General features: G+C 43.7%; 1 protein-coding gene and 1 pseudogene across 1 annotated transcript; one reads left to right on the top strand and one right to left on the bottom strand.

Moving 5' to 3' along the window:
* The first annotated feature begins 34,088 nt into the window (after positions 1-34,088).
* Positions 34,089-113,179, top strand: LOC148524999 (uncharacterized). The gene is made up of 6 exons (XM_088471490.1): positions 34,089-34,188; positions 46,962-47,095; positions 94,342-94,434; positions 98,095-98,172; positions 100,357-100,506; positions 112,797-113,179. Exons 1-6 carry the CDS (start codon positions 34,089-34,091, stop codon positions 112,944-112,946), a joined length of 705 nt encoding a protein of 234 aa, XP_088327616.1. The 3' UTR covers positions 112,947-113,179.
* A 17,185-nt stretch (positions 113,180-130,364) lies between these two features.
* On the bottom strand, positions 130,365-130,483 carry LOC148524998 (5S ribosomal RNA; annotated as a pseudogene).
* Positions 130,484-144,179: the final 13,696 nt, after the last annotated feature.

Below are 144,179 nucleotides of genomic sequence, written 5' to 3'. Positions count from 1 at the left end.
GGGACAGTACTGCTCCTACTCCTACCGAGGAGGCATCAATTTCCAAAATAAAAGGTTTCTCTGGTTGACAAAGAAAGGGAGCCGTGGAGAAAGCTGTTTTAAGAATTTGGTAGGCAGCCACCTCCTCGGGAGGCCAACGGGATGGGTTAGCTTCTTTCATAGTGAGAACCATGATGGGGCAACAATGGTCGAGAAATTAAAAATAAGCCTATGATAATAATTGAAGAAACCATTGGGCCGGCTGGGGACAGTCTCGAATGGCACTTTGCTTGTCCGGATCCATTTGAAGAGAATTTCCTGATATGATGTGACCTAAAAATGGAATAAACAAATTCTCAAAAAGACACTTGGAGATTTTCCCGAACAGATGGTGGACTCGAAGGCGAGAAAGAACCTCTAACATGTAGGCTATGGGACTGTATATCCTTAGAGAAAATTAAAATGTTGTCCAGATAGACCACAACAAATTCATAAAGGACATCTTGAAAAATTTCATTGACGTAACTCTGAAACACTGACGCATTACATAGACCAAGAGGCATCACCAAGTACTCGAAATGGTCATCACGAGTATTGAAAGTGGTTTTCCACTCATTCCCAGATCTAATCCGGATTAAATTATAGGATCCACGAAGGTCTAATTGTGAGGTTCTGAATTTGTTGTGGACCCGGGGTGATGATAGGAGCAGACACAGAAGCAGGCTTAAATGGAAAATGTGGAGTTTTTAATAAGTGACTTAGAAGACATGGCAAATGAAAAAAGTCCAGGTATAGCACTAAAGTGCACTTGATAACTGTAGTGGGGGTTAATGGGAAAATGTCCAGATAGTGACAGGCAGGAACACCATACCAGTATACAAGTATGGTGAGCTGAAACAGAATGCAGGTATGATGAGCTATAACTGAATGCAGGTATGGTGAGCTGTAACTGATGCAGGCAGAGGTAGTGAAGTCCAGCTGGGAGTGAAATGAGGCAAGGTGCAGGGAAACGGCAGGTTCAGGTACCCAGGCAGGTGAGAAGGTATATGGAGGGTGCAGGGTAAGTCCAGCTGGTAAGGTTCAGGCTAGTAGCGTAAACAGACAGGCAGGTAAGGTAAGGCCGCAGCTGAGAAACACTTTGCACTGGCAAAGGAAGGAAGGCTCTGGGCCTTCCTAAATACTCAGTGCCGCGCTGTGACTGGCTGGAATGAGCACATGATCTGCCAGGATTGGACAGCTGGAATCACATGGCCGCAGGCAAGATGGCGGCGCCCATGCCAATGGAATGGAAACACCGCCAGAGCTCAACAGACCTAGTGACAATCTGCCCGCACAGAACCACGCGCAGCCAATGCCCCTCGCCAAACACCAGCACCGCTGTCAGAGACCCCCCACCATAGCGACCTCACAGGTAATACCCGGTGACTACCATGCCGAGAAACCCTTGCCGTGACACTAATTTGGTGAAGATGGATGCTCCACGAACCTTATCAAAGAGTTCCGCGACAAGTGTCAGAGGATATCTATTCAGCCCACGGTAATCTATACAAGGTATGAGGTCCCTGTTTTTTTTCTCCACTAAGAAGAATCCGGCTCCAGCAGGAGAGGAGGATGGTCTTGTAAATCCCTTGGCAAGATTCATCTTGATATAATCTGACATGGCAGCTGTTTCCGGAACCAACAGAGGATATATATACGGCTTTGGGGTGGAATCTTTCCAGGGACTAGATCGATGCCACAGTCCCAGGGGCTATGGGGAGGCAATTTAACTGCTGGCTGTTCACAAAAGACATAAGCAAAATCTTGATAAGGTTCTGGCAGACGAGAGTCCTTTTTAAGAGTCGACTGGTCAGACGCTGGAAACACCCTGGAAGGTTCAGTAGAGACTAGTTGGGTTCTTACTGGAGCTACATAAAGAAGACACTTGTGAAAACAATTAGATCCCCAAGCCAGTATATGCATAGTGGACCAGTCCAGAGTAGGGTTGTGAATTTGAAGCCAAGGCAGACCTAACACCAGAGCATGGGAAGTTTTCGGTAAAACTAAGAATTCTTCTCTTTGATGTAAACATCCTACTTGAAGTGAAACTGGTAGGGTAAATGAAGAGATGACATCTCCGAGGATAATACTGTACTGCAATCCAGCCCAGTAAGTCAGTTTGCCTGGGAGAGGTTGTACTGGAATCCCCAGTTCATGTGTCAATGAAATAAAAATTCCTGCTGCTCCAGAGTCCACCAAGGATTTAATACTTCTGATTCAAGTCTCGAAATGAATAACCACCGGTAGAAGACTATCCAATAAATGGGAAAGCTTCATTAACACCACCACTGGAGGATTTACATGAGCAGATACTGGGGAAGTAGAAAGTAAAGTGGCCAGAGTCTATTGTATACAAAGTTATTGACCATAGAGTTCCTGGACATATTGAGCCACCTGGTGTTGTGTTGCCTCCTAATTCTCTATGCAAAAGGCGAGATCTTGTAATGCCCCTGCACCCTGAGATCCCGCTGCTTCCATTGGGCCAGAACAAACTGTCACGTTTGGGCTCTGAAGATCTTCCACTGGTGGATTAGAAGTCGGAGTCCTAGGTTGGGGAAAGAACCGGAAGCGAGGGGCCTGGATATATGACTTCCTCATCGACAAATACCGGATGTTGGCTAGACATGACCAAATGCACAGAGTCTAACCTACTGGGAGGTGTTCACTAGTGACCCCTCCACTTGGGATTTGGGTTTAAGCTGCACCCAGCAAGCGGGTCGCGGCCCTTTGATCAGGTATCCGGTACAAGTGGGAAACAAAAGAACACAAACACAAGGAAAGCACAGGAAGAGTCCTGAGAGAAAAGTAGGAGAACAGTCCTGTACTAGGTGCACTGAAGATCTGGATCAGAATGATGTAATACATGCACTAAAATCCAGTAACACGAGAGGGAATAAGAGAATGGCACTAGGCGTCAGTTCTGGGATGACATACTGAGTACACACTCTAGTGATCCAGACGCAGGACTGGTCTAGGAGAATGATTCTAGGAGTCAGTACTTGGGTGACGTACTGAGTACTCACCCTGGTGAATGTCGCTGGAGTACTTCACTAGAAGAGTGAAACGTGGAGCCTGGAACGCTGCAAAAGCAAGTAGTCACTGGAAATAGCGAAGTTGTTCAGGCAACTTCCTGTTGCCCAGAGCCCGGCTAAATGCCCTTAGGTAACAATCCATTGGAGGATGGTGTCAGCTGACTGCAAACCATGCTACCATTGGGTGAAGACTAATCAGGTGATGTAGACTGTCATGGCTGCATCTGTGACGGTAACCGCAGGAACCTAATCACGGAGCAACACATGGATGTCCTAGCAGACCCCAGGAATAATTCTCAGTGCATCACTCGCCGCACCTTACTTCTGACCGCTCGGGAGGTCAGGGGAAACTGGCGCTGAGGTGAATAATGGCCGATCCTAGGCCACAACCTGACACTGTATTGCTTTTTTGGGTGACTGTTTAGATAAACCAACATGCTGTGTTAGCCCTGGTGGACTCTGGGAGCGAGCTGACCATCTCCAGTTTTTTTTTATTCCAAAAGAAGTATTGGCAAGCTTGCCTAAGTTGAACGTGCTATGCATTCATGTAACTGCAGAAATATATGAGCGGGTTTGCCTACAACGTACGCTAAAAGGCAAAACAGTTAAGGTAGTGGCTGCCATAGCCCCAAAACAACTGCACTCCCTTGACCTGGTGCAAGTTTTTTCCATATTCCAGGAGGTTATTGCTGTTCGGATCCAGCTCGACATGTCAGCAACTGATACACCAGCTGAACACCTAACCTTGAAGGAACCTGTCCAACTGTTACTGGATTTGGGAAGAGAGTCAATGGAACCGCCATTTATGTATGCTGAATACAGGTCCATGACCGCTTCTGATCCCAAGTCTTGCACAAGAAGATGTGAGAAGCAGACAAAGCAACAAATGGCTGGGGATACTGGGCCTGATTCAGACCCGCTCGCGAGTGAAGGATGCTCGCAAGCGGGTCGATGGTGCCCGCATGCGCATGACGGAGGGAGTTCCGTCGTGCGCATGCGCGAGACCCGGCGAGCGACGAGGAATTCGTTGCTCGGGGTCTCGCACCAAAGGGGGCGTGCTGTCGATGGTGAGTTACAGCACGCCCCCTTTGGTGGGCGTGCCGGGGGCGTGGCTGCCAGACGGAGGCGTTCCCATGGGAACGCCTACCGTCTGAGTCCGGCCCCACTGACATCACTAGTGATGTCAGTGGGAGTGATTTTGGCTCTGATAGAGCCAAAATCACTCCAGGGCTTGCGGTCACTGAGACCCTACTGCAGGGTCTCGTCACAGGCCCGATGGTCGCGATGGTCTTGACCATCGCGACCATCATCATGGACGCTCGCATAGCTGTGGGTGGTAACCCACAGCTATGCGAGCATCCAAGAGGCCACTCCATTTTTAGGGAGGAGGGCCCTGATTCAGAGCGAGCGCTCTGGTCAGAGCGTTCGGCTCTGAATCAGGCCCACTGTTGTGGAAACTTCGGTGCCACCAGATGAAACTGAGGACTGGTCCCCAATCGCAAGACTTATTTTGTTACAGGAAATTGCTAGGGTTCAACTTAATGATGCTACCCTAGAAAATGCATTTTAAAGTGTTGTAGTTAATTGTGTAGTGAAAGCTGCCAGGCCGGCAGAAGGTGTACTATATTTTTTTGTTAAGGGAGATTTGTTGTATAGATCGGGGGTTGTTCAAGGGAAAAATGTTCATCAACTGTTGATACTGCAGGTATGCGTTCATTTAGTTTTGAAAGCTGCACACACACATCTTTATATGGGTACTTTGGGAGAAAAAGACCCACGAAAAAGTGTTACTAAGGTTTAACTGGCCGGGAATAAGGATGGCAATAAAAAGGTACTGCCTGTCCTGCCCAGTATGTCAAAAAACATGTCCATAACCTGATTACAGGGTCCTCCTGATTTATATTCCAGTGGTTCAAATTCCTTTTGAGTGAATGGGCATGGACCTGGTGAGTCCATTGGAAAAATCGTCTCTGGAGCACCAGTATGTTTTGGAAATTCTTGATTATGCCACGAGTGATCCGTAAGCCATTCCTTTGAGTAATATCAAGTTAAGTACTATAGCCAAAGAGCTACTTCTTCTTTATATGATGTTGGGGATTCTGAAAGAAATTTTAACTGACCACGGCACTCCTTTCATATAAAAATTAATGAAAGAGTTAGGTCAACTGCTTGACATAAAGGCTATTCGCACATCAGTCTATCACCTACAAACGGATTGGCTGGTAGAATGCTTTAACTATATTTTAAAACAAATCCACCAGACAGGCGGTGGCCCAAGAACAGATTGGGTTACTCTCCTCCATTTTCTAATGGTCACTGTACAGAAAGTACCACAAGCCTCAACTGGGTTTAGTCCATTGGAGCTCTTACAGCCTAGGGGCATTTTGGACATCCTCAAGGATAAAATTGTTTACTAGGATGATGCAAATAGGTCCTCTGGTGAAACAACACTTCGAGGAAGCCCAGGAGCATCAGAAAAAGCATTATGACACTAGGCAGTCGTCAGTTCTTTCAACCCAGGAGACAAGGGGCCAAATGTAATAGGGTGTCTGTTTTGGTAAATTGCGAGTTTGGTGCTAAACTCGCAATTTTTCACAACTCTCCAGTGTAATAGAGTGTCTGTTCACTAAAACTCGCATTTTTCAGAGTTACTAAAACTCCCCATTCTCAAACTCGCATCCAGATGTTTTCACATTGAAAACAATCAACTCGCCCAATGTAATAGAGTGTCAGTCTCAGACTTGCAAAAAACAGATTACCAAAAGTCCCCAATTAATAGACCTGCTTCAGGCTAGCGAGTACATCCTGAGCAGGTCAGATTAACACAGAAACATGCACATATCCATCCAAAAATGCAAAAAAAAACGATCCATGCCGAACACAGCAAAGGCTGTACACATACCTTAGCTCCGCGTAAATGAGCGGGGCACATGTGTGCCACGTCATTGAAGGGGCCGCCAGCCAATCAGGGAGCATCTCCGTCAGAGCAGCTCCTTGATTGGCTGAATGCGGTCAGCCTGTGTCTCCCATAGACTTCTATGGTGAGAATTCCCCATAGAAGTCTATGCAGGGAGCCGCTACATCGTAACCGCAAGATTAATTGAGGTTAATCTTGTGGTTACATCAATGATACAATGTCGCGACATTATATCAGTGATGTTACCGCAAGATTAATTGAGGTTAATCTTGTGGTTACATCAATGATACAATGTCGCGACATTGTATCAGTGATGTTACCACAAGATTAACTTGAGGTAACCTTGCGGCTACGATGTAGCGGTTCCCACCATAGACTTCAATGGGGATTTCACACCATAGAAGTCTATGGGAGACACAGGCTGGCCGCATTCAGCTAATCAGGGAGCTGCTCCGATGGAGCTCACTGACGGGCACACGTGTGCTCCGGTCATTTATGCGGAGCAAAGGAATGTGTAGACACATACCTTTGCTCAGTCCGCATGGATCGTTTTTTTGTGTTTTTTTTTATTTTAACCCCTGGGTTGCCTACTTGGACAAGTGGACGTGATCGACGCATAGGAGAGGTGAGTATGGATTTTTTTTTTCATGTACCCCTATGGATTACTTCGGATACTAGGTGAGTATGTGTGAGTGTGCATGTATGTTTTATTAAAATTTTACTTTCACGGTGTATGTTTGTTTATTTACGTATTTCTTTAGTTGTGGAACTACAAGTACCAGCGGGCCCGTAATGCCCGCATGCTGGTATTTGTGGTTCTCCAAATACCAGCATGCAGGGGAGGCTTGCTGGTACTTGTGGTTCTACAACTAAAGACAATATGGAAACTTTATTTTTACACTAACACTATCAACCCAGCACCCACGGCCATAGGGTGCCGGGGATAGCCCCGGGCTATCAGTCTAGGCCTGGGGTGCCCTGGAGAGGGGTACCCCTTTATTGGGGGGGGTACCCAACTCCCCAGGGATCCCCGGCCTGGACTGACTAGCGGTCAGGGATAATGCTTTGGCCGGGGAAACCGGTGAAAGGTTTTCCCTGGCTGTGGCATTATCCCCCCCGCTAGAAAGAGTTCGGTGCTGGTTTTGGAATGTTCAGGGGACCCCTACTCATTTTGTCCCCTGATTTTCCAGAACCAGACCCAGCTCAACAAAGCCCTGGGCTGGTTCTTAATATACAGGGGCCCCCTACGCATTTTGGCCCCTGTATTTTTAGAACCAGAACAGGCTTTATAAAGCCATGGGCTGCTAATGCTTTTAGGGAGGGGGTGCACGTTTTTTTTTTTTTTTTTTAAACACATGCAGAAGCCATCACAGATCTCCCTGATTGATGGCTTCTCTAAAACTCGCACCTTTTAATGCTACTCGCATTAAAAGGTGTCAGTTTACATAGTCCTAAACTCGCAAATGCGGTAGCCTTGAGCTGAAAAGTTCGCAGACTATTGAATTTGCGAGTTTCAGTACAAACCCGCACTTTTTAAAAGTGCGAGAAAGTACGAGTTTGTACTGTTACTAAAACTGACACCCTATTACATTTGGCCCATGGTGTTCGTTCTAGGTCCCACCCAGGAAAGTAAACTTTGCAAACTGGTAGGGACCATATGATGTCATAGAAGTCATAGAAGTGGTAGAGCCAGTGAATTATATAGTCTGCCAGCTGGGTAGAAGGTGGGAAGAACAAATTTATCATGTCAATCTACTAAAGCCTATTAGCCGCTGGGAGGGGGGGGTTAGGTTTAAGGACTCCCGGGGGGACTTAGGGTTAGGCACTCCCCTGGGAGGGTTAGGATTAGGTTAAGGGAAGGGGTTAGGGTCAGGCACCCCCGGGGGAAGGTTGGGGTTAGGCACCTCCCCCGGGAGGGTTAGGTTTAGGGAGGGAGGGTTAGGTTTAGGCACCCCTAGGGGGAGGTTAGGGTTAGGCACTAGTGGGGGAGGTTAGGGGGGGGAGAGGGGAGGGTTAGGATACTTACCAGGCGCCGCCAGGATCTTCATCTGCCGGACTTCCGGCGTTGGTATTTCATCCGCCAGGTTTAGGTCCGGCGCTATGTCATAATGATTCCCTATGGATTATATATAATAGATATTTTTAGATTGTGTCATTTTTTGGGAATATAGAAAATTATTTTTTTCCAAAATCTTGACGCAATTGGAGACTGCCACCCTATGTAATATATTGTAGTCAAGTAATTACATTCCTGCCAAAGAGAAGGCATTCACGAAACATGACATTTAATTTGCTTGTAACTTTGTATCATCTGGATTCTTGAACTGACATAGACACCTAGGCCAGTATTTACACATTTTAAGTGTTTGACAGTCATCTCATAGACAGTCAAGTTAAATGAAGATCAGTAGATAACAGCTGATATACATATAACCGAGGGCCTGATTCAGACCCGATCGCAAGCGCTGAATGCTCGCAACCGGGTCGATGGTGGCCTAGAGCGCATGCGCATGACGGAGCCGGCTCCGTCATGCGCGAGACCCGGCTAGCGACGGGCAATCCATCGCTCCGGGTCTAGTACCATAGGGGGCGTGCTGTCAATGTTGTGTGACAGCACGCCCCCTTTGGTGGGCGGGCCGGGGGAGTGGCTGCCCAAACGGAGGCGTTCCCATATGAATGCCTCCGTTTGGGGCCGGCCCCACTGACATCACGAGTGATGTCAGTGGGAGAGATTTCGGCTCTGTTAGAGCCGAAATCTCTCTGGGGCTTGCGGCAACGAGACCCTACCACAAGGGTCTCGTCGAAAGCCCGATGGTTGCGATGGTCCTGTGGGTGGTCACCCACAGCTATGCGAGCGGCCAGGAGGCCGTTCTAAAAAAAAAAAAAAAGACCGGCCCTGATTCAGAGCGAGCGCTCTGTCAGAGCGACAGGCTCTGAATCAGGGCCACAGTGTGTGGGTTTATGATAAATATTCCAAAGCTGTACAACAGTCAGTAGCCAAAAGGCGGATAGGCCTACAGCATACTAACCATCTTTGCACGAATTCTTTCCAGGAGCAGCCCGGAGAGGACATCTGCTCTAAACTGGCAGGGCGGGGCCAGACAATTGCCGTCATCAGGCCCCACCCCTTCAAGGGGGTGACACCAAAAACAGCAGCATACAGAGCCGCGGGCTGCACCTGCTGCCAGCACACCCCCTTCCTCTCCACCGAGGTCCTGCACTCCGCCGCCGCCGGGAGTGACTTAGTTCTCTCTCCGCGGCCGGCGTCCAGAGCCACAGACAGGCACCGAGCATTTCTATGTGCCTGTGTGTGGCTCTGGACGCCGGCCGCGGTGACGTCATCACTCGCGCGGCATGAGGAAGAAGGAGGTGCGCGCCCGGAACCCTCCTGGTGGAAGCCAGCCTGGAGTGGACATCCTGAAGAATAGGTAAGTACTAGTATTGCACAGGGGAGGGGGCACAGCATAAGGGGCATTACTGGGGGTGTTCTGGGGGCACTACTGGGGGTACTGCATAGGGGGCACAGTATAAGGGCATTATAGAAGGCACAGCATATGGGGCACTACTGTCTGGGGGCACAGCATAAGGGGAGCTCCTGCGGTGTACTGTATAAGGGCACTACTGGGGTACTGTATAAGGGGTGCTACTGGGGGTACTGTATAAGGGCACTACTGGGGTACTGTATAAGGGCACTATAGGGGGCACTGCATAAGGGGAGCTACTGGGGGCACAGCATCAGGGGCTCTAATACAGGAAGCATTGCATAATGGGCTTTAATATAGGAGGCATTGCATAATGGGTTCTAATACAGGAAGCACTGCATATTGGGCACAACTACAGGGGGCATTGCATAAAGGGGTATTACTAAAGGGGAAACTGCATAATGGACACTATTACTGGGGGCATTGAATAAGGGGCACTACTACTGTGGGCATTGTGTATAAGTGTCAATAACGTGGTCATTGTGTGAAATGGGCACTACTGTGTGTCAGAACATAAATAAGGGACACTACTTTATGGTGTAATGTGAATCTCTAGCACTATGTGCGGTGTAATGTGGATAAGATTGTGCTACTGTGTGGCGTAATTTGAATTAGGGATAGTATTGTATGGCCATGTCCCTTTCTTTCAAGGTCACGCCCCTTTTTTGCGCTACACGCCTTAGGCGCACGCTGTCCTTTTATTGATAAATCGCCGGGGGAGGGGGGGTCGTTCCACCACATCTCTAGGACCACTTTAAGCATTGCTACCCAGAATATCGGGCGTGGCATCGACACGCCTGCCGGGTGCGCCTGGCATTCCGTGAGGAGCACAGTGTGACTGCTGGACTGGTAAAGGGGAAGAGTTCGCGGAGCTGCGCTCCATGGTCCCGATTTTTTTTCTGTGGGGGGGGGGGGTGTCACCGTGCATTACAGTACCGGGTGACACCAACCCTAGTGACGCCTCTGGCTCTCTGTACTGTATATAACCATCAAGAGGATGCTCTTTATAATGTGGTGGTTACTAGGATTCCCTCTATATTGTATAGCCATTGGAGTGCTCTCAGTATTTTACAATGGTCACTAGGATGCTATTTGTGTTTTATGGCTGTCACTAGGATGCTCCAGGTGCACAGCATGTTTTTGAGGTGGTGGTTTGCACGGATTAGTGCAATCAGATTGCTACATGGACTCCGAAGGTTATGTATTACTGAATATAAACATAAACATGGGGGGTGGAGTTTATGTTTGTATTATTTAGTATTAGTTTAGGACACTGCTCACATAAAAAATAATAATTTTTTTGCAGAACAAAATATTTTAGTGAGCTAGGTGTATGCTCCCTCTTACCCGTGATATGACACGGGCTGATTTTGAGTAAGGCGGATCTCTGCACGGATGCAGATGGTAAATTTTTTGCAAACCACGCATGCGCAAATCATAATTTACGCATTTTGCTTATGTCTGTCCTATTCTGAGTAGGAAGAACTTGTTGCCCGTCTTTCCATGAAATTAGTTGTTTTGGGATGGGAACTGGGTGGCAAAAATTAGATCGCACATAACTGGCCTGACTCTAAGGGGTATATTTACTAAAGGACGATTTTAATCGCTGAAAAACGATTAACATCGATTTTATGTTTCTGGGGCTAAATCCTAAATTTACTAGCAGGCAATTTTTTAGTTAGTTTTTTAAGTATTAGTAAATGTGTGATTTAGCCTCAGGAACAAAACATCGATTTTGATCGATTTTAAATCGATTAAAAACTATTAAAGTTGACCTTTAGTAAATATACCCCTAAGAGTGTTGTGGGCGTGTATCTAAAGCTTTGTCCATTTCTGAGTCGGGTGTACACGGAAGGGAAGCCTATTTCTGACATATGTCTGTCTCCTAGAATGGGCTTGTGCATGTGCCGATATTAATGATGATGGTTTGTGGCGGTTGACATAAATTCAATGGGCGGCAGCACTTTCCGCTTTCAGACTCATGGACCCTCGCAATAGCTGAACGGAATCTGGCATTAGCTTAAGGGTGTAAATCCGGATTCTGTGGCTGCCTGCAAATACAACCACTTTTGCATGCAATACAGGAACAGCCCCACAGTGTTTTTCTCTGCAAAAAAATGGAATTTGGATCATCCTTCCAGTTGCACTGTACAGACAGCACATTCCCAGGTGCATATTGACTGGTATAATAAAAAATTCAGAAACATATCATGAAAACATGCAATGAACCCTCCCCAGGACATTCTGCTGAACTGTGCAGTATTTAAGGACATAAATGTAAAAGTATAAACTGACGAAAGGGGTGGTCCTAAAGCTTTAGCAGGTTTGAATTTGATTAATTGTTTTTACCTTACACATTATCAAGTGAATATGCAAACCTGTAACAGGCTTATCCATTTTCATGCAATATAGAGAGAAATTGGAAAATGACAGGGTGAGTACTGTTTAAGGGCCTGATTCACAATCACTACAGATCGCTATTCTGCTTATACGCAAGCAACTGCGTTGCTAATATCAGCGGTGATATTTAAATGTTTGCATTCGCATTGCGACCACAGCCTGACATAAGGCTTCCCCTTACTCACATCCGTATACTTTAACAACATAGAGAAACAATCGGTAACATTGAGTAACATCGGACAGTTAGAGAAGCCCAGACCTTTGCTTACTTCAGCGCACGCTATGAGTCCTTAGGCAGCGTCTGGCTTCGCAATGGACAATTTGTGCACGCCGACGCAACGGCATTGAAACGCACTGGTACGCCTGGGTTCGGCCGACCACCCCCCGTCACCACCCACAAACAGCACTTCCTGTCAATCACTCTGCCATGGGTCTGCATATCCTCTGCGTTCGCAGTCCCGAGTGCAGTGGCTCATACGCATTTGCAGTATGCAACAATCGACCGATTGCGTGCGTATAAGCGATTGCGTTCCCTACTGAATTAGGGCCTAAGTCAGTGTTTCCCAGATACTGTTCTCAAGGCACCCCAACAGTCCAGGTTTTAAGGCTATCCATGCATAAGCACAGGTTGCTTAATTAGTACCAATTTGATTTAACCATCTATGATTAAAAGCATGGATATCCCTAAAACCTGGACTGTTAAGGTGCCTTGCGAAACCCTGGATTAAGTTGTTTCTAACCTATTTTTTATGCTGTAGAGCTTTCCATTAAGTACCAGGGAGTAATTTAGCTTTAGCAAATTCTCCTTGCTCCCCTAGTCACTAAAACAGAACTTGGCAGGCAAGCAGCCACTTTTCATGGTCTTGTACTTTGTCTTTTTCATCGGGAATTATTTAATATTTAGCAGTTATTTAAATAGCACACACATATTCCACAGCGCTTTACAAAGAATATTTAAGTCAATTACATTAGTCCCTGTTCACTGCTGTGAAGCAGTAATGCTAACCCCTACGCCATCTGTGCTATTCAAGACATACAGGTTCATGGAGTTCAAATATTCATATATTATAATTGCTTTCAGACAAAGATAAAAAAAAAATCTAACTTGAGAGTTGCCAATTTATCTTCAATGGTAAAAACAAATCATTACCGTACATAAAAATATGCCCTGGCTCATTCACTCCAATAATATCCCTTATCATCTATAACTATGAGCAATAGATATATTTTATTATGAGAACGCTTTCCAATACTTCCTGTCTGTTTGTGAATTTGTCATCACTGCATGATAAGGAATTCTGTGGAGACCACCCTTGCAATAGTCAACACTTTGCTCACAGTGAAGCTACGTGGTCATTGATTCAAAAAGTTCATTAGACAAATCTTTGTGCAGATCTCAATAGATTTATACATATCAATTAGGTCACTAATACAGTGTCTTGTTTTCCAAAGTGAACAAACTTAGGGCCTGATTCAGACCCTCTCGCGAGCGCACAGCGCTCGCAAGCGGATCGATGGTGGGCCATTGCGCACGCGTGATCCCCGGAGCGAGTGAGAAATCACTCGCTTCGGGGCTCGCTACAAGATGGGGCGGCTCGCCCTGTTTTGTAGGAGGTGAGGGGGGGGGGTGGCTGCACAAATATAGGCATTCCCGATGGAACGCCTGCCGTTTGTGGGCGGCCCTACTGACATTACTAGCGATGCCAGTAGTGGACTTCCTGCTCTATTAGAGCAGGAAGTCTACTCGGGCTTGCGAGACCTGAGACCCTACTACAGGGTCTCCTAGCAAGCCCGATGTCGAAGGTCAAAGGTCGAAGGTCAAAAAAAAAATAGGGACGCCCTGATTCAGAGTGTGCGCCTCTGAATCAGGCCCTTAGTTTTTCTATCCTCTCTTTATGATTTATTGCCTTAATTAATGATGTTATTCATCTTTTAATCCTATTGTCCTCTATCCTCTCTTCTTCTTACAATATGGTTTCCAAAACTGTACCCCATATTCAAGATATACTTTAACAGTTTACATTATAATTGTATTAGACTGATAGTTCATTTGAAAGGGGAGCGCGTTTTCTTGTAATGAATATCGATTCTTGTATTCATATAGTGAGTCAGAGGGTTCTTTTTAAATAGGTTGAGAATTGCTTGTAAAAACCGTCACTAACTTAATTAAGAATGCTTGTCTTGTTTCCCAAGTGGGGTCTGTTGGAGTATCAGGATCAGAAGGTTAGATTTTGAGATGTTACAATATTGAATACTGTCATAGGGGGTCTATGTACTAACCCTTGAAGAGAGATAAAGTGGATGTCGATAAAGTACCAACCATTCAGCTCCTGTCACTTTACATGTCAGGAGCTGATTGGTTGGTACTGTAATTCCATCCACTTTAGCTCTCTCCAAGGCATAGTACATAGACCTCTTAGTGTTGTCTTGTCTGCTCTTTACAAAATAACACTCGCCTGTTCCCGGGTTGACTGGACTGTGGATACTTGAGTTCAGTCCGTTGTTTATGATTTTGGGGCCTGGATGGCAGTTCTGACATATTGAGGATTCTTCACATGGTTTGGGTGTAGCGTCTCTTTGGAAAGGTCATTTTCCTCAGTATCCTATAGTACTTTGTTTTAATATTTAAAAAAAAAAATGTTTGAGGGTTTACTTCAGCAGTCTGCAGGCTGTAGTGCACATTTTTTTAAAATCCTACAGATATATAAATATTTGTGTTTTCTGGATGTCTCCAAACCTTTTTGTTTTTTTTTCAGAAATGTCAGTTTTTAAGTTATCTAGTTTTGAGTTGGTTTACTTCTAAACTCATCAATAGTTTTATAGGAAAAGGAGAAATAAGCAAGATTTTTTTCGGGTGCACTTGGAAGGCCTGATTCAGCAAGGAACGCAGTTGCTTATACGCACGCAATTGGTCGATTAATTTGCACTACGTATGCATCGCAGTGCGCGAGCCAGAAGCTGTGATCGGAACTGTGATCGCAGAAGTGACGCAGAGACCCATGCCAGAGTGATTGACAGGAAGTGCCATTTGTGGGTGGTGACGGGTGGAGTGGTCGGACGAACGCAGATGTGCCAGTGCGTATTAACGCCGTGGCATGGGCGTGCATAAATTAGCCACTGCGAAACCAGATGCCGCCTGAGGACTCTTAGCGTGCGCAGAAGTTAGCAATTCCTGAGAAAGGTCTGACCTGCATTAACTGTGCATATGGGTCCGATGTTACTTGATGTTACTGATTGTTTCTCTATTTTGGCCAAGTATATGGATGTGAGTAAAGGGAAGTGGGCATCCTTATATCAGGCTGCGATTGCAGTGCGAATGCAAACATTTACATGTCACCACTGATATTAGCAACTGCATTGCGTGCGTATAAGCAGAATAGCTATCCATAGTGAATCGGGCCCAGAGTCGATTTGTTTTTTGTCAATAGAATTCAGACCTTGTGGTGACCATAGTAGATGCAGTAATCCGTTTATTGATAAATAATTTATAATGTGTTTCCTACATCTGGACTTTTTTTTTGTAACTATTAAAAATGATATGCTTATTTAATATCCCTATAAAAGTTATCTTCTATTTAATTATTTCATTTCTCAATTAACGAAAAGTAATTATTGCTGTATATTTTATTATATATTGATTCCCATATTGGAGTATTTGTCATTTTAATTTGCTAAATAATAATAAAAAAAGAATAATAAGCAGTAAAGAAAATTACCGGTCAAAATAGCTCGCTGTGTATCTCTTTAAATACCCTTCATGTCACTTAGGGCCCTATTTATCAATATTATTTTTACTAAAAAAAAAAATGTGAAAAAGGGTATTTTTCACATTATTTTAGTATCACATAAATGTTTTAAAGGGTAATTGGAGCAGTTTTCATGAAAAACTACTCCAATCCCTTCATTTCAAATATTTTTAGTAAGCAGATCGCATTTCCTGTACTTGTAATGGGAAATGTGATCTGCTTGAAATGTACTAAAAATAAATTGTAAAAAAATAAGTGGGGAAGCCTTGTGATAATAACGCTATCTTCAGATGGTGTTATCAGGGTTTTCCCCAGGTTACCCGACTCCTGCTCAGCTCTGACAGGCACAGCAGAGCTGGGAGCCGGCCCCTGAGATCAGCTTTGTGGTCTAATTAGACTACAAGCTGATTACTTAAAGCAAAAAATTGTTAAAAAAAAATCCACTTACCTGCATCCAGGGGCCAGTGATCGGTGCTCCGCTGAGCTGACCAGGTGCCAGGAGACCAGCTGACCAGATTCTGAGAGGGCCTCTCTGGAGCACCGATCACCTAGGTAAGTGTAAACAAAACAAGGGGTGGTGGATCGCAAGGCAGGGGGGGAGGGTTTCGGCGGCACATGCATGGACACCTCTGTATTTTTTTGCAATTTTATCTTGCATCAAGCTTTGATACATATGCCCTGTAATCTTTTATTTAATCTTATAGTTAGGATCTTATTTAATGTATCTTTACAGAGGTTGTGAACTATATTGTGCAAGATACTTTAAACACACCGCCGGCAGCCCGAAGGGAGAAGATCCCGACAGGGCAAATAAATACCCTATCCCTACCCCTCTCCCCCCTTAACCCTCCCTTAGTGGTGCCTAACCCTAACCCTTACCACACCCTACACCTAACCCTCCCGTTGGGGTGCCTACGCCTAACCTCCCCCTGGGGCGGAATCGGTATGAATTGCGTCCGGCGGTTAAAATCCCGACAGCGGCTGCCTGACATGGGTAAAAAATCCTGATCGTCCCCAGGTAAGTATTTACTAAACTAACCTCCCCCCCTAACCCTCCTTAGGGGTGCCTGACCCTAACCTTCCCCCCAGTGCCTAACCCTAATCCCCGCCTACCCCGCCGCCCTAAACCTAACACCCAAAAGCCCCCCCCCCGGGCGGCTGTCCGCAGAGGCGCCCGGCATCACTTCGATCGGGATGCCGGGCGCCGGTCTCCTGGCGTCAGTTAAATGACAGGCGTCTAGATGTAGACGCCAGTCATTTAACCCTCGCCGGGCTAAAGCTGTCGGGAAGCCGGCCGTTGGGATTATGTCCGCCGGCTTCCCGACTGCATACCCCTGGGGCTGCCTAACACTAACCTCTCCTCCAAAAAAACCTAACCCCGCTGCGCTCCCTAAACCTAACTCTCCCTAAACCTACCCCCCCCCCCCTGAAATTAACGCTAAGAGCTCCCTGGACTTACCTTGTTCGGTCTGGCGTCCTTTGTCGTTTCAAAGTCGGGATTAAGATAGGCGTCTGTATTTCAACACCTAACTTAAGTCACTTGTTGGGATTGAGACCGGCAGAATGGCGGCCGCCTGTCTCATAACTACGTCCCATAAAATTGATTGGCCTGTTTGTCTGTCCAGTTATGCATTCGGACACCCCTGCACTGAATGGGATTAAACTAACGCGATGTGGTCCAGTTGGATCCTGGCCAGGTTTTAGGGGGGTTAGGGTCCCGGTTGGACCTCCCATTGGTGTATGCTGGGCAGAACTTTGACTCGGGAGCCTGTTCTGAGCCTTCCACTAGATGGAGTTGGACGAAAACTTCAGAGTGGTAACATTGGATCCCAGAAGACACACTAGGAGGGTTGAGGTCCCGGTCGGACCTCCTGTTGGTGTACGCTGGGCACAACTTTGACTTTGAACTTTGCAAATGGGCAACGCACACACCCTCACTATAGCACTGCCATGCAGCTGGCAGTTAAATATCAGTTGACGTAAGGGAGGATAGTAAGAATTGTATCAAATGTAGAAAGTAAGAATTCTGTGTTCGGATCAGTATTAAAACATAGGAACAAACATCCAGGGATACCTGGGAATCTATTAAAAGTATGAACTATTATTAGAAGTTAGCAATTCATTTTAGTTCCTCAATTTAAAAAAAAAAATTGTCATACATTTCTGTACCACATTCATTTAGCCAATAAAGGGAATCGTTTAGCTTTGGCCACTAAAGGCTGGCTTCAATGTAGGCATAAAGATTTAGCAATTGCCGTCATCATCATCAACTTGTTAAAGATGACTTCCCTATATTTAAGGTGATTATAAATACATTTTAAAAAGGCACCTAATTTTCAAATTAATCAACACCATTTTTTTTTTCTTGGCAGGGGTACCCCACGCCTGGCAAAGCCTGCTACCCCATGCCTGGCAAAGCCTACTGCTGGCTACTGCTTATTTTTTTCTGATTCAAATTTGATATTTTTATCTAGAAAATTTCATAAGAAGTTTTTTTTTTGTTTTTTTTCAGTTCACTCAGAAGTAAAGGGAAGGCATATCCCAGGGTGCAATAATATTTAACAGCAGATGCATCATATTTCCCTGCAAAGGCGATACGGGGGAATAGGATAACTAGCTATTTAGGAGGAGGGGGCAAGAAATAAGGGCGTGTTAGTAGATGGAAATTAGAGATGCAGATTCCCTATCTTCAATTGAATGAAATTGTACAGACCATGCTAAAACCTGGTTTGCTTCCTGGAGGTCTCAATGCAGTGTACTATAACTCCTCTAAGTAACACATATAGCATTTATCCTTTATCTTGACACACAGATGAAACTTTTACAGTAGCTGTGTTTTCCTTAATCCTAGTCCTCTCCTTTACCTTACAGTACAGGGAGGACGATTTTAATTCCGCACAGGATTCTTTAGAATAATCCATTAAAGTGAGGTGTATACAATTGACAACCAACAATAATTGTCACAAACTCTTGAAGACAAATTTGGTAATTGCTGTGTTGGCGGTGCTCCCCTGAGTTTAAGGACAATAGTTAAACAGGTGTTATTTTTGCAAAAAATAAAAGAAAGTGAACTCCTTGTGGGGGTGCACTTATATTATTAAAAGTTCAGTTTTAATTAATATAGGGCATCCGGAAAGTATTCACAGCGCTTCACTTTTTCCACATCTTGTTCTGTTACAGCCTTATTCCAAAATGGAATAAATAAATTTTTGTCCTCAAAATTCTACACACAATACCCCATAATGACAACGTGTAAAAAGTTTTTTTGAGATTTTTGCAAATTTAGTTAAAAAAATAAACTAAGAAATCACATGTACACAAGTATTCACAGCCTTTGCTCAATACTTTGTTGATGCACCTTTGGCAGCAATTACAACCTCAAGTCTTTTGAATATGATGCCACAAGTTTGACACACCTATCTTTGGGCAGTTTCGCCCATTCCTCTTTGCAGCGCCATCAGGTTGGATGGGAAATTTCGGTGCACAGCCATTTTCAGATCTCTCCAGAGATATTCAATCGGATTCAAGTTTGGGCTCTGGCTGGGCCACTCAAGGACATTCATAGAGTTGTCCTGAAGCCACTTCTTTGATATCTTGGCTGTGTGCTTAGGGTCGTTGTCCTGCTGATAAATGAATCATCGCCCCAGTCTGAGGTCTTGAGTGTTCTGGAGCAGGTTTTCATCCAGGATGTGTCTGTACATTGCTGCATTCATCTTTCCCTCTATCCTGACTAGTCTCCCAGTTCCTGCCGCTGAAAAACATCCCCACAGCATGATGCTGCCACCACCATGCTTCACTGTAGGGATGGTAGGGGCCTGGTGATGAGCGGTGCCTGGTTTCCTCCAAACATAACGCCTGGCATTCATGCCAAAGAGTTCAATCTTTGTCTCATCAGAATTTTGTTTCTCATGGTATGAGAGTCCTTCAGGTGCATTTTGGCAAACTCCAGGCGGTCTGCCATGTGCTTTATACTAAGGAGTGGCTTCAGTCTGGCCACTACCATACAGGCAGGGCCGGATTAACAATGGGGCGGATGGAGCTACAGCTCCAGGCCCACACCAGCTGCTGCAAACAGGAAAAAAAGTGTCCTGCTACAGCGGCCTGCCAGTAGCCATCCGAGGCAGCCCGTCCCCCAACCAACTGCAGGCTGCTAACCCCCCTCTCCTGACCACGGAACGCTACCCACCCACCTCTTTTCTCCCGGCCGCGGGCCGCTCCCCCTCTCCAGGCTACAGCGGATCAAATGCAGCTGCTGGCATGTAGTGTTTAAACCAGTGGCCGAAGTGGTAATTTTGAAGTGGGGGTATGGAAAATAAAAATGTAGAAGTTGTGGCAGTGGTGCGAGTGGAACCAGTGTCTCAGTATTAACATGAGCGTGGCCACGCATCTCAAGGGGTACACAAAAGGGGTAGACAGGGGTGGTGAGGCACACAGGGTTGACGGGTTACACATAGGAGGTGAGGGACACAGGGGTGGTGGGTTACACACTACACAGGAATAATAATTGTGGAATCTGGTATTACTCACCAGTTGTTTCTGTAACAGAGCTGAGAAGTAGGCTGTCTGACTCTGGCTGAGGGTTGCAAAGGTGGAGTGGAGAGGGGTACAGCCGGAGGAGTGATGAGGGGGAGAGCAGTGCCGTAGACAGTGGCAGCAAGTGTGGTAGAAGGGAGTGGGAAAGCCCAACAATTAAGTGGCCAAGCAGCAGAAATGAGCTCCAGGGCTCAGCCAGCTGCACAAATAGTCACTGCCAGTTTGAGGGGCTAACCTGTCACTGACATCTGTCAGGGTAGGACTAGCGGTGGGGACAGGCGTCAGTAAGGGCACCCATAGACGGGCAGCGGCACACTACAGGACTCTGCTGTGTGGCTGAGTGAGATTGAGTTATGGCTCAGCCAGCTGCACAAACAGTCACTACGGCCAGTGGCAAAACTTGTGAGTGGCGGGCCCAGGTGCAAAAAATGCTTTGGGCCCCTCCCTTCTAGGCCCCATGCTAAATTAATATACCATGCGATAGTGTGCATGTGACCACCAAACAATACAGACAACATCCCAGTGTCTAATAATAATCAGTGCTCCCTTTAATCAAATTATAATAATATATGCTCCCTTTAATCAATTAACAATGCCTCTTTGAACTCAACAGTATCTGATTTCGGCAGTGCTCCTCGTAGGCTCCACCGATGGATCTGCTGGCAGAGGGTGATGGGCAGATGCAGAGTGTGATGGCCAGAGGCACAGAATGATGGGCAGAGTGTAATGCCCAGAGGGTGACGGGCAGATGGTAATGGTCAGGGGCAGTGGGTGATGAGGCGCAGGGTGAAGAGCAGAGGTTAACAGTCAACGGCAGTGAGTGATGAGCACAGGGTGATGGGAAGAGGCACAGGGTCACGGACAGAGGCAGAGGGTGCTGGGAGAGGCACAGGGTGACGGACAGAGGCAGAGTGTGACAGGCAGAGGGTGACTGGGAAAAGCAGAAGGTGATGGGCAGACGCAGATGAACAGAAAGTGACAGGGAGATACAGAATGTGAGGATAGAGGATATACAGTCAGGTCCATAAATATCGGGACATTGACAAAATTTTCAGAATTTGGCCTCTATTCACCACCACAATGGCTTTGAAATGAAACAAACAAGATGTGCTTTAACTGCAGACTTTCAGATTTAATTTGAGGGTAATTATATCCAAATGAGGTGAACGGTGTAGGAATTACAACGGTTTCTATATGTGCCTCACACTTTTTAAGGGGCCAAAAGTAATGGGACTATCAACTCAAAAGCTATTTCATGAACAGGTGTGGGCTATTCCCTCGTTATTTCATTATCAATTAAGCAGGTGAAAGGTCTGGAGTTGATTCTAGGTGTGACATTTGCATTTGGAATCAGTTGCTGTCAACTCTCAATATGAGATCCAAAGAGCTGTCACTATCAGTGAAGCAAGCCATCATTAGGCTGAAAAATCAAAACAAACCCATCAGAGAGATAGCAAAAACATTAGGTGTGGCCAAATCAACTGTTTGGAACATTCTTAAAAAGAAAGAGCGCATCGGAGAGCTCAGCAACACCAAAAGACCCGGAAGACCACGGAAAACAACTGTGGTGGATGACAAAAGAATTATTTCCCTGGTGAAGAAAAACCCCTTCACAACAGTTGGCCAAATCAAGAACACTCTCCAGGAGGTAGATGTATATGTGTCAAAGTCAACAATCAAGAGAAGACTTCACAAGAGTGAATATAGAGGGTTCACCACAAGATGCAAACCATTGGTGAGCCACAAAAACAGGAAGACCAGATTAGAGTTTGCCAAACAACATCTAAAAAAGCCATTACAGTTCTGGAACAACATCCTATGGACAGATGAGACAAAGATCAACTTGTACCAGAGTGATGGGAAGAGAAGAGAAGGAAAGGAACTGCTCATGATCCAAAGCATACCACCTCATCAGTGAAGCATGGTGGTGGTAGTGTCATGGCGTGGGCATGTATGGCTGCCAATGGAACTGGTTCCCTTGTATTTATTGATTATGTGACTGCTGACAAAAGCAGCACAATTATTTCTGAAGTGTTTCAGGCAATATTATATATGCTCATATTCAGTCAAATGCTTCAGAAATCATTGGACGGCGCTTCACAGTGCAGATGGACAATGACCCGAAGCATACTGCAAAAGCAACCAAAGAGTTTTTTAAGGCTAAAAAGTGGAATGTTATGCAATGGCCAAGTCATTCCCCTGACCTGAATCCGATTGAGCATGCATTTCACTTGATGAAGACAAAACTGAAGGGAAAATGCCCCAAGAACAAGCAGGAACTGAAGACATTTGCAGTAGAGGCCTGGCAGAGCATCACCAGGGATGAAACCCAGCGTCTGGTGATGTCTATGCGTTCCAGACTTCAGGCTGTAATTGACTGCAAAGGATTTGCAACAAAGTATTAAAAAGTGAAAGTTAGATTTAGGATTGTTTAGCTTGTCCCATTACTTTTGGCCCCTTAAAAAGTGGGAGGCACATATAGAAACCGTTGTAATTCCTACACCGTTCACCTGATTTGGATGTAATTACCCTCAAATTAAATCTGAAAGTCTGCAGTTAAATCACATCTTGTTTGTTTCATTTCAAAGCCATTGTGGTGGTGAATAGAGGCCAAAATATGAAAATTCTGTCAATGTCCCAATATTTATGGACCTGACTGTATACTGCAGTGTGACAAACAGAATAACAATGGGGTAACAACTGAGTTGGGTGGGAAGGTGGGGGAGGAATGTGGTGTTATTGGATAATAGCTGACAAAAAGTCTCTCCTAGTGGGTGCTGGAATATAAATTAAAGGGAAGTCCAAGCACGTCCTGATGTAAGACCTCCTTGTGGATGAAGTTGAAACGACACCGTTCTAAAATAGTCACCCTTTTGGCACTGCAATATTCTGCATTTTTGGTTTTGGGTGGTCAGAGGTCGCAGCCAGCTAGCTGCACTGTATGATGTGTGACTGGGTGGCGAGTTCAGGTAGGCTTCCCAGGATCCTGCTGACCATGCAGCAGCAGTAGCGGGTGCACCGTTGCTTGCTGAAGTATAAGATCAGCGCTCACGGACAGGATGCTCCCTACACATGTCCTAAGTTACAGGACTAGACCAGGACTAAGCAGACTACAAAGCAGCAGCACTGGGTGCCGCGATGCCGGCATCGGGATTTTGACTGCAGGAATCCAGAGCACCGGCATCCTGTACCCATCCCGTGCCGACATAAGGCATAGACTATTATGTGTATGTTGTATTCAGGGGACAGGCACTGTCATTTTCTTGGATTATTCTACACCACATGACACAGAACCTGTACAGACCCCTCACTCCCCCCTAACCCCGATATCACTGTGCCCCCATCCCCTAGATAATCCCTGCAGTGCAGACACCATGTCCAGGCTAAGCTGCATATATGGTGGCTCTGTGCAGCTGGGAAGAGATGCATGCAGCACAGGCCACTCCATCTTGTTACCTCAGGGCCACACTGACCTGTGTAAGCCAAAGTGCTCTGCAACTCTCACAGCAGGAGTCTTGTTCAGCAGCCTCCAGGCAGAGAACTGAGATGAGCGGGGGACACTGCCAGTTGGATCACTCAGCACAGGCTGGAAGAGACTGTCACTGTGCTGTGCGGAGACGACGTCACGAGTCCCGGCTCTGCCCCCTCCCGGGGAAATTTTTTAGAGATCTCTAAAGCAGAAGCTACTGGGCTGTGGATCACTTTGTTGATCCCCCTGCCCAGTAAGGATAGACTTGCGCACTACCAAGCCAGCCGGCCCAGCGGGATCCGTCATCCACCGCTTGCTCCAGCGTAGGATCAGTGCTCACCACAGGTGAGTCACCAGCAGGAGCTGTCTCAGCTCCCTACAGAGATCACTGCTGCTAACCTACAGTCAAGGACCAGCTGGTCTGTGGGTCAATGGTGATGATCCGGCGAGCGGGGGCAGGGTGCACCGGCAGAAGTTTTGCCCCTGACTGCAGCGGCAGTATGAGGGGCTGTACTGTGACTGTCACTGACAGGCTGTCAGGGTAGTGGGAGACTGAGGGCAGCAGCACAGCAGGGCTCCAGGGCGTGCTTCAGTAAGACTCAAGCCACGCCTCCGCTTTCAGCTCTACATGCCAGAAGATTGATTCTTAAATAAAAAAATGTTCAGTGCTTGAAGTGCCGGTATGTCATACCGTTGCATACCGGCACACTTCGAGCACTGGTTTAAACGTTATGGCAGCGCAGTGGACAGCTTCTCTAGCCGTCCCTGTCCCGCTTACACATTAGTCACTAATGACTCCAGGGTTCCCCCGTGCCACGTGATGTCAAGAAGGCGCCGCACCGACATTCACCGCACTCAAAGCGGTTGTTTTAACCGGACCGGACCAGCACACCACAGAACTCAACGCGGTCACAGGCAGCTTTGTGAAGACGGCCTGGCAGGTTGTCTGATCCTTCAGAATGAGTTGAGGCTTCAGCCCTGCTCACTGGCTACCTGTCAGCTGCTGGTGATACGAAGGTTAGTAGGAAATTAATAATATATATTTTCTCTGTATATTTATAATATATGCACATATGCGTAGTGTGTGTGTGTGCATATATATATATATATATATATATATATATTTATATATATATATATATATATATATGTATATGTACAACTATTTGTGTTTATCTATAGTATGTAGTATATATGTATATAAATAGCCTGCTAGTTTAAACACTGGGCTAGCTCAGTTTCCATTGGCTCTGCCCGTCCTCTCTGCTGTCCTCGTCCTCCCCATCACAGCTCATTCCTGTTCAAAAGTTTGGGGTCACCCAGACAATTTCGTGTTTTACATGAAAACTGACTTTTATTTATCAAATGAGTTGCACAATGATTAGAATATATAGTCAAGACATTGGCAAGGTTAGAAATAATTATTTTTATTTGAAATAATTATTTTGTTCTTCAAACTTTTGCTTTAGTCAAAGAATGCTCCTTTTGCAGCAATTACAGCATTGCAGACCTTTGGCATTCTAGCTGTTAATTTGTTGAGGTAATCTGAAGAAATTTCACCCAAGCTTCCTGAAGCACCATCCACAAGTTGGATTGGCTTGATGGGCACTTCTTGCGTACCATACGGTCAAACTGCTCCCACAATAGATTAATAGGGTTGATATCTGGTGACTGCGTTGGCCACTCCATTACAGACAGAATACCAGCTGCCTGCTTCTTGCCTAAATAGTTCTTGCATAATTTGGAGATGTGCTTTGGGTCATTGTCCTGTTGGAGGAGGAAATTGGCTCCAATTAAGCGCTGTCCACAGGGTATGGCATGGCGTTGCAAATGGAGTGATAGCCTTCCTTATTCAAAATCCCTTTTACCTTGTACAAATCTTCCACTTTACCAGCATCAAAGAAGCCCCAGACCATCACATTACCTCCACCATGCTTGACAGATGGCATCAGGCACTCTTCCAGCATACTTGTTCTGCGTCTCACAAATGTTCTTCTGTGTGATCCAAACACCTCAAACATCGATTCGTCTGTCCATAACACTTTTTTCCAATCTTCCTTTGTCCAATGTCTGTGTTCTTTGGCCCATATTAATCTTTTCCTTTTATTGGCCAGTCTCAGATATGACTTTTTCTTTGCCACTCTGCCTAAAAGGCCAGCATCCCTGAGTCGCCTCTTCACTGTAGATGTTGACACTGATGTTTTGCGGGTGCCATTTAATGAAGCTGCCAGTTGAGGACTTGTGAGGCATCTATTTCTCAAACTAGAGACTCTAATGTACTTGTCTTCTTGCACAGTTGTGCACCGGGGCCTCCCACTTCTCTTTTTACTCTGGTTAGAGCCTGTTTGTGCTGTTTTCTGAAGGGAGTAGTACACACCGTTGTAGGAAATGTTCAGTTTCTTGGCAGATTCTCGCATGGAATAGCCTTCATTTCTAAGAACAAGAATAGACTGTCGAGTTTCACATGAAAGTTCTTTTTCTGGCCATTTGGAGAGTATAATCGAACCCACAAATATGATGCCACAGATACACAACTAGCTCAAAGGAAGGCCAGTTTTATAGCTTCTCTAATGAGCAAACCCATTTTCAGCTGTGCTAACATAATTGCACAAGGGTTTTCTTTTTTTTTTTTTTTTTTGAGAAATATTTTTATTGAATCGTTTTTTATATTCCATTCCATTTAAAATAGTAACATTACCATAATTGACACAGAAAATAAAATAACATAATCACAGAAAAAACTCTGTGAACTACAATAACATTAGAATTAAGAAACATATATCACAAGATATATCACAAAAAAAGGAATACATTATATATAGATACAGAAACATATATATAAACATTGAATACAAATATGCAAAAGAATAGGTTATACAGAATAGTAAAAAATTTGGAAAAAGAGAAGGGAAGAGGGTGGGGGGGGGGTACCAGTCAATTAGAGAGCAAAATCGCTGAGACAAATTATGTCCAAATAAGACAGAGCTAAATCGTTGTCAGGGGTGGTTCAGCAGAAAAATGTGCGGTCCATGGGGACCATGTTTTAACAAAGTGATCTGGAGTGTCATGTAGGACAGTTGTAATTCGTTCCATTTTATAGGTGTGCCATATGGCGTTAATAGTAGCTAAAACAGAAGGGGGAGTGGATGACTTCCAAAGGGAGGCAATCGTACATTTAGCTGCATTCAATATATGTTTGATTAATTTCAGTTCGGCTCGTGTGGTATTTGGAATAGGCCGAGATAGGAGGGTATATAAAGGAGTATTTGGGACTTGAATATCAACTACATCCTTAATCAATTTATGTATCTCCACCCAATACCTCTGAATACTAGGACAGGACCACCAGATATGCAGCATGGATCCCACCTGGCCACAGAGCCTCCAGCACAAATTAGGGGAAGAGGGGTAGATAGCATGAAGTCGAGTGGGGACCAGGTACCATCTATAGTAAACTTTGTAGGAGTTTTCCTGTATGCGGACTGAAATAGAGCTCTTTGCAATCTCATTCCTTATATCTGACCATTCCTCAGGTGTTAATATCTCGCCCGCCTCTCTCTCCCAGGCCTCCTCATGGGCTTCTTTTACGGGTTGATTATGTTGGATTAATGATTGATAAATTGTGGAAATAAGACCCTTAGTTGAGTGAGGATGTAGACAGAGTGAATCAAGTGTAGTTTTATCAGCTATTATAGAGGTTTGCGTCTGGGAATGAAAAAAATGGCGTAATTGGAGGTACTGAAAAAAAACGTTATTGGGTAGGGAGAATTGAGATTGCAATTCAACAAATTCCGGGAAAGTCTGCAAGGGAGCTAAATCAAATAAAAATAAGATATCAGATTTAGTCCATTGGCGAAAGGATTTATATTGTGTACCTGGGACAAATTCAGGATTGTTCCATAGAGGGACCATTAAGGGATGAGATGAGCGAATATTATAGAGACGGGAGCATTGGTTCCAAATCGAAATCGTAAATCGAACAGTGGAAAGTATGTTTAGCTTAGGTGATCGTGAAAGGGCAGGGCACCAAAGGAAAGAATAGGGAGAATAAACAGATAATGCTCCGGCTTCGATAGATGTCCAAACTCTCTGGCTAGGCGGAGCGTGCCAGAGAACACACGAGACTAAGTGGGTTGCCCGATAATATTTGATTAGATCAGGAATACCCAGCCCTCCATCACTACGAGGTCTTTGTAACAAGCGCATCTTTACTCTGGGTCGTCTCCCAGCCCATATATAATGTGAGATCTCTACTTGAATATTTTTCAGGATTGTGATTGGAATATGTATCGGGAGAGTCTGCCACATATATAGCAGCCGAGGAAGAATGTTCATTTTAATTGAAGCCATACGTCCTATCCAAGAGATTATAGATCTATTCCATGTATGAAGGTCGGACTTAATGGAGGCCAATAGTCTAGGAAAATTGGCTGCGTATAAGGAGGAATACGTCTTAGTTAAATAAACCCCTAAGTATTTTATCTTATCCGTTTGCCAGCGGACAGGGAATGCAGCTTGAAGAATGCGAAGGTCAGCAGGGGGGGTCTGTAAGTCTAAGATCTCCGTCTTATCTGTATTAATTATAAAATTAGAGAGTGTGCTATATTTATCTATCTCGAAAAAAAGATTTGGGAGGGATGAATGGGGGTCAGTTAAAGTTAGAATCACATCATCAGCGTATAAAGCGATCTTGTGGTCAGTATTGCCAACTCGAATACCAGAGATATTCAAACTCGATCTAATCTTTGAGGCTAGGGGTTCCATCACCAATGCAAATATAAGAGGGGAAAGGGGGCAACCCTGACGGGTGCCGTTATAGATGGGAAAAGGGTCGGAAGAAAGGCCATTAACTAAAACGGAAGCTGATGGATTATGATATAATGAGAATAATCCATTAAAAAACGCACCCGAGAACCCCATGTTAAGCAAAGTTTGCTGAATAAAGGGCCAAGCCACACGGTCGAAGGCCTTCTCAGCATCGAGAGCCACCACCAGGGTCGGGTCTGATCTGCCCTGAGCAATTTGTATTAGATCAATCAGACGTCTCGTATTGTCTGAGGCCTGTCTATTGGAGATAAAGCCCACCTGGTCCGAATGAACTAGGTGGGGTAAAATTGGGGCTAACCGAATAGCTAGGATCTTAGCCAATAACTTCAGGTCTACATTCAGAAGTGAGATTGGTCTATAATTTTTCAACTCCAGGGGGTCTCGATCAGGCTTAGGAATGACAACTATATTGGCCCTGGTGGTGGCCGCATCAAGCGATTTACCCTCCAACAAAGAATTAAATAGTAGCTTAAGCATAGGAAGTAGGGTTATAGTAAATTTTCTATAATAGAGAGCGGAAAATCCATCAGGACCAGGGGCAGCTGACCTACGTAGATGCTTTATAGCTGTTATAATCTCCTCTTCAGTGATAGGGGCATTAAGTAAGGCAATATGTGATTCAGAGAGTTTAGGTAATTGACAAGATTCCAAATATTGGCGTATTCCATTAAGAGTGTGGGGGGTATTTATGTCTACAGGTGGGAGGTTATATAAAGATGAATAGTATTCCCGAAATAGATTAGCCATAGCCTTTGGGTCATGAGTTAGTGAGCCGTTCGAGTCTCTTAAGGAGATAATCCTGTTACGAGTACGTTTGGCTCTTAGTTGGCGGGCCAATAATGTGTCTGCCTTGTTAGATTTCTCATAAAATCTCTGGCGTGTCCACAATAATGCATTCGCCGCTTTTTTAGAGAGAATCTGAGATAGCTGACCCTTTACAGATAAAATTTTTAGATACGTGCGTTTTTTGGGAAAACGTTGATGGAGCTGCGTGAGGGAGGATAATAAAGATTCCAGTTCATTTATACGCGTGAGTTCCGCCTTTCTCTGAGCAGAAGATAGGCTGATGAAAAAACCCCGCAGTGTGGACTTATGGGCTTCCCAAAGTATCGAGGGGGAGATATCCGGAGTGAGATTAGTGGCGTAAAAATCTTTTAAAGCAGATGTAATTTGTGCTATATGAGCCTGTTTCATTAATAAAGACTCATTTAAGCGCCAACAACGGGTCAAGGGTGTCGGGCTTGTAACCAAAAGCTCCATCTCGATAGCTAAATGATCTGACCAAGGGATAGGTAAGGTCTGTGCCCCCAAGAGCCTTTGGGTGGATGCCCGGTCAACTAAAAAATAATCGATTCGTGTATGAATATTATGTGGCGGGGAATAATGTGTATAACCTCTAGCTGAGGGATAAAGAGTTCTCCATGCGTCATAAAGATCGTTAAGTGACATGTAAGAATGCAGTCGTTTGGTGAGTTTAGCTTGAGTGGAATAGATTGAGACGGGACGAGATCTGTCTAGAATGTGATTTGAGATGGTGTTAAGATCCCCCCCAATTATAATGAGGCCCTGTGGGAGTTGGGATATATGATTGAAGAGGCTAGTAAATAGGGATGCCTGCTGCATTGCCGGGGCATATACCGATGCTAAAACAATCGGTGAGTTACTATACGTCCCTGATATGATGATATACCGGCCCTGGTCATCAGATATCACTTTGTCTATATTGATAGGGAAGTCCCTATGTAGTATAATTGCCGTGCCTCTACGCTTAGCTGACATATTCGAATAGTAAACCTGTGAGTATATTTTGCTTGCTAGAGATGGATGAGGGGCTTTAAGATGCGTCTCCTGCAAGAAAACATCTGGTCTACGACGATGGAAAAACTGGATGGCCATGGCCCTTTTAGTGGGGGAGTTTAACCCGTTGACATTTAACGTAAGAACCTTTAACTTCATGGTGGATATGTATCTAGATAATTCCGTAGTATATGAATTGGACATATTGACTGGTTAAAGATCCAGGGAAAAAAAGAGGACAGATTAGGGGAGAAAGGAAAGAGATCAGGAACTACCAAGGTAGTAGAAAAGAAAAGACCTTGACCAACACAAAGGACAGGCCTAAATTTGAAAGAGAAGGCATTACAAATACCTTCCCTTTGGCGGGGGGCATGACAAAGAAAGAAAATAAAAAGTAGAAGAACTAAAGATGTATAGTACATGTGTACTAGGACAGTATAGAAGCTGTGACCATTTGTCCAGAGAAAGTGTTAGAGGTAACAGACATAAGGAGAATACTGTAGACATCGTGAACAAAAAATAACAATAAAAAACATAATAATAAATGTAGAATCACTGTAGATACGATAGAAGGGTACTCATTAACGTTCCAACTTAGGAAAGGATGGTTCTACTTGAGAACCCGAACCATCCTAAAATTTAGCTAACATAACAGATGAACTATGACATCTTATTAACAACAATAAACATACAGACATTATACTTTCAGAAGAATGAATAACCCGGGATGATACCAATTTAACTAACAGTGACTTCTCCTAAGAAGAAAGCATTTAAAAAACACAAAAATAGGATATTGACACGATGCCAATTTGAAATAAACAACATCAGTTAGGCCTGAGACCAATTGGGGGATGGTACTGAAGGGCTTTGCTGTGGTGAGGCAATTTGTTTACGGATGGATTCAGGAAGATCATCGATAAGACCGAAAGTTTTTAGAAGCTCGTAGCCTTGTGTAGGGGTTTTAACAATATATGTGATTTGGAGTTGAAAAGGAAAACCCCATTTATATCGAATAGAATGATTTCGCAATGTTTTGGTTATATTGATAAGGTCCCGGCGTTTCTTAAGAGTAGACGGAGCTAGGTCTTGGAACACTTGAAGTTGATACTCTGAATAGGAGATTGTAGATAAGCCACGGACAGAATGCATGAACCGGTCTTTTGTTTTATAATAATGAAATCTTAAGATAACATCCCTCGGGGGTTGATTCAGAGGGGGTTTCGGCCGCAATGCCCTATGCGCCCTATCCAAGTGGAGCATATCTTTTGATATATCTGGAAGCAAATGAAAAAAAAGTCCTTCCAAGAACCCAGGAAGAGTATCTGCCGTTATGTCTTCAGGAATGTTGCGGATTCGGATATTGTTCTGTCGGTTCCGGTTCTCTAAGTCCTCCAGGTGATCTTTATACGTATCAAATTCCGAGTGCAGATCAGCAAGCTCTTGCTCCACTACGCTTTGGTACTGACAGACTTCGTCCATCTTCTGTTCCAGAACATCTGTGCGGGAGCCAAGATCTGCTAATTCAGTTTTAAATTCTGTGAGCACCGACCTCATTTCTGACTGGATAGTTTTAGTAACAATAGCTATAATGTCTTTAGTTGTCAGAACGGCATCCGCAGAGGTATCTTCCTCAACGTCGGAAACAATGTCTGCAATCGGCGTTTGTCGAGTCAGAGAACCAGATTTTTCCCATGCTCTGAGTATGCTAGGCTTAGGAGCGGCAGAGTTTTTGCGACTTTTTTGTGACATATTGAAATGACAAAAACGGATTATTCAGTCAACAAGTGTGCCGAGATTTCCAAAGATGAGGGAGGGGAACATTGGCGAATGCTAGCCGAACAGTGCAATGAATTCTCTGGAGCAATCGCAGGTCACAGCATGATTTATAGAAGAAAAAACATCTGGAGAGTCATGACTAGATAAAAAGAAGAAAGTCGGCTAATGGTATATCCATCTAAAAGGCAATATATGAAAGCAGCATTAGATGGCGCTGTAATTCCACCTTGTAGGAGATGAAAATTAGATTCTCCAATAGATTATAATCAGTTAACACTCACTAGATTATAGTAAGTAAAAAAAAATAAAAAAATAAAAATAATGAGTGTTATAGATGATTGTAGATTATTGCAGTTATATATATAGATGGATCTATAATTGCAGCTGCATCCAGCTTGTACCATCAGAAACTTAATTAGAAAATGGCTCCCTGCTGAGGGCTGGTAAGTTATGTTCCTTAATTACTTCACAGTCCAGGCAGCTAGTGGGCCGTGGAGCGGAGTATGATGGCAAGAAGAGTAATCTGGGTCAGAAAGGGCAGATTAACATCCTCAGTCAGGCAGGTTATAAGAGTGTGTGGATATATACAGCTCTTACCACACACCTCCGGGCGGTGAGTCCCAACGGCGCTGACAGCCGGACAGCAGGCGGCAACAACCTCTCTCCCTCCGGCAGGACAGTCAGGGAGAGTGACAGCAGAGAAGGCAGGGGGGACCACGCTCCCGTATACAGACGATCAAGCGCCGAAATCTAGCCGCGGCCACACCTCCGGACTTCAGGCCATAAATCGAGGCCCCGGCTTCTGTGGAAGGACCAGGCCGCAATCCGCGGGAGCGTCCAGCGACTCCCCGATTCCGCGACCACGGCACCGGACACACAGAATAGTCTGAGGGGGTTATTATAGGCAGTGGTGCATCATTTATGGCCCCCTAGAGTGTCACCAGCAGCCGGACAGCAGTATATTCCTCGGGAGCTGCAGGGAAGCCCAGCTTTCTCAAATGGCTGCCAAGCCACGCCCCCTGCACAAGGGTTTTCTAATCATCCATTAGTCTTCTAACACGCTTAGCAAACACAATGCACCGTTAGAACACTGGAGTGATGGTTGCTGGAAATGGGCCTCTATACACCTATGTAGATATTCCTTTAAAAACCAGACGTTTGCAGCTAGTATAGTCATTTACCACATTAACAATGTATAGAGTGTATTTCTGATTAATTTAATGTTATCTTCATTGAAAAAAAAACAGTGATTTTCTTTCAAAAATAAGGACATTTCTAAGTGATCAAAAGTTTGGGGTCACTTAGTGCTTTTCTTTCAAATATAAGGAAATTTGTTTAAAGCTCGTTTTGTAGTGCAGGAGGGTTTTTGTACAATACAGTCACTATATGGTTCATGTTGTGTTCTATGTATTATTTTTCTGAGATGCTGACTAATAAGTGGAGAATCTGTCTTTTATTGTATGACATACATTTTAGTTTTTTCTATATTACTATGTAATAGAATTGTTAGAATTGCAAATTATATTGAGAAACGTATTCTCTGTTTAAATTTTGTAATAATAATAATAATAAAAATATTATTAAAAAAAAAAATAAGGAAATTTCTAAGTGATCAAAAGTTTGGGGTCACTTAGAAATTTCCTTATTTTTGAAAGAAAAGCACTGTTTTTCAATGAAGATAACATTAAATGAATCAGAAATACACGGTAGTGTGTGTATGTATATATGTATGTATATGTGTATATATGTGTGTGTGTATATATATATATATATATATATATATATATTCTCATACAGTACTGTCAGTATTGTGCATAGAGTTCCCAGTCAAATGTCCGGAGCTAAATCACACAGATGTAATGCTGCTACTTCCCAGCTCTTAGCCAAAAGAGCCAATATCTGGAACTGCAATGAATGGAGAGCGCACTCGTGAGAAGTATAACACACAACACTTTACTCAAAAACTCAGCTCACATACATCAAAGTATAAAACAGCAGGCTTAGCTTCCTAAGGATCGCACGGTTCCGATGCACAGTCAGGGTAGCCGCTTAGATTCACATCACAAATCCACGCCGGCTCCAGAGGCAATGACGGACGTCACTACGTCCACGTCTTTAGGCCACTACCAACGCATTTTGTCACAAGAGACTTCGTCACCCCCTGACAAAAAACTTCCAACCCCCCCTGGTAGGTGCAGTTTCTTCATCTGACTATGGCCCCTTATGCCTGTGGCTTGCATCTGTGTATGCAGTCGCGTTCCTTAAAATGCCCACAGCACTCCCATAATGCTCCCACTGAACAGACCTCGTGTCCTAAGCTACACTGCAAACATTTTTAGAATAAAAGTTTTGATTAAAATTATGTCACTGATTAAATAAAGCCTACGCTTTGTGCCCTACAGAAAGGTTGGTTATACTATAGTTTCTTTATTTCTTTCCAACTAGTTTGCATTATAATGGGGCTCTGAAACCATTAGGTAGGACCTTAAATTCTATACATTATGGGTACCTGGGACTGACTTACTGTGAATTTTGTGTTCGTGCTACCACTGTATAGATAGAAAGAGAGCTTGGGGTGGTTGACGATAGGTGGTAGCTTTGCCCTTCATGGTGCTAGCCACACCCCACAGCACAGACCACATACAGACCAAACCCCCAACAACAGTAGTCACACCCTTGCAGTAATGGCCACACCGCCTGCGGCAGCACACAGTTGGCCCTTCATAAATTTCATCTCCAGGCCCATGTGGACCTTAATCTGGCACTGCATACAGGCTTGATTGGTGGATTGCTGCAGAGATGGTTGTTCTTCTGGAAAGTTCTCCTCTCTCCACAGAGGAATGCTGTAGCTCTGACAGAGTGACCATCGGGTTCTTGGTCACCTCCCTGACTAGGGCCCTTCTCCCCCGATCGCTGAGTTTAGACGGCCGGCCAACTCTAAGGAAGAGTCCTGGTGGTCCCGAACTTCTTCCATTTACGGATGATGGAGGCCACTGTGCTCATTGGGACCTTCAAAGCAGCAGATATTTTTCTGTACCCTTAACCAGATTTGTGCCTCGAGACAATCCTGTCTCGGAGGTCTACAGACAATTCCTTGGACTTCATGCTTGGTTTGTGCTCTGACATGCACTGTCAAGTGTTGGACCTTATATAGACAGGTGTATGCCTTTCAAAATCATGTCCAGTCAACTGAATTTACCACAGGTGGACTCCAATTAACTGGAGGAACATCTCAAGGATTATCAGTGGAAAGTGGAAGCAGGATGCACCTGAGCTCAATTTTGAGCTTCATGGCAAAAGCTGTGAATACTTATGTACATGTGATTTCTTAGTTTTTTGCTTTTTTTTAATTAAATTTGCAAAAATCTCAAAAAAACTGTTTACACGTTGTCATTATGGGGTATTGTGTGTAGAATTTTGAGGGCAAAAATAAATGTATTCCATTTTGGAATAAGGCTGTAACATAACAAAATGTGGCAAAAGTGAAGCGCTGTGAATACTTTCCGGATGCACTGTACGTTTTAAGGTAAACATAAAAAGTAGTATAGTGCATACAGATGTTTCCGCATACAGCTAACCTGCAATTGTGCCCAATAGCTCCATTTGGCGTGCAATGAAAAATGCCTAAGCTGTGCTATGTGTTTTTTGGGCACAGTAATTTACTCAATTTGCTTTTTTTTTGTACTGCTAATGTGATAAAATGACAAGGTACACGTACTTCGTACACCACTATTGGAATTACATGCTAAATCGTTGCAAAAAAAGATGCTAAAGACAAGGGACTGGTGACTGAGCCGCCCATACATCCAGCATCTTGCCAATTTACACTGGTAAATTGGGCAACTTCTGCACTCTCTCTCCTAGGCTTGATATAACCCTCACCCATCTGTCCTCCCCCATATCTTTTGGTGTGTGGCTGTGGTGCAAAAAAGATGCTGTGCAGTGGGAAAAAGATAGGACAGTGTGATTATTGAATATCCATGGCATGGCATCTAAATTGCGCCAAACATCTTGTACCGTATTGCAAAAAAATGTTAGGTTAATAAGGACATAGCTGTAACGTAATGTGTGAGTCAAGTAAAAGAGGTTAGTTTGCAAACAATGTAAAAAGTAGAGATGGGCGGGTTTTATTCGGTTCTTATCGCCCATTATCGCAATTTCGGATTAGTTTGGATTTATCTTATTGGCTATCCAAAACACGTGACAGCTGGATAGCCAATATGATGCCGTGTTTGAGATCCGAACATTTCCGAGTAAAACCGAACCGCACATCTCTAGTAAAAAGCATATACCGTAAACTCCGCTTTGTATGTACACACACATTGGTCCTATAGGGGTGCAGTTTGATTACCGGTTGCCGTGGTGCCGGCCGCCAGAATCCCGACAATAGTAGCCTGACCCGGGACTAAAGATAGGAGTCCAAATCAGCCGGCATCCCGAATGAAGGTAATCGGGGGGTGGGGGGGGGAAGGGGGGGGTGTTAGCCACGGCGGGGGGAGGGTTGGGTTTAGGCACACCCGTGGGCAGTTAGGTTTAGGCACCACCCCGGGAGTGTTAGGATTAGGCTATGGGGAAGGAGGGTTAGACACCCCTGGGGGGAGGTTAGGGTTTGGCACCCCCCCCACGGGAGGGTTAGGTTTAGGGTGCAGGGAAGGGGGGGTTAGGTTTAGGTACCCCTGGGGGGACTTAGGGTTAGGGGGGTCTAGAAAGCTATGTTATCCTGCACTGGATCAAAAAAATTGAATAATCATATGTATATACAAACCAGCAGTGAATGGAAATTAATTGAGATAATGATCAATTTCCTAAATAATATAAGAAGTAGCTGGAGGTGCTCCCAGGAATCAAATAACAAGTACTTAGAACATAGTAATTAGCCTAGGCTAATTTAAAGCAAGAGATTCCTTTGTGGGGCACACTTTAGAATAATAGTTACTGTATGTATTATATAGAGCAAAATTAAAATATAACTTTCACATTAAAAAATGGGGATATAATGACTCTTATATAGCAGATATGGTGGTGTCATCCCTAAAATAACAAATACATATACGAATATATCTTAGGTGACCTTACTGTATACTGGCACTTGAGTGATCTCTGAGAGACATAATTAACGGAGAATAAACTTAAGAATAAATCGTGAAGAGAAAGGCTCTCATTTAAAAACAATAATAACAATATATAGGTCCTCACCTGGACCTATTAGACCTATCAAGTTTGATAGACATCTAGACTGACCAGTCATGTTGTCTTAAATGGGATTGGTGACCACTTCCTATTTAATCCACTCTCCAGTCAGGTAAACAGGTGATCAAGCCCAACGTAGGTGAAACGCACGTCCTGTCACTGTTCCAAGTTGCAGGAGGGAATCCCGAACGGCAGGTCCTGGTGTCGGCAACCCATCTACTACTGGCATCCCAGGTATTTATTTTCTGGTGTGTAGTGACCGGTCCCGGCGGCACATTTGGCCCCAGCAATGCTTCTAGCAACAGGGACTGCCTAACACCACACATGGGGTCAGCGTCTCCGGCACTTAGGGTGCCTACACACATAATAATATTTTACCCAATCTGGCCGATTCTGATGCATCGGAATGACAGATCGTATAAAATATGCCCTAATCGTGAGTCCCCACTCACGATCACGATGCTGATGCGCGTCCCCGCTGGTCGCACATCGCATCTTCAGATCTGCCGTGCTGTAGGGCAGATCTGGCAATTTGGGATACGATGCACTGAACAAAAAGAAAGGACACACGATGTATCGTTTGTTCACACACCAAATCGTGTCCCAAATTGTGAGCAGGACTGCCGGGGAGCTGCCGGGGGAGTTTCAAGGGAAAACGTACACATCGTCGGATCGGCAGCAAATTGCCATGTGTGTAGGCACCTTTACTGTTGTTTCTATCGGCACTGTTCTAGGGTGTCTCTCTCATCTCTGGTCCGCTCTTTTGATGACCCCAGAAAGCAGAAGGATCCGGGACGCAGGTACCGTATCTATATTTTTTTCCTATCCATCTATCTGATGATGTTTATGTAACATAACTAATTAATACATCATTTCAACCAGGGGTAATATCCTATTATATTTGTGTTTACTCATGTGTTTTGGTAAAGCCATATTGTTTTTTATAAACACTCTTTTAGTGCTGTACAAATTATGCATGGAATCAATCAGTATATTGGAATTAGTACCAAGTTTATTTGAATCCACTGTTTCTTTGTGTGTTTTCTCTGAACATATGATAGCTGCTCTAGATTGATTAAATGCAACATATTCTGTAAGTATATATGTCCACTTAAATAATAGTATAAACTGTGATTAAGGGCTTTGGCTACTTGATGTCTGAGGAGAGACACTTAGCATATGTTGCAACAAATTTGATATTTTCAAACAATGTATCATTTTCTTTCTAAACTAAGATATTACCCTCAGTACTAAATTGAGGATTTAAGTTTCCTTGTCTCTTTATTCCATTTATACTGTGGCTACCTGGTTATTCTACTATAGACCGAAAACCAAATACATTAGAGATAAATTATATATACTCATATAAACCCTCCTCTCCCCTTCCTTTTTTGAATGAGGGGGCGTCTACACTAACGGAAAGGATGTACAAAACATAAGAGATAATTGCTGACAATCAAACTGGATATGGAAATATGCAAGGTTATATATCCATCTAAATTTGATTTATTTTATATGTATGTTTGATTTATTTTTTATTATTTGGGATCTATACCTAACCTACCATATTTACTCATTGAAGTGATATATTCTTACCAGTAATTTTCGAGCAATTCACTTGATAGTCGCTTTATTTTTATTTATTTTTTTTGTTTATATTTGTGTGATTTTTGTATATGTATTTGTTATTTTATGGATGACTCCACCATATCTGCTATATGAGTCATTATACCCCCTTTTTTTAATGGGAAGAACCAATAAAGGTTTTATATTTTAATTTTACTCTAATAGAACACATAACTATTATTCAAAAGTGTGCCCCACAAAGGAATCTCTTGCTTCAAATTAGCCTAGGCTAATTACTATGTTCTAAGGGTTAGGGGGGTGACAGGGGAGGGTTAAGATACTTACCAGCCCCAGTCGGGATTGTAGCTGATTGGGGTTTCGGCGTCGGTATGACAACTGCCGGCTATTCAAGTCATCGGTATTTCATAACGATTCCGTCCTATATAGCTAATAAGAATGATACAGTACTTTGGTAACTTCATTTGAGGGAGTCTCTCACTTTTTTCAAACAGAAAAGACCCTGCTGATGCTGTCGTCATCATCATCAACACCACATCTCTTTACCGCAGCCTTTAGGGCAGCAGTGTCCAAACTTTTTCTTAGAGTGCCCTTTAAAGAAAATTACTTTAAACAGAGGGCCACAATATTTTCCCCACAGCCTCCAAGCAATTAAGTAAGGTTTCTTTGCTGAGTAAATGTTATTCTAAGAAACACTAAAACTAATTTAAATAAAATCTTAAAATAAAAGTATTTTTAATGACTTTAGCTTTTAATTTTACTCAGTGTGATGAGATGCTGTATTAATGCGAACATCTGTGTCCCAACTTCATATGCCACAGAGCAGTGCCTTTACTTGTAATGTCACACATCTGTGCCCCAAATGTATAATATGACACACAGCAGTGCCCCAATTAATATGCCATACATCTGTGCCCCAAATTCATATGCCACACATCTGTGCCCCAAATGTACAAACGTATAATATGACACACAGCAGTGCCCCAATTCATATGCCATACATCTGTGCCCCAAATTCATATGCCACACATCTGTGCCCCAAATGTATAAGATACCACACAGTAGAACCCCCAGTTAATAATATGCCTCACATCTGTGCTCCAAATACAGCCACACAGCAGTAGTATTGCAGCAGGTGGTGTGCTGTCTTTGGCGCCCATGTTGTAGTTTGGACACCCCCTGCTTTGGGGGAGTAATAAGAGGCTTCTCTCCAGGGTGTGTGCTACCCTTTCATGTGCATTCCGCTGCTGTGCAAATTTGATTTTCACCATTCTCATTGTTGTGTCATAATTTCTACATTGGTTTCAAAATGTTGTTGTTAGGTCCAGGAATGTTTAGTTTCACTTCTCACAGTAAATACTGAGTCATTATAGGTTTATCTGAAACATTCCAGGAAGTTTGATACGTTACATTTTTTGAGAAAGCTATTTTTATTTAACCTTCCTGGAAGAAAAAGCAGATGTAGCAGATTTTAGTGATGTAACCACGTAATCTTTTTCTCTTTATTTGACACGTAAATAAAATTTTATTAGACGTTTTAAAGACGAGAGAAGTGATTTTAATTCAAGTTTGACAGAAGCAAAGAAACGCACATGTATTTATGTACAGATGTGTCCTCGTAGACTTCTCTTTTGCGCTATGTGGTGCAAGACACCTGACGCAACTGATCCTCCTTGCGTAGTGATCCCTGTGCTTGAGTACTTTTAATGTCATCATTCACTAATAGTGTAATAAGGACCTGATTCGTAGACGGACAGTAATGCAATCGTAACTGTATGCTCCCACAAATCGCAGTTGCCAAAATATGCTAATGCTTTCCAAACACACACACTGCTCCTTCTCATATCCGTACAATGATGTGCAATAGCGTAAACATCGGTACCATCGCCGCACAGCAGGCAGCCATGCTTTATATGCGACAGGTCTGCCCAGTTGCAGACTCTGCAGCTCTCCTGACACGCAGTGAGCTCACCTGCTGCTAAAGAGATTGGAATGACTAATTTATGCGGGATGCAGTGAGGATACTGGCGTGCGCTATCCCGCCAGCCGATATCCCGACAATCACATCCCTACATGGGACTAAAGATAGGCGTCAAAATCCTGACGCCTATCATTAGCCCCACTACTAAATCCCGACACCTGACATACCGAACGAAGGTAAGCCGGGTGTCTTAGCATCTAGCCGCGGGGAGGGAGAGTTAACTTTAGGGACCCCCGGGGGGGTTAGGGTAGGGAAAAGGGGAGTTGCGGTTAGGCACCCCCTGGGAGGGTTAGGTTTAGGGTGGAGGGAGCGGGGGTTAGGTTTAGGCACTAACGGGGGGAGGTTAGGGTTAGGCACTGCTAAGGGAGAGTTAGGGTAGGGAGAGGGGAGGGTTGGAGTAATTACCTGCTGCAGTCGGGATTTTGACCTGTCGGGCTGCCGCTGTCGGTATTTGATCCGGCGGCTAAAAAGCCACCGGCATTACATGCCGATTCCAATTTATGCACTCCCATGAAATAGCATTTAAACGGTCAGATTCGCCTGCGTTTGCCTGGTGAACCCCACATTACCTCTCCCAAACGCTGACTACCTTACTCGCACTTGGCGATTGGATCCTCTGTGCGGCTGTAATCGCAAACCAATTGCTGTGCGTGCGGTTTATACACATGCGCAAAGGCAAACAATCGATTGATTTGCGTAAAAATCAGAATTGCATCCATCTCTGAATCAGGCACTTAGGATTAATATTTTTTATTGCAAAGGAATTGGAATTATGTAGCCGATAAAGCATAATGATGCATGGCGGAGGTCACTCATATAGGACTCTTTTGCCTTTTTTACCAGATTGAATACTTTTTCCTGAATTGGGTGTACGTATGTATATGCACCTATCAACCACAACATTAAAACCACATCGCTAATATTGTGTAGGTCCCCCTCATGCCACCAAAACAGTTCTGACCCACCGAGGCATGGACTCCACAAGACCTCTGATGTCCTGTAGTATCTGGCACCAAGACATGAGCAGCAGATCCTTCAAGTCCTTTAACCACTTGCCTGGCACGGTCGCATCAGATACGACCATACCAGACAGGGCTTTTCCTGACATGGTCATATCTGATTTGACCAGTCAGAAACGCCCAGTGGGCGGCTTGCTGGAAGTTAAATTCCAGCAGCCACCCATCTCAGAGGGACCTGCTGGTCCCTCTACACCTGCGGTTCCCCCTACTTTGTGTCCCAATCACTGCTGGCCATAGTGATCGGGCACCGGCGGCACCCCCCTCCCGGCGCACTTCCATAGAAGGAGCAGCCACGGCTTATGTAGCCGCGGCTGCTGCTGTGACCCGATCACTGTGGCCAGCAGTGATTGGGCAGCTGGCCCCACTCACTTCAGAAGCTTAAGAAGCAGCAGGTGTGGCTCCCCTATTTGAATTTTGGACTTTGCTGCAGCCCTATCTCTGGAGCCTTCACTGGTCTGAACCATACTTTGTGTACTGAGAGCATCTATATAATCCCATTGATACATATTACAGGGAGCCAGATACACATGAACTGATCCAGCTGCAAAAAAAGAGGAAAATGGTAGATCATCCCCTCGAGCAGTTTGGTGGGTCCAGGGCCTAATGATATTAGAACCTGGGTTCCTCTGTCTGAGAACAGTGTTCCTCAGGAGATATTCTGACCTTTGAAAGTAGTCTGCAGACATTGCATAATTGTCAATGGAACTGAATATTTGCACAAATACACAATTTGTTAACCATCAGATATTGTAATTAATTTAGAAGTCTAGTTGAAGTGAAAGGGAGTTTCTTGGTCCAGACATCTCATTAAATGTTTCAAACCTTCTAAAAAGGACAAGTGATGAAGTAGCCCATTAGCTTTTACAGTAGAAATCTTTTATCTAGTACATTCTATAAAATTATAGGTAATCCTGATTAGTTGCTATGGACATCTGCTCCACTTGTAATTTTTAGGTTTGATACATAATACTAGCAATGGCCATTATAAATTCAACAATATGAAAACAGTTATTACACATGGCAGACCTAGCAATACAAAATCTTCCTTTAATTTTTACCTCGATCTCCAACCAGAATTGACCAACTACCAGGGCCATAACTAGGGTGGTGCGACCAGTGCCATGGGACAGGGCACCGCAGGGCAGGAGGCACTGTTCGGGCCTGTCACTTTTCTTGTTTATTATCATTCTCACTTCTTCTTTTATCCCCAGCATCTCCTGGCCTCCACTATCTCTTATCTGGCCCTTCCCCATGAGACCTTGGCTCTTTTTCAGGTGCGCTGTCTTATGTCCCTATTAAAAAATGGGAAAGGGGGGGCACCAATGCTCTTTCTGGCACAGGGCACCAAAAAGTCTAGTTACGACTCTGCCAACTATTGGTAATAGAGGAACTAATCCCTAGCCACAAACGTTCCAGCTTTGCAATGCTTTCTCAAGGAGACTTGGAGATGAAAAGTTACAAATTCTTAGCTCCCTCTAGGTGGGAAGCAGGATGTGAGAAGGCTCTTTCAGCTCTCCTAAATAGTCTTATTAGTGACTCATAAATATATGAATAGAGCAGTTAAAAATCAGTTGTGTAACAAAGCGTAAAACAAGCCTGTTCATCATTATAAATTAATTTACATCAGCTAATTTACCAGCCTAATGACCCTTTAATGATATTTTAGGCATTCATTTTACTTCATGTTATAACAACAATCTATTCCTATTTCATCCGGTTCCAGGTTCGTACATTTGGATTTGCTTTGCTTTAAACACCCTCATATATGAATACTAACTTCATCCTCTAACAGTCACAAGTAACTGTTTTGTTTTTTGTGCCAATAAAAAAGTATCCACAGGCACAGGGCACTTATTTTGTTGCATAGATGCTAAAATCCGTAATAATAGGCTAGCCATATCATCCCTTTAATTCAGGACACATATGAATTACACAGGTTCTGTGGCTGTACAAAACCAGATGAAATGGATACTAGGACCATACTTTCCTACTTTTGTAAAAGCATTTCAGGAAGATTGTGAAAGCAGCACTAGGATTGCAGCAGTAAAGTCATACTTGCCAAGAGAGACTCCCTGAAATAGTAGCAAATTCCCTGAAGAGTCCAGCAATCTCCCCGATTGCACCTATGACGCTGTTATATAAAAAAACACCAAATATAAATATATATATATATATATATATATATATAAATTTCAAATGGGATCATTAGTATAATTTGCTTGCATTGGTTATAAGGCACAATGATCTCTATGGCTACATGCATTTTCTGAAGAGTATCAGTGTGTTTTCATATACAAGTAGTTCTCACTAACTGCTTTGGGGCTCATTTACATTTGGATGAAAGTCAGGTTTATAACACGCCTCTCAGATGTAGTAGTACACGTCCACATTACCGCCGTGCTCATAGGTGTTGCTTTCACAAACTCCCTGAAATGCTTTTTCAAAAGTAGGCAAGTATGGGTAAAGTGGACATGTGCTGCTACATCTGGGAGGCGTGCTGCAAAATTTACTTACATCCAAATGTAAATGAGCCCTAAAGCAGTTAGTAAGATCTATTTATTGATGAAAACACACTGATACTTTTCAGGTCTTGCTCATGTATTGTATTTTACATTGGGTTCCATATAATTGGCCACGGGAAACCTTATATGAAAATGCATGTAGCCATGGGGATCATTGTGTTTTATTACCAATGCAGGTAAATTGCACTCATTTGAATGTATATGGGTCTCATTCAGACCCGATCGCAAGCGGGTCGATGTTTGGCTGTGCGCACGCGCAGCGGCCGCACTGCGCGTGCGCAAGCCCCGGAGCGAGAGAAAAATTCTCACTACAAAAGGGACGGATGTTGATCGATAGCTCGACCCGTTTTGTAGGCGTGGCAGGGGGTGGCTTCACAAACGAAGGCGTTCCCATGCGAACGCCTGCCGTTTGTGGTCGGCCCCACTGACATCACCAGTGATGTCAGTGGGAGAGCTTCCGGCTGTATTAGAGCCGAAAACTCTCTGGGGCTTGCGGCAGACGAGACCCTACCACAAGGGTCTCGTCGCAAGCCGCGATGATCGCGACCATCATCCTGGCCGCTCGTTAAGGCTGTGGGTGGTAACCCACAGCCTAGCGAGCTGCCAGGAGGCTGGATAAGTTTTTAGATGTGGCCGCCCTCATTCAGAGCGAGCGCTCGCATTTTTTGAGCGGCTCTGAATGAGGTCCTATATCTCTGATTTTATTTTTTTTTCCCCCAAGTATATAACGGCTACATAATGGGGGTAAGACACAATCAGGGAGATTGCTAGACTCTCCAGGGAGTCAAGCTTATTGCTGCTATTTCAGGGAGTCTCCCTGACAATCAGGAAGAGTTGGCAAGTATGACTAGGGCTATATTTACTAAAGTGAGAGTTTTTAGAAGTGGAGATCTTGCCCATAGCAACAATTCAGATTCTACTTAACATTTATCTAGAACCTTCTAGAAGATAATAGCTAAAATGTAACTGGTTGCTATGGGCAACATCTCAACTTCTAAAAACTCTCACTTTAGTAAATAAACCCTTTGAAGTCAGCCAGCGACAGAATCTGTGTAATACCCCTTTTATACCAAAGCCCTGGGAATTGGAACATGTTTCCAACCTGGATCAGACCCGGGACAGATCCCTTGTTCACTGCGGCACCGACCTGGTCTATGCCCGGGTCGGCACATTTCACACTAGAGCCAGGTTCAGTGATCCGGTCCTTCTGGCCTTGCAGTGGACGCTTGGAGATTGGCTTGAGTGGCGCTTGGAGATGACAATCGGGCAGTATGTGGCACGATCTGGGTCATCGTGACCCGGATCGCGCTGCTTATACTGCAGGTTGACAAGAGAACGACCCAATGCCAACCCTGCAAGCTACCTGAGTTGGATCCCCGGATCCCTGGACCCGGGTGGATCCGTTTACACAGACAAAAGTCCTCGGTTGATGCACGTTCATGTGCATCATCCCAGGATTTTCAGTTCGGTGTAAAAGGGCTATCATAATTTCCAAATTTATAAAGAGCTGATATGGCAAAAACGATCGAGACTTTTTTTTTGTTTGTTAGGTTTAGAGTTAGGGTTAGGCACTTACCCAGACAGTTAGGGTTAGGTACCAGGAGGGAGGGTTAGTCACCAAGGGGTGGGTTAGGATGAAGATTAGGGCTAAAAAAACATGTCCCATGTTTGTCCCAGTCTAACTATTGACTGTCTAACATCTGGGGCAGGATACAGTAACACTTACTGCCGGACATCGCATTTGTACTGATAGTGCATATGCTAACATATGCGATCAGTACAGCAAAGGACAGCTCTTCCGATAAGAGCTGTCCTTTGCGATCTCTGCTGCACAGTGGACTTCCGGGTTTATGTCTCGGGAGCAGGGGCGCCGAGAGGGGGGGGGCCCGGGCTTTCTGAGGGGCCCGGCGGGGGCTGAGCTGCAGTTGGAGACTGCTCGTGGCTGCTGAGGAGCAGCCACAGCAGTCTCCTATGCCTGTGCGGGGGAGCGATCACTCTGATCGCGCCCCCCCCCTGGCTTTGCGCTGGGCTGAGGGGGCTCAGAGTGCCCCCCTCCCCAGCGCGCGGCGCTGCAAATCTTTATTTTTTTTTTCTATCGGCAAGGGGGCGTGGCCACACCTCCCGCTATTAGGCCATGCCCCCTATTACTGGGGCCCCGCCACGGCTCTTGGCGGGCCTGCTCGGGAGTCCATCTGCGCATGTGCAGAGTGACGCGGCAGCATGCTGGGAGGGACCCGATCGGATCCCTCATAGCAGCGCGATGTGGTAGAAACCCATAGGCTTCTATGGGGTAACGCCAGCAAAAGATGGCGTTACCATCCCCATCGGAGCCTGGCGGCCAGGAGAATGATGCATACGGAAAATGCGGTTACCTTATTTTTCATTTACTGCATCCCGCCCCAGGTGTCTATGTAATTACTGTCTATCTAATTACTGTCTATCTGTATCATCTATACCACACCCTATAGATGCTGGAGTATGTCTGGGGTGCATAAATCTTGAACCATGTGTGTCCTGGATAGAGCGCGCCAATGATTATAGCCCTATTAGTCAGACTCTTCATTAATAAAACCTGTTTTTTAGAACTGGAGGTTGAATAAAACAATTGCATCTTTATTTATATTTTGTGAACTAGTTTGTTTGTTTCTATTTCATTTCTTTTCAGCTTTCCTCAAATATGGTATTGCCATTCCATTTATGATCATTTTGATGAGCGCTGCGCTACATCCTTGTAAATATAACAGGACAAGTTTGGTGCAATTTCACGAAAATATCAACACAAACAACATTGACAGTGTGGTATGTATAAAAAAAAGTTTTTCAAATAGTTATAAAATGTATTAATGTATGACAAATAAAGTTTCATTATTCAATGGGAGGTCATGAATGCAGCGGCAGAGCTCATATTTAGGGCACTAATGTTTGCCTGCATTCCACCTTTTCAAGTTCATCCTTGCAGATCCCCAATGTGACAGTTTAGAAGAAGGGGTTCTGTACAAGGGCTGTGTGAGCCAGTACACACGGTCACTTCACCACCCTGCTTGCTGTCACTTTTGCACCACCCCTTAATTCATTACAACTTTTTCTTTATTTTAAACACTACTTATCGGAATCTAACTTATGTTATAATTAAAAGTGGAGATTTGTGGCTGTCACTATTTCATGTCACATTTGTACTTTTTAGTTACATCGTTTATGGGCATGATTCAGCAAGGAACGCAGTTGCTTATACGCACACGCAATCGGACGATTAATTTGCACTGAGCCATGCGTGAACCAGACGCTGCTATAGGGACTGTGATCGCAGAGGCTACGCAGATCCATGGCAGAGTGATTGACAGGAAGTGCCGTTTGTGGGTGGTGATGGGGGGTGGTTGGCCGAACACAGGTGTGCCAGTGCGTTTAAACGCTGTTGCATGGGCGTGCATAAATTAACCACTGCGATACCAGACGCTGCCTGAGGGCTACTAGCGTGCGCGGAAGTAAGCAATTCCCCAGGGAGGTCTGACCTGCATTAACTGAGTGTTTGGGTTCGATGTTACTCAATGTTACCGATTGTTTAGCTATATTGTCCAAGTATACTGATGTGAGTAAGGGGAAGTGGGCATCTTTGTTAGGCTGTGATCGCAATGCAAATGCAAACATTTACAAATCACTGCTTATATTAGCAACTGCGTTGCGTACGTATAAGCAGAATAGCGATCCGGAGTGAATCAGGCCCTGTGTTATGCTGGCCATACACGCTACAATTATCGGGGCGATCGGCCTGATATCATCGGATCGCCCCTATAATTGTAGTGTGTGGGGGGGCAACCGAGGGTTAAATATTGCTCGGTCGGGCATGCCGGATTGTCCAGCATGCCCGTCCGATGCGATATTTACCGGTAAACTGTCGGCCGCATCGGCTGCGGTTGACAGACAGACATTTCCTGTGTTCCTTCCTACGGAAAGAACAGGGAAATGTCTCCTCCCCCGGGGGCAGAGCGCGGATGTCAGGCTGATACACTGTGAGAGAACTCTCACAGTGTATGCCGTCAAAATCTGCGGCTGGCAGGCTGACAGATAAAATGTCTGTCGGTCTGACAGACATTTTATCTGGCCGTGTATGCCCAGCATAAGTAACTAGACCCCTGTGTTTGAAAAATGACAGTTAGGAGCTGAGTGGCTGGTGGTTTATCACTCTCCAGTTTATCACTTTTCAGAGTTTAGTACATCTGGGCCAATACGAGAGTACATTAGTGCTGGGAGGGATTAGTGAAGGGTGAGCACCACAATGCACCATCCAAATGGAATTGAGAATTACATTTTTACATTTTTAAAATTAAATTAAAAATATTTTCAGCAAAAATAACGATTCAAAAAAGAAAATAATAATGTTAATTTTCAAACAAAAAAAATCCTTTCTTTGTGTTATAGCAGTTCATAGGAAAATCGCACACAAATAATCAGTGATTGGGTGCAGGGTCAATAAGTCTTAGTACAAAAAACACTTAGCTGCATCCATAGGAACAGTCAAGATCGACCAGCACACCAGCCTTATAGCAAAAATTAATCCATTGTTTTCACCATTAGGTAGTTTGGTATTTATACGGCCTCTGCTGACACATTCAGTGTGGCTGACCCTTGATGAAGGTGGTAACACCGAAACAGCTGTCGGGGCTGGGAGCTATCACTATGCTTGAGACTGCACTACTTTGATAAGTATCGGTATACCACTGAATATTTTGACATGCAGCTTGATGGCTTGTTTTCTATTTTAAAATAAATGGATAAATTTTTGCTATAAGGCTGGTGTGCTGGTCTATCTTGACTGTTCCTATGGATGCAGCTAAGTGTTTTTTGTACTAAGACTTATTGACCCTGCACCCAATCACTGATTATTTGTGTGCGATTTTCCTATGAACTGCTATATATATATATATATACATATATATATATATATACATATATATATATATATATACACAAATAAAATATATATATATATATATATATAACCAAAAATGGGGGTGGAGGCTGTATATGCGGGTACAGGGGCAGTGGTGTAACTTCATCCCAGGTGCCCAGAGGCAAGATAAATGTTGGTACACCCCCCCGAATTAAAATTTACCACCCCCCACCACCTGTGCCAGCCCCAGCTGCCGCCGCACCCCTATGCAGTTCCTTTTATACAGTGCCTCCAGTAGTGGTCCCCCTATGCAGTTCCCTCAGTAGAGATCCCCCTCCTATGCAGTGCCTGCCTATGTAGTGCCCCCCAGTAATGGTCCCCCTATGCAGTACCTCCAGTGGTGCCCAAATGCAGTGCCCCAGTAGTGGTCCCCCAATGCAGTGCCCCCAGTAGTTGTCCTCCTATGCAGTGCCTCCAGTAGTGCCCCTTATACAATGCCCCCAGTAGTGGTTGCCCTATGCAGTGCCCCATATACAGTGCCCTCAGTAGTGGTCCCCCTATGCAGTGCCCCCAGTAGTAATAATGCTCCCTGTAGTAATGCCCATGATAATGCCCATAAAAGTAATGCCCCCTGTAGTAGTGCCCCCAGTAGTAATGCCCCCTGCAGCGACCCCAGTAGTAAGGCCCCCCTATAGTGCCCGCAGTTGTTGCCCTTGTAGTGCCCCCAGTAGTATTGCCTCTTGAAATGCCCCCAGTAGTAGTGCCCCCAGTAGTAAGGCCGCTGTAGTGCCCCCAAAGGATGCCCCCAGTAGTAATGCCCCCTGTAGTGCCTGCAAACACAACACTTACCTTACCGCTCCAGTGCCTGCCTGCGTCCGTCCCTGAGCCCGCTCCTCGGAACTACGGGAGTGCCGTCATGACGTCACTCCCATAGTGCACTGCGGATGCCGGAGTTCAGGATTGAGCCGAGGGAGGGAGGGGAGAATTGAGGAGCGCCGATCTGCGGCTCCTTCTCCATGCAGCTCCTCCTCAGCAGTACCCGGAATGACCGGGTGACAATGGAGCCAGGTGCCCCCTTCAGGGCTGGCACCCGGCGGCAAATGACTCCATTGTCTCCGGGAGTTCCGCCATTGTACAGGGGGAAGATTCAGGTTGTATATAGGGATCAGGGGGATACATGGGGCCTGTAATGCTGTGGATGAGGGTGTAGATGGAGGAGTGATACCAGTGTCTCCTGTGCTAGGCTGTATATGGGGTTACAAGGGGGGAGATGCAGGCTATATATATGGGGTACAGGGGGCTGTGGTGCAGGCTGTATAGGGTGGTACAGGGGTGACGCAGGCTGTATAGAGTGATTAGTGCGGGGGAGAGCCTGGGGCAGCCCAGAGCATTTTTGGGTGCATGTCTATGGAAGGTGACTATTGTGCCTATTTTTAAAAAAGTGGGGGCGCTGATGCTCTATCTGGCACGGCACCAAAATGTGCTACTGTGGATGGTGGAAAAGTTATCCCACTGATAATAAAGACCGGTGCATGATCTCTGTCAATGGAAGCGCACAAAATAAAGTAATTTGCAGAGCATAAACATGTCAGTCAATGTCCAGTAACTGAGGAAGACCTCCCTGATTACACAGCCCCAGCACTTAAAGTATCTGCATTTGCACTGGCGCTTTGCTGCAGCTGGACCACATCAAGCTTTTACCTAATCAGTTTAATTCTACTGATCAGAAGGAGCCAAATCTCTTCTGCCTGGTCGGACACCCTAAAACATGCTTTTTCTCATGAAAACAGATGGGTTGCCATAAGTGCATACTATTACAAAAGGAGGAGGAACTGAATTAGCCCTGTGCGGTCTTAAATGGCCCATATAATGTTTTAACCTTGTTGCCTTGGAAATTCAATGTATTGGTAAACTTATCCCTATGTTATAAATACCTCCATAAATCAACTCTCTCTGCTAGGAAATAATAATAATAGGTCTTTATTGGTAGTATGGAAAAATAGTAACAGTAGCCAGGTAGCAGATAGTGGCTTTTCAGTGACTGTACACAGAACACAATAATTAGCTACTCTCTTAACCTGTCATTCTCTTCCTTTGTGTCAGCATCATTACTTGAGAATACTCCTCACTCAGGTTAAACCTGAATCCGCCCAGGTTATGTCTCCTATTTTCTAGTTCAATTCTTCTCAATCTCAGCTAAGTTGCTTCTTCCTAGGGTATTGGAGGAGTTTCCTGTGCCAATGATGTGTAACTGAGAAAGTGGGGTGTGATGCAGTCTTAAGGCTTTTTGTTATGGGCTACACTTTTCCATCAGGTACAGATCACAGATATGGACTCATGAAAACATACATACATGGGGCTTGATTCAGAGATGAATGCAATGATTATAGTTGATCTGCGCATACGTATGTGTCAAGTTTCATTACCGACTGTGGTCGCAGTGAGGACTTGGAAACTGTGTGATTGACAGGGAGCGTTTGGGAGAGGTAACGGGGGGTGGTGACAAAAACACAGGCGTGTTGCAACTGTTTTGGGAGCATGTTGCAGACTGCGCTTACGATCCCGTACGCAGTAAGAATGGCTCTGGCATCTCCGTTCTGGCGACCATTTTGAGTGTAACCATAGGGTTTCTTAGAACTTCGATTATCGACTGATCTGCGTTTGATGCTGCATCCTTGTACGTAATCGCTTGGATTTGCAAAGTCGCCAGTGGGCATCTCTGTACAAATCCCGGCGGCTGCAACATTTGCATGTTTTCTTCTGCAATGTGCAGTGTTAGAGGCGTGCACTACCTCTGTTACCACACAGCAGCCGCAGTAGGAACCAGCGTCTCTCATGGAAGTGCGACCTCCAGCATGGACAGCACCCTGATGCATCTTCCTCTACTCTCCGTCCTACATATATGGACATGCCCCTGAGTAGTCCCGCAAGTGTGGGAGGCCCAGGAAACCCCTATATCTACTGTGCCACCACCACTTACTATATATACGAGGTGTGGCTATTAAATAACAAGACTGATGCTATAATTTATGTTTAATTACATTAAGTACATTTTAGCTCCACTCCCCTTCTGCATCCACACACCGCTCCTTTCTTATTTTCCATTGGTCAAAACCGTGCGTAGCTCATTATCTGTCAGCTGTCTCAATAACTACTTTGTTGTCTTCTTTACCTCAGTGACTGATGCAAAACAGGTTCCCTTTAGTATAGATTTGACTTTATGGAAAAGAAAGAAGTCACACGGTGCTAGGTCTGGCAAGTATGGAGGGTGTTCAAGCACTGCAATCTGTTTCTCGGCCAAAAAGTTTTACAGAGAGAGCTGTGTGGGCTGTTGCGTTGTCCTCATGGAGGATGAAATCATGTTTCCACAAATCTTGATGCAAAACTTGCCTACCAGTTTCTTTGTCGATGTTTACCATTTCTGCTATCATTTGGATGCTGAGTCGACTGTCAATTCAAACAATTTTCTCAATATTTCCATTTGTTTTTATGTGCAAAGCCTTCCAGGACGTTCAAAATCTTCGACATTCTCACGGCTGTCACTAAATCTTTTGTGTCACTCAAACACACATGCATGTGACATATATGGATACCCCTTAATCGCTATAGTGAAATAATTGCTTTCCAATCCAGTTGTGGTTCCAAAGCACAAAAAGTTTATATTATGCGAGAAAAAGTATAACACGCTGTGATCTAAACAATTAGCGCAAAAAACAAGTAAAATACAAGGTACAGCCGATACATATGCTAGCGCTCTGGATCCAGTTCTCAGTCATCAATCCTGAAGCCTGCGGTCATCAAAGTAGGTAAAATGACTCCCTTATGGTGTCCAGAGCAGTAGCTTATATACCCTACAGGTCACAGATAAAACAATAGAGACATGCTGCCATGATTCCATTGGTCCTTGCTCCTGGTCATTGGTTAGTTCATACGGTGTCATCAGGGGTATGTCTTAGTTCTCCAACAGTTGCTTTGTGTCGTTCCCGCCGAAGTACTGGTTACACTGGCTACCGACACTACATACAAAATGTTAACATGCTAACCAATAACTACCTATAGTTCGTAACTTGCGGACGCATGATGCGATCTCCTTGCTGATAGAACCGGAGATCTGCAAATGAACAGGGATTTAATATAATACCAAACATGACATGTCTACTATGTTCTAAACCTTAGATCTTATTTACGTACACATTTCATCATAATTACTTGTTAACTCTCTTCATTAACTTATTGTAAATAGGAACCATTATATACATATGCGTTCGCATATGTGCGTCTGTGTATTGATGTAGGAAATGTTCGTATGTATGTGAGGACGCATGTGGGCATCTGTGTACACATGTGGATACACATACGAGCATCTATGTGTAAGCATATAAGTCTATGTGTGTGCGTTATGTGAATCAGTGTGTGTGGTGGGTTCGCAGTTGTGCGCATTGGATTGCGCCGACGCAAAGTAGCGTCCGATTTACTCTTTATCAGACAACAGACGACTAGATCGTCAGATAATAATTGCAACCAATCATATCCAATTATTGGTCTTCGACACATACAATCTGCCCCGTAAGCCTCGGTTAGCATATGGAAAGATTCGGTGGGCATTTTGTTCAATTTAACTAAAAATTTGAAGTTAACACGTTGCTCTACTTTTGTAAAAAGCATTTTTACGATGCATGGGAAAAACACAACTTGTTTGAACGATGTGTGACAGCATACTATCTGTGCCAGAGGGGTGAAACTTGCAGAACCGTTTTGGGATAGTCCAAGGTCAATGTTCCCCCACTCCCTTTTAAGGCACACAGGGCGATATCCAATTAGCAGCGCCGTTTTTCACCGACCACGGGGAACAATGTTCGGGGTTAATTGGATACCACCCACAGTATGGTTTCTTTTTTACACGTACAGTCTCGTTATTTAATAGCCACCCTGCACCTAAGCTGCATATAGCAAATCACAGTGTACTAAACTGGCGCACTACAATACCCAGAATATTTTTGCATAGCCACTGCGTACAAATTCACAGCTGCACGGCATTAGCGTACGTCTCTGTATCAGGCCCCGAGTACTAACTGTAAGCACCGGACTGATCTCTTGATGCTTCGCCCAGCAATCTACTTAATGCTATGCTAAATTCATTTGAGCCTGTGCTTACTTTACAGGTATTTTAGTAGAATGTAACACGTCATGGGGTAAATGTAATGCCTGCGGACTGCAGGCATTGGCAAGTTCCGTGCAAGACTGCCCGATGTTTTAAAGTTGCAGTCATTTAAAAGGCAAAATCAACCTGGTTTTGCCTTTTACATGACTGCTACTTTAAAACTTAAGTCTCGAATGGAACTCGCCGATGCCTGGAGTCTGCAGGGGCCCCCACACTCAGCAAATATTATACTGAACTGGGCCACTCTCTACCCTCCCTGTTCCTGCTCCTGGCATCATCACCAGGTGGACTTTTCATTGAAGTCTTTCAAGACAGACAGTTTTTCCCCGCCTCTACGCTACATTGCGTGGCTGGGCAATGACTGACATCTCTAAGCCCTGCGCCCCCTGCGCTGATAATGACGCAATTGTGATGTTATTGCATTAGATATGCTTAATGTGCTTAAACACTCCCTTACTTGTATGTGAAAGTCTGAATCCTCAGTGACTGTCCCTAGGACCATGGGGAATGCTGGGGAGTGGGTGTAGTCTGGTGTACAGTAGGGAAGGACAGACTGATTCCCCGTACTGAGTTGAGCCATATGGCAGTGTCTCGGGACACAGCTCTTTAGAGCTGTAGCAAGCAGTGGTGCCGGCAACTCTAAGTGAGTTGCTGAGAGCTCCGCCACCCGCAGCCCAGCACTGCAGATCATGCTTCTGCACTGAGTCTCCTGAGTCAGTGCACAGCACAGCCTCGAGTCTTGGCAGTAGCAGCGCAGCTCCGAGTGAGTCGCTGACTCTCAGCCCCATACACTGCTGATCCGACCTGATCATATTTCTGCACTGACTCAGTGCAGAAGTATGATCAGGTTGGATCAGCAGTGTAGGGGGCGGAGCTGCCACTGACTCAGGCTCCCACTGACGGAGAGGCTAGAGAGGTGGGTGTCTCGACATACCAAACGTTGAGTGACTCGAATCATTCGCACATCTGAATGATTCGAGTCATTGTGTTGAGACACTCGCTCAGTAGCCATCTTTAGTGTACAGTATGTCTGTAGTTTGTAAATGGCTGAATAAAGAAGCACAGCAGTGATTACCCATGCTTCAGTGTCCTTATGAATGCATATACAAGCATACATACATAACATGGTGTCAGAAGAAGTTTAAATGGACTCTGCTAGTGCTTAGAGTGTGAGAGGATCCTGCAAAAGTCTGCAAAGCTGCGATACCCAGTGTGTGAAAACTCTGCCTTGTGCTCTTGCCACATCAAACTGTAAGTAACAATGGATAAACTTTCTCCTTCAACAGGCTTGCACATGCCTGGTAACTTGTCTGAAAACTGGAAAAGATTTAAACAAAGGTTTAATATTTAGCTTACTGCATGTGGGACAGATAATGAGGAAGATAACTCTAAGGCATCCATTTTCCTCCATGTGATAGGAGAGGATGTACTGGGCATTTATAATAGTTTTCAGTTTGCTTAAGGGCAGAATATGGTTCTATCGTCTATAATGCAAACGTTTGAAAAGTACTTTGTTGTACCAAGAAGAAATGTAACATATGACAGTTATACGTTTTTCACTTGTGATCAGAAGAATGGAGACAAACCGCTATATTCCAATGGAAAATTTTGAAACAACATCAAACAAAATGAAAGGTTATCACCATTGCTTGCAGTGTAAAGGCTGCAAAAACCTGAAACCAGGAGTAAAACGGAGGACACATTTTCTTGCAAACAAAGATCAAAAAGAATATCTAACAAAAGATCAAATTTCCTGTGACACAGAAGGTGCAATTTATCTTCTAGAATGTCCTTGCGGGCTCCAATATGTTGGACAAACCAAAAGAAAAATCAAAACCCGCGTAGCAGAACATACAGTATATATAACATTAAGAAGGGATTAAAGACACACAATTTATCCTAACAGTTCCTGGAAGCACACAACAAAAGATCCTACAGGCCTTAAATTTATAGGCATACAAAAAATTAAGCCACACTGGAGAGGAGGCCGGCAGGCCTCAATGTAGACATCGAGTTATATGTATTCCTATAAAACACAGTCTTTATGGGGTTATACCCCTTCCATTTTCCTTCCACCCTGTTTTTTGTATGCCTTTCCCCTTTTTTTTTTCTTATCTATATATTCTTTATTATTCACCCTTTTTTTTTTTTTATAGTTTTACATATTATTCATACATTTTTTTTTTTTTATTTATTTTTTTTTAATTTAATTTCTTTTTTTAAATTTCTTTTTGCACAACTGAACCAAAATACTGAATTTCAGGACATGAGCTTACCGCTCTTTTTTTTTTTTAAACGTTTCCGCTTCCGATTTTAATTTTTTAATATAGTTTTTTATATAAAAAGGAAACAGATTTCTGAAGCAATCTTATTCTTGAAAAAGTACCAAAGGCAGGTACGAAATGTGTTTGGAAAAGATTAAAAGAGGAAGAAGTGGACACTACTGGTGGACCAGACGTCATCAATTCCGCAGACCAGTGACGTCATCCTCGGCCGCCGTGTACAGCCGCCACTACCCCACGGGAACCAAGTGTGCATCTCTGCGAAGACGGACAGCACTTGCAACAAAGAAAAAGGTAAGGACGGTGTAGGTTTATTGTTCCATACCAGGGCATTTATCAATAGTACCCATACCTGCCTTGCACATTTTCTTTAAAAGAGCTTAAACATTTACTTGGATAAGATGTGCATATTTATTTTTATATCACTGTTTATTATCCTTAATTTAATTATATATATTTTTAATTATGTTTTTTTATTGTCTGTTTCTTCTCCCAATCTCTTTAATTCCCACCTCTTCCCTACATCAAAACATGAGCGCTCGTTTTCAACCAATTTGTACCTGACTTGGGCTTGTTAACAAAACCGAAGTGCCCTCAGGCTTTGGGCGGGGTATAGGGGGAAGGACCAGAGCATCATTGAATTGAAAAGCTTTGCTGTTGTTGTCTGGTCCTCCAGGTCCCACCTGTACCCCAATGTCTCCGTGTGGACCTAAGGACTTCGAAGAAAGAGAGTTAACCAAGGTAGGTTTTACCATAACTCTCCTTTTTTCTTCTTGGAACTTGTCATCATTATAATGTTCTGGAGGTTCCATATATATCTGTGGTTGGGTACGGGATGCTGGCGTTCTGGATCCCGGTGGTCATAATCCCGATGCCGGCATTCCGACAGGGTTATTTAGGATACTGACACCTGTCACTCAGTATCCTAACCCTCCCCCCTAGTGCCTAACCCTAACCTCTTCCCCGCACCCTAAACCTAACCCTCCTCCCTTAGTGCCTAACCTTAACCCTCCCCCTAGTGCCTAACCCTAGTACTTACCATTGGGATGCCAATGGTCTGGATGTCTGCATCGGGATTCCAACATGTCGGGACTGTGGCATCAGCATTCTAAGCGCCGGCACTCCATCTGTCAGGATTATAACTACATCCCTAAATCTGCTCATCTAAATCTCCATTCAGGAAAGCTGAATCAAAATCTAACTGGTACAGCAACAAATCATACATGGCAGAAATGGCTGTGACTAAACACAGTGAACTGTCCCTTGCCACAGACGAGAAGACTTCAATGTAGTCAGTCCTGAATTTCTGAGTATATCCTGTTGTGACAAAACAGGCTTTGTAACGGGCAACAGATCTGTCTACATTTAACTTGTTACAGAAGACCCACTTGTTCTTGATTGTCTTCCTGTCACTCACCTGTTTACAAGAGTCCACGTATTATTGTAATGCAGTGATGCCATTTCTTTGTCTATTGCTGCCTTCCATTTTACCGAGTGGCTGCTTTATTTTGCCTCTTGGATATCTTGAGGTTCATAGAAGGCGATATTTGCAAACGCTTCATATCATCTCTTGGGGGGCTTTCCTTTGTTCTTACAGAACTCCTGTGATTGGATATCCACACTGGCAGTCTCCAACTCCAGACATGCTTTCAGCTGTGTCCAACCAAACAAACTCCTGCTGTGGATCTTGTTTCAGCCTCACGTTAGCTGGCGCTGTGGCACAGAACACTACATCCCTGGATATTGAAGTGGGCAGGATGGGGAGATTTTCAGAGAATTTTGCGGTTACGTAGGGAGGGCGCGGGGCTAAATGACATCCTCACAGACTCGCAGGCTTTTCCTGTAAATGGGGCAGGGCCTAATGACGGCTATAGTCTGGCCCCCGAAGCTTAGAGCAGCAGCTCCTCTCTGGCTGCTCCTAAAATGCATTCCTCAAAACTCTGTAAGTATGCTTTGTGTGATTATGCTGTACTGTCCTATATATTAATTCTTCTTGTCCTTGATAACATCTCACAACAGAAGACACGCTATATTTTCCAAATGCTTTTTTCTGAGTTCACCATACGCTCTTTTTTAATGTCTACTTGCTGTTCTTTTTATCTGTGCAATAACCATAGGTCTTCCTTGTAACTCCATCCCGTGCAGACAATTCGAAAGAGAAAAATACTTTGCTTATTTTTCTTCCTTACGAGCACGTCTCATTGGCTCCCTCTGATTTCTCAGAGAAATGTTTATATATAAAAGCATGTTTTAGTCTGAAAATGCAGATTCAAGTGATTTTTTGAACACTGCTACAGTCTCTGTACAAATTAAGGGCCTGATTCACACCCGCTCGCAAGCATTTTAGCACTTGCGAGCGTGTTGATGGTGTGCTCTGCGCACGCGCAGTGGCTGCACTGCATGTGTGCAAGCCCCGGAGCGAGAGAGAAAATCTCTCACTCCGTGGCTCACTACAAAAGGGGCGGCTGTCGATGTTGATCGACAGCTCGCCCCGTTTTGTAGGCGTGGCGGGGGGGTGGCTTCACAAAGGGAGGCGTTCCCAAGCGAAGGAGGCGTTCACCAGTGATGTCAGTGGGAGAGCTTCCGGCTCTATTAGAGCCAGAAGCTCTCGGGCTTGCGGCAACGAGACCCTACCACAAGGGTCTCGTCGCAAGCCCGATAGTCTTGACCATCGCGACCATCATCCTGGCCACTCGCAATAGCTGTGGGTGGTTACACACAGCTATGCGAGTGGCCAGAAGACCGCACAAAAAAAATAATAAAAACACCCAGATCTAGAGCGTCCATCTCTGAATCAGGGCCTAAGCACACAGCTTTTCCACCCACACGGCAAAATAAATATTTAGCAGTCCATTCTTTGTAGAATTTTCTAAATTCACTGTCTACCTTTTCTTTGTCTCAATTTCTCAGTCTGTTGATGGACTTTTATATTAAAATCAAGAGTGGTAAAAATTTCAACAAGACCAAACACTCCCCAGTCGTCCTCTCATATCAGATTCCAACAGAACGCCCCTCACCCTCCTCAAATGACACTCCTATAAAAATGATATTAAATACAAGTGATGGAAGACAATTAAGAAAATTCTTCTAAATAAGTTGCATCAAATAACAGCCAATGTTTCGGGGCACACAGGCCCCTTTGTCAAGGTGAAAAGCATAAACAAACAAAACTAATCTTACCTTTAAATAGGAGAAGAAGCCCGCGGAGTGGGTATAGGGGGGAGGAAAGCGACGACGCTAGCTTGCTCACCACGTCACGCTGTGATGACTTCTTAGCGCCGGCGGCTTCCCATTACCATAGTGACTGGGACTGCCTGCTGGTCATTCGTGTTGTCCCCGATGGAGGAGTATGGATACCTAATTAAAACCTCTATGCAATCCTGTCTATACCTGCTAAAATTATCGCTATTTAGCGTAATGAGTCGCACAGTAAATAAATGCTTTCAGACTTTGAATGTGGTTTCAAAGCACAAACAGTTATTATTCAATATAAAAACAGATGGTTACACGCTGTGATCTAAAGACAATTAGCGCAAATAAATTATACAGACCCAAGGTACAGTTGTTATATACGCACGCGCTCTGGGCCCAGATACCGGCATCAGCATAGAAACCTCTGTCAACAGCACAGCAAGAAGACTCAAGACTGGGGTCAGAGGGCCTGATTCAGAGACGGACGCTCTGAACGAGCGCCCGCTCTGAATCAGGGCGTGTTTTTTTTTTTTTTTACGAAGCGGCCTCATGGACGCTCGCATAGCTGTGGGTTACCACCCACAGCTTATGCGAGCGTCCATGATGGTCGCGATGGTCAAGACCATCGCAACCATCGGGCTTGCGACGAGACCCTTGTGGTAGGGTCTCGTCTGCCGCAAGCCCGGAATGCTTTTGGCTCTATCAGAGCCCAAAACACTCCCACTGACATCACTAGTGATGTCATTGGGGCCGGACCCAGACGGTAGGCATTCCCATGGGAACGCCTCCGTCTGGGCAGGCACGCCCACCAAAGGGGGCGTGCTGTCACTCACCATCGACTGCACGCCCCCTTTGCTGCGAGACCCATAACGACGGCTACCCCGTCGTTATTCTTGTCTCACGCATGCGCACGACGGAGGTGCCTCCGTCGTGCGCATTTGGGTACCATCGACCCGCTTGCGAGCATACAGCACTCGCGAGCGGGCCTGAATGAGACCCAGAGAGTGCACATATATACTCTTACAGGGATCGGCAATACAATAGACAAGTTTGACATGATTAAAGGTGCTTCTGTTACAGGATAGTTCATAGGTCAATTAGAATGGACACAAACAGCCTCTAACAACCCTTTGTGTCCTTTTTCCCGCTGCATGCTAATCTAAGCTGCAAACATTACAGAGTACATTTTAGTGTTTTAACTCTCTATAGTCCATAGTTTGCAGACGCATGTTGCGATCTTCTCACCGATGATACCGGAAATCTGTGGAGACACAGTGGATCAGTACAACACCAAACATGGTCTGCTTACCATGTACTAAACTTAGATATCAAATAACCTTTATTTCACAACATTAATAATTACTGAATAAACCTTGAATATTACACTTTAATACTAGGGAACTCTTTATGTAAGTGTGCAGTGTGTTAAGTATTGGGGAATTGGGAAAAGATGCTAGTTAGCGTTGTGCGACTATGTGTTTTGTGGAGTACACCATGGTACGTGTTTTGCAGGGATAATCATTTTATATGTTTTAATGACTGTCTGTATTTGTATGATGAGGACCTTTAACTTCTTTCTATTGCGTGGGAATCGCACAACGCTAAATAATAGCATCGCCGTATGTACTTATAATGGCGAGTTTCACTAAACTGGCGCTGGGTGGCCAGTCGCAAAATGGCGTCTCATTGCCATTCGCAAAATGGCGTTGCCCTGATCTAATTATACACCGATCCTGACAGGAGAATAGGCAAACAGTAGTGTACTAAAAGGGAGGAATAAAACAACCCAGCACAAGCAGGGGAATAATCACACAGAAGTGATGGTTAAAAGAGGGAGCCTGCAGGGGAAGAAAAGCATAGACAAGAATAATAAAAGTCCTGCCAGCTAGGATAAACAATGGATACAATACATACATAACTGTGCTGACCTCTCCTACATAAAAAGAGTAGAGATATATTATCATAAATTATGTGTCATACGGGATCGGTATGAATGGTCCGGCGGTTCAAATCCCGACACCGGAAGACCGGCACTAGAAGATCCCCGCAGGGTAATTATTTTTACCATACCTAACCCTCCCTTAGGGGTGCCTAACCCTAACCTCCCCCCCTAGTCCCTAACCCTGGCCGTAAGTGCCTAAACCTAAGCCCCACCCCCTTCCTGTACCCGCAGCCTAAACCTAACCCTCCCGGGGGTTGCCTATCCCTAACCTCCCCCTGTGGGTGCCTAACCCCAAGTCCCCCCGGGAGCCCCTAACCTAACCCTTCCCCCACAGCTGTCCATGCCCACCACCCAGCTTACCTTCGTTCGGTATGCTGGGCCCCCGGCGTAGGGATAATGATAGGCGTCGGGATTTCGACGCCTATCATTAGTCCTCTATTGGGATTGCACAGTCGGGAAGCCGGTGGTCGGCATTTCGACCGTCTGCTTCCTGACTGTATACCGTGTCATACTCTAACCTAATGCATACGAGGAAACTAATTCTGTTCGTTATAATGCAGAACTAGTGGATAAAAAATAAATTAGCAGCCTCCATGTAGTTCAAATTGAACTCTCCATTACAAGACATAGAGTAAAAGGTGTCAAGAATCGATGAACTAAACAAAGGAATAAAGTTAAAGCAAAACGTGAAGTCAGTGAAATACATTCCAGATCGTCTTGTCAAGTCCGTTTGGGCAAATGGTATTCAAGGAATAAATCCAACTTGCTTCTACTTGTAATAGTCTACCAGCTCTGTCCCCTTCACGTAAGATCTTCGGCACATGGTCAATGGCTTGCCACCGTTTGGTTTGATGCTTTGACGGATAAGGCTACCTTAATGGCTGACCGGTGGAGGGCCATCCTCTCTCTCATGGTTCTTGTGGTTTTTCCCATGTAATATAGCCCACATTGGCAAATAATCAAATAAATAATAAAAGTAGAAGTACAAGTTAGAATGTGTCTGATCTTAAAAACACGATCCCTGTGGGGACATTTAAATGTCGAGCTAATGATCATGTTGTGGCAGGTGGTACATCGTAGGCAATTCTAACAGCTTGGGCACTAACACAAAAAATTGGGGTAGTTGCAGAAAAAAATTCAGTAATGTCAGTGTGAATGACAAAATCTTTAATACCCATAGAGACAATCGGCCATAAGGCCTTAGAGCAAGGATGAGGAACCTTTTTTCTGCCAAGGGCCATTTGGATATTCATAAAAACATTTGCGGGCCATACAAAATTTGCCTGATATATATATATTTATTATACACACTGTATGGCATTACTAAAGCAGACTAAATAGTGAAATATACAAATTCATAGAAAAGGAGCAGGTCTTGTTATGTAAACAGGGTAGGCCGTGTGGCTGCTGTGTAAGCGCAGCAGCCGCAGGTATCACTGATACTGACTGTATGACTGTGGGTTGAGGTAGACCATGCGGGACCGATGGGAAGCGGAGCAAGAGAAAGTCCTGACTAGCGTCACCCGTAATTACAGTACAGAAAGAGCAGCCAACTCTGCAGTGGAGCCGGAAGAAGCATCATTGTCATGGGCGCCTCTAGGTTCATCGGGGAACCTATGAGCTGCGCACTGACACTTGAGAAGAGGCCGCTATGCCCACCTGTTACCTGTGACTCTCCCCTTCCCTAAAATAACAGCATACTTGTAATGGCAGGTGGGTGAAATACCTGCTATGCTCACAACAGAGGACAAATTGCAAGGGTTCATTCATCTACTCACCAGATCACAGCAACATTAAGAACCTGTGCTGGTTCACAAAACTGCAGCTTATAGAGCACTATCCAAAAAAGGCAATGGTGAGGTACTAGGTACTCTACGTGATGCCATGCAGATATGTGCTGTGCTGTCTCTGCTGACGTTGAGGGGGAGAGAGCCACAGCTGGCTGGGCCTGATAAAATGATCTTGCAGGCCGTATACGGCCCGGGGGCTGGAGTTTCCCCATCCCTGCCTTAGAGGCTCTTCATAAAACAGGACTGGATGTGCTGACCCATGGGATTATTAAGTCAGTTTTTTTGGCATCGGTGGAAAGAACTTCTTGTTTTTGCCTGGTTAACAGCCTAAAGTCATAACCTCTGCTAAGGAACTTCTGTATGATATCGTCTAATTCCATGTCCAGGCGGCTCTGATAGCTGGCGATCTGTGCCACCTGTACCATTTGTGACCTGGGCAACCCATTTTTGAGAGCCTGTGGATGGTGACTGTTAGCCCAGAGTAGGGTGTTTTTATCTGTGGGCTTTGTGTAAACTCCTATGTGAATAACACCATCCCATATAGTGACTTGTACATCTAAATAATTTAATGACTGGTCACTAAATTGGTAAGTTAAGTTAATGAGGGAATCCCTGGCATTGATTTTAGACATAATTAGGATGAATTTCGTTTACCCCCCTGTTCATAACATAAATAAATTGTTGATAAAACATATGAATAATAGGATATGTCTGGATCCTGGAAAAACATGTTGATCTCCTCTTGGAACATATAAATGTTTGCGTATGACGGAGCCACGTTACTCCCCTTGGTGCAGTCATTTAACTGCAAGTAAAAGTTACTGCCAAATAGGAAGTAGTTCCTCATAAGTGTAAGCACTAAAGGCTGCAAAAACAGGCCCAGATCAATAGAATTTATCTCCTTATGAATGAGAAATTGTTTCATCGCTTCTAATCCACTAGAGTGGGGAATATTGATATAAAAGCTGCATATGTCCATAACATATATCAGCGTGTTTTGGGGTACAGTACCCACATCATTTAGATGGTTCAGAATGCTAATGGTATCCTTGATGAACGTTACTTGTTTAACTACAAGTGGTTGCAGAATGCTATCTGGAAATTGTGAAATAAGTTGATAGATGGAGTTTCTGGCGGAAATAAGGACCTTCCAGGTGGTCTATTGAGGACCTTATACATTTTTGGTACAGTGAAGAGGATAGGTACAATGGGGAAATCTTGTTTGAGAGGCATGAGTAAATCTGCAAATAGAAGGCCCCTGATTTTAGCATTGGTTAGTAATTCATCCAACTCTTTCTTGTAACCTTCAGTGGGATCCAACTGACAAGGACGATATCTGTTGGAATCTGAAAGTTGATTCAGAACATCAGTCCTGTAGTCTTTCAAATTGAGACTGACAATTCCACGCCCCTTGTCTGCAGGGTGGATTATAATGTCCCTGTATGATCCTATTTTTCTTAGGGCTGACCGCTTTGACTTAGTTAAGTTATGATGGATATTAAGGGAGGCAGCCGTATACCTAATAATGGAATTGTCCAAGAGACGTATAAATAATTGCAGGATTGGACGATTGTGGATCAAAATTTGATTTGGATCTACTGTTGAGAAACTCTTTGTGAACTGATGGTGCAGGGTCAGCCTGTTTAGATTGGAAATACTCTTGCCAACACAGAAGGTTAATTTTCAATGTAAGGTCATCAAAATTGTTGGGTGGCACAAACCAGAGGCCTTTATTTAGCACTTTAAGTTCGACTTCACTAAATTGCCTTAAAGATAAATTGTATATTAGGCTCTATTCTTTACCACTTGGTTATTGGTTCCTCGCGTTTTGGCCACCCCTGCGGTTGGACGACCTCTTCCTCTTGTTTCCTTTTGGGTCACAGAAGTTGCCCCTAAAGAGACAACCAGATTTTCCTGTGTATTCTCGGATTCTATATGAGCATATTTACTGTCACTGGGCCTGATTCAGAGCGGCCTCTTGGACGCTCGCATAGCTGTGGGTTACCACACCACACCCACAGCTATAGCGAGCGTCCATGATGATGGTCGCGATGGTCAAGACCATCGCGACCATCGGGCTTGCGATGAGACCCTGCGGTAGGGTCTCGCTACCGCAAGCCCTGGAGTGATTTTGGCTCTATCAGAGCCAAAATCACTCCCACTGACATCACTAGTGATGTCAGTGGTGCCGGACCCAGACGGTAGGCGTTCCCATGGGAACACCTCCGTCTGGAAGCCACGCCCCCGGCACGCCCACCAAAGGGGGCGTGCTGTCGATGGTGAGTGCGAGACCCCGAGCGACGGATTCCCCGTCGCTCGCCGGGTCTCGCGCATGCGCACGACGGAGCTCCCTCCGTCGTGCGCATGCGCACTTCGGCACCATCGACCCGCTTGCGAGCGTACAGCGCTCGCGAGCGGGTCAGAATCAGGCCCACTATTCGATGATGCCAGATCTCTGAACATAGCTTCCCTTCATTTGCGTCAACTCGATTTGTATCTAAAGTTGAATGGTCTATGGCTCTGTAGTTCTCCTCCCATGAGCCATTTATGCACTTTTTGTTATCATAATCTTCCTTCACCATTGAGTGTTTATTGCCAGGGGCATTTTAAGAGAGGAGGGGGGGCCTGTGTGCAGACTCAGTGCGGGCCCCCTCCTCCCTCTAGCGGTGCCACGGCGGCTGCAGTGGATTCCGGCTTCGTGCCAGAATCCACTGCACATCTGCGGGTCTCCGTGAAAATAGCACGTGCGCCAGTTTCCCAGGGACATCAGGACTGCGCATCCATTTTCCCGGTGATTTTTGCTGCTCTGCACTGCCGGCCCGGCGCTGAAGAGCAGCAGTCTGGGGACAACGGACAGGCAAGTATAAAGACTAAATGGGTGCAGTGTTTGTGGTGTGGGCCCCCCTGGACCCAGGGGCCCGTGTGCACCGAACACCCTGCACCCATTATGAATACGCCTCTGGTTATTGTGTTTGAATTTTATTATGGTATGCATCATATTGTGTTTGCACTAGTTTGTGCATCCGATCCTGAGTGGGATCCTGTTGCAATGAGGCTTTATACTGATTCTCAAATTTTAATATCATCTCTTGGGTGGATTTTAATTTGTGTCCCACCTCCGCTATTACTAACAACATGAGATCCATGCTGCACTTGTTCAAAATGCCAACCCACTTTTTACAGAATTCAGGATTGAAGCGGCCAATGGTCAGAACCTTTCTCATCCAGAAGCCCCTTGGTATCATTTTTTATCTATGATAATCGGACAGTGAAATACCATGCAATAGGAAATCAAATTATTTACGTTTGTTTGAGACAGTGATGATACAGGTCCTCTATTCCATGTTGGATGTCAGCCACAGAGAGTTGTTCCTTAAATAACAGTCTGTCTGCATCTACATCTGTGAAACTATGCAGCTCTCCTTTGACAATGTTAACTCTGTTACAACCTGCCGGTTTCTCCTGCATTGTGCAAAAAGCTAAAAGTGTCCTTCGTGCAGTGCAATAACGTGCTTGCTGTTAAAAAGTGCAGTGGTGTGCAGTATGTGGTTTTGGGAGTGCCGGGCTATAATCTTAATTTGAAGGTGTCCATCACTTTATTGTAGTTCACTATAAGAACCTCTTAACTCCTTAACTGTCACATTTTTTTTCCAAAAAGCACTCAGAAATTGTCAGGTTTTTATTATGATTGAATGAGGTCAAGAACATCTATTTAATATGTTTCCCACACAATTTTATTTAAAAAAAACAAAAACAAAACTAGGTATACGCACTAGGGGGCTGGCGAAGGGGTTAATTTACATTTCCCCAGGGCATACATGCCTACCCTCCCGGTTTTCGCGGGAGGCTCCCGATTTTTTGGGTAACCCCCCGCACCCCCGGAAGGGTAGGCATTTCTCCCGCATTCTGCCCACTTCCTAGTGAAGTGGGCAGAATTAGGAGAATACCCGCGGCAATCGCGGGTCTCTGTGAAGGGGGCGGGGCCAAATGCTGTGATTCATGCAGATATGTAAATTGTGCCCAATCGCGGCAATATTACCGTGAGGGGGCGGTTCTTAATGACGCAAATCATAATGCCCCGCCCCTGTCGGCCCCCTGCTGCTTCTCTTACCCGGGCTTCTCCCGGGAAGAGAATATTAAAGGTAGGCAACCCTGCCCCAGGGGCTGCTTCTCTCTGCAGTCACCGGGTGAAGGATCCTGCTGTGCTGACCGATCAGCAGCATTCGGCAACACCAGGGGCGTAAATAGTTATTTGAAGGCCCCATAGCAAAATTTGTAAGGGCACCTATGTACCACCCAATGGTGAAAAATGTATATAACACATGTAACACTGACAAGGAAGATGGGCCCGCCCTCAGCTCTGGGCCCCATAGCAGCTGCACCCCTTGCACCTATGGTAGTTACGTCCATGCCAGCCCGGCAGTCACTGGGGGAGGGTAAAGAGATGCTGAGGGACTGGGAGGGCCCTCTGGTATTGGCACTGCTGGAAGATTATCTTCTGGCAGCCGCCCAGTGTGCATTACGGACAGGTCACATTGTTTGCGAACATGTCAGTTAACGCACTGCCTGTTGTGATTGAAACTGATGCGACCACACAAGGCAAGTGGTTAACTAAACTTATCTTGCTAAAATTAAGACACAATTGCATTGGGTTAAATGTCACAGCTTTTATTAATTTATGACCAGATTTTAATTTCCTAAACGGTTGGCCAAGAAGACACCACAAAACGCTCCAGCCAATTAAATTCAACTAATTTTGGGGGTGACAAATACGTCCCGCTGTGAAGAGCTCAAGTGCCCCACAACGACCTCTTAAGTCACACATGGCCGCTGTTTTGTAGCGCCTTCCCGCCTAGCTGCACCTTTTCTGATTGAAGGAGGAATTATTAAGGACAAACAGAGAATGATCAAGGTTTTGGGCAGGTAGGAGGGACTTTCCAAATGACATAGATGGCAAACCAGATTCAATCCTAATGCTGGGCATACACTGCCAGATAATATTTTATCTGGCAGCCTGACACCCTGCAGATATCACGGGCATACAGTGGGATATCAGTGTATTGGACCTGTTATATGTGCCCCTCCCCTAGGGAGGAGACATTTTCCTGTTGCTACCCTGTGAAGGAACATGGGAAATGTCTGTCCGTCGGCCATGGCTGGGCATACACTGCCCAATGCGGCCGACATTTCACTTCTGAAATATTGCATTGGACAGGCATGTTGGACAATCTGGCATGCCCGACCGAGCGATATTTTAGTATCGATCGGCCGCACACACAATACAATTATCTGTATGATCCGCCAATTCATAATGACTAACAACTGACACTCCCACTAAAATCTAATAGGTTAAGGTTCAAACAATCTAATAATTAACTAACCAGCAATCTGCCTAGTAACCAGTAACTATTACCAGTAACTATTACTTAGCCAATAAAAAAAAAAACTAAGGACTCTTGCAGCAGATAGCCTTAAGCTTACAGCTCTCGTCTAATCTTCACTCTTGTCTGGATAAGGAAGACAGTAGCTTTATGACACAACATGCCCTTCACAAATGGCAACCCCACAGAAACTCCCCTCACTCCCACTTAACACCCCTCATATCTACTTTACTATATATACAATAGGTCTGCCTTACAAATGAAATCATATCTATATATTGATATTGTCTATCAAGAGTGGCTGCAATATAAAAACTATTTTTAAAAGTAAATGTGTAAATAAAACGTATCTGTAATAAAATCTAACTTTATTAATTGGACACATAACACAACTAAATACTTTAAGATAACATTTTACCAACGTAACGTTTTGGAATTAAGTCAGCCTCTCCCATTGAAATGCAGCTTTGGGTTTTTGCTGTCTAATTAAAACCAACGGGCATTGACGGAGGATTACAGTCTAAAAAACAGTATTTACCATGCATTGTTTTTGACTGTCATTTGTCATCCACAGTTGATAACCGTCGGATTTCATCCCCCTAATCAGCAGCAAATCGGATGGCAATCCGCCATCAATCTGCAGCTGATTTTAAAGCACTGCACAGATATGTATATTCTGTCCATGATCAAGCCTTAGGGGTCTATGTACTAAGCCTTGGAGAGAGATAAAGTACCAACCAATCAGCTCTAACCTGTCAAACACAACCTGTAAAGTGGTAGTTAGGAGCTGATTGTTGGTACTTAGGACCTCATTTATCAATGGGTTTTATCATTCCCAACTAGCAGTGGCGTAACTAGGGTATTTGGAGCACAGGGCAAATTTGAAAAGGGAGCCCCCCCCACCCCCAATGTGCGCGCGCCGGGCGTGGTCATTTAAAAATGGGGCATGTCAACATGACACACCCCTTTATTTTCACACTGAACATTCCTATCCATATGCACCTTAACCCCAGTAGTACCCCTTATACAGTACCCCCAGTATGCGGTTGTGGTCCCTCTTATGCAGGCCCATAGTAGTGCCCCTTATACAGTATCCCCAGTAGTGGTCCCCCTTATACAGCCCCCAATTAGTTCCCCTATACTCAGTACCCCAAGTAGTGGTCCCCCCAAATGCAGTGCCCCATGTAGTGTTCCCCCTTATACAGTGCCCCCAGTAGCAGTCCCCACAATGTAGTGCGCCTAGTAGTGGTATCCCCTTATGCAGTGCCCTTTATATAGTGCTCCCAGTAGTAGTCCCCCCCCCTTATGCAGTGACCTTTATATAGTGCCCCCAGCAGTAGTCCGTCCCCCCATGCAGTTTTCCCAGTAGTGGTCCCCTTATGCAGGCACCCAGTAGTGATCCCCCCTATCCAGTGCCCCCTGTAGTGGCCCTTCCTATTGTTGCCCCCAGTTGTGGTCCCCCCAGTGCAGTGCCTCTAGTAGTAGGCCCCTTTTATAATGCCCCCAGTGGTAGTTCCCCCCCCCCAAGTAGTAGTCCCCAGTAGAGGTTCCCCCTCCCGATTAAGTGCCCCCAGTAGTAGCCCCCCCCCAGTAGAGGTCATCCCAATAATCGTGCCCCCAGTAGTAGCCACCCCTCCCCACGAGTAGAGGTCCCCCCAGTAGTAGCCACCCCCCTCCCCCATTGTGCCCCCAGTAGTGCAGACAGGTTAAAAATAATATATATAAAAATATATACTTACCTGAATCCACGCTGCTGCTGCTCCGGTCCGCGACGCCTCCCGGGCTGGCGCGCTCAGCATTATGGGACAGACGTCATGATGTCATGACGTCTGTCCCATTACCCACTGCAGGAGCCGGACGAAAGTCCGGCTCTTGCAGTGGGTGCTGCAGCATTCAATGAGAGTCTATCTGACTCTCATTGGCTGCTGTTTAACACACGCATCGCCGCCAGCACTGGCGGCGATGCGTGTGTTATGCACAGCCTGAGCCTGCCTCCTAGCGCTATTGGGCAAGCGCTCAGGGGGAGGGAACGGGCTCAGGTGTGCAGCACAGGACCGGCGCTGGAAGCCTAGCGCCGGTCCTGTGTAAATGTGTAGCGCTGACCGCACTTATTGCGGTTGGCGCTACACTGACTAACTAGGGCGGGCCGGTACCATGTCCAACGGCGCCCAGGGCACGCACCCCGCTCGCCCTGCCCTAGTTACGCCACTGCCAACTAGTGATAAAACATGGTTGTGTATGATAATGGTGCTCCAGCCAATCAGCTCCCAACTATCATCTGTTTGAAAAGCACAATTTATCATACGTAACACGTTTTATCACTCGTTGTGAATGATAGAACTCGTTGATAAATGAGACCCTTTACCTCCATCCAAGGCTTAGTACATACACCCTTTTGGGTCACTCAAACATTGAACTACTTCTTGTCCGGTAGACAATAGATCATTTGATCACTGATCATGCTTCACTAAGGTGGATGCAATAAAAATGAAAATTCCAAGGTGACCAGTTTGATTCCTTATTTACAAACACAGACGATACCTACTCCAAGCCGCATGCAAACACATTGGCATATCTCTCAACATGTTAAAATGTAGTGTTGGTTCACGCCCCCTGGTGTGTGATGTTTCGTGGCTGTGGCTGCGTGCCTCACCCCTGTTTTTCATCATGCTGAGAGCTTGTCCAGCGCTCTGAAAGCTGCTGGCCTGCCCCTTGCTACTCACTACAGCTTGCCCACGTCATTCATTCACCGTTGATCTGCTTTGCAGAGCAGCAGTATTTGAGTTTCCCCCCTGGCCACGGGACACTGCAGCTCTTGGGTTAAACAGTGCCCAAAAACAGGGACTGTCCTGTTGAAATTGGGATGGTTGGGAGGTATGCATTGGTGCTGATGCAGATTTGATGTACGTCAGTGTGTGTAATTCATCTTGCATTAATTCTCTCTGCACATACTCAGAAAATGAGTCTACGCATATTACAGAATATTCAAGAATGCATTTGAATGCGTTCCCAACATATTTGCACCTAGGTTTGGGCAGGGACAAGTATGGGCTCATGATCATGACTAAACCTCTTGCATATTATGCCTATACAGAGGAGTACAGTATACATCTCCAGATGTGTTCAGCTGTATAAATGCAATATGCTGTTGGTGTGGGGGCAGCAGAGGAAGGGAGTCTGTTGCTAACAGAAGATTGGAGCATGCAGTGTTCTAGCACAAGTTGGGTTAAGTGAGGCAATCTAGCACATCCCAGGTGTGACCCGTTCTTCAATCTGCTAGGTATAAATCCCTGGCTCCCCCCACTGTCTGGCACAGAACATGGTGTTGACTGGCAGCTGTCCTGAGATTCCACAAAACTAAATTGTTCCAAAGGTAAAACTCCAGGCAGCTGAGACCTAGGTATAATCTCCGATCTGGAGTAGGATATCTGTTCTGGCTTGTTTTTGAACATTATAAATCATTGCATGTTAATTATGTTTAACAAGAAATAAAAAAAAACTATATTATTATTATTATTATTGTTTCTATTTTTAATTATTATATTTATTTTAATACATATTTTATAGAATTATTACTAGTATTATTGTTGGTTTGTAAGGCCCCAAAGTCCTCTGCAGCACCAGGTGCTTTGGTGTTTACTGTTGGAAATGATGTGTGCGCAGGTGTTTATATTGCAGAGTCAGGTAGGCACACACCAGAGGATGGGGTATATTTGCTAAAGTGATAGTTTTTAAAAGTGGAGATGTTGCCCATAGCAAGCAATCAGATTCACTAGCACCTTCTAAAAGATAATAGCTAGATTCTGGTTGCTATGGGCAACAACTCCACTTCTAAAAAACTATCACTTTAGTAAATATACCCCGATGACTCAAACTATGGGGGTAATTGAGCAGGGAGCGGAATTGCAAAGCCGCACACAAGCAGCTTTGCAATTCCGTCCTTGCTAAAATGCAAATGCAGAAGGAGGTTTGTGATCCCTCCAGCTGCATTTGCGTTCCCAGGGCTGCGACCCGGGTTGCAGCCTGAGATCACCATCGTGACTGACCAGCTAAGTAAGCCTCAGCTTACCCCGACTGGCCAATTTGCGAGGCCAGGAATCTACATCCATGGACTCCTGGAAAACGGGGCGACATGTCCTCGTTTCCGGGAACGCAGGGTGTCTCTCTCCCTGGACTGTCCCAAGAACACCTCTGCCTGTCAATCAGACAGAGGCATATGTGGGCCTGCGTGCAATCACGCAGGAACCATTCTGCACATACGCAAAATAGGTCCTGCGCATATGCAGATTCTCGATAATCGTAAATCTGCGTTCAGCAGTACACTTACATGCATTGTTGAATCAGGCCCTATCAAAAGCCCAGTTGCTTAGCCAGTGGTGTTGGTTTGTTGAGATATAGCAAGTACAGCAGTACTCACTGTTACATGCACACTGGTAATAGAGGAGAACTTGAGCAGAGCAGGGTTTCATAAAGCTCACCAGCCGGTGAGTGTCTGCTGCTTGCAGGTAGTGGTGCAGGATGCTGGAACAGCTTTAAATGTAGGTATTAAGCAGACTCTATAGGAGACTACTGTCTCCCACCATGTTACTCTTACAGTGTAAAGAGCATACTTGTCTACGGTCCCGATTCGACCGGGAGCCTCCTGAAAATCGCGTGCCGCGCCCGGCTCGCCAGAAAGGCAGGCAAGCCTCCCCATCCGCCAACCCGTCCGCTTCTCCCCCCCCCCCCCCCTTCCTCCGCGATTAAATGAGAATCTCCCTGCCTCATAATGCCCGTAATCTCGGCATTGTGTAGCGGGGGTGGGGCCAAAATGACATGATCACACGCTCTGCCCCTCAAAGACCACACCCACCTGTGATGCCGATCTGGCTGCCCCCTCCTAGAAGGGGCAGCCAGAAAGTCGTCAATCCTGGTAAAGAGCTCTCCACATACTTTGAGGTAACCGTATTACATACATTAAATGCGCACTCTGTATTAGAGATGAGCGGTTTGGAGAAATCCGACAACTGAATTTTGAGGTACTGAGTCGAACCAAGACATGTCTCAGTTCCTCCCAGCAAATTTGGGCCACCATTTAGTAACGAGTTTTATCACAAAAACGAGTGATACATTTCACTGTGTATGATAAATGGTGCTCCAGCCAATCCGCTCCCAACTGTCCTTTTTCTAACAGTTGATAGTTGGGAGCTGATTGGCTGGAGCACCAATTATCATACACAGTGAAATTTATCACTCGTTTTGGTGATAAAACTCGTTACTAAATGAGGCCCTTGGTTCTCAAAACGGGCCATAACTTAATTTTCCCAGAAATGTCGGATATCGCATGTTTTGGATATAAATTCCTCCCTGCAGGCTTCATTATGTGTTAAAAATAAAAGAAATTATTATTTTTTTTTTATTTTTTTTTTTTTAAAGCGTGGGGTCCCCCCCAAAACCGAGAACCAGCCCATTACCTCTGAGTCTGGTCTGTTATTGGAAAATAGGGGCATGAACTGCTTGGGGCTCCCCCTATTTCCATATAACTAGCACCTGGCTGAACCTTGCCGGGGGGGAGGGGGGCAGGGTGTAACGCTGTAGCATGGAGACGCATTGGGTTTCCCTGCAGTAATGTTAACTAGCTCCAAATTGGCCAGTTTGGGGCTGGAATTGCTCATAAAGTCGGGACCTGCCAAAAAAATGGGGGCACTCCCAAGTTACAACCAGCCCTGGGCTGAAAGGTGCAGGGTTAATATTGAGCAAATTATATTGTTTTTTTACAGGTGAACTACAGGTCTCCGCAAGCCTGCCCAGGCATGATGGCAGTTGTAGAAAAAAAGTGCCAACATGTCCGGACATTAAGGGCCCCTTGTACCTGTAAAAAAATAAATAAAACAGACATGACCCACAACGAATATTGTATACATTTATTTAAGAAAAACTCTCTACATATCACTCTTTCACCAATTTATTACTTACAAAATACAGGGATCACGTCCTTTTCTTCCAGTACGATCCTGATCATGTCCTCCTCTCGTCCTGACTTTCCAAGGTATTCCAGCTCTGGGATGACCAGTTTGATGTGAACTGGGAGCACTACAGTGTGGCATAATGGGATGTGGCATCATGTAATGTGGCATCATGTAAATTGTGGGCACTCCAATGTGATATAACATGAACTGGGCACACTGTGTGGAATAATGTGAACTGTGAGCACTACAATGTGGCCTAAACTGAGCTATTGCACTACTATGGTGCCTAAAATAACTACTGTAGAGAGAGGTGTCTCTAGAAGCATTTGGGCAGTGACCCCTTAAAGTGACCACTATGAAGTTCTAGCTATGGCCATGGTTGTACTTACAGATATCTTTTAGGCACCCATAACTTCACTGGTGCCAAAAAAGTCTATATTGGGGCATGTAAACATAACCTAATCATAGACACCATATATGTTATTGTAAAATATTAATCTTTATTGGTTCAAGCATCTACTTGCTTGGTAAATATAAATTGCTTATTATAAAAATTTATATTTTATTCTAAATGTGCATTTATTAATTTTTATTGAAAAATATGACGCCATGACATGTCTTATTGGTGCCATTTTCTATATTTAATTAAGGCACTTTTTACCATCTATGTGAGTTTATGATTGATTGATTGATTGGCTTGAAATGTTAGCTTTTTGCATTATAAACAATTTATGTTTAACAAACACTGGAGTAGTGATGCATCTAGCCATTGTTGGACTGGCCCATAGGTGTACAGGGGAAATCCCTGGTGGGCCCCAAAGCCTGAGAGCCCAACCCCCTCCTCTAGGGGTAAGTAACTTGACGGAGCATGGTCATGGTTGAATTTGGGTACTTGCTTTGTTTCTATAGAAATTACACCAAGTTTAGTCCTCCTGCCAGTCAAAGTGAGTGGTCCCGAAATTTCCCTGTCCCCTCCTTTATAAAGAAGTCCTCTTCTTTGCATGGTCTCTCTAAAGGTAGGCTAAGTCCCTCTTTGGTGGCTGGCCACACCCCCTCTGGTGACTGGCATGACCTCCTTAAGCTTGGGCCACTACCTCGGTATTCCTTTATTGGCCCTTCATGCACCAGTCCGACACTGCTTCTACCTCTCTCTTATTCATCAATTCATATGGCACCTCAAAGTTTTCTGCATTGTTGAGGCGAGCACTGCATTAGTGCTCGCCTCAATAATTTCTGGAACATTTTTCTGCCTGGCTCCCTCACTTCCTATCTTCTGACATCTCCACCATCATCATGGGTGATATCAGTATCCCTATTGACAGTCCACAATCTACTCATGTCTCCAAATGTCTCTCTCTAACCTCCTCAGCAGGATTGCCACTGCCTTGATCTTGAATTCACCAGACTTTGGCCAATGGAAAATAAGAATGCAGCGGTGTGTGGATGCAGAATGGGAGTACACAGAAGGAGAAGAGAGTTAAAATGTACTTAGTATAATTAAATATAAATTATAGCATCAGTCTCGTCATTTAATAGCCACACCTCATACACTAACCCTAGTGGTTTGACCGCAATTCGTTTGTCTGCAGAATCAGGTTTTCCATATTATTATTATTATTATTATTATTATTATTATTATTATTATTATTATTATATTTTTGTATCACATTGTGCACATATTATGTTACATTGATTAATACATTAGAGTGTATTTGATGAGTCCTGATATGTCATATTTACTCTCTCAATAATACCAGTCCATGCTCTGCTCACTACTGTTGGCTGCCCCTGTATACTGTAGTAGTAGTTTCCCATCACTGCCCTATATGCCACTCTGGAGCTGCGCTGCTATAAAGGCATAGCCACTGTTAGTGGGCAGAGCGGTGTAGTATTACAGGTGAAGACATTTCCGCTGATCACACCTCCCCTTTCCCTTCCTGGCCACTTCTAGAGCCAGGGCCAGCTCCAGGGGTCAAAGCACCCTGTCCTGGCTCTTAAGAGGGCGCCTTTATAAGGCGCTCGTCTGAAAAAGGTGGTGTGGCCAAATCACCCTAGGCCATGCCCCTTACATAACGTTATCTGGAGGCGTGCCCGCATGGCACGCCTCCAAATAACGTCAGGCTGGGGGGGCCTCACTAGCTGGGCTTCCCCCAGCCCTCTCCCGTCACTGAATGGATGCTGCGCGCATGCGCGCAGCATCCATTAAGACTCCGGGGTCCGGCACTGCAGCACAATGCAGCAGTGGGGGTCCCCAACCTCCCGCTTTGACCATTCGCGGGCCAATTAGGCCCATGGGTGGAACAGCGCTGAAATCAGAATGTTGGGGAGGGGTGCGCCCTCTATGGGCGGCACCCCTGTGCGACTGCACTGGTTGAACACCCCTAGAGCAGGTCCTGCCTGGAGCCACACCCTGTGCTGAACATGCGGTGCCACATATAATAGTTTAAGTTGTTTTGGGGTAGGGGCGTGGCCATGTCATTTGTATTTGGCCCCTCCCCCTCCCAATACCCGTGCCCATCAGAGCTCTTGACGGAGTTTTGGTGTCTCGTTGTGAGCAAGCTGTACACGGCGAAACGTGCGTGAACTCTTCACACTTCCTACCCTGGACCTGATCAGCTGACCGTTTACACGCTCCTCATTTCACCGCTGACCTTCCACTCTGACAGAGCGCCCTGCAAGCTTTGTGAACAGCTGTTCACCGCACGATGGGCTTTATGGAAACCATCTGACTGCAGCCGGCAGGCAGCTGAAACGGGTCTTCTAATTCTGGTTCTCAATACACATACAGGCAGACAGGTCTCTGCACAGGTAACCGATTCTACTTTTCTCTTTTCTGGTGGCGACCTGACTGATCTGGGTGAATTTAACTCCTGCAATACCCGATGGCATCAGGGGTTATCTAACTCCCGCTAAATAGATCTTTAACAACCCACCACTATACTTTAATTTCTATTGGCACTAGCCTCCTACTCTCTCATCACTTTTTTTGACACATAACCAAATATGTCTTTCTATTTGTTCACATGTTATTTAACAGGAAAATTAGACAGAGCCTATTGATGTTTTCTCTGCAGGTTTTTCAATTAAGCGCAAAAAAAAATTTTGTTTCCTTTTTTCAATGTGGCAGCTGTAATTTTTTATCAATGTGGCAACGTGCAAGATTGACTATTGAATATACTTCATCTGGGATATTTGTTTCCCTCTGTTGCTGATATTTAGGAACAGGTACTATTCTGGTTTCTAGACCTAATTTAGTTCTCTCTCATTACCTCGTTTTAGGGATGTGTGCAATATTGGTTCTTATTTAATCCCTCTTACTACCTCATTTATTATCATTTGATGGGTTATGACATTAGATTGTTGATTTCAAAACATTTATTTATATACATTGAATACCATCTGATTATCATCCTCTATATCAGGGCCGTAACTAGGGTAGTGCGGCCGGTGCCATCGCACAGGGCACCACAGGTCAGGGGGCGCTGTTTGGACCTGTCAAATTTCTGTTTATTATCCTTCTCACTTTAGCTTCCTCTTAATTCATCCCCAGCATCTCCTGGCCTCCCGTATCTCCTCCCTGGCCCTTCCCCATGAAGCCATTACCTTTTTTGGGTGCATTATGTCCCTTTGAAAAATGAGGGGGGCGCCAATGCTCTTTCTGGCACAGGGCACCAAAAAGTCTAGTTACGGCTCTGCTCTATATTCAACAATACTTTGGTCCATTATCCTTTTTGCTGCTATTATTAAAGAAAGTGCTATATTGGGTAAAGGAGGTGTGCAATAATTTTTCCTTTGCTATATTCAGCAGCTAATTATGAGTACTTGTTTATATTCACTTGCACGCTCTCCCCCATTTTTTCCTCCCTTCTTTTCCACACAATGTTTTGTCTACCTCAGTCGTTGTTGTTTATAGTGTATAACATCATAGTCATATAGTACTCTATTATTTTCAGGTCAATACTTCCTTATTTTATATTTTCGCCTATTATTTCAATTATTGAATATTTGTCATTTGGCACCAATCGTGATATATTTCACACATCACGTCACATTTTTATAGCAAGTATCTAATAAAAGTTATATTTTATATTTCTACATTCATATTATTGAATCTTTATAAAGAGTGCCCCAAAAAGGGAATTTTCTTTTGCCTGTGCAATACACTGTATATTTACTTGAGCTCTTGACGGCCCTCTCCCAACAACACTTCTCACAATGCTTTTCCCCATTGCTTTCCCACAGTTTCTTAGTCACTGTTTCACTGACCAGCGTTCTTGTTTTTTTACACAGGAAAGGGTCTCTCAGCCAGCACCTGTTTATCCCCCTACTTTTCTAGCACAGTTTCTGTCCCTTCCATAACCTTTCTCTTCCCTTCCATTGCCTTTCCTCCTCTTATAACATAGGATTTTGTCAATGTTAGTAAGATGTGGTCTCTGATGAGAGCATAAGGTACTGTAGTTTCAGCACTAAGGCAGGTACTATCCTAACTGTTCATTGACTGCCTGGATAGGGTTCTGTCTTAAACTTCAGTGGCAGAGAACCTGCACCTTAGGCAATAGTACAGTCACAGACTCCGATTTCACAGTACTGGAGACTAGGGTGAGTTCACTTAGGTCAATAAGTCTAACATCACTTCTGTATCCAGTATACAGACACCGGAAATGACCAGGGCTGCTGTGGGACAAACCGATCAGACTGGACAAGCACAGGACAGACTACAGTCTATGCGCTTTTGTAGCATGGGGCATTAGGCCAGCAATTGACTCACATTTCCATACTAAAAACATTTTGCTTACTTACTTGCTGGCACCTTTGCCTTCATTCTACTCTCGCATTGGGGACATTTATGCCATTTACCCATTTTTTTTTTAACTTTAAATGGGCTCAGGTAGAAACGTTAAGTGGCTTAGACATTTGTTGCATAGCTGTGAACCTCTCTCGCATTGCCGATTTAAGCGTCTTTTGAAGCCACTTTTTACAAACTTTAGATAGATCAAACATCTGCCTCCTGTCCAGTTTCTCTCTTTCAAAACGCCAGTCATGAAATTGTTGGGCGCTTCTAGTGACTGTGACTTCAATGCAAACCAAAATTTCTCACTTTACTGTTAATAGTCCAATGCTTGTATGTCATCTAAACTCATATAGGTGTTTTGAGCTTCAATGAACAAATAAACTGCTAAAATCTGACCACACTTACACCCCGATAACATTGCCATAATAAGTAATAACCCGGGTTATTGCCAGGTCGGATAAGGTCACGGCTCTGTATAAATGAGTCCCTGAAAAATAACCTGGGTCGAGTGACCTGGGAATCCAACCAGGGTAGCAACAGGGTTGGACACTGGAACGACTCTGGTCACGCTGCAGTGTAAACTGTCCGACTCGGATCACCAATAAAGATGCTGATTGGAGCTTCGTGGGGTGTCACATGATGTCATCTGCCAGAGCTCCACAGAGCAGACACAGCAGCATTGCAACGTGGACAGGTGAGGAAATCAGAACTTCTCAGCATCAGGGGAGAGAAGGAGATACAGCACAGATGACTGTATCTAAATATATCATATTCTTGTATGCAGGGGAATACAGGGATCACAATAGCAGGTAGTTAACAAAGTAAAAGTCCTGCAAAAGCAATTTACTAAGGTCCATGACCACATGGTGGTGCACGAATGGACTGGCCATACTGTCTCCTGTGCTACATTGTCTTCGGCAACATAGCATTGATGAACCCCTTTAGCCTTTCATCCTCCAGCTGTGCCTATTCACTGATCTCTGCCAGGGAAAGCAACCTGGCCAGTAACCAATCGAGCCTGCCAAGCACCCAATGCTGCCCATCTTTAGCGCTGCTGATCCCAGACGAGCCCACTGACACATGCAAGCTTGAATCCTACACCAATGATGACACCGTATCCGCCACCATTGAGGAGGTCGTGGACTCGCACACCGGTGACACTGGGAAGGCACAAAATACGAAGACCCCAGCTTTGCACACAAATCTATAGTAAGTATAATTTTTTTTTTTGTTAGACAACACACTACATTAATTTAAAAAAAACACCATGAACCCCTTGAAGCGCTAAAAGTACACTACAAAAAAACTTCCAAACCCAAATGGCATCTGTCGCAGGGTGTAGCTAGAGTGCAGGTGGGAGAAGGCCACAAACACATGTACGCTTATTTAATATATGCTCAGGTGTTCTATCCATTAAAACAGAAAATCTCCCTGCAACGTAATAAACAAGCAAATCTTGTAATAAGCAATCTAACCAAATCGATGACCAAAATGTGGAAAATATTGGTGCGTCTCTTATTGACGGGTCTTACTATGACCTCTACTACAGTGTATTTCAGCAACCACCATTTAAAAAAAACTTGGAAATTATCAACAAAAGACAAACAATATCTGTTGCAGAGTGTAGCTAGTGTGCAGGTGTTAGAAGGCCACAAAAACGTGCACGCTAGCACCACTGCTCTATATATCCTCAGTGCTGATTCTAATGCTTTTTTGTTTCTCCCCTTTGCAGTATACACTGTTTTGCCGAAGAAGAAGAAACTACCTAAGATGGAACAAGCGGCCAGACCAATGGCATACGTCCTCGCAGAGCAGCTGCGTGAAATGGACTCTGCAATGGCGACCCAGGAGGACACATGCCTACAATGGTTGTTATCGTCTGAGAGGGAAATGCAGCAGTCATTCCAGTCCCAGCTCATGGCGATGCACGAACGCATCACAAGGGAAACACGACAAATAGCGTTCCTTGTTTGTACACAGTCAAGGGCACCCCACACATTCACCCCTACAAAGGGCCCACCCACCAAGAACATGCTATACCCACTACAATAGAGGGCCTTACTATGACCCTAGTAAAGCACCAGCAAACCCGCAATCCCCTGAATATTCAGTTTATAGGGATTTGCCTTAAGCATGGCTTTTTTTATAGCAAAAAAATATTGGGTTTAATATCTGTGTAGTATTTTGTATTTTATTTGGTTTTGCATAGGTTTTATATTTTATAAAGTGTCTACGTGCATCCATTGATACTACGCACTTGTTTTACCGAATATTTTATACTGTGTACCGTATTCTAAATGTCTACAGGGTTCCTGCTTGGGTGACCAAAAATATGTGCATTCTGGTAGACCAAATTGTGATATTTTTATTTTTTTTATTACTTTAATGTGTACACCATACATGCCAACTCTACCTGATTGTCAGGGAGATTCCCTGAAATAGCAGCAATCTCCCTGTCTCCCTGAAGAGTGTAGCAATCTCCCTGATTGCACCTTACCCCTATTATGTAGCTGTTATATACTTGGGGGGGAATAAATCGGAGATATATATATATATATATATATATATATATATATATATATATTCAAATGGGATCATCAGTGCCATTTCCCTGCATTGGTTATTAGGCACAATGATCCCTATGGCTACATGCATTTTCATATAAAGTTTCTCTTGGCTCTTGGCCACTCATATGGAACCCATTGTAGAAACACAATACTTGAGCAAGCCCTGCAAAGTATCCATGTGTTTTCATCAACAAATATAGATCTTACAAACTGCTTTGGGGCTCATTTACATTTGGATGTAAGTCAGTATTATGACACGCCTCTCAGATGTAGCAGTACACGCCCACTTTAATGCTGCGCTCATAGGTGTTGCAATCTCCCTGAAATTAAAGTAGGCAAGTATGGTATACAGGGATTTCCTGTTATACACACATGTCCGTAAATGCTAGTAGGCACTGTTGTATCATAAATGTTAGTTTTGTCTGTAATTTTATATTTTAATAGCATATGCCCGCAGCTTTGCTCACGTGGATGTCTGTTATTGCTCAGCTGAACTAATTTTACAAAGACAGTAGTGGCATCTAATATTGTGATGTATATTTTATATTGTAGACATTGATCACAAAATGTCTTTGTTAACAATATTTGCAGTTTTTCCTTCAGGGATTAACACAAAAAGATGCTTTGGGCTACTAGCAAGCTACTTAACCTACAGTAACACTGAAAGGTTACAAGTAACGTGAGCAGCAACTCTTCAAATGGACACACAAGCCTGCGTTTTTCTGACCACCCCCCCCATCCCCCATCCCAAACGCTGACAGACTGTCTTTCACTTTGCGATGAATTCCTCTGTGCGTGCGCAATTTCAATGCGATCGAAGTGCGGTGCGGCTTATACACCTGTACTGAATCAGGCCCTTGGTGCGCCATCTACTGGATTGAGTCGTATTTTGCTACTTCATAAGTCAAGATAAACTGCCTGATTAGTGCTAAATGTATAGTTGGATTTTCCTGCAAAACAGACCTTGAGAGGATAATATATACGTGTGTATGTGTGTGTGTGTGTGTATATGTATATATATATATATATATATATATATATATATATATATATATATGTATATAGTGATAGAAGCACTGGAGAGGTTATGGATGGCATATATGTGTGTCCCAGCGTCTTATCATATGTGTTTTAAACCCCCAGGAAAAGTGTTGGCTTTTGGTAAAAGCCGGTTAATGAGTCCTGGGGGTGTGGATGTGAGAAGAGAAGGGAGGGCTCCATCCACAGGCCTTTCCATGTGTTGGGCCTTTCAGTCTGAGAGCAGGCTGATTAGTAGTTGCACCTGGAAGTGGTTCATATAAGCTGGATCAAGGTTTGGTCCATTGTCTCATACACCTGGGTTGAACAGACAGTGAGGTTTGTTTAGAGACACTTTGAGAGAGGGAGTGATTTGTGTAGTTAGTGCCCAGACGGGCTAGGATTTATTTTTATGCTTTTGTTTATTTTATCATTTATATTGCACAATAAAAACTGGTTCCGACCAGCTTGCACGAAAACCCTTGACTAGTGTGCTGTTTCCCGGCTGCTGTGTATAAGGAGGTGTCCCCTACCCCGATCATATCACATTATATATATATATATATATATATATATATATATATATATATATATATATAATGTGTGTGTGTGTGTATATGTATTTATGCTTACATATATAACTGTTTGCGTTTGGAGTGTGCAATATATGTATATATAGCTATATATTTATATACATCCAGTCATTTTGAATTTAAGGAGCCTGTGCCTTTAAAAGTATATTTGTCCCAAAAAATATATATTTATATACATCTAGTCATTTTTGGCTTGAGAAGCCTGCGCACTGCACGCATTGAGGCCCTCATTCAGACCCGCTCGCAAGCGCTATGCGCCTGAGTGCGCGTGCGCAAGCCCCAGAGTGAGTGAGTGAATTCACTCGCTCCGGGGCTCACTACAAACGGGGCAGCTGTCGATGTTGATCGACAGCTCACCCCATTTTGTAGGCGGGGTGGGGGGGTGGCCGGACAAACGGAGGTGTTCCTGAAGGAGGCGGCCCTACTGACATCACCGCAAGGGTCTCGTCGCAAGCCCTGATGGTCTCGACCATCGCGACCATCACCTGGTCACTCACTAAAGCTATGGGTGGTCACCCACAGCTTAGCGAGCGGCCAGAAGGCCGGCTTTTAAAACAAAAGTGGCCTCCCTCATTCAGAGCGAGTGCTCGCTTTTTGCGAGCAGCTCTGAATGAGGGCCTGAGTGTCAAGTGTCTGTTTTTTCCCTTATTGCTCCTCTCCCTGATGTCACATTGAGATAATACATACCTCAGTCCCTTTCTAGGTGGCTCAGCTATACAATATTCAAAACACAATCCAAATTCATCCAGTAGTTTTTACGTGATGCCGGAACGAAAAGACAGACAAACTAAAATTCTAAAAAAAAATGAAAAGTAACATTTTGGGCGGGATGTAATAGAGTGCGAGTTTTTAGTCATGTTTAAACTCGCACATGTGACTTATTGGCCCTCAGATGTCTCCTGATGCCTACCTCACACACCCTATATAAACCCCCTGTCCTTCATTTTGTCCTTTGAAAGGTAGTGAGGCATTTTGTGAAGGAGTGGTGCTGTGCTGCAACATGGCATCCAGAAAAGCAGTGAGTGTGGCCAGGATGGTGGAGGAGGAGGATGAGGAGGTTGTACTGCAACATGAGTGGTGAGGAGGTCAGCAGTAAGAGGTGGAGGAGCAGGACAGTGAGGAGCAGGAGGTGGAGTCTGAGGATGAGGGTAGTGTTGAGGATGAGGAGGATGAAGCTCCCCCAGCCTGTGGGAAAACACGGACTGGACGTAATATACGCTTCAGTTATGATGAAAATTGCGCCCTGATCCGTGCAATTGTCCCTGTTTTTTCCTGCCTGCTTGGGGCATAGTCACACTGGACGTCAGCAGCACCCTGAAAGGAGATGTGGCGTAATATCACTGATGCAGTGAGTGGATTCCGGCGTGAACTAAAAAATATCAAAAAGCGCTATAATGATATTAAAAGGAACACAAAAGAGAAAATAGCTGAGGAGCATAGACTGCGACGCACAACAGGAGGAGGATGAGCAGTGAGAGTTCACTTCACTCCATATGAACAGGAGCTGAGGCCGTTTTTTTCTCCTGAGGTTTTTCCAGGTCCACATATTGTAGACACTGACCGGCCAGCAACCCCTAGGCGTCCTGGTGAGTATGCAAACAAATGTTACTACTTTTCACTGCACTTTTAAAAATATACTGTAATTACAAGTATTGGAGAGCTAATTATAATTTTTTTTTATAATTGTCTAGTGTGTACGCACCTTAAAGTGGGCCATACACGGTGCTATATAGCAGCCAAATAGTACCAGTCTTTCGTTTTGCCTGCTTTATCGCACCGTGTATGGGCTGCTTTTACTTTTTTGACTTTGCAAATGAAATGTGTCAAATAATATGATACATTTTGCTTAGGTACAAAAATGCAGTCATATGTGGCAGTATCCTTGAACCTTTGCATTTATGTTTATAAACTAAAGTGTACACAATATATATGTCTCATACTGTACATTAATATATACTTGGTGTAGACACTCCCATAATTACATTATGTACTCATTATTGCACATTTTAGGATGCATGTTAAGTAATTGTTTATAAATGTTTGTTTTTTTGTGTCTTAATTTTTATTTTTACATTTTAAAAAAAACAGCTGCTGCACCAAGGAGGACAAAAATTCCAAAAAGGCCTGGCATGGAAAGGTCAATGGAGGAGGCTGGGGAGTTAACAAAACGTTTAAAAAAAAAAAAAAACCCACAGATTTACATGTGTTTTATTTTTGTTTAGAATCAAAACTAAATGTCACATTACTTAATTAACTTTAGCATTGTGACATTAAGGCCTAGAACAATGAAATGTACAAATAATGGGCCCGACATATTATTGTTTTGAAAGTATTAATGGAAAGGTAGTGATAGAGATGTGTACACATACATATAGCCTCCTTGCATGTTAAACAGGCCTTAAATAATTTAGGCATGGCATGTATTTGTATTTTAGCCATTTTAATTTTAACAATGTGTTTTATTTGCACATCAATGTAAAAAGTATACACAAGCCGCTTCTGCTGTTTCCAATGATATGCGTCATACCTATATTTTTTGTCAGACTGCCGGTGTATCTGCATGCAAAATGCTACGTTACAGTGTCACAAGCGATGACACTATAGCGTAGCTTTTATCATGCAGATACACCCGTTGTGTCACTTTATTGCAGTCACTACTAAATGTACCTGTTTTTAAGCATAGATATAATTTGTCCAAACACACTTTTAAACATTTTAACTATATTTAAATATTTACATTTCAGGACCTTCAGGAGTTTCTGTGCCACCACCGCGGCCCAGGCCACCAGCGACAACGGACCCAGGCACACATTTTGGCTTGGTATCCTACACATAGGAGGAGGAGGCTGAGCAACAATTTCCGCTGAGTCCCGTGGAGGCAACAAGCCAAATTCCACCTACTCAGCAGCAACAGCCACCCACACCAAACAGCAAAGCCACCCACCCCCAGTGCAGATGAGCTGGCTCTGTCCCTGTACAGCCTCCGTCAACACCAGATGCAGTACATGGAAAGTCAAACATTCCAAATGGACAGCATCATACACCACCTCAGGAAGCTAAATAGGGCCTCCGCATTAGTCCAGGGAACCCGCATCCGTATGGCCAGTTACTTGAGTAGGCATCTGGTGGAGCTAACACAGGCCGCCAAAGACCAAAATGCAGCCATACGGGAGCAAACCCAGGCAGCCAGAGACCAAAATGCAGCCATACGGGAACAAACCCAGGCAGCCAGAGACCAAAATGCAGCCATACGGGAGCAAACCCAGGCAGCTAAAGACCAAAATGCAGCCATACGGGAGCAAACCCAGGCAGCCAGAGACCAAAATCCAGCCATACGGGAACAAACCCAGGCCTTTGTGGCATTACAAAGGGAGCTGGTGGCACAAAGGTCCCTTAGGGAAGTGCCATCAACATCTACTCTCAGCTCACAAGCCACCAGTCCCCAAACGGCCTCACCAATCAGTCCACCGAGGTGAAGTGCCCGTACGCGGGGGGGGGGGGGTGCAACTAAAGGGGCTGGGAGGGTTAGAGGCTCATCTGCTTCACAGTAATTTTTTTGTTCCCAAAAATGTACTGTTAATTTTGTAGAAATCTCACTAGTTTAAAGTTAATTAATTCTGTCTTTCTTTATAAACTAAACTTAGATTTTAAAGTTTATTTGGAACTATATTAAAATGGGACAGATGTTTGTATTCAATTAGCGTCAAAGTCGGAATCCGTAAAAAAGTATCGCCGATTGTGACTTTTCGCCAGGCGGAAGCATCTCCGTATTCAAAACAAAATTGTTTTCGCGTATGCGAAAACGCAAACGCAAGGCAATGTAATGGGCAAAAAAGATTTGCATCGGAATAGTTGGAGAGAAAAAGTGCAAATCGCTAATTTGGGGTGCAAGGGTGGGGAAATCACTCAGCACCCTTGGAACAGCCCCCAAAGGATAACTGTATCAAAAAACCCTAAAAAAAATAATATTAATACCCCAAAAAAGGGCAGAAAAGTGGAGGTACAAACTTGTAAACTAACAAAATAGACTTTTGGGTTGTCTGCAAGTATGGCTAAGGTGTTTTTTGGATTGCAGATGTTTGCTTGAGGTACATTTTTATCATTATAAATCGTCACTTTAGCGACTTTACAACATGCTTGCACCCAGTTTCAAGTCCCACAAATTTGACAGGACAACTTATTTTTACTAAAAAAAAACTGCTTAATGCTATTCTTCAGCACTTGTGTAAAGGCGCTAATTAGAGGCAATTGCCAGTACTCAAGTACCCCAAATAGCTTGATTAGGCCTATTCGGGGGCATCTACATTGATCCCCAATGTTAGTGCATCTAGTTTGGGGTGTAAGCCTGATTTCAACAATTCTGACAGCACTTTTTGCCTGGTTCCCGGTTGCGCTTTCGCGTCTTTTGGAATTGAATACGGTGAATAGGGGGCACACACTTTGTCTACAATAACACTGCTTAGTGAATAGACCCCTTCTGAAAAACATTACGGTTTGGGTAATGGTATTTATACACTTTGAAAAAAAAACATAAATAAGAGTATTTACATACTAGTAAATGTGTTTATACACTTATATGCATATTTATATATGTTTATGGATTGAAATATTCCTTTTTAACCTTTTTTCCAAAAAACAAAAAAATGTCACATACAACCCTCCATTCTCACCTTGGTCAATTTTTTGGCGAGATAATGGTAATGTTTTATGTGCGAGTTTAGAACTCACATCCTATTACATTGCACGAGTTGTATGTACGCACTGGTGAAAACATCTGGATGCGATTTTGAAAAATGTGCGATTTGAAAAATGCGAGTTTGCATGATCTCGTACACTATTACATTGGTAGAGATTACAAAATGTGCGAGTTTTGCGGCAAACTCGCAATTTTGCAAAACTTGAACTCTATTACATCCCGCCCTTGGTCTCCATAGTTCATACGCAGTCCCGAGAGCACATATATATATATATATATATATATATATATATAATATAATTTCCAAGAAGGAGGCACTCACAGGCTGGATAGACATGAAAAATACTAATGCTTTATTGCATTTGCACATCTATGTTTCACGGTACATTCCCCGTCATCAGGAGTCCTGATGGGGAATGTACCCCGAAACGTAGATGCGCTAATGCAATAAAGCATTAGTATTTTTCATGTCTATCCAGCCTGTGAGTGCCTCCTTCTTGGAAATCTATATATGCAGGGGATGTCCATCCTCAGGGTGAGCACCGCAGCAAGGAATTATTTGCTCACACAACAGGAGTGCCGGTAATTTGGATTGTGTATATATATGTGTATGTGTGTGTGTGTGTGTGTGTATATATATATATATATATATATATAGATATAGATATAGATATAGAGAGAGAGAGAATTTATATATATATATATATATATATATATATACAGCAACAACCATTACAACTTTATTGTAAGTATAGATTGTGTAATCTATTGTACTTTTTAAAAAATTGAAAAAGCATACATCAAAACTATTGACATGCATGCTCATAATGTGTGGAAAAGGTAAAACATTTCAACATGAGCACTTTATGAAGTAAATAAAGACAATTTTTTTTGGAACTCATACATTTTGTGTCCTCTATATTAACATTGAGGGAAGGTCGGCTGTAATGGTGGCCCGGATGGTTGTATAGTACAGGGTATTCAGCATTGCCCACGTGACCTGGTAGACTATACCGCAGACCGCGTTGATCCCAACTCCGAATAAGCAGGAGATTGTTGCGGTACTCCAGGGGTAGCATACCACCACAGCGCAACGACTAGTCTCTAGCTTGGCTTGATGGGTTTCCTGTAGTTGGCGGTCTGCTTGGTAAGTGCTGGGTTCAGTAGGTCCAGTAGATAGTGCAACGTTGCACTTGTGGTGCCCCCAGTTATGGGGTGACCCCAATTATTAGAAAGGGGTACCCCACGTTTTTTAAATTATAATATAGTAGTGCCCCATAGATATGCTGCAAGTCCAGAAGTTTATTTTTATATTCGGGAAGTTACTGTAGATTGGCTCCTATTTACTTCAAAGTAAGAGAGAAGTGAACTTTTACTGACCCTCCAGCCTCACGGAGTCTGCACAGAGTTAGCAGATTCTCTCCTGTCGGCTAGTTCCAGAAATGTCGGCAGGAATTTTGTCCCCTGGGGATTGGTGGCCGGGTCTCGGGGCAGAACCCCATAGGGCTGTATTAGAGAAAGAAGACTGCCAGTTGTTGCTTACAGTGTTTTTACTGAAAATGCATGTGTATGCTAATGTTTTTCATAGCTAACATAGACACGTTAATGACTGTTGATAACCTAGTTTCTTTTTCATTTTTGATAACTGTTTTTTTGTCTGTTTATTTAAATATGCCAGTGTAATAATGTATGCATAAATGCCAAATGTTTAAATGGCTTTTGTGTTATAATGCAATTTGCTGTTCTCTTAAAGAAATTATTAACTTTTAGTAGCTGCTAGTCACAGACTGTTCAGGTCCCCATTCTGGGCAAGCTGTAGGAGGATCTTCCTTATTTGCTAGTTATTTTAGTGATTGTGTTATGTACCTCTGTAAGTAAATAGAAGTATGGGCCGCGGGTGTTACTGTTAAGGGGCCTATCCACTAGGCAACCTGAAAGACTGAACGTCTATCGTTCAGACCTTCAGGTCGCCGAGGTGCGGTACCCGTACCGAACGGCGTTCACTGAACGTCATTCAGTGCTGGAGTCCGACCTCCTATCTCTGAACATGCCGAACCTGACTAGCGTAGTCAGGTTGACAGGCATGTTCGGTAGATAGTCGGGGTCGGCAAGGACCCAGCGTGCACGCGCATCGCTGGTCCTTGCCAGCTATCCATTACTCGACTTTATGAACAATGTGACCAAAACCTCCTGGTTTTGGTTGGATTGTTCACAAAGTCGTGTAATGGATAGGCCCCTTTAGAGTATAATGCTATATGGCACTATGATGCTTCCAAGTGAAATGCTAAGTGTGAAAAATAGAAACTTGCTTTTCGAGGTTAAAGTGACGTGTGAACTTTCATGTGATACAGAAGAAAGTTGGTTTCTCTTAGTGTTCATTTTTACTGGCTGGCTTAATGGGTTTCTAGAGAAGTTTATGCAGCTAATCCCTATTTTCTCTCTAATGCTGGACTGTGGAGCTCATTCAGACGCAACGTAGCGTTCACTCGTAGCTGGGCGATGTTTGCTTTCTGCGCATGCATATAAGCCGCAGTGTGCGTGCGCAAGCCAGTCTTAGCGAACAGGAATCGGGCACTCGTAGTACGCAGACTGAGCGCTAGTTTGAGTGACCTTGCCGTTTGTGGGTGGTGTCAGGGGAAGGTCTTTTTAAATGGGGGTGTGGATGTGTGAACGCAGACGTGCCTGTGTTTTCTAACGGCGTTTCATGGTCGTGCATAATTAGCATGGAGGCGTCATTGTACACCTCACCTGGTTGTATTTCAGCCTGCAGTGATCACAATGCTTGCGGCAGGGTAGGGTCTACCTCAAGGGCTACGAGCAGCTCCAATGGCTCTCGATGTTTCTGATATTACATACACTTCCTGGAGATGACGTGTGCTGCAAAGGAAAATGGGGCGTCTTTAGACCGGCGTGCGTTCACTCTGCCGTCGCTCTCTAAGACGTAAAGAGTGTCCTTAAGCCTGGCCGTGCGATCGCGGAATTTGCATACCCTGTCCCTGATGGCTGCGAAAGTGCGCTGCCTTGCGTCCGGGTCTGAATCACCCCCTGTGGTTGCTTAAAGCTAGAGCTGCAAAACTATATGCAAATCCCTATTTTCCCTCTAATGCTGGACTGTGTTTGCTTAAAACTAATGCCGCAAAAATGGATGCAAATCCCTATTTTTCTCTCTAGTGCTAGACTGTATTTGCTTAAAGCTAAAGCCGCAAAACTATGCTAATCCCTATTTTCTCTCTAATGCTGGACTGTTTGCTTAACGGTAAAGTCACAGAAAACAGTATGAAACACCCTATTTTCACTGCAATGCTGGACTGTGTTGGTTATAGCCAGAAGTGTAGTATCTTTTGTGAAACTAGTTGTTTTACAAAATTGTAATCGTGTTGCAGGTGTTGTAGCAAATTGCTTTGAAGAGAATGGAAGCTGAGTCAATATATTGTTGTGTTGTATTATTGCTATTCACCAAGTGCATTGTACCGCTAATTCTTTGGTTTAAAATAAAATGGTGTACCTTGTAAGTGTGTCTGTCATTGTGTCTGTCTGACATGCCGACTGCCGGCTTCCCGACAGTGAAAGCTCGGCATGGGACTAATGATAGGCGTCTAAATACCGATGTCTATCATTAGTCCCACACTTAAATCCCGACCCCCGACATACCGAACGTAAGCAAGCCGGGCGTCGGGAGCTCATAGCCGCAGGGGGGGAGGGTTTAGGTTTAGGGACTCCCGGGGGACTTATGGTTAGGAACCCCCCAGGGGGGTTAGGCTATGGGAAGGGGGGGTTAAGGTTAGGCACCCCTGGGGGGCGGTTGGGGGTAGGCACCCCCCAGGAGGGTTAGTTTTAGGTTGCGGGGAGGGGGGGTTAGGTTTAGGCACCCCTGGGGGAGTTTAGGGTTAGGCACTAGGGGAGGGGAGGTTAGGGTTAGGCACCACTAAGGGAGGGTTATAGGGTGGGGGGGAGAGGGGAGGGTTAGAGTAAATACTCACCTCAGTCAGGATCTTCATCTGCCGGCCTTCCGGTGTCTGTATTTCATCCGCTGGGCTTAGGTCCGGCGGTAATACAAACCGATTCCTCTGTAAATAAGGGGAACATTTCACACCAGCTTGCCTCTCTGATCATTACTAGTATTATTAGTAACATTTGACCATTCAACACGCGAAATCCGGAAGTGTGCCATCCACTGCTCGTCCTGATAAGCTTCCACAGTCATCATGAAAGCTTCTCCGTGCCTGCGGTCTCTGGCCCACATTCTGTTGCGTGCTGATTCTTACGATGGATGTAATGGTGAATGAAATTAAGGCTCTCCTACTGCCAAAATATTGTCGTTGAGTACTAGCTCTCTCAGACAAAAATTGCACCCTCCTCCTCCTGAAATATCTCTGTACTAGGTAGCACAGTGTCAGAATCTGCCTCATGCTCTCACTTGCTGTATCAAATACAGTAAAGTGCACTCGTCAGCCATGAATGTTGCAATGCAGTGAGCAGTCCCCACCCCTCCTTTAGTCTTTTATGATCTCATCTTTGTCAGCCTTGAAATGGCAATTTTATAACACATCCATATCTTTTGAAGGGCTGGCCCCAGTTCAGTGTACATTGGGCCTACCCAGGAATATCTCAGGTAGAAGGTGGGTGTGACCTGTGTGTTTAAAATCCTGGGTCGGACCCAAGGTTTTTGGTGTATAAAGGGTATTACTTGGTGGTCATGTTTTGTGGTTCTTTTGAATCAATGAGGTATACCCCTGTTCTCTGCCAGTGTCCTTTTTATAGCGCGTGCTGCATCACCTTATCTTGCTGTGTTGGTTCACTTGAGCATGCAACAGGTCTCCTCCTGGGCCTTAGCTACTGTACTTGGAACACTTGAGCATGCAACAGGTCTCCTCCTGGGCCTTAGCTACTGTACTTGGAACACTTGTGCATGCAACAGGTCTCCTCCTGGGCCTTAGCTACTGTACTTGGAACACTTGTGCATGCAACAGGTCTCCTCCTGGGCCTTAGCTACTGTACTTGGAACACTTGTGCATGCAACAGGTCTCGTCCTGGGCCTTAGCTACTGTACTTGGAACACTTGAGCATGCAACAGGTCTCCTCCTGGGCCTTAGCTACTGTACTTGGAACACTTGTGCATGCAACAGGTCTCCTCCTGGGCCTTAGCTACTGTACTTGGAACACTTGAGCATGCAACAGGTCTCCTCCTGGGCCTTAGCTACTGTACTTGGAACACTTGAGCATGCAACAGGTCTCCTCCTGGGCCTTAGCTACTGTACTTGGAACACTTGAGCATGCAACAGGTCTCCTCCTGGGCCTTAGCTACTGTACTTGGAACACTTGAGCTTGCTGTGCAGCAGTGATTTCCAAAACACCTTTTAGCATGTCCTCCATTTTGTGTAAGTTTAGCCATGTGTGAATCTAGCTTCCTTAAGCATCCCACAGTGACACCACTTATGGCACTGATACCTCCAAAATGACACTCACAGAATATTTCAGGTGAAACAATCTTGTGATTTATTGTGAGTATGTCAATCAATCTTATCACACACATCCAATTTCAGTTGAAGATCACTAATTGGCCTAATATCGAGTTTGTCAGCTCTTTATTTTCCTATGAGTAGATTATATGAATAGATTATCTCCAAAACACATATGGTAAATCCCTTACTTTACCATATATACATACATACATACATACATATAGGTATATGTATAGATATATAATCTGTCCTGACTACTATTCGCTTTGTTGGGTTGCCTGTAAATCTCTGAACATCTCTGAATTACTGTGAATATTTTATTTTCTATTTTCAGAAAGAGTCACTGAACATAAATGTCAGTACTTCCTGCAAATCTGGTGGATCTATAAATTTGATATTTCCTGATCAATGCAACAATTCATCAATGGTACTTGTTATAATATACTGTGTGTGTGTATGTGTATATATATGTGTATATAATATTATAGTATGTTAGTGATATGTCACTTTAGAGTACACACAATATTGCCATCAAATATTGTTACAACTGACAGGAGCTGGCTTGTTATTCCTAAATGTATGAGTGTTACATATATGAGCAAAGGTTCTAGTAATAGTAGTCATTGAAATGTATGTTATACATATAATCAGTGGCGGATCTACATTTTTGTGGCCCTGAAGCTTGAACTGTTATGGGGGCCCCTTTGCAACCAACAACAATAAGGCAACATCCAACAAGGCCCAAATGGCGAAGATGTAGAAACCCCCCAGAGAGTGAGAGACTATAGACTGATAGATTAAGAAGCTCCCAAGAGAGTGAGAGACTGTAGATGGATACATAGATGTAGAAACCCCCCAGAGAGTGAGACTAGATAGATATAGAAACCCCAGAGAGAGAGAGAGAGAGAGAGAGAGAGAGAGAGAGAGAGAGCGACTATAGATAGATGTAGGAACCCTCCAGAGAGTGAGAGACTGTAGACAGATTAGCTACTGTAGATGTAGAAACCCCACAGAGAGAGAGCCTGTAGATAGAGAAACCCACCAGAGAGTGAGACATTGTAGATAGATGTAGGAACCCCCCAGAGAGTGAGAGACTATAGATAGATGTAGAAACTCCCCAGAGAGTGAGACTGTAGATAGATAGATAGATAGATAGATAGATAGATGTACAAACCCCATAGAGAGACTATAGACAGATATATAACTGTAGAAACCCCCAGGAGAGAGAGATACTATAGATAGATGTAGAAACTCCCCAAAGACTGAGAGACTGTAGATGGATAGATGTAGGACCCCTCCCCCCCCCCCCCCCCCAGAGAGTGAGACATTGTAGATAGATGTAGGAACCCCCCAGAGAATGAGGCTGTAGATAGATGTAGAAACATCCCAGAGAGTGAGAGACTATAGATATAGAACCCCCCCAGAGAGGGAGACACTGTAGATACAGTGAGTTGCAAAACTATTCACCCCCATTGGCTTTTTACCTCTTTTGTTACATTACAACCTGTAATTTAATTTATTTTTTTAATCTGAATTTTATGTGATGGATCTGCACAAAATAGTCTAATTTGGTGAAGTGAAATGAGAAAAATATATATAAAAAAGAATCTTTATAAATCAAATTCTGAAAATTGGCATGTGTAATCACCCCCTTTGCTATGTAGCCCCTCAAAAGTTCTGATGCAATCAATTACCTTCAGGAGTCACATAATTAGTGAAATGAAGTCCACCTGTGTGAAATCTAAGTGTCACATGATTTGTCAGTATAAACACACCTTTTCTGAAAGGCCCCAGAGGCTGCAACACCACTAAGCAAGAGGCATCACACCATGAAGACCAAGGAGCTCTCCAAACAAGTCAGGGACAAAGTTGTTGAGAAGGACAATTCTGGGTTGGGTTATAAAAAAATCCAAATCTTTGATGATCCCCCGAAGCACCATCAAATCCATCATTATCAAATGGAAAGAACATGGTAGCACAACAGACCTGCCAAGAGAGGGCTGCCCAGCAAAACTCACAGACCGGGCAAGGAGAGCATTAATTAGAGAGGCAGCACAGAGACCAAAGGTAACCCTGAAGGAGCTGCAGAATTCCGCAGCAGAGACTGGTGTATCTGTGCATGTGACCACAATAAGCTGAACACTCCATAGAGCTGGGCTTTATGGAATAGTGGTCAGAAAAAAAGCTATTACTTAGTGATAAAAATAAGAAGACACGATTTGAGTTTGCCAAAAGGCATGTGGGCGACTCCCCAAATGTATGGAGGAAGGTGCTCTGGTCAGATGAGACTAAAATTGAACTTTTCAGCCACCATGGATAATGCCATGTCTGGCGCATACCCAACACATCCCATCACCCCAAGAACACCTGCCCCACAGTGAAACATGGTGGTGGCAGCATCATGCTGTGGGGTTGTTTTCAGCAGCAGGGACTGGGAAACTGATTCGAGTTGAGGGAAAGATGGATGGTGCTAAATACAGGGATATTCTTGAGCAAAACCTGTTTCAGTCTGCCTGTGATCTGAGACTGGGACGGAGGTTCACCTTCCAGCAGGACAATGACCCAAAGCATTACTGCTAAAGTAACACTCTAGTTTAAGGAGAAACATTTAAATGTGTTGGAATGGCCTAGTCAAAGCCTAGATCTCAATCCAATTGAGAATCTGTGGTCAGACTTGAAGATTGCTGTTCATGTTGGGAAACCATCCAACATGAAGGAGCTGGAGCAGTTTTGCCTTGAGGAATGGGCAAAAATCCCAGGGGCAAAATGTGGCAAACTCATAGAGATTTATCCAAAGCGACTTGCAGCTGTAATTGCCGCAAAAGTTGGCTTGACAAAGTACTGACTTTAGGGGGGTGACTAGTTATGCACGCTGAAGTTTTCTGTTATGTAGTCCTAAATGTTGTTTGATTCACAATATAAAAAAAAACCAACTTCTCAGTTGTAGGCATGTTCTGTGAATGAAATGATGCACACCTTCAAACAATCCATTTTAATGCCAGGTTGCGAGGCAACAAAACATGAAAAATGCAAAGGGGGTGAATACTTTTGCAAGGCACTGTAGATAGATGTAGAAACCCCCCAGAGAGAGAGACTATAGATAGATATATGTAGAAAGCCCCCAGAGAGTGAGAGACTGTAGAGAGATGTAGAACCGCCCCAGAGAGTGAGAGAAAATAGATGTAGAAACCCCCCAGAGAGAGAGAGAGAGAGAGACCATAGATAGATCGCATAAAAAACTAAAACTTACTAACTTCCTCTGTTGGATCCCAGCTATTGATCCTCCTGAGTGGGATCTCTGGAATCCCCCTGAGTCAGGTCTCTTCCCCACACTGTGTGCTCCCACCTCTGAGCTGCATGCCTATCCCTCAGTCATCTTAGATTTCAGCTTGTGGTCAGCACTGCAGGGTCGACATCTGGCAGACGGGACAGCACAAATGGAGATGGGAGCATCTAGTGGCACCTGGCAGTACTGCACTCAGCAGTGACACTAACAGCAGCTCTCTATTCTGTGCCCGACCAGATCATAAGAGCCATCCTCTGATCGGAGCTGTAGATAGTGTCTGCCGGCCATTACTGATCAGGGGGGGGGTTCTGGGTACTGAGAATCCCCTTCCTACATGCACTACTGTAGAGCATATTTTAAGGTCAATATTAAGTACTTCAGCCCATTACCTTATGATTCTATAACTAAAATAACCTTATTTTAATAACACACACTTAAAAACACTCAATTGATTTTCTTGAAATATTCACTCATTAAAATAAAATTAGGTTCAGGGCCCCTCCGGAGTTAGGTGCCCTGAAGCTTAAGCATCATTAGTTTCACAGTAGATCTGCCCTTGCATATAGTTGGACCTAACACTGGGCTATAATTTAAATGGGTTCAATTATTTGTATGTAATGTAGATATGTTATAATGGAAATAAGCAAGGGCTTGTTATTGAATTTTTTTTTTTCCCAATGGAGTATAGCCTTCCAAAGATTTTTCTGAATGCAGGGAAAATTCAGTATTTTATCGAGAAAATTTGTAATTATATATTGCTAAATATAATATTTACATATTTTAATTTTTTTCTATTTTTAGGAAAACAAAACTAACAAGAATTTTAAAGAAGACTGCTACAATATAACTAAGGATAAACACATTTGCTGCCATATAAAGGTAATATTAGTACATCTAGTCTGATAATCAAGTGTGTGCATGTGAACATTATGTAATATCAGCAGTTCGCTTACATGATTGTCTTAATTAACAATATAATGTCTTTTATTTGGGATTAATTTAAAACTAAAGCTTTAGCATTACTATTTGTGTAGTTGTTGATATTTTATCACAGTGCATCTTGTTTTGGCATGAATGGTAAGAATATTTTAAAGACAAAATATTTTACTGTCTATTTTTATATGCTATTAAATTATCTTTTTCTATACACTTTTGTTATCTATGTACTGTAACTTTTATAACGAAAGCTAGGAAGGCTGTTGCCTAGTTGTATGGTGTAAATGTCATCTCTGGTAAGTCATGCAGAGGAGGACAGGCAGATGGAGGCATATGGTCATTGCAGGGGCGTATCTATAATGGGTGCAGGGTGTGCGGGGAACACGGGCCCCTGGGTCCAGGGCCGCCCCGCACCACACACCCTGCACCCATTATATTACTTACCTCTCCGGAGTCCCATATCAGCGCTGTAAAAACCAAATGTAGTTGGTTTTGTGCCCTGTGACGAAGGTGCCGCAGAGCACCGAAACGGCCATCGGGCTTTACCCACACCATCATGGCTGTCTCCATGCAGTCTGTAATGTATTGCTTTTATGCACTAAATGCACTTTAATATGTGACTGAAGGTACTGAACTCTCTGGAAGCCCTTGTTTATACCTGCACAATACAATTTGATTTTTTTCATTTAAACTATGGTGTGCTGGTTTTCCTATTTTGGACATGCTGCTATATTATATTTATAACCAAGCACCCTCCATTCACTATTTTTTTGTGAGTGTGCGATCTTTGCATTCATTTCTTTATATAATATATATACTTTGAGATACGACAGCACTCCTGAAAATAAATCTTTAAAGATGCGGTGCCTGGTTCATACAAAATAAATATATGCACTCACTTTTTTTGGGTAAGAAAAAAAAAAACATCAAAGATCCGGCACTCACGTTTAGTAGATTTATTGTGAAGGTCACATATGAAAAATACAGTGTCCAATAGGCAGCAGCATCAGCCCACCCGACGACCGTTTCAACCAAATCCTAATTCCCTGAGGAAAACCAATTAGGATTTGGTTGAAACGGTCGTCGGGCGGGCTGCTGCTGCTGACTACAGGACACTGTATTTTTCATATGTGACCTTCACAATGAATCTACTAAATGTGAGTGCTGGATCTTTGATGCTTTCCCCCCAAAAAAGTGAGTGTGTGTATGTGTATATACATGTGTGTGTGTGTGTGTGTGTGTGTGTGTGTATATGTATGTATATATGTATATGTATATGTAATATATATATATATATATATATATATGTGTGTGTATGTATATATATATATATATATATTATAATATACACACATGCCCCAATCTGCTGAACTGCCGGGAGACTCACCATTTGGGGGTGCTCCCAGAAAGTTGGACAACTCTACTGCTCTCACTGCTCAAAAGAGCTGCCCGGCCCATTAAGTGGGTGGAACAAGCGGCGAAGATGACGCTATGTGCTATAAGTTACATCACCGCACCCACAGTGAGGCAAAACATAATTGGAAGTGGTACCACTGCAATGTGATTCAGGGTGCCCTGCCGTCACACCACCCAACTGGACAATCCTCTCCTGGGAACACTTTGCCAAGGTACAGGATTTACAGCCAAGCAAAACGTTTGGAAATGCACAAACATTTTTCTTAATGCAGAGCAAATCCTGTGTACACTTGGCTCTTTGCAGTTTTACAGTTGGGCTAGGGCCGCTAGGCTGTATTCTGGTTGACCCTAAATAAGATTGTGCATTTTACGCAACCCCCCTGCAATATGCCAATGTTCTGATGATTGTAACCTGTTTATATGAGGAAAGGCATGGATATGGTGGCCAATAAGGCAATATATTTGAAAGTGCAAAATATAGCATCATCCACAACATAGCTGACTGTGGTGTTTGTTGTTGATTTTGTTTGCTATGCTAGGCACTCTTGTGTTACTCATATTGCACCCCTGTGCAATAATGAGATATTGTTTAGTAGGAGAAGAGATTTCATAGGGATTCAAAGGGTGAAGAGACAGTACATTTGGTACAGTAAAATCATCCATTTGCTTTAACTATATATCATTATTTTCTTTCCTCATCTTGTGTCATAGAACTTGGTTTACTTAGGATGTGTCCTCCATCATTACACAAGAACTCTAAAGCAAAAGCAGTTTGAAGGAATATCAACTCTAAAAAACAGATTAAAGACACTCGTGGACGTCAACAATAAAGCTCTGTGTGCGAATCCCCCAAATAAACAGGTGAGCAGTGTATCATTATGTCTCTATTAGGGCTCTATATTGTAAGCTTTTCTTTATTAAAATAATGTGAAAACGGTTGTTTTTACACCACTTTCACATTATTTTAGTATCACGTTAATGTATTATGTATGCAGATTGCATTTCCCATATTTGTAATGGGATATGCGATTTATCTCAGATTTACTAAAATTAAATTGTAAAAAATAATGAGGGAAGCCCTGTGACAATAACGCCTCCTGGAGATGGCGTTCTTAGGACTTTCTCCCGTTACACCGACTCCTGCTCTACTCTGACAAGCAGAGCAGGGAGCAGTGCATGTGATCAGCCTTGTGGGTCTAAATTGACCACTAGCTCACCACTGTAAAAAAAACTATAGGGTCTATTTACTAAGCAGTTTTAGGAGACAGAGTGAAAAGTGATAAGGTGCCAGCCAATCAGCTCCTAACTGCCATCTCACAGGCTGTGTTTGAAAAATGACAGTTGGGAGCTGATTGGCTGGAACTTTATCACTTTTCACTCTGTCTCCTAACACTGCTTAGTAATATATATATATATATATCAGTCAGGTGCATAAATATTGGGACATTGACAGAATTTTCATATTTTGGCCTCTATTCACCACCACAATGGCTTTGAAATGAAACAAACGAGATGTGCTTTAACTAAAGACTTTCAGATTTAATTTGAGGGTAATTACATCCAAATCAGGTGAACGGTGCAGGTATTACAACAGTTTCTATATGTGCCTCCGACTTTTTAAGGGGCCAAAAGTAATGGGAATATCAACTCAAAAGCTATTTCATGGACAGGTGTGAGCTATTCCCTCGTTATTTCATTATCAATTAAGCAGGTGAAAGGTCTGGAGTTGATTCTAGGTGTGACATTTACATTTGGAATCAGTTGCTGTCCACTCTCAATATGAGATCCAAAGAGCTGTCACTATCAGTGAAGCAAGCCATCATTAGGCTGAAAAATCAAAACAAACCCATCAGAGAGATGGCAAAAACATTAGGTGTGGCCAAATCAACTGTTTGGAACATTCTTAAAAAGAAAGAACGCACCAGAGAGCTCAGCAACACCAAAAGACCCGGAAGACCACAGAAAACAACTGTGGTGGATGACAGACGAATTATTTCCCTGGTGAAGAAAAACCCCTTCACAACAGTTGGCCAAATCAAGAACACTCTCCAGGAGGTAGGTGTATATGTGTCAAAGACAACAATCAAGAGAATACTTCACAAGAGTGAATATAGAGGGTTCACCACAAGATGTAAACCATTGGTGAGCCTCAAAAACAGGAAGACCAGATTAGAGTTTGCCAAACAACATCTAAAAAAGCCATTACAGTTCTGGAACAACATCCTATGGACAGATGAGACACAGATCAACTTGTACCAGAGTGATGGGAAGAGAAGAGTATGGAGAAGGAAAGGAACTGCTCATGATCCAAAACATACCACCTCATCAGTGAAGCATGGTGGTGGTAGTGTCATGGCGTGGGCATGTATGGCTGCCAATGGAACTGGTTCCCTTTTATTTATTGATGATGTGACTGCTGACAAAAGCAGCATAAAGAATTCTGAAGTGTTTCGGGCAATATTATATGCTCATATTCAGTAACATGCTTCAGAACTCATTGGACGGCGCTTCACAGTGCAGATGGACAATGACCCGAAGCATACTGTAAAAGCAACCAAAGCGTTTTTTTAAGGCTAAAAAGTGGAATGTTATGCAATGGCCCAGTCAATCCCCTGAACTGAATCCGATTGAGCATGCATTTCACTTGATGAAGACAAAACTGAAGGGAAAATGCCCCAAGAACAAGCAGGAAATGAAGACATTTGCAGTAGAGGCCTGGCAGAGCATCACCAGGGATGAAACCCAGCGTCTGGTGATGTCTATGCGTTCCAGACTTCAGGCTGTAATTGCCTGCAAAGGATTTGCAACAAAGTATTAAAAAGTGAAAGTTAGATTTAGGATTGTTTAGTTTGTCCCATTACTTTTGGCCCCTTAAAAAGTGGGAGGCACATATAGAAACTGTTGTAATTCCTACAACGTTCACCTGATTTGGATGTAATTACCCTCAAATTAAATCTGAAAGTCTGCAGTTAAAGCACATCTTGTTTGTTTCATTTCAAAGCCATTGTGGTGGTGAATAGAGCCCAAAATATGAAAATTCTGTCAATGTCCCAATATTTATGCACCTGACTGTGTATATATATATATATATATATAAATAAAGAAAAAAACTCCTGCATCCACGGGACCGGTGAGCTTCTCTGAGTCTCCGGTCAGCTGATCATCAGTATCCTGCTCTAGGACGCTGGCACCTGACTTGTGCTCTAAAGCCGCATTTCAGTGGACAGCACAGCCAGGTGCCGGATGGTTGTGCGCTTGTGGGTGTGGGGTGGTGGGGGATAGATGACGGCACATGCGCAGAACCACTCTCAGAGAACTCCGCAGAGAGGATTTGCAAGGACAGAGCTTTCTTGCAAGTTCCGTCTCTGCATGTAATATTTGATACATCCTTGTGATGTATTCAAATATCGTATTGCGATCTTGGGCGAATTTATTACATCCCAACCGCTTCTGATATGCAGATTGTGGTAAATATGCCTTTTACACAACATGCTAGAAGTTATCATTTAATACACAAACACACTTTAAAAGGGTGTGGTACAAAATAGTCTTAATGTCGTCATGGTCATTCATTCATATAGCGTTATTACAGTACTTAAGCCCTAACCCTATTCTAACATTTAGCCTAAGCCTGACATGTAATGTCGACAATCACAATGTTGGCATAATGTCCATGATGTTCTAGTGTCGACATGGTGTATGTCTACTTAATGACTACATACCCTTTTAAAATATTTTTACGTGGCTTATACTTCAAGAGGATAGTGAACAATAATATATATTATAGGTGCCTTATGTTGGATACACACTTGGCCGACTGATTGGCCTTCTGGCCAGCTGACTGCCCGATTTGGTGTGTATGCAGGTGTGCATACACACTTACCGACCGCCTGACTGACATGCCTGGCCACAAGAACCGGTAGTGACGTAATTTTTGGAAGTTCCTCTTGCCGGCATATAGGACGGTCGTCCGTACGCACAGGCAGATGTGACAATACATCTGCTAGAACAATCGGCATCTGCTGTACTGCACGTCTCAGGTGTACACACCCGCAGATGCACTATGCCATATATCGCTTGTTGCTGTACGAACAATATATCATATAGTGTGTACCCAGCATTAGATGTGTCCCCCTACAGCAAGGATGGGGAACCTCAGGCCCAGGGGCAGTATAAGGCCCACGGAATAATTTGGTCTGGCCATCTGAGCTTTTTTCCGCTGGCCTCACCTGGCTAGCAGGGTGCCTAGAAAGGAACCCTGCAGCCAGAATCTATGCAGTAGTGCCGCCTGGAGCGTCCTTAGGCTGCTGCTTCAAATGGTGTCACACCGCTGCCCTTACAGCTCCCTGGAGCATCCTCAGGATGCTTCGGGCATTGCTGTAATCATCGGCGATTGTGGCGCCACCCCTGTGTGATGTCACACAGATGGGGGTGTGGCCTGCACCAGGCCCACCAATAATATTATATATATTAAATTGGCCCTTGGTAGAAAAAAGTTTCCCAACCCCTGTCCTACAGCATAACTGATATCATAGCAGGCCATGCTACTTAAATAGCTTATAAGGACCTGGAAATGTGCCTCTACTGGCATTCCCAGTCTGGATGCAGACCTATATATATACAGACAGCAACTTAAAAAAGAAACAAATCTAGATATACAGTAGTGGGGACCATAGTGGTGACTTTAAAATGACATCAAGAGGCCATTTTGTTATAGGATTCTAGGCATCTTTAGGTAGATATCTGTGTGGCTAATGATATGCCTCTGACCAAGCAATATACACAGGACTGGCCCGAACCTATTTTTTTTGGTAAGCGAATATAGGTTTTGGTGCTTCTTAGTGGACCTCAGCTCAGCCAACCCCCCCCCGACCTAGCACATGGAGCCCTTCACAGCACACACACTGACCCAGTTATCGCCCACCTCACAGCACGCACCACATACTGTCCCCGTCACAGCCACCACACACTACAGCACCTGTCATCACAGCCCAGCACACCTCTCCCCACATTCCCCCAGAGCACAGCACAGCCCCTAACACCACAGCCCCCTCATCAATGCCCCTCACAGCACAGTCCCCCTCATCAATGCCCCTCACAACACAGCACAGCCCCCTCATCAATGCCACTCACAGCACAGTCCCTCATCAATGCCCCTCACAGCACAGCCGCCCCCTCATCAATGCCCCTCACAGCACAGCCGCCCTCATCATCAATGCCCCTCACAGCACAGCACAGCCCCCCTTCATCAATGCCCCTCACAACACAGCACAGTCCCCCCCTCATCAATGCTCCTCACAGCACAGCCCCCCCCTCATCAATGCTCCTCACAGCACAGCCCCCCCCTCATCAATGCCCCTCACATCCCAGCCCCCCTCATCACATCACAGGCCCCTCACATCACAGGCCCCGCACATCACAGCCCTCTCATCAATGCCACTCACAGCACAACCCCCTCATCAATGCCCCTAACAGCACAGCCGCCCCCCTCATCAATGCCCCTCACGGCACAGCCCCCTCTCATCAATGCCCCTCACAGCACAGCCTCCTCTCATCATTGCCCCCCCCCTCATCAATGCCCCTCACAGCACAGCCCCCCCCTCATCAATACCCCTCACAGCACAGCCCCCTCCTCATCAATGCCCCTCACAGCACAGCCCCCTCCTCATCAATGCCTCTCACAGCACAGCCCCCCCTCATCAATGCCCCTCACATCACATCACAGTTCTCCTCATCAGATCACAGGCCCCTCACATCACAGCCCTCCTCATCACAGAACAGGCCACACACATCACAGCCCTCCTCATCACAGCACAGGCCCCTCACATCACAGCCTTCCTCATCACAGCACAGGCCCCTCACATCACAGCCCTCCTCATCACAGCACAGGCCCCTCACATCACAGCCCTCCTCATCACAGCACAGGCCCCACACATCACAGCCCTCCTCATCACAGCACATGCCCCACACATCACAGCCCTCCTCATCACAGCACAGGCCCCAAACATCACAGCCCTCCTCACCACAGCACAGGCCCCTCACATCACAGCATACCTCATCACAGCACAGGCCCCTCACATCACAGCCCTCCTCATCACAACACAGGCCCAACACATCACAGCCCCCTCACATCACAGCCCTCCTCATCACAGCACAGGCCCCACACATCACAGCCCTCCTCATCAAAGCACAGGCCCCAAACATCACAGCCCTCCTCACCACAACACAGGCCCCTCACATCACAGCATACCTCATCACAGCACAGGCCCCTCACATCACAGCCCTCCTCATCACAGCACAGGCCCAACACATCACAGCCCCCTCACATCACAGCCCTCCTCATCACAGCACAGGCCCCACACATCACAGCCCTCCTCATCAAAGCACAGGCTCCACATATCACAGCACAGGCCCCTCACATCACACCCTCCTCATCACAGCACAGGCCCCACACATCACAGCCCTCTTCATCACAGCACAGGCCCCTCATATCACAGCACAGGCCCCTCATATCACAGCACAGACCCCTCATATCACAGCACAGGCCCCTCACATCACAGCCCTCCTCATCACGGCACAGGCCCCTCACATCACAGCCCTCCTCATCACGGCACAGGCCCCACACATCACAGCCCTCCTCATCACGGCACAGGCCCATCACATCACAGCCCTCCTCATCACGGCACAGGCCCATCACATCACAGCCCTCCTCATCACGGCACAGGCCCATCACATCACAGCCCTCCTCATCACGGCACAGGCCCATCACATCACAGCCCTCCTCATCACGGCACAGGCCCATCACATCACAGCCCTCCTCATCACGGCACAGGCCCATCACATCACAGCCCTCCTCATCACGGCACAGGCCCATCACATCACAGCCCTCCTCATCACGGCACAGGCCCCACACATCACAGCCCTCCTCATCACGGCACAGGCCCCACACATCACAGCCCTCCTCATCAAAGCACAGGCCCCACACATCACAGCCCTCCTCATCACAGCACAGGCCCCACACATCACAGCCCTCCTCATCACAGCACAGGCCCCACACATCACAGCCCCCTCACATCACAGCCCTCCTCATCACAGCACAGGCCCCACACATCACAGCCCTCCTCATCAAAGCACAGGCTCCACATATCACAGCACAGGCCCCTCACATCACACCCTCCTCATCACAGCACAGGCCCCACACATCACAGCCCTCTTCATCACAGCACAGGCCCCTCATATCACAGCACAGGCCCCTCATATCACAGCACAGACCCCTCATATCACAGCACAGGCCCCTCACATCACAGCCCTCCTCATCACGGCACAGGCCCCTCACATCACAGCCCTCCTCATCACGGCACAGGCCCCACACATCACAGCCCTCCTCATCACGGCACAGGCCCATCACATCACAGCCCTCCTCATCACGGCACAGGCCCCACACATCACAGCCCTCCTCATCACGGCACAGGCCCCTCATATCACAGCACAGACCCCTCATATCACAGCACAGCCCTCCTCATCACAGCCCTTCACATGATAGAAATATATTTGGGCCAATGCAGAATTGAAAGCAATTTGGCCATAATTACTCCCTGATTGCGAGCAAGGAACTAAATGCAGATATTCACCTATATGTAGAGTTGCATACCTCTCAGTGGCCCAACCACCCCCTATCTGTATGCTTTGTTTTAAACCCATTGTTATCAGGATACAATTGCCCCAGCCCTATCCCCAGGGGGAAGACAGCTCTACAATTCCACCGACACATCCTCACTGAATTTAACATACATGCATATGTTCCGTTGTCACCTAGTCAGACACATTTGGAGAGATGGTGTGAAAACATGGAAGATACGTCTGCAAAACCGACATGTTGAAGCAGTGCCGTAACTGGGTGTCCCTGCTCTGGCTACGCCCCCTGAGAGCATGATGTCATGCCGAATGGGCAGGGCCACAATCAATGTGAATGACAGCAATGGAAGGAGCAGGGGGCTGTAAGGTCAGCGGTGCGCACGTCTGAAGCATCCTAAGAACGCACTGGGCGGCACTGCTGCAAAAATTCTGCCTTCTAGCCAGATGCAGGGATGGTGGGGCAGCAGCTCACATCCCTAGTTAGTTACGGCCCTGTGTCCCTAGTTAATTACGGCCCTGTGTCCCTAGTTAATTACGGCCCTGTGTCCCTAGTTAGTTATGGCCCTGTGTCCCTAGTTAGTTACGGCCCTGTGTCCCTAGTTAGTTACGGCCCTGTGTCCCTAGTTAGTTACGGCCCTGTGTCCCTAGTTAGTTACGGCCCTGTGTCCCTAGTTAGTTACGGCCCTGTGTCCCTAGTTAGTTACGGCCCTGTGTCCCTAGTTAGTTACGGCCCTGTGTCCCTAGTTAGTTACGGCCCTGTGTCCCTAGTTAGTTACGGCCCTGTGTCCCTAGTTAGTTACGGCCCTGTGTCCCTAGTTAGTTACGGCCCTGTGTCCCTAGTTAGTTATGGCCCTGTGGACCTCATTCAGAGTCTGTCGTTGCGGCCGCACAGTCGTAAGGGAAAAGGGGCCGGATATGCAAATGATGCACTCACAAGTTGCGTCCTTAAGATCGGATCGTTAGTTGGCCGACCAAGCGGAGGATGCGGCCGTAAGACAAAATATACGCCCCCTTCTCGTACGCATTACACGTAATCTCCGGCCATATAAGGATTAATCGAGACCATCGGTAACCATCGGAACTGGTCGTAGAGCTTAAGGTTGACCATACCCTCTCTTAAGCACTACGATCAGGTCAGTGTACAAACCACCCATGTCATGTGTGCCATGACACTACTTTGTTAATTATGCACTCCCATAAAATGCCGTTCGCATAATTAGGCACGCCTGCGTTCGGATCTCCACTCCCCCGTTTTCAAGCACCTTCCCTTGTTACCACCCACAAAGGCCTCATTCTGTCACTCAAACTACCGACCTGGCTGTGTTCAGGGAGAGAGAAATTTCTGATCGTAGCCGCTAGTTTGCGCACGCGCATTGCGAACTTTACGCATGCGCAGTTTAGCGAACATCGGTGGCGTACGACCGTGCGGCCGCAACGACCGACTCTGAATGAGATCCTGTGTCCCTAGTTAGTTATGGCCCTGTGTCCCTAGTTAGTTATGGCCCTGTGGGCCTGATTCAGAGCCGGACGCTCTGACCAGAGCGCTCGCTCTGAATCAGGGCCCTCCTACATGAAAATGGAGCGGCCTTATGGACGCTCGCATAGCTGTGGGTTACCACCCACAGCTTATGCGAGCGTCCATGATGATGGTCGCGATGGTCAAGACCATCGCGACCATCGGGCTTGCGACGGAGACCCTGCGGTAGGGTCTCGTTGCCGCAAGCCCTGGAGTGATTTTGGCTCTATCAATCAACATCGACAGCACGCCCCCTTTGGTGCGAGACCCGGAGCGACGGAGAGCCCGTCGCTATCCTGGTCTCGCGCATGCGCATGACGGAGCTCCCTCCATCGTGCGCATGCGCAGTGGGGCAATATCGACCCGCTTGCGAGCGTCCTGCGCTCGCGAGTGGGTCTGAATGACCCCCAGTGTCCCTAGTTAGTTATGGCCCTGTGTCCCTAGTTAGTTATGGCCCTGTGTCCCTAGTTAGTTATGGCCCTGTGTCCCTAGTTAGTTACGGCCCTGTGTCCCTAGTTAGTTACGGCCCTGTGTCCCTAGTTAGTTACGGCCCTGTGTCCCTAGTTAGTTACGGCCCTGTGTCCCTAGTTAGTTACGGCCCTGTGTCCCTAGTTAGTTACGGCCCTGTGTCCCTAGTTAGTTATGGCCCTGTGGACCTCATTCAGAGTCTGTCGTTGCGGCCGCACAGTCGTAAGGGAAAAGGGGCCGGATATGCAAATGATGCACTCACAAGTTGCGTCCTTAAGATCGGATCGTTAGTTGGCCGACCAAGCGGAGGATGCGGCCGTAAGACAAAATATACGCCCCCTTCTCGTACGCATTACACGTAATCTCCGGCCATATAAGGATTAATCGAGACCATCGGTAACCATCGGAACTGGTCGTAGAGCTTAAGGTTGACCATACCCTCTCTTAAGCACTACGATCAGGTCAGTGTACAAACCACCCATGTCATGTGTGCCATGACACTACTTTGTTAATTATGCACTCCCATAAAATGCCGTTCGCATAATTAGGCACGCCTGCGTTCGGATCTCCACTCCCCCGTTTTCAAGCACCTTCCCTTGTTACCACCCACAAAGGCCTCATTCTGTCACTCAAACTACCGACCTGGCTGTGTTCAGGGAGAGAGAAATTTCTGATCGTAGCCGCTAGTTTGCGCACGCGCATTGCGAACTTTACGCATGCGCAGTTTAGCGAACATCGGTGGCGTACGACCGTGCGGCCGCAACGACCGACTCTGAATGAGATCCTGTGTCCCTAGTTAGTTATGGCCCTGTGTCCCTAGTTAGTTATGGCCCTGTGGGCCTGATTCAGAGCCGGACGCTCTGACCAGAGCGCTCGCTCTGAATCAGGGCCCTCCTACATGAAAATGGAGCGGCCTTATGGACGCTCGCATAGCTGTGGGTTACCACCCACAGCTTATGCGAGCGTCCATGATGATGGTCGCGATGGTCAAGACCATCGCGACCATCGGGCTTGCGACGGAGACCCTGCGGTAGGGTCTCGTTGCCGCAAGCCCTGGAGTGATTTTGGCTCTATCAATCAACATCGACAGCACGCCCCCTTTGGTGCGAGACCCGGAGCGACGGAGAGCCCGTCGCTATCCTGGTCTCGCGCATGCGCATGACGGAGCTCCCTCCATCGTGCGCATGCGCAGTGGGGCAATATCGACCCGCTTGCGAGCGTCCTGCGCTCGCGAGTGGGTCTGAATGACCCCCAGTGTCCCTAGTTAGTTATGGCCCTGTGTCCCTAGTTAGTTATGGCCCTGTGTCCCTAGTTAGTTATGGCCCTGTGTCCCTAGTTAGTTATGGCCCTGTGTCCCTAGTTAGTTATGGCCCTGTGTTCAAGTATGCGTCAGCACCATTGTGTCATTGGGTACAAATATTATTCTACCAATAGTCCAAACATATCTGCAAATACTATGCCACAATGAGATAACTAAAGCATGAATTCTTATGGTTAATAAAAACAAATGATAATTTATTATAAAATGTATAGACAGTCCAAATTGAGTAATATGTAAAATTATCTTCGATATGTTACTGTGGACCTGATTCAGACCCGCTCGCTAGGATGCGTTCGCTTGAAGCTGGCCCATTTACGCATTCTGCTTATGCAATGCAGTGCGCATGCGCGAACCAGTGTGAGAGATCGGGAAGCATTCGCTCGCTGTGCATAGACAGCCCAGCAGAGTGAGTGACAGGAGAAGCTGTTTGTGGGTGGTAACAGGAGCTGGCCATTAAAAACGGGGGAGTGGAGGTGCGAACGCAATCGTGCCTGAGCGTCTCAACACCGTTTCAGAGGCGTGCATAATTAAGAAAAGCATCATTGTACACGTCACCTGAATTTTACACTGAAGTGCTCGCTGTGCTTGCGGTAGGGTATGGTCTTCCACAAGCACTGCGATCGCATCCGATGGTACCCGATGTACCGATGGTTGCATACACTTCCTGGAGATGACGTGCGCAAATGGGCGTCTTAAGACATGCTAGTGGGCGTCTGCATACACAAAGCGATCGCACGCCAAGGCATAGTGGGCGTGCTATTGCCTTGCCGTGCGATCGCCTGCCTTGCTGTGGGTTGGCTGGATTTGCATACGCTGGGTGCGAGCGTACGCATCTAGCGAGCGGGTCTGAATCAGGTCCTGTGTGAGGAAAAAGCTTGTAGCCTCGAGCTTTAATGCCTGGAGCTATTCAATTAGAAGCCCTTTTCCTGCACAGTAACTCTACGACTAATGCACGTTAGTCGCAGAGTCGCAGCCATAGATTCCGGTATAAGTACCCAGAGCTATGGGTTAACGCATCTGCTGCCGCGATAAGGGCAGAAAGCCCAATTTGAATAGATTTTTGTTACGGCCTCAGGAGCAGGTGAACAGAAATCTGTGTTAAGTGCAGCCTGCAGGCTGTAATTAAATACCACCGGGCACTGCATTGCGGCTAATCCTGTCTTCGAGGATAATTGAATTTGGCCCTAATGTTACTTAATAGCAAGCCAAAATATGTTTGCTCCAAGTTCCTACAGCTTAGCAGATAGTTTTGATAAATAATCCATCAGCCCATTATCAGGGGGTCTGAAATGACAATATTTTCTATCCATCGCATACACACGGTCAGATTTTTCCTTCAGATCTGAACGATAACGATTTAAAAATCGTTGAGTCGTTCATATCTGAAGGAAAATCTGACATATCTGACATGCCTGGACTATGGACGATGAACGATGCGCGTTCCGGTTTGTCAGATAACGATATCTGACATCTGATGTGTTTGCAGTCAGACTTGGATGATTCCATTCATTTTAATGCAGTCAAAAATCGTTCAATCGTGCAAATCGTTCAAATCGTTCAAAACTTTGGTAAAATCTTTCAATCTTTCAATCTTTCAATCTTTCAATCGTTCATCTGACAAATCTGACCGGGTGTATGCTCCATAAGCAAGCTAGGTAGGGACAAAATAGACTATGGGGATATAAGAATGACTGATTGAAAAATAGCTCAACTGTGCAGATTTGGGGGCAGATGTATCAAATCTTAGAGAGAGATAAAGTGAAGAAGTTTACCATAGCACACTGTGTTAGATAAATGATAGCTACAAGCTGATTGGTTGCTATGGGAAATGTCACTTCATCTCTCTCTAAGATCTGATGCATTTTCTTCCCCTTGGATAGTTAAAAACAATTTGAAATAATTCCAAAACTATTTATTTGTATTATCATGCAAGGATTCTGTAACTTTTAGTTCTGTTTTGGCAGCAAGGCACTGATTTATGAAAACGTGCCTGACCAAGAGTAAAGAAAGACTGCCCATGAACTGCCATTTTTTCTTAGCATAAATTTGGCCTGGGTAGCATTTGCCAATGTTACAGTACTTAAGTATTCTCTCTCAATAAATATTTCAGTATATCTTGGCAAAGCAAGCGATATGGGATTTCCCATTGAAAAATAATATCTAGCTCTGAAATGTATGAAGGAAGAGTTACAATTCGTAATCTTTTTACAGACACATTCACAGAGACCAAATACAAGGCTGAGGAAGAACCTGCACAGTGGTATGTACAGCAATGAGATCTGCAAAATAAGGAAAACAATTGACAGTTTTTTGAATCGCTGGCAACAATTCACAAGTTCCGATGATTGTACATACGAGTAAAGGACTTCATTAAATTATATACAGATTATACTGCTAGTGCTACTAATGGACAACATCTGCTCACACTCTACACATCAACTTCTACTGAGTGGAAATGTCTAAATCTTAAGGAGAACTTTTGGGAAAAAAAACATCGGTTCACGTTAAAGATCTTTAAGTCAAAGGAGCATTGCACAAGTGCATTGAAAATATGTTAATGTTTCCGTTTAAGGATTACTCATGACTGCGGTTGGTCATCAGACATAAAACTAGGTGTATATATATATATATATATATCAATGCTTTACTCAGTACACTATATGAGACGGTGAAAGAAAATCATCTTGCAAATGTTTTGGGTGTTATTGTGGCTTTTTCTTTTTTTAAACTCCTACATGAAATAACTATAACTACTTGCACATATCAGTTATTAGCATCCAGTACTTTTACATCATCTACATTCTGTTCACATGCAAATCCATTTTATTATATGAAACAGCCTTTGAGGGGTCTTTTTTTACTAATGTGCTGTACAGATTTACAGTCAGTCAGACATTTCCTTTATCTGTCTATGATATGATCATATCTCATTGCTGATTGGCTGCCATGGATACTGCATAAACCTGGAACTGTGTTCATAGACTCTTTTGATACCCACTTTCTATTTTAGAACGACTCTCTAACCACTATTATAAAATGACCAAACTGACAATGCGGCAATGCTGCAATTAAAATTGGCGAACTTTAATGGGTTGATTACTTTAGAAAACCTATTAACCAAGCAAACGCTGTGAACCCCATAGCCCTAAACCCAAAAAGATGACTCTTACTTTGGCATTGGGGGGCTCACAGCCGTTCGCAGCTCTGCAATAGAGCTCTATTGAAGTTGATCATGTTTTGTCTAGTGTACCCTTCAGTGACAATTTGGCACTAGTGGTTTCACTGCTGATGGAGGTGGGTAACTGGGTGAGCTTTAGTAAGAGCAGGGAGGCTGGTGTACATAAGGGAGGAAGGATCATATGGGGCCTGATTTAGAGGTCACACAGTACATGCGTTGCTGCGATTACTCATGGATTTGCAACTGCGAAAATCTGCAAGTGTCAGATTCCTCTTGTGTACTTCTGTGCGTCGGACTGAGCAAACCCTGTGACACCCAGTTTGCATATATGAGCAATTCTCAACTGCGCTGGTGGATCTGATCTCTCCACAAGCATCGCCTGGCGCACAGCCTCCCTTGCAACTTTCTCAAAATGTGGCCGCTGTGGCCGCAGTCGCATGGCGAAACACGCCCATGACACTCCCATAACACGCCTATGTCACCTTCTTTTTTTGCAGTCACTTTGTCACCTCCCAGTCTCCGCCCTGAAACTCCCATGGATCACAGACACCGTCTCAAGTCATAGCGATGTCGTATGCAAATGCCATCGCACACATTGGTTCACGCGTACGCAGTAACAGTTTTCTAGGCTTCACGCACATGCGCAGTAGCAAAACATCGCTCAACTGCACCAACATCAGTACTATGTGCACCTCTCAATCAGGCCATGGTCACCGTTTTATCCCAATCTTAATGTATGAAACGTTTACAAATATGTAATTTGTGAATGTTGTTAATAATAGCTAATTTATATAAGGAAACTTGTATTTTTAGGATTGATGCTTTAATGTAAACCTGACAAAATGACATTTAACGTCCTATTTTTTATTTTTTATTTTTTTTTACAGCTCTTTCATATGATTTGTCTAATGGAAATGTATACAGAAAGACTTTTAGAACATTCTGTGACTGTGTGGTCTATGGCCCTGATTCAGAGCCGGACGCTCTGACAGGGCGCTCGCTCTGAATCAGGGCCGGCCCTCTGGTTCTTTAGAGCGGCCCCCTGGCCGCCCGCATAGCTGTGGGTGACCACCCACAGCTATAGCGAGCGGCCAAAAAGATGGTTGCGATGGTCTTGACCATCGCGACCATCGGGCTTGCGACGAGACCCTTGTGATAGTCTCGTTGCCGCAAGCCCTGGAGTGCTTTCGGCTCTATCAGAGCCAAAAGCACTCCCACTGACATCACTTGTGATGTCAGTGGGGCCGGTCCCAGACGGTAGGCGTTCCCATGGGAACGCCTCCGTCTGGGCAGCAACGCCCCCGGCACGCCCAACAAAGGGGGCGTGCTGTCACTCAACATCGACAGCATGCCCCTTTGTAGTGACCCATAGCGACTGCTTGCCCATCGGCTATGCGGGTCTCGCGCATGCGCACGGCGGAGCCGGCTCCCTCGTGCGCATGCGCACTTGGCCAACATCGACCCGCTTGCGAGCGCGTCTGAATCAGACACTATGTACTAAGCCTGGGAGAGAGAAAAAGTGGATGGAGGTAAAGTGCCAACTAATCAGCTCTTAACTGTCGCTTTACAGGCTGGGTTTGAAAAATGACAGTTAGGAGCTGATTGGTTGGCACTTTATCTCCATCCACTTTATCTCTCTCCAAGGCTTAGTACATAGACCCCTGTGCTTGCTACAAGCAATACTTACACATCCAATTTGAAGCACCACCATTGTCTTTGATGTGTTCTCATATATGTAAGTGCTAATAATTCCCTACACCACGACTCTTCCATAATGCTGGTGGAAGTACTGTCTTTTCAGATGCATGTTTAAAGGGTAGTAGTGGGTGAGGAGGAGGGTGGATGGAAGGACCCTTTAATTATTATCTTGGCTGCCCCTATGTGAACTAACTCACTATCCCCCATAGAATTCTCTTTATCTAAAGATCGACCATTAAAAACCATACAATAATTTTACATTTAACAAATATTATAAATGATTTGAATCTGTGGTTAATGTACAGTAAATAGCTATGTTTTAGTGTAGGCGTAGACTTCAGATTTATGTAAATCCATCAATTATTGTAGATATCAACTTTTATATGCACTGCACAGGGTGACTGTTTAGAATCTATATAAAATAAATTGGCAGTACGAAGATATAATACTGGAAATAACAACTATAGTAATTATGCTGTAAAATAAAAACAAGGTGCACTCACTTATTGTGAGAAATAACAGGCACCCATTTAGCATTATAAGAGCTAGTCACAAGCGCATAAGAGAAGCTAGATGTAGTTTGGTACTAGGGGGTATATTTACGAAATTGCGGGTTATTAGAAGTGGAGATGTTGCCCATAGCAACTACAGTAGGTTCTAGCTATTATCTCATAGAAGGTGCTAGATAAACGTTAAGTAGAATCTCATTGGTTGCTACAGAGGCGGTCCAGGGGAGCCGATGACGCAATTTGCGCTGAATCGTGTCATCGTGGTCCCGTCCCCACAATGCTGCTAATCTCAGCACTGTATGGCGGAGGCGTGTATATGCCTAGATGTGACTACATTATAGTCCTCCCAACTGTCCCCCATTTTGGGATAGTCTGGATTTTGGGGCTTTGTCCAACCATCATGATTTGGACTGCTTTGTAGTTTGTACCAATAGGCCAGGCAGTGTATGTCTCACTCATGCAGAGCAGCAATATGAGTGTAATTGGAGCAGATGGGAGCCGTTCCCTGTCACAACCCTCTCACTTGCTGGAGTACGCATTATACTGGCTGAAACAGATGTAGAAACACAGAACTAGAATGAGCACTGTGTGAGATCACATTACTGTGAATAAGACCTCATTTTTCAGACCTAGTTATTAAATTGAGTTAAAGTGGTGTATAGGTCACATTATAGAGACCTTCCTTGCTGTGAGAAGGAACATTACAGTGTTCGCCCATTATCACCTTGTAAAATTATTAGAATATTGCACAAACTGAGCTGGTGGAACAATCGGGTCTCATCAAAAGACTTTATGGGACACATTTTGAACCCTCCAGTTGCATTTCCACTAGGAAGCTGATCTCTAGATGCACTTTACACAATTTAATAGATGCCCTCTCAGTCCCATGATTAATTTAAGCCATAAAGGAGAATATACCAAGCAGTATTTTAAGAGAAAAATTGTATAATATTGTTTAATGAAAGAGGTCACTGTTAGTGGTAAGAGGGTTGTGGTGTTTATGACGTTATAAAGTTTACACTTTTGCACTAGTTTGCACAGGTATCTCCCAAGAGTACAATGCAAACATTCGCGGCTTCCCCCGTTTTCGTCACTTTGGGGGTGTGCCCAGCACTCTCCAAGATGCTGGGCAGCCCCCAGGCTCTCTCTACACAAGAGAACAGATGCCGTGCGCATGCGCACAGCATCTGTTCTCCTCCTGCACACCCGCTGCTCTGCTATGCAGGGCAGCGGTTTGTGCTCTCCCAACTTCCCCCCCACCTCGGGACACTGCGGCCTGCGGGACGGGACAGTCCCAGAAAAACGGGACTGTCCCGCTGGAAGTGGGACAGTTGGGAGGTATGGTATTATGTGCGGGGTGGACCATATGGATGCACTAGTGTAATGGCTTTGTTTGCACTACAGTAGCTATTGTAGGTATGTGGACTAAGGGTCTGATTCACTATGGATCGCTATTCTGCTTATACGCACACACCTCAGTTACTAATATCAGTGGTGCTATTTAAATGTTTGAATTCACATTGCGATCACATCCTAACATAAGGACGCCCACTTCCCCATACCCACATCCGTATACTAGGGGAATATAGCGAAATCATCTGTAACATTGACCAACATTGAACCCATATGCACACTTGCACAATCCCTGAGTTTACTCAGAAATTGCTACCAGCCATGCACGCTATCAGAGCTTTGGCTGCTTATAGCCATGAGTGGATAATTTATGCACGCCTCTCCAACAGCGTTGAAATGCACTGGCACGCCTGCATTCGCCCGACCACCACTTCCCCGTCACCACCCACAAACGGCACTTCCTGTCAATCAATGTGCTCTGGGCCTCCGTAGACTCAGCAATCACAGTTCCCATCGCAATTGCTAGTTTGCACACACACACTGAGATGCATGCGCAGAGCACAAACATCGACCGATTGCGTGCTATTGGTATCTGCGTTCCTTGCTGAATGAGGCCCTAAATTGGAAACTATCAAAGCTTTATTGTAGGAAGTACAGTCTGCAGTGCATTGTGTTGTGAAAAACTAAGGGGAATATTTACGCAGAATAATGTTTGGTGACGATTTTGAACTGCCGCACATCAACATTCGTTCTCACCTCCAATATGCACCGTTTACTGTACATCGGTTTGGAGGCTGATTCTCAAACCATGGCTGTTGTGTGGCAGTTTGTAAATGGCAAAGCTGCCGGGGGGTTTGTCAAAACAGTCAGGAAAGCTATCTGGCCAATCACAACATAGGAGGCACAATACACTTATTAATTATGAGAGCAATCATTATTTATTGATTAATGATGTATCTTTTTTGGGGCAAAATTGTTATCTGAATATACAGTATTAGGGATGACAGTGATGTGATAATGCTAAGAGGGCAATAGAGTGTTCAATATTGTCAAATTAAATTAGTTATGCAATCATTATTTATTTACGACAAGGTCAACATTTATTATTTCATGATGTGAGCATCATTTAAAGTGACATGAATCAATACGTGTTATCTCATCATAAATAATTACTTTCCCCATAATTTATTACATGGGATGTAGTTTTAAGAGTGCCAGTCTCAATACCGACATCCGAATCCCGACAAGGGTTTTAAGATAGGCGTAGTCTATCTTAATCCCGACGCCGAAACGCCAAAGGACTGAACAAGGTAAGTCCGGAGCGTTCTTTAGCGTTAGCCGTGAGGGGGGACGGTTAGCTTTGGGGAACGTAACTGAGTTAGATTTTGGGGGGAGAGGTTAGGCAACCCTAGGGGGAAGGGTTAGGGTTAGGCACCCCCCTGGGATAGTTAGGTTTACGGTGCGGTAAGGGATAGTTAGGGTTAGGCACCCCCAGGGGGAGGTTAAGGTAATGCACTAGGGAGGGAGGTTAGGGTTAGGCACCACTAAGGAAGGATTGGGGGGGGGGGGGATAGGGTACTTACCTGCCCTGTCGGGATCTTCTCCCTTCAGGCTGCTGGCGCCGGGACTTCATACCCATTCCCTATTACATATATTGCCCCCTTAGAACAATATTGCCCTCTTAATATAATCATTTATTCATTTTCCCCTTATAGATAAAATAATTTTGCTCACATAAGATAAATATTGTTTGTTTTGCCCCTTCATTAATAAATAACAATTGCCGCCACAGTTAATATGTGCATTGGAACAGCATGTAGTTGGGGCTACTGTATCTTGTCACAACTACAGTATCTCCATTTCTGGCTGTTTTTACAGAGCCTTGCAAAATTTGGTGATTTATATTCTTTAAATAAATTTAAAAATTGTGACCGCAATGTGAATTGAGGCGTTTTGTAAAATGTTAACTGCTTAATGCAAATCTGGTGGTTTGAAAACCGCCATAACAGACAGGAAAGAGAGGCGTCACAAAACCGCCATTTAGTAAATTTCATCCTAGGCCAGAGGTTCCCAAACGCGGACCTTAAGGCCAGGGCCGGTGCTAGGTTACTCGGCACCCAGCGCCATCCCATGCTCCCTCTCCACCACTTTCCTCACAGTGCCGCCCCTGAGCTTAAAATAATAAGTGCAGGGATCTTTTACAGCCGGACTCTGGTGCCCCTGTGCAGCCCTGCTCGATGCTCCCCAACATTTCACGTTTTAGATATATCCATGGTTGAGCACAGGTGGTTAAATACAATTTACTAAGAAACTAATTAAGCCACCTGTGCTCAACCAAGAATATCTCTAAAATCTGAACTGTTGGGGAACCTTGATGACCGCATTTGTGAACCTCTGCCCTAGGCATCTTCTTTCATTTGCATAAGTATCTGAAATGAGGGTGAAATATTTTAACAAAATTTATATTATTTGGCATCAAAGTATCAAAAGATGTCCCACCCTTTTCCACTTTCTGCACATGGCTGTATTGTGTTGAGTTTACAAAGGATGGGCCACTGATTGGTATAATGCCATCTTTCAATTGGGCATCCATCACAGAGATACAGAAACATGTACATATACAGTTGTGCACCTCTCCCTTATGCCATCACAGAGACACAGGGAGCCTTACATTCTGACTAGGAATGGGCACCCCTCCCTCATGCCATCACAGAGATAGGGAGCCCTATATTCTTCTAACTAGCAGTGGACATTCCTCCCTCATGTCATCACACAGAGATACAGGGAGCCCTACATTCTGACTAGCAGTGGGCACCCCTCCCTCATACCATCAGAGATACAGGAACATGTACATTCTGACTAGCTGTGGGCATCCCTCCCTCATGTCATCACAGAGACACAAGGAGCCCTACATTCTGACTAGAATTGGGCACCCCTCCCTCATGCCATCACAGAGATACAGGGAGCCCTATAGTCTGACTAGCAGTTGGCATTTCTCCCTCATGCCATCAGTGATACAGGAACATGTACATTCTGACTAGCAGCGAGCTCTCATGCCATCACAGAGACACAGAAAGCTATAGATTTTTGACTAGCAGTGGGCAACCCTCTCTTATGCCAACGCTTGAGAAAGGGATAGCCGCATTAATTTCCCTTTTGTTTTTGTTTTTTTTACTTCGAATAAAATAAAACACTTGTATTTTTTTTATTTAATCTGCCTAAAAACTGTTACATTTGTTATTAATGATATAATTCTTAATTATTTGTTTAAGAAAGGAAGGTTTCTGGTATACAGCAAGCAACTTGTATTAGAAATAAGCAGCAAATGCTAGTTGTGTGTGTGTTTGTGTGTGTGTGTGTGTGTGTGTGTATATATATATATATATATATATATATATATATATATACACATACACATACACATACAGTCAGGTGCATAAATATTGGGACATTGACAGAATTTTCAAATTTTGGCCTCTATTCACCACCACTATGGCTTTGAATTGAAACAAACAAGATGTACTTTAAATGCAGACTTTCAGATTTAATATGAGGGTAATTACATCCAAATCAGGTGAACGGTGTAGGAATTACAACGGTTTCTAAATGTGCCTCCCACTTTTTAAGGGGCCAAAAGTAATGGGAATATCAACTCAAAAGCTATTTCATGGGGCTATTCCCTCGTTATTTCATTATCAATTAAGCAGGTAAAAGGTCTGGAGTTGATTCTAGGTGTGACATTTGCATTTGGAATCAGTTGTTGTCGACTCTCAATATGAGATCCAAAGAGCTGTCACTATCAGTGAAGCAAGCCATCATTAGGCTGAAAAATCTAAACAAATCCATCAGAGACATAGCAAAAACATTAGGTGTGGCCAAATCAACTGTTTGTAACATTCTTAAAAAGAAAGAAAACACCGGAGAGCTCAGCAACACCAAAAGACCTGGAAGACCACGGAAAACAACTGTGGTGGATGACAGAAGAATTATTTCCCTGGTGAAGTAAAACCCCTTCACAACAGTTGGCCAAATCAAGAACACTCTCCAGGAGGTAGGTGTATATGTGTCAAAGTCAACAATCAAGAGAAAACTTCACAAGAGTGAATATAGAGGGTTCACCACGAGATGTAAACCACTGGTGAGCCACAAAAACAGGAAGACCAGATTAGAGTTTGCCAAACAACATCTAAAAAAGCCATTACAGTTCTGGAACAACATCCTATGGACAGATGAGACACAGATCAACTTGTACCAGAGTGATGGGAAGAGAAGAGTATGGAGAAGGAAAGGAACTGCTCATGATCCAAAACATACCACCTCATCAGTGAAACATGGTGGTGGCAGTGTCATGGCGTGGGAATGTATGGCTGCCAATGGAACTGGTTCCCTTTGTATTTATTAATGATGTGACTGCTGACAAAAGCAGCAGAATTAATTCTGAAGTGTTTCGGGCAATATTATATGCTCATATTCAATCAAATACTTCAGAACTCATTGGACGGCGCTTCACAGTGCAGATGGACAATGACCCGAAGCATACTGCAAAAGCAACCAAAGAGTTTTTTAAGGCTAAAAAGTGGAATGTTATGCAATGGCCAAGTCAATCTCCTGACCTGAATCCGAATTGAGCATGCATTTCACTTGATGAAGACAAAACTGAAGGGAAAATGCCCCAAGAACAAGCAGGAACTGAAGACATTTGCAGTAGAGGCCTGGCAGAGCATCACCAGGGATGAAACCCAGCATCTGGTGATGTCTTCAGGCTGTAATTGCCTGCAAAGGATTTGCAACAAAGTACTAAAAAAGTGAAAGATAGATTTAGGATTGTTTAGTTTGTCCCATTACTTTTGGCCCCTTAAAAAGTGGGAGGCACATATAGAAACCGTTGTAATTCCTACACCGTTCACCTGATTTGGATGTAATTACCCTCAAATTAAGTCTGAAAGTCTGCAGTTAAAGCACATCTTGTTTGTTTCATTTCAAAGCCATTGTGATGGTGAATAGAGGCCAAAATATGAAAATTCTGTCAATGTCCCAATATTTATGCACCTGACTGTATATATTTCCGCATCATGGCACACTGAGAAGATTTTTCTATTTATAATCAAGGTCCACATGTCTATATATCATGGCACATGTCTTAAAAGCTGTTTCAAGGATAAAAAAAATATATATGTGGAGATATGTTTTCAAGAGATCATTAAATGCTATACTATTCTTGATTCAACCAAGAATAGAAGAACTCATTAAAATTCACACACACATATATAATACTTGTTTTACAGTATAACACGGTCAAAGTCTTAGAAAGTGGGAATCCAAAAGCTATGTGGAACAGATTCCTAACATTCCTTGTAGCCACATAAACTACCATTTACCTCTGATCAGAACACAGTATGTCCATGGATAGCGGCCACATCCACTTTGCTCTTGGTATAGTCAGTAACCTTTGGTAGAGACCAGTATGGCAGCTCCCAGGCCGAAAAAGCTGAAATAGTTCAACCGATGTAATTCCTAATATTATAATTATTAATGAATAAAGGCCTCTTATGTGATGTTTGTTTTATTTGGGAATAAGCAGTAATATATGCACTTTAAAGCGAGGATGAGCTTTATGAGGATTAAACATACAGTAACATAACATACAATATACCGTCCAATATTCACATTATTCATGGTCCAGTCCAGTAATGAAAGTTAGCATAGAGGCATGGCCATAGCAAATAGGTAATAATCTGTCAGATGTATACCAGTCACACTAATCAGAATGTGTAGGATACGGCTGCCGTTTCAGCAAAACATTGTGTGTGCTACTGTATATGATTCAGTCGTTACCTTCGTAAAGAAATAGCTGTTGATGAAATAAAACTGTTAAAGCACATGTCCACCTGTTATGTGTTTGTCTGCTAGGGAGGACATCTAAGCATATGTGGAATGTAGGGCATTGTGGGGGAGATTAATCAAAGCTTGGAGAGAGAAAGTGGACAGCTCTTAACTGTCATTTTTCAAACACCGCCTATAAAATGACAGTTAGAAGTTAAATGGTTGGTACATTCTCCCTCTCCGAGTTTTGATAAATCTCACCCTGTGTTTGTAATTCTATCCTAGGGGCCAAACGTAATGGCATGCGATTTGTGGAACGCCATTATTATCACTAGATTTAAAGTGGCAATTTGTTTAAAGGCAAAACCAACATAGTTTTGACTTAAGACTAATTGCCGCTTTAAATCTAATGACCATCTCGCCTAAATCGCTTTTGGCTTTAGGTCTATTACATTTATTAAAAAAGTAAAAGTCATCAATGGTGGACATGTTGTTATTTGTTTTTTATGTACAAGTGGAATTACAACATGTGGTGATCTGAATACAGATATTTATGTGACAAAATGCATGTAAAAGAAAAGGTTTTAATGTTTGCTTTTTACATGTACATTATTTTATAAGGAAAACAATACCCACTATGTGGGAATGTAGTCGCTGTGACTTAAGAGTATTAGCCTTGTGCTTCTATTTTCATAAGCTAGTGCTTCTCACCTCCGGTCCCCAAGTACCTTGACAGGTTCAGATTGTCACATATATGTGCTTGAGTACAGGTGAATTAATTAGTGCATCACTTATTTTGATTAGACCTCCTGTGCTCAAGCATGGATAACCATAACATGTTGGTGGGGCTTGTGGACTAGAGTTGGAAACTACTGGTGTTAGCAGTTCATTTATTTTGGTAAATAAAGTAATTGTACTAAGTTGTAGCAATGTACTATACTGACCAAAGCTACTGTAAATATCAATTGTATATATTTGTAGACTCTTAGTAAATCTTTGTAAGTGGCTTAAAAACTTGATATACAATATCTTGTAAATATAATTTTTCTAGGGAAAAATGTAGACCATACTTTATCTTATAATGATATTAACCATTATTTAATAATATAAAAGGTATGAGGCCACAGGCTGTTCTTTGGCTTCAGGTAACGTTAGGTGTTCCCAGAGAGAGCCATCGCTGGTTGCTGTACGGAAGAGGGTATATATTTTCTTGACAAGGTATTCTCTTAATGTAGTTACTTTTAATAACGCCACGGTTTGCTTTTATATTATTGTTAAAATGTATTGGAAATTTAAACTAATCAATATCACAATGGAAATATTTTATAAGCTGCTACAGTATTATACTTTTTTTGGCAATAAAGTTCCATTATCACCCCTGTAATCTGCATGGTCATCCATATTTAGGGTCTTGAGACACAGGTCAAGAGTTCCTTTTAGAAGATACAGAGAATTTCCATCCGCATATAAAGATGTCATGGATTTTGATGGGACTCTTTACATGAACACCATGTTTCAGGTCCTACCACAACATTTCTTTTGAATTAAAGTGTTGACTTTGACTTGGCCATCCCAAAATTTCTTCTGCTTCTTTTTTTGTAGACTGTCTTTAAGGTCATTGTCTTGCTGCAAGATCTACCTTCTTTTGGGCTTCAGTTCATGGACAGATTCCCTGACATTCTTCTTTTGAATTGACTGGTAATATCCAGAATTCATAGTTCCATAAATTATGGCAAGTAATTCTTGTCCCGTGCTAGTAAAAAAAAAAAAAGCCTCAAACAATGAGCCTGCTAGCCCCATGTGTTATGGTTGGGATGAAGGAATGCAGGAATGCAGTGTTGGGTTTTCTCCAGGCAATGTTTCTCATTTAAGCCAGGAAGCTCTAGATTAGAATCCTCAGTCCACAGAACATTCTTCCTGTAGAATTCATGCTCATCCAAGTGGTTATTAGTAAACCTTAAATCGGCATTAACGTTCTTCTTGGAGTATAGTAAATTGATCCTTGTATTCCTACCATGCACACTCTTCTTGTTCAGTGTTTGCCTAATTACATTAGCCAGTGCAAAGAAGGCAGGCAGATCCTCTACTGTTACCATGGGGTTCATTTTGTTCTCCATTGCTTTTTTTTTTTATTTAATAGGGCAGAGTCGCCCAATATCCCCTTAACTAAACTGATAATCCTAGAGGTTCACAATTTATTTCCAACAAAGAAATTTAATTTTGTATCATTTTCATCCATAAATGATTTGAAAAAGTATATCCTTTTGTATGTTATTTGATTTATTGGGTTTTTTATTTATATAACACAGATGAAGAGCCAAACCTAATTAAGGTCACATTTCGGCAGAAAATTCTCAAGGGTTCACAAAGAGCCGCTCTGTTTTTTTTTACACATGGTATAGATTACTAGCATATTGATATGAGTATTGTTTAGGACAGTGGTTCTATCTGTAGGGGATATGTTCAGTATCCTGGCGCTCAGAATACCGGCACCGAAGTCCTGACACATGTCAGAATCTCGGCGCCGTCATGCCGAAGGTAAGCAGCGGGTTGGGGGGAGGGTTAGGTTTAGGGTGCGGGGAGGGGGAGGTTAGGTTTAAGCACCGAGGGGGAGGGTTAGGATACCCTGTCAGGATGCCAGCATCAGGATTTTGACCGCCGATATCCCATACCCATCCCATCTGTAGAGTTATTATTAAGTTGTAAGGCTTCACCAAGCCATGCAGTGGGGAAAACATTTACATAAAGGACAAGAAATAGGGTTAAAAGGGACTCATTAAACCACCTTGACTGCTGGGTGGGGATGGGAATTGTTTATTCCATCCAAAAATGTGCAATTTTAGTTTTGGGCTTAATTAATTCTTAAATTTTTCCCATTCAGGAAAGGATGATGATCATGGTACAATATATTGACATGGTCCAGTATTTAATTAATAATGTACTTGCTTTAAATTACCGTTATCTTACTTATTGTTGTTAATATGATAAATAATTGAGGGCTTGTTCAAAATAATAAAGATATTTTTTTTCCAAAAATGTTTTTATTGGAGTTGCAATAAGCATATTACATTATTTGTCAAAATAGTTTTTCAATATTTTTCGTATGTACAATTGAAAAATATACAAAGAACAAAAGGTACACATAACAGTGAAAATATTAGTCACAATATAAAATTGTCACAGTATACATAAAGAAAAAATCAGCATGTCATATTGTACAATATGGGTGAAATAGCATTTCACATTATTGAATCCAAAATAAAGATATTCAAACATACAGAGTAATATATTGGTTGCTGGTACATCATACTGTAAGTTTGCAAAGATGGGGACACTAAATGATAGCGACCCACTTTCGGTTCCGGACACAAATGCCTATTTTACGGTCTGTGTTTTTCTAAGAGAAACTCCTTTCATTCTACTATAGTTTTGTAATAATATTGTTTCATAAGTTATAACCTTGGAATTCAACTATCATAATTTTTAATAGTGCTATTGTATTGCTTGTAGAATGATATGGTCATATGAAACAGAGAGCTGCTTTATTCCATATTGTACACATGTATAATCATTACTTAACTGAGCTCCTCTTAGAAAAATATTATTTACAGTAATTTATACATGTGTTTAACATGGTTTGTGTACTAGAACAATATAATGTACAGCACATTATCGATATGATTTTATAATGTTCAAGAAATAAAATACAAAGGTCTCATTAAACTGAAGGTGGAAAGCCCAGATATTGTAGTAATATTATAGGCAAACTCCAAAGTGTATTGCCAAAAGACAAACACACCCATACTTTCTCTCTGGTCCCTTAACCTCAGATGTGGAATTGTGTTTGGTCCATATACAAAAGTGTTTGTGGAATAGATGGCAATAGACTTTACACAACTGGATAGACCATCATTCTTTGCACATGAACCCAAGTCTGTTTGATCCAACTTTTTCATCTTTGGTGGACAGGGTATGAAAACAGAAGCAGTTAGTGCAGTGGTTCCCAAACTGGGTTTCACGGGGGAGTTGTAGGGGTGCCACAAGTTGATGTTCCAGGACCAAATCAAATTAATTATGGTCCATGTGATAGGCAAAACCAGTACTGGTGTCTGCTAATTACAGTATAAAATATGTGGACAAGCAGAAGCGAAATCCTGTCCACCATCGCATAACTGAACCTAGGAATGACAGATAAGCGCAATTTACTTAATTTAATCATATTTGTAAAAAAAACCTCTTGGCCTAGGGGTGCCGTGAAAAAAATGCTGATACTATAGGGCGCCATGATTCAAAAAAGTTTGGGAACCATTGGGTTAGTGCAGGGGCGGATTGGGTCAAAAAACCAGCCCAGGAAATTTCTGGAAGCAGCCCTAATGGGGGTGGAGTCTATTGAGGGGTGGGGTCTGTCAAGGGGATGAGCCTGGCGATGTGGCAGGATGCTGTCCTCTCAGAATCAAGAGCTTTGCCAGAAAAGTAACTGCCATTGTTATATACTGTGTGTGTGTGTATATGTATATATATATATATAAGCAGTAGTAGGCAGGGGCAGAACTATGGGAGACAATGGAGGCGCCTGCCGCCGGGCTCCAGTACTTATGGGGCATCTCCTCCATTGTCCACAATATATTCACCCCACTTAGGGCTGTAATTATATACCCGGAGTGTACCGTCACAGCCGCCCAATACATGGCACCTCTTCCCGGCACCTGAGAAGCCGCTATACACTAGTGGAGATCTCCATGTCCGACCATCAGCTGCCGCCTCCATCTATCTATATCCTGTCCCTACTCATAGGTGCCGCCGCCCCCCTCACCACAACTCTTTGTCTTACGGGGGGGTCCAAATTATAACTTGCCTCCGGGCGTCTGGGTTGATCTTATGCCACTGGTAGTAAGGTGTGGCACTTGGTGTGCAATTACAGGAATAGACAAACGGATATGATCAACGTTTCAGTGTTAGTAACACTATCGTCAGAATGCTGACAATAGTGTTACTAACACTTAAACATTTATCTATTCCTGTAATTGCGCCGAGTGCCGCACCTTACACCGGCCAAGGCTACATTGAGATTTGGAGTGCCGGACCTTGAACATTATATGACACTGCAATACTGGACTGTATATATTAATATTATATAAAGTAAATATGTGCATATAAAGTAAATATACATAATTACCATATACATTATATGTATATATGAAAAGCTATATACAGGTTGAGTCTCCCATATCCAAATATTCCGAAATACGGAATATTCTGAATTACGGAATAATTTTGGCATGACTGAGATAATAAAACCTTTGATTTTTGATGGTTCAATGTACACAAACTTTGTCTAAGGCACAAATTATTAAAAATATGGTATAAAATTACCTTCAGGCTGTGTGTATAGGGTGTAAATGAAACATACATTTATTTTATGTATGTACACAAACTTTGCTTGAGCCACAAAATTATTGAAAATATTGTATAAAATGAGCTGCAGGCTGTGTGTATAAGGTGCATATAACACATATATGCATTCTGTGTGTATATTGGGGTCCCATTCCCAAGATATTTCATTATGATATGCAATTATTCCAAAATACGGAATATGCCGTTATCCAAAATACCCCTGTTCCCAAGCATTTTGGATATGGGAGACTCAACCTGTATATCACACATATGTATTATTTATATATATATATATATATATATATATATATATATATATATATATATATATTGATATAGATATATATATATATATAATAATATATAGATATATATATGTAAGAAGAAGGGGGGATTGACTTAGGGCGACAATACCGCTATTAGCATATATTTGAAAACAACAAGACTTATAGTCTAAATAAAGTGCATATTAGTGACAAAATAGCATATAAAAATAAATAAATAACTGCAGTTTAAAACAAAACACTAATTTCAAAGCATAAAAACTGCCATTAATGTGCATAGGTTAAATAGCCTTATATCATACAATTCAATGGCTGATTGCTGATTGCCTAAAGTGCATAAGTGAAAATAAATAAAGTATGTATACCAATACATAAAATAGAGATAATTTATTCTAAACACAAAGAGTTCATGACAGGTGGTTCCCCCATGCACATTGGGGCAAACCTGATTGCATAAATACAATAAAAACACATACAATAAATTACTAAGAAATGAGGAGAAAATTGCTTATCTGATTAAAAGATATAGAAAATCTGCATATAGTCCTTAGGGAAAGAGCTAGGCCCCAACGCTTTTCGTCTGCTGACTTCTTCCTGGGGATGGAGGTAGGGTTGTGATGATCCTCTATTTATACCCCTTTACTCCTCCAATTAGGGACTAATTACTTCCGGTTCACCAAATAGGCTGTGACATTAATTATGTAAAGTATTTTAGTTACAAATAATTATAGGAGTAAACACTATAGACATTGATCAGGTATTATCAAATTCGGGTTTAGTTATTGCCAACATCCTTCGTTTTGGTGTACTTCTGCCCCGCGATCCAGAGCGATCCGTCACTTCCGCCCTCACGTGAAGGCACTGCCGCCAGGCTTCCGCGTCATCTCGCATCATGTAATCCACTTTTGGACCCTCTCAGGTCCCGTGCTCTGTCCGTCTTCTCCGGTCACGTGCCCTCGAGCACGTGACCACCAGACTCCGTTCTAATGTGACGCCGCTTGGCCGAACCACATGACTCCAGGAATTCTCTCTGTGGCGCCACACCTCTTAGATCGACTTCTGGCCTTAGTTATCTGTATGGATTGGACTACCGTGCTTCTTTCGATTTATGTAGATATAGGACATCCTCCGTTTTAAAGTTGTCAAAATTTTCTAACGAGAACACAGAATCATTCATGAATATTATGACATTAAAATTATACACCACCTAGTAATTCAATATGGTGACTCTGTACCCATTGTAATTTCTTAATAAAGATTATTAAATAGTTAATATGAATAGAAAGGAATGTGTATTGTGTTATAAGGATATTTAACAAAAATCTCAAATAGATGCTGTCCATAAGTCTTTCAAACCGGAAAAATTAAGTCTCATAGAATGCTTCCTTGCTGATAATCTGTTTTTATCTTTACTCTTGAATCTTCTATTTTAATCTCTTTGTTCTTGGCTGTAGCAGCTTTTCCTTTCTTCAAATTCTTGAAGATCCTCACTGCAGTGTTGTTCAGGTGATGGACTAAAGATAGACATTTTGGACTCTGTTAGCTACAACACCAGGTCTTCCCGGGAAGTCTCCCATCCCAGTACTGACCAGGCCCAGTCATGTATAGCTTCCAAGATCAGACGAGTTTGGGCACACGCATACTGGTATGATTGTAGATACTCTTATACCTCTTTTCCACCAAAAACCCAGGTCCGACCTGGGTTTTTGTTCATGGTTCCAACCCTGGTCAGACCCAGGTCAGACCCATTTACACTGCAGCTTCGATCTGGGTTACTCCCAGGTCAGCCCTGTTCACACTGAACTCAGGACTGCCCTGCTAAACCTGTGAGGTCATAAAAAGTGGGAGGTGAATGCCCCACAACCACCAATCAGCTCATTTTAGGCATGACCCAGGTCAGATAACCCGGGTTGAACCGTTTACACTGCACCATTACCCAGGTCCATCCTGGGTCCAACACTGGTAGCTACCTGGGTTGGATTGCTGGGTCACTTGACCTGGGTTATTTTTCAGGAACCCTTTTACACTGAGCTGCGACCCGTTTAGACCCAGCAAAAACCCAGGTTTTTGCTCTGGTGTAAAAGGGGTATAAGTCTCTATATGTCATTATCTCCATCACCACTCATTGCTTGGTAGTAGTCTCTTATGAAGAAGGATTAGCTGATATGCCTGGTATTCCCTGGTGATCTCTCTCCCGGGTACTTGTCAGGCCCAAAGGGGATAATGGTAATAGAACCATTTACTCATCTTTGTATCATAAAAAAGGTGCAATCTCATAATGTTCATTAAACCCTTTAAGAGCCATAGTGTCCAATTGGAAAATCCAAAACATTTCACGTCTAGAAAGGAGGTTCCCTAGATCTCCCCCTCTCACTCAAAGTCACGTGTTCAATAGCCTTAAACATAAGGTCTTCAGGATTAGAGTTATGTTTCTCAAGAAAATGCTTCGACACTGCATGACTCTCCACTTTATTTTTAATATTTCTGATATGTTCCTGAATGCGTAACTTTAAGGGTCTTTTGGTTTTTCCAACTTATTTAGTTCCACATGTACACTCCAACAGATAAACGACCGAAGTGGAATTACAATTCATGAAGCTCTTGATGGAGAACTCCTTTGTACCTTCTGAATCCATAAACGTTTTTCTTCTAGGATGTAAATATTTGCATACATTACAATGGCCACATTTATAACTGCCTTTTCAGCTTAAAATTCCACTCGTATTTCCCTTATTTTCTTTTCGCAGGAGACTTGGAGCTAGAATGTCTTTTAAATTTTTAGTTTTCCTAAAAACGATCTGTGGTTTAGCAGGTAGCACTTCCTTCAAAACTGAATCCATTAAAAGGATATTCCAGTTTTTATTCAAAGATTTTTTTATCTTATTTTCGTGGATGGGACCTGAGAGGGTCCAATAGTGGATTACATGATGCAACATGACGCGGAAGCCTGGCGGCAGTGTCTTCACGTGAGGGCGGAAGTGACGGATCACTCCGGATCGCGGGGCAGAAGTACACCAAAACGAAGGATGTTGGCAATAACTAAACCCGAGTTTGATAATACCTGGTCAATGTCTATAGTGTTTACTCCTATAATTATTTGTAACTAAAATACTTTACATAATTAATGTCACAGCCTATTTGGTGAACCGGAAGTAATTAGTCCCTAATTGGAGGAGTAATGGGGTATAAATAGAGGATCATCACAACCCTACCTCCATCCCCAGGAAGAAGTCAGCGGACGAAACGCGTTGGGACCCAGCTATTTCCCTAAGGACTATATGCAGATTTTCTATATCTTTTAATCAGATAAGCAATTTTCTCCTCATTTTTTAGTAATTTATTGTATGTGTTTTTATTGTATTTATGCAATCAGGTTTGCCCCAATGTGCATGGGGGAACCACCTGTCATGAACTCTTTGTGTTTAGAATAAATTATCTCTATTTTATGTATTGGTATACATACTTTATTTATTTTCACTTATGCACTTTAGGCAATCAGCACTTTACTAGCCATTGAATTGTATGATATAAGGCTATTTAGCCTATGCACATTAATGGCAGTTTTTATGCTTTGAAATTAGTGTTTTGTTTTAAACTGCAGTTATTTATTTTTATATGCTATTTTGTCACTAATATGCACTTTATTTAGACTATAAGTCTTGTTGTTTTCAAATATATGCTAATAGCGGTATTGTCGCCTTAAGTCAATCCCCCCTTCTTCTTAAATTTTTTAGTAGTTTTTTCACCAATACTACATTTTATTGATATGGAGCTGACACCCTTTTAGGTATATCTATTTGGGCTTATCCGCATTATTTTATACGAACATTTTAAATTCTTCACACTTGTCACTAATATTCACTGGTGCCAAATCCACCCCCCCCCTTTTTTATATATATATATATATGTAAAAATGTATATTGACTGTATATTCAAACACAGCTGGACGGGGAGTGGAGGCCCGGGGGAGGGTGAACGGCTGGCTGGGCGTCCACAGACCAATATAGGGACTGGCCCATACTATGTATACAGAGCTAGGCTAACTTACACAAGCTGGTTTTCGCAGAGTGGCAGGACAGCAACAGGTCATGCTGGGTCCTGTGCGTGCACTGCAGGCCAGGGAAGGAGCCGGAGAGGGGGTGGGCCACTGACTAGCTCCGCAAGGCTTATGGGAGGAGCTGCTGCTGGGCATGCGCAGCAGCTCCCCCGTCGGCCATTTTATTTGTTTATATTATTGCGCTGCCCAATCGGAGCACACAGCTCCGATCGCGGCAGCCCGGCCAGTTGTAGTGGCCTAGGGGTGAATGAAGGGTGGCAGCCCCTAAAGGGAACAATGTGGCCGGCCCAGCGGGAAAAGGCCCCTCGTCCCAATCCGCCCCTGGGTTAGTGTAATATATGCTTACATGATCCATAAATACACATTCATTTTTTTAGTTTAGAATACATTATATTTATTATATTAAAATTCTTGACACAAAATAAGAGTTGTGAATTCTGTTTTCTCCCCATATGCTGGACGCAATACACATAGGGCCTGACTCATTACGGGTCGCAACTGCGAATGCAATAGCGATTATGCACGGTTTCACTGCGATAGTATGCTAATCCACTGCGATTGCTATGCTGTCACAGCACAACATAAGGACCTTACCTTACACACACCCATAATACTTAGCAAGACTGCGAAACCATCGGTAACATCCAGCCTCACGCACACTAAGCTCTGACCTTACTCAGGAATGGCTAACCTCGGGGGACGCAGTGAGTACACAAGCTGCGTACGACGTCGCAGTGGATAGTTCTATGCATGCCACTGCAACAGCGTTCTAACTCACTGGCATGCTGGGTGGTTTGTGTTTCGCCAACCACCCCTTCCCTGTCACCACCCCCAAACAGTACTTCCTGTCAATCACTCTGCGATGGGTCTGTGTAGCCCCTGCAATCCCAGTCCTGATCGCAGTGGCTGGTTCCTGCACGCGCACTGTGATACATGCGCAGAACGCAACAATCGTCCGATTGCGTGCGTAATCGCAGTTGCGATCCATGCTTGTTTAATCAGGCCCATAGTACACAGTGGTCCAGTTATAGGCACGTGATCTTGTGCTGCAACATGTATCTAATGAGGTGAACTGATGACAAAGGTGAAGATGAACAAACCTGTAGAGTGGAAACCTCATAGGAGACTTCTCCTAGTGTTTTATTTACTCTGTCACTTCTCTGCCCAGCACCAGACTCTCATACGGCTGGTTGGAGGTACACGGAAATTGGTTCATAATTCAAGAAGGGCACCCTTGATGCAGCCATGTTTGTATTGTTTGTCTGATTTATACAATTGTTTACTTGCAGAGTATTTATAAGATATAGCAGTTTGCAGCTGTAGGAATACATCTTCCCTGTCTTATCACACAAATATATAGGATATAAGGACAATCTTTGGTGCATGAGTGAAAAGTAGAGGGGGTTGGGTTATATGAAATTGGAAGAGCCTGTGTGTGCAATGAGTAATCATTAATGGACAGTTATTTAAGAACTAGCCACGCCCAGATGTATGTCCAAAATCTAGACCTTTATTATACTGCTATAAATATATAAAAGCAATAAATGACATGTAATCAATCACATTATGGTGTCATAGCTTATGTTTGAAAGTTAAATAAATACCATGGGAAAATGGATCTCGGTATTGTAATCAAATAAAATTGAACTTTGTGCATATACTACATTTATAATCAATCTATTCATGTGTCATCTGTATATATCAAAGCAGGTAATTATCTATACCCAGGGGCATAACTAGGTATTTAAAGCCCCCATAGCAAAAGTTTGTAAGGGACCCTATGTACCATCCAATGGTGAAAAATGTACAGTATGTAACACATGTTACTTTGACAAGGAAAATGGGCCCCCTCAGCTCTGGGCCCCATAGCAGCTGCACTCCTTGCACCTATGGTTGTTATGCCCATGTCGACTCGATACCCACTTAATATCTGTGGGTTTTGTAAACTATAGCTAAGATGTATCAAACCTAAATAGAGAAGTTGCCTATAGCAACCAATCAGCTTTTACTTGTCATTTTATAAACTGTTCTTGATAAATGCTAGCTAGAAGCCGATTGGTAGCTATGGGTAACTTCTCTGCTCTTTAGAAGGTTTGATACATTTCTCCCAATATCTATGGTCCGTTACTCTAAGCTTCGTCCAACAGAAGCTTTGAGTCAGAGATCATGTTGTACCTACTTTACAGTGTGTCCTGTAATGTTAAGAATTGTTGGTGTATAATGGCTTCTTCTGTTCCATGTGGTCACTGCAATCCTCCATGTGTCCTGTCTATTGGTAGCTGCTTGCCTTCTGGACCTCTTAGCTGGAATACATCTGGCAGAGGCTATTTTCTGTGTTAAGGGTCCTGTGATGACGAATCACAATGTGAGCGTATGCGTGGGGGGTAAATGAGTTTCTCCAAGATATTTCACCCATAGCGTCTTCCCAGTGTTCCTTTTACCAATATCTATAATAACATCCACTCTACACCACTAATTTTTTGACGCTCTCTACCTAAGGGCCTAATCTTCACCTTTTAATCCTTGCTGGTAAAACATGGGCACCTTCTTAAGGAGTTGTGTGAAATTTGCTGGGAGAACATGGAGCTGACGCTCTATCTGCAAGATTTGTCTCAAAATAGGGAGGAGATGGTAAAGAGTTTGATATGTACATGTATAAAACTAACATCCTATAAGCTCTTATTGCATTTGTGCTTGGTGACATGGCTTCTCTTTATTATCTGATCTTAGATTTACCACTTGTGAATGCTTGGCTCAAGGCACCCTGTTACCATATCTAGTGGAGCTTCCCAAGGAAGAGAAGTTCTTGTAGGATGTCAGTGATTTAGTACATGCTATACACAAGTTCACCTTCCTGCCAGCCTTTCCTACTATATTCTACCACATGAGATGCACCAAGAAACTCAAAGGCTACGGGCAAAATTTGCTAAGCGGCAGTTTGACGGCGGGTTCTATTCTATTCTAAACCCCGGCGGTTTGGTGGCGGGTTCTATTCTGTTCTAAACTCCGGGGGTTTGGTAGTGGTTTTGTAACGGTTTCTAAATGACAGCCCTGTTCTATTCTATTCTAAAATGTGTTTTGATGGCAGTTTTGCAGGGGTTTTGGCCATAGTAAATGTGCAGATAGCAAAACCGCCACCAAACCGCAGTCAAAACACATTTTAGAACAGAATAGAACAGGGCTGTCATTTAGAAACCACTGCAAAACCACCACCAAACCCCCAGGGTTTAGAACAGAAAAGAACCCGCCACCAAACCGCCGGGTTTAGAATAGAATAGAAACCTCTGTCAAACCGCCGCTTAGTAAATTTTGCCCTACATATTCACACCCTAATACCCCTTAAATGGAAACAGGTAGATTCTGCCATGATTCCAGCCCTTATCAATAAAGTTTGGCAGCTTTAGGAGTTTCATCATTTCACAAGCTAAACTCATGACCACCCTGATCAATTAATCTGCATTTAGATCGCCTGATTAACATACTCTGAGCTTAACTTTAACCCCCACATTCTCAGCTCGAATACACTCTCAAACACCAGTCTCCTAATTTTCCTTCCTGTACTAATGTCCCATATGTCTCCTCCCCACACACCATCTTATGGTTCTTAGTCTTCATGTAACAGACATGTTATCTACAGTGCATCCAAAAAGTATTCACAGCGCTTCACTTTTTCCACGTTTTTTTATGTTAGTCTTATTCCAAAATGGAATAAATTAATTTTTATCCTCAAAACTCTACATACAATCCCCAATAATGACGTGTAAAAACTTTGAAATCCCATGTATGTGAGTATTCACAGCCTCAGCTCAATACTTTGTTGATGCACCTTTGGCAGCAATTACAGCCTCAAGTCTTTTTGAATTTGATGCCACAAGCTTGGCACACCTATCTTTGGACAGTTTTGCCCATTCCTCTTTGCAGCACCTCTCAAGCTCCATCAGGTTGGATGGGAAGCGTCGGTGCACAGCCATTTTCAGATCTCTCCAGAGATGTTCAATTGGATTGAAGTCTGGGCTCTGGCTGGGCCAGTCAAGGACAATCACAGAGTTGTCCTGAAGCTACTCCTTTGATATCTTGGCTGTGTGCTTAGGGTCGTTGTCCTGCTGAAAGATGAACAGTCGCCCCAGTCTGAGTTCAAGAGCGCTATGGAACAGGTTTTCATCCAGGATGTCTCTGTACATTGCTGCATTCATCTTTCCCTCTATCCTGACTAGTCTCCCAGTTCCTGTCGCTGAAAACATCCCCACAGCATGATGCTGCCACCACCATGCTTCACTGTAGGGATGGTATTGGCCTAGTGATGAGCGGTGCCTGGTTTCCTCCAAACATAACGCATGGCATTCATGCCAGAGAGTTCAATATTTTTCTCGTCAGACCAGAGAATTTTGTTTCTCATGGTCTGAGAGTCACTCAGGTGCATTTTGGCAAACTCCAGGTGGGCTGCCATGTGCTTTTTACTAAGGAGTATCTTCCGTCTGGCCACTCTACCATACAGGCCTGATTGGGGGATTGCTGCAGAGATGGTTGTCCTTCTGGAAGGTTCTCCTCTCTCCACAGAGGAATGCTGTAGCTCTGACTGAGTAACCATCAGGTTCTTGGTCACCTCCCTGACTCGGGTCCTTCTGCCCCGATCGCTCAGTTTAGATGGCTAGCCAACTCTAAGAAGAGTCCTGGTGGTTCCGAACTTCTTCCATTTATGGATGATGGAGGCCACTGTGCTCATTGGGACCTTCAAAGCAGCAGATATTTTTCTGTACCCTTCCTCAGATTTGTGCCTTGAGACAATCCTGTTTTGAAGGACTACAGACAATTCCTTGGACTTCATGCTTGGTCTGTGCTCTGACATGCACTGTCAAATGTGGGACCTTATATAGAAAGGTATATGCCTTTCAAAACCATGTCCAATCAACTGAATTTACCACAGGTGGACTCCAGTTAAGCTGTAGGAACATCTCAAGGATGATCAGTGGAAACAGGATGCACCTGAGCTCATTTTTGAGCTTCATGGCAAAGGCTGTGAATAGCTTTTTTTTTTTTTTTGAAATTCGCAAAAAACTTTTTACACATTGTCATTAAGGGGTATTGTGTGTAGAATTTTGTGAACAAAAATGAATTTATTCCATTTTGGAATAAGGCTGTAACATAACAAAATGTGGAAAAAGTGAAGCGCTGTGAATACTTTCCGGATGCACTGTATTTATCTGTAATAAAGAAGCTTACTTAAATTGTGTTATGTGTATTGACTATTTAATGCTTATCTTGTCACTGTTGGTTGTCTTTTCCCATCCTCAGTTTCTTTTCTGTAATCCCTTCCCTTCATTTCAATCTCAGCGCAACCATTATCTCATACGTTGAATGCATCAAATAATAGGATGATTTCACCACTGTTCAATAAAACATTGCCTTTACCAAAGCAACATGTGTGTTGTAATTGCAACCAAGATAATGGAAAGTCAATAGCTATTAGTGGAGACGAGGCAAAGGATTTGATAAATTGAAAAAACTCATTACTCATGTTGTCAATGCACAATTTTAGAAATTTCAAGAGTTGCTCAGCTGTAATAAAATAAAAGCTATGTATTCAGTCCTAGAACGATGAGTCATACACCTCACTAAGTGCCGGCTTACTCTAGTAAATCTGATTACTTACAGATCATACTTTACCCAATGATCTCAGATTCATAAAAAAAAACACATTTATTATGCAATTTATTATCTTGATTTTCATTCTCCCTAATAGAAGTTCTATATTATGGTCTTTAAAAAGAATGGGAAAACAGGTTCTGCCCTTAATTTCTCATTTTAGTTTAATAAAGCTATATATTTCTTACATTAAAGCAGCGATCCTCTATCTTTAAATGGCAATTTACATCCCATTTAAGCATGCATTTTTTTTTCTTATCCCCTTCTTACAATTTCTCAAGTTCACAAACAAATATGGCTGCCAGATACAGTCAGTCTGTCACAGAGACACAGGTTCTCAGCTATCAGCATGTCTTGTGAGAGGGAAAGAGCATGGGACAGTGCAGACAGAGCTTGTGGGGTTGTTTCAGAGCCTCTCTGCTCACTACACATGTGTCCACATACACTTATCCTCAAGTTGTGTCAAATAGCCCTGTTTAGAACACCATGGACTTTGATTTAGCTGCACCAAAACACTAAAAAGTACACTATAAGAGAACCAAGATGCAAATTTGAGGACAAATTAGCACACTTGAGAAAAAGTAACAAAATTGAGGAAAAAGTACACAATCTAGGGTAAAAAGGCAAAAAAAACAGGTCCGATATGGGCGACTGGTGCCGTACATTATGTTTTATCTGTCACTTTATACTAATTCCTATACAACAAAGAAAATGAAGTACCTAATACACTAAGAGCCATATTCAATTAGAAGCGAAAGGCCGAGATCCGCGAAAAATATCGCTTATTGCGACTTTTCGCCAGGCGAAACGTATCTCCATATTCAATTCCATATGCTTTTTGCGTACATGGAAACGCAATGCAATGTAATAGGCGATAAAGACTCGCCTCAGAATAGCAGGAGATAAGTGCAACATTTTTATTTAGGGGTGCAAAGGTGGGGAAACCACTCAGAACCCTTGGAACAGGCCCCCAAAGAGATAACTGCGTCACAAAATCCCTAAAAAAAATAAAATAAGGAGCACCCCTAAAAAGTAGTTTGAATTTGGGGGCGAAAAAGTACAAAGTGGGGGTACAAACAAAAGTAGAGAGACTTTTTGGGGGCCTGCAAGCATGGGGGAGGTGTTTTTTTTATATTGCAGGTGTTTGCTTAAGGTGCGTTTTTTATAACTTCGCTTTAGCGACTTTTAAATATGCTAGCACCCATTTTCAAGTACCCCAAATTTGAAAAAAATACTGCTTAATGCTATTCTTCACCACTTGTGCAAAGACGCTAATTAGAGGCAATTGTACCAACTTAAGTACCCGAAAAAGTTTAATTAGGGCTAATCGGGCACTACTACATTGATCTCCAATATTTCTGCATCTTTTTTAGGGGTTCAGGCCGATTTCCCCAATTCTGACACTTTTCACCTGTTCTGACTTCGCGTGTGACCTTTTTTGCATCTTTTGGAATTAAATAGGGCAAATCGCGGGTAAGCGCATGATAAGTTTCCACCGCTGAAATATGCGATGTAGGGGAAAAGTCCAGCATGCGAAACTTTATTGCATATGCGAAACTAATTGAATACGGGCCTAAGATGCAAAACTGACCCCATGTGGGGCAAAAAGGATAGGTGTATGAGGACACCTCCGTATCATGTGACTGAAATGGTAGTCCAGTGCAATATATCGTTAATAGCAGCTTGAAAAAAAAATAAAATAAAAAAAAGGTAGGAAACGGTAAATACCAACTTTAGTTTTATAGCATGTCACAGTGATTTATGTTATAAAAAAATATATATATTTTTTTTTTCATGGTATTATTGCTTTAAAGATATATTATGTCACTGTGAATCAAATGCATCACACAAGATGAAGCCGTTTTCACGTCCAAGGAGAACGAGACATGGCAAGCCATCTGCGTGCTTAATTTATAGATCAGATCAGTTGTCATGTAGCAGAGTGGTGATACGCTTCCGAGTGTCAGAATCCTTGGCTAGACTATCCAGGTGCACAAAGCTACTTTTGTGACATTAGTTGTAGTACGATTCGCGCTGATTCTGCATCAGGCTGTGTGATGTGATAAAAACGGGCTAGACCTAAAATTACACGCAAATAAATACACAATTTTCTGCCTACAATTTATTTTATGGTCTACATGCCCAAAAGCATTAAACAATAACATAAACAAATCTGCATTGGGAAAATGACAATGAACACTTGGAGGTTAGTCTTCTTAATACCAGCAAGCTGAGAATACACAGTATTTATCATGTAATACTCTTTTAGGGCTCGTATATGCAGACCTTGATAAACAATACTAGTTTAAAGCACAGAAAAAAAACCTTGTACTTTGTCCTCGCTGTAACAGCGTGTTAGAAGCCTGTTCGTTAGTAAAAGTGAAAGCTTTCCAGCAGCATAGTGTGCTTAAAGGAACATTCCCATGGAACTGCATTGCATTTTACTGAATTGCCGTGAGCCAAACTTTTAGAGATATTGTGTGTGTACAGGTCCATTTGTTTACATTATTTTTCGGACTATCAGTGATAAATCACATTCAGGCCCAAATGTATTAGCTTCCAATTTGCTGATCCCGGCAAGACTCCAGCAATATAGCTGCTAGATTTAAAGCAATTGGTTTTAAGGCAAAAATGTGGTTTTGTCTGTAAACTAGTTGTCGCTTAAAATCTAGAGACTATATTGCTGGAATCTCGCTGGGACCAGCAAATCGGAGCCTATTACATTTCGGCCTTAATAAGCTTTGAGAATTTGTGTTAAAAGTCTAAAATAACATCTATGAGTATAAAACCTATAATCATAATTATTATATCATCAGTCTAAGTCATCCCAATTATATATGTTAATATTGCTCTCTCAATGGTTAATTTACTGTATGTCATTTATCCTTTGCAATGTGTATTTGTATTGTATAACTAATGGTACGTTATATGACTGGTCTTAATTTTTCTTTTGAAATTTATATATTGCATTAAACTTTGTTGTGAAAAATGTACAAAGTAAAGAATGTGTGAAAGGTTTCCTCATTGTCACGTCATTATTTAGCCTCAACATTTTACCTAACCAGGTCAGCTATATATAAGGGTGTGGTATAAAAGATCGACAATGTAAAGGTTAGTCGATAGGTCGACACCTTGTTGACCTGCAATAAGTCGACAGGGAGAAATGGTCGATAGTGCAGGTTGACACAAAATTAGTCTATTTTTTTGTTTTGTAATTTAACCCTAATCCTTACACTCCCCCTAGACCTTAACCCTCCACCTAGTGCCTACACCTAACCCTCCCCCTAATGCCTAACCCTCCTCTAGTGCCTAAACCGAACCCTCCCCCTAGTGCCTAAACGTAACCCTTCCCCTAGTGCATAAGCCTAACCCTCCCAGAAAGTGCCTAACCTTAAAAATGTTGAAAGCCCATAAATAACATTTTTGTGTGGACCATTTGTACCTAACAACCACCTGCTTTGGCAACCTTTTGTCCCTGTCAACCATCAGGTGTCAACTGATTGACAATGTAAAGATCGACAGTTCAATCTTTTATCCGGATACCATATCTACTGTAAAGGGGTAATTGAGCAAATTAACTCATTGCATTAAAGTGAAGTAAAGTGTTATGGCAAAAGGAACAAAGATGATCATGAAACTTGATAAATGAAATGTACAGAACCTAATGTTTACTAAATTAAAGTAAATGCACTTGAAATGGTGTCTCTTCAATGCTCAACGCATTTCAGACATGTGATGTCATCAAAGGCATATTTGAGTAGTTAATTACAGTAAAGGGGGAGATAAATAGCTGTGCAAATTATAGAGATTCAATAAAGAGTATATAACATACTCCATAATATAAATTACAAAAGGTGATCCCTGTGATTATAAATGTAAGCAAACTGGGAAAAAAAAAAAAAAGGACCTCGAGAGTTCCTTTTCTTTGTTTTACCCCAATTTGCTAACATACTCCATAGACAAGATACATTACTCAAAAGAGGCAATTACAGTTTCGGATGACGTGCTGCCAAACACCACCGACATGTCCGGATGTACACATTTCCTCTTATTACGGTAAGCAACCTTCGTCCATTTTCCTGTGCACCTCTATGGGGTAAAAGGAAAAATGAGAGCATATATTGGTGCGCTTCACCCTAGCATTTTGGTGGGCACCATATTCACCAATGTTAAATACTGAGCTACTGTAATGAAGGTTTTTGAATTCTTCTGGACTCATGTACTGCAGGTTTTTAAAAATGGCGGTTTGAACTGTGAACATTCGCCCGTTTGCTGTATAAATACTATGTTACAACACAAAGCTTTTACCAGACGTCGTATTATGTGAGAAAAATAAAGCATGCAAAGAATGTACCAAGCACCAGAAATAATGGACTACTAACTTTATTTTGAAGACAATCTGTGCATGGCTTACAAATTAAACTGAAGACAGATATTTGAACAGTTAATTCTCCTTAAACATTAAACCACAAAGCCATCTACTAAAGTGACCCAAAGTGCAATGCTTTAAAGAACATATACAATGATAAATAATAAAAATTGACCACTTTGTTAAATACCAGTGAAAGTTCAGATTGTGGCAAAGAAGTAGGTTGGAGTTCAAAATGAATACAAACATCGAAACACAGAACACCCACTCGTCACTAATCGTACTACTAAACCAAAGGCAAGGAGCTCAGATTCTCCAGCTTTTATGGAACCAAAGGGCATGCTGGAGCTTTTAATTCCAAAACCGATGGAATGCAATGGATTGCGCCAAAGCAGTTGTTGATCCAAAAGCATTGAAAAGATAACTCTATAGCTAAAATGAGAGGAACTCATCTACTTACCCTGGTGATCAGCCATACAGTATAAAAGTTCCATGGTTTTGTCCGATTTGCAATGGTATGCAGTCGGGAAGCCGGCGGACCTAATCCCGACTGTCATATCCCAGCAAGGGTCTAAAGACAGGCGTCAATATGCTGACGCCTGTCATTAGACATACGCCGGGAGCCCGACGCCCGGCATCCCAATCGAAGGGACGCCTAGCGCGGATAGCTGCGGGGGGGGGGGATGTGTTAGGTTTAGGGTTCCCGGGGAGGACTTAGGTTTAGGCAAGGGGAAGGGGGGGTTAGCGTTAGGCACTTAAAGGTGGGGATTAGGGTTAGGCACCCCTAAGGGAGGGTTAGGGGGTAGAAATAGGTTAGTATATACTTACCTTAGGACGATCGGGATTTCCTCCTCTGCAGGGATGCCGCTGTCGGGATTCCGGCAGTAAATCATACCGATTCCTTTGTAATTGCATTCATGGGAGAGCCAATATTTATATGCACACCTGATACTACTATGTAGTGTTAAAAGCAAGCTATTCCCATTGTAAGGCTAATATAACTTATGTCATAGACTTATGAAGAAATGCATTTATCTATGTGTAAAAAAAAAAACCTCTCTCTGTAGGACAGTACATACTATGAACAAAATATATGAAGCAAAACCATTAATTTTTTTTTTTTTTTTTAAACCTCTTCCCTTACATGCAGATGATAAAAGTATACTTCATTACCAGACGTTTGTTTAGAACAGGGAAGGGCAATTACTTCCAGTGGTGGGACACTTAATGTTTTAGTAAATGGTCAAGGGGTGCACACCAAATATGCCATCAGGCCCTCCTCCACA

The sequence above is a fragment of the Taudactylus pleione genome, unplaced genomic scaffold, assembly GCF_031769625.1.
Source record: "Taudactylus pleione unplaced genomic scaffold, aTauple2 ptg000114l, whole genome shotgun sequence".
NCBI classification, from domain to species: Eukaryota; Metazoa; Chordata; class Amphibia; order Anura; family Myobatrachidae; genus Taudactylus; species Taudactylus pleione.
This window is presented reverse-complemented; position numbering and strand designations above follow the sequence as displayed.

Coding starts and splice junctions, on each gene's coding strand:
- LOC148524999 (XM_088471490.1), top strand. CDS start 34,089: ATGACGGACGTCACTACGTCCACGTCTTTAGGCCACTACCAACGCATT. Junction 47,096..94,341: donor CAAACAACATTGACAGTGTG/GTATGTATAAAA, acceptor TTCTATTTTCAG/AAAGAGTCACTGAACATAAA. Junction 94,435..98,094: donor AATGCAACAATTCATCAATG/GTACTTGTTATA, acceptor TTCTATTTTTAG/GAAAACAAAACTAACAAGAA.